At 33.7% G+C, this 144,179-nt stretch overlaps 4 protein-coding genes and 1 pseudogene across 5 annotated transcripts; 4 read left to right on the top strand and 1 right to left on the bottom strand.

Moving 5' to 3' along the window:
• Positions 1 to 9,870: 9,870 nt before the first annotated feature.
• On the bottom strand, positions 9,871 to 15,736 carry LOC103503543 (protein STRICTOSIDINE SYNTHASE-LIKE 10-like). Its single transcript, XM_008467755.3, has 4 exons — positions 15,367 to 15,736; positions 12,535 to 12,798; positions 10,532 to 10,721; positions 9,871 to 10,451 (listed from the first exon to the last, which is right to left on the bottom strand). The coding sequence occupies exons 1-4, from the start codon at positions 15,663 to 15,665 to the stop codon at positions 10,089 to 10,091; spliced, it is 1,116 nt and encodes a 371-aa protein (XP_008465977.1). The 5' UTR covers positions 15,666 to 15,736; the 3' UTR covers positions 9,871 to 10,088.
• A 66,730-nt stretch (positions 15,737 to 82,466) lies between these two features.
• Positions 82,467 to 85,297, top strand: LOC127150874 (choline/ethanolaminephosphotransferase 2-like). Its single transcript, XM_051089567.1, has 9 exons — positions 82,467 to 82,523; positions 82,685 to 82,753; positions 82,810 to 82,874; positions 82,956 to 83,040; positions 83,348 to 83,410; positions 84,507 to 84,565; positions 84,652 to 84,704; positions 84,927 to 84,999; positions 85,276 to 85,297. Exons 1-9 carry the CDS (start codon positions 82,467 to 82,469, stop codon positions 85,295 to 85,297), a joined length of 546 nt encoding a protein of 181 aa, XP_050945524.1.
• A 10,568-nt stretch (positions 85,298 to 95,865) lies between these two features.
• LOC127150873 (uncharacterized) lies at positions 95,866 to 98,415 on the top strand. Its single transcript, XM_051089566.1, has 5 exons — positions 95,866 to 96,351; positions 96,431 to 96,656; positions 96,739 to 96,952; positions 97,423 to 97,753; positions 97,837 to 98,415. Exons 1-5 carry the CDS (start codon positions 95,866 to 95,868, stop codon positions 98,413 to 98,415), a joined length of 1,836 nt encoding a protein of 611 aa, XP_050945523.1.
• Positions 98,416 to 100,505: 2,090 nt separating this feature from the next.
• Positions 100,506 to 131,447, top strand: LOC103503533 (flowering time control protein FY). Of its 2 annotated transcripts, XM_051090329.1 has the most exons (19): positions 100,506 to 100,648; positions 100,745 to 100,960; positions 106,986 to 107,077; positions 110,221 to 110,289; positions 110,476 to 110,580; positions 110,970 to 111,065; positions 111,145 to 111,227; positions 111,358 to 111,429; positions 112,164 to 112,261; positions 112,884 to 112,943; positions 113,031 to 113,091; positions 113,186 to 113,273; positions 113,376 to 113,439; positions 126,662 to 126,740; positions 127,232 to 127,321; positions 128,769 to 128,845; positions 129,004 to 129,536; positions 130,357 to 130,608; positions 131,097 to 131,447. In XM_051090329.1, exons 2-19 carry the CDS (start codon positions 100,753 to 100,755, stop codon positions 131,166 to 131,168), a joined length of 2,199 nt encoding a protein of 732 aa, XP_050946286.1. In that variant the 5' UTR covers positions 100,506 to 100,648; positions 100,745 to 100,752; the 3' UTR covers positions 131,169 to 131,447. The 2 variants fall into 2 exon arrangements, with proteins under 2 accessions (XP_050946286.1, XP_050946287.1); XM_051090330.1 differs by lacking the exons at positions 100,506 to 100,648; positions 100,745 to 100,960 and adding an exon at positions 105,207 to 105,399.
• A 2,747-nt stretch (positions 131,448 to 134,194) lies between these two features.
• LOC103483021 (beta-galactosidase 7-like) lies at positions 134,195 to 137,164 on the top strand (annotated as a pseudogene).
• The last annotated feature ends 7,015 nt before the right edge of the window (positions 137,165 to 144,179 follow it).

Below are 144,179 nucleotides of genomic sequence, written 5' to 3'. Positions count from 1 at the left end.
ACTTGTGTTGGATTTACAAGTTGGTCAGACAAAAAAAAAATATTCTTAAGGATGAATAAAGAGTGGATCAAACATAGAAATAAATTATCGGTCGAGTATAGAGGAGTATTTCAGTTTTTAGAGGCGATAAAATTTCATGTTAATGGTTTTGGATGAACCAAATACTTCATACAAGTATGAATTCGATGTTAGAGGGGGTGGAGTGACGTCTATTAACTCTCCCTCGTACTATTAATAGGTATATCATGGAGAGCCAGTCAATTTACTTAGAGGTTTAGAAAGAGTTACAACTCATTCGCGGCATAGTGATGAAGAAACTAACATGGAGAGTAATGTTTTTTAAGAGAATAAAATGCTTAATCTTATAAATGTCCTACAAGTTCCAATTAAAAATGAACAAGCAACGGAATAAGGAATGGAAAATGAAATGCCCTCTAATGATAAAAAAAACGAGACACAACAAATTTATTTGAGGATTTAATAACTGAAGCACGTAATGAACTATACCTTGGTTGTTCATAATTTTCCTCCTTAAACTTTTTAGTGAAGTTGATGTATCTCAAAGTTCTCAACGGTTGGAGTAACAAATGTTTGACTACATAGTTGATGTATCTATTAATAGCAACGTTTCCAGCGGACACCACTATACGTAGTTCCTTTTGCGAAGCTAAGTCAAAACTACATAACTTAAGCTTAGGTTATGAGTTCATTCATGTGTGCGAAGACGTTTGTATATTGTATTGGAAAGTCTCAGTATAAAGTTAATGATGGCAAAGGTAGAAAAATTTCACATAAGGTATTACACCATTTTCTATTGATACTGAGATTAAAGTGATTGTTTGCATCGAAGAAAGCACTTTTGACATAAGGTGACATAAAGATAAGCGAGTCAAAATCGAGGATATGTTCCGACAAATAGCATGCAGAGAGTAGGAAGCATTTTGATTGCGAATTTTCTCATTGCGCTTTAGATTCCCAAAATTTTTGTTTAGGATTAGCTTCAGGTGGGATTTAATCCATTTGAGTATATGAGTAATTTCTATAGTATGTGGTCTGTAGTGATAATCTCTTACAATTTGCCACCTAGAAAATGTATGAAGGAGATAAACGTCCTAATGCCCTTCTTCATACCTGGTCCAAAATCTCTGGAAAGGAAAATGATGTTTACCTATAACCATTGATTGAAGAATTGAAAAAGTTATGGACTGTTGGTGTATGAATTTATGATTATGTTACTAGTAAGTTCTTTGAACTATATGCGACCTTATTGTGAACCATTAATGACTTCTCTGCGTATGATGACTTGTTTGAGTGGAGTACAAAAGGCTATTAGACATGTCCCATATGCAAGAAAAATAACTCATTTTTCAGGATAAGAGAAAAAATGTTATTCATATGTGACATCGACATTATCTTCCAGAAAATCACAATCGGTGTAGAAGTAGACAACATGATGGAAAGGTTGAACATAGACCTCCTCCAATTGTAATGAATGGACAAGAGATCTTACAACAAATAAATATGTTTAATTTTTCTGTGTTTAGTAAACATCCATTGAACCAAGATAAGAAAAGAAACAAACTATAAATTAGATTAAGAAAATTATTTTTTTTTCCAACTTCAATAGTCCAGACTACTGTTACGACATAAGTTGGATGTAATTCAATATTGAAAAGAATGTATTTGACTACTTGGAAGAAACATAATTAAATCTTGAAAGAACTATTACATTTTTTAAGGCTTTGTTTAGGTTGTTTGTGTGTTGTTTTGAATGGGGCTTTTTGTGTGTTTAGTTGAACCTTTGGTTTGTTTAAATGTTGCGAGAGATTTGATTGAGTTTTGTCTAACTATTTTTTGGGACTTGTTAGCGGGGTTTTTGTTTTTTGCTAATCCGACTTGCTTATTTGAATGTTGTCAGGGGTGGATTGAACTTTGTATTTTTGCATTAAACTTTAGTTGAAGTTATGAAATGTGGAATGTGCTTAGTGTTTTTGTTTTTTTTAGGCTTGAATGAAGTTATTGTTTGTTTGGTTGACCCATAGGATGTTTGAAAGTTGTTAATAAGATGTTTTATATAATGTGATGATAGCTAAACTGTTGTTTAAAGAAGTTTGTAGATGACATTTGTAATGAGTTTTATGTCCTAAAACTCTTAGATAGTAAATGTATTCCATTGAATGTTATTAATAAAGTGTTATTATTGTAATTTCAATAAAATATATTTGATTATTAATTTTGTCTTAATAATCTAAGTTCAATAAACTAACATCTTAAGTTGTTCGATGAAACTTAAAATGTATGTAGAGACATACAATGATCAATGTTCGAGATACAACTTAAAGGGTTCATAGTATAGGGGTTTATCTTGGTAACACCATGGATACAACTCACTTTATATTTGATACAAATGCAATGATTCAACGCGTTCGTATAGATGACATGCGAGTGAGGGTATCAATGAATACCAATAGATGTAACTTTGTTAATTAGTTAAATTCTATTTCATTAGGATGACCTAGGTAACTTAATCTTAATCTTGAGTATATTATAAATTTCTGTTCATGAGGAATTGTCCTTTGATTTCTGCGGATGAGAGTGACCAAATTGTCAACTCAATATGCCATTTTGGTGACAAGATCGAGTGGAGGGCTGTAAACTTAATCACATAAGACGAAATTCAATCTTTTCCGACTTTAGAGTAAGTAAATCAATGTTCCTTTAAATGGTGTCTTCGGGACTTGAACAAAAGCTCTACTCTCTCTATGGCCCGAGAAGACTTCTGTTTATTGGTCGGACCGTAAACAGGTTGTTCACTAGATAAGTACTAATATTTAAATACTAAAAGTTGACGAATAAACGAGCATGATAGCGGAAGAGAATAAACAAAAACACTCTAATTTCATATGATTAACATGAATTTAAATTGAATAAAAATGAGAAATAAGAACACTAACGGTTTGAATTTGATATTCTTCCCCGATTTTTGATTGTTTTTATCGATTCCAAGTCGTAAACGCTACAAGAATCTTCTCTACTATTCTCAAGTTTTAAAACGTGACGTGGAATTGAATGATTATCGATAATGTATGTTATTTTTAGAGAAATCAAAATTATAAACACTTCATAATTTCTTCAAATATTCTTCATTAACCACCACCGATTGCTCAATTAATTTGAGTAATATATACAGACTTCACATGCAAAACCATTTATCAAATTATTGACACTTAACTTGCTTGAAATGAAGTGAATAGTGTTTCAATGGTATTACATGCAAGTAGCTTACTCAAAAGTTACTTTGAATGTTGAATTTCAAATTTCAAATTGATTTTAATTTTTAAATTGAAATTCATAATTTCAATTTTATTTGATTTTCTATTATATTAATTATTTTAATATTTTAATATTAATTCATCTAATTAATTAATAATAATAACATATAATTATATTTTATCAAAACCCGACCGACCCAACTGATCCCATTCGAATCTCTATTCAATTTTTTTTATATTTAAATCTTATTTAAATATCACTCGTTTCTCAAACAACTCATCAAGAACATCAAATATTATTAATGAAATTTATTCGAACTATCTGAATTTTTTTGATATATAAATCTTATTTGGATATAGCTCGTTTCCCAAAACTCGTTAATTATATAAAATATTATCAACGAAAATTAATTGAAATTATTCAAATTTTTTATCACTTTGTTCTAGTTTTATAAGCATAATGAGCTAGTAGAGAGACTTAGTGGACCTATAGATCATGGACTCTATCGATCCGAGAATAACTGGCTATGGACCAAGCTAATCAACATTCGTTAACTAACATGTCATTCCACTAAAGTCTTGCCATTGCACTCCCCTCATTAGAGATATATTCATGTCCACCTGATATAACCATGATCAGTAAGTTGACTCTTTCACAAGTTGTTTGTAATTCCAGCTGAGTCAATTTACCGTTTTACCCGTGAGAAAAGTTCAGCTATAAATCTTTAATGGAGTATGCACACAGTTAACGAATATTGATTAATGCAGTTAATGAGTTTAACCAATTAATCTCATATCATTGTAGCTTTTAATATGTAAGTTCATTTAAATTCTCTTTTTAGCTCGTAAAGGATAATGAGATTAATCTATATTGATTTTAATTTGAAATTTTCAAATTTATTTTAGAAATTAATATAATGTGTGGTGATACGTTATTATGAAGTTCATATTTTAATTGAACTTTATTATATACATTTAAATTTGGATATAGTTCAAGATTAATTTAAAAGAGAACGAAAAATTTGAATGGGTTCAAATATTAATTTAATGTAAATTAGATTCATATTAAAATTATATGTTAATATTCAACGCATATATGATATACATTAAAATCGTAAGTTAATTGAGAAATTTATATATGAATATGATTCATATTTGGATTAAATTAAATATAAGATATTTAATTTAACAATTAATCAATTGGAGAATTAATTAATAATTTAGTTTAATTCTATTTAATTAAATTAAATTTAGTTAAATTAATTAAATTAAAACTATAGGTTATTTGAGAGATATTTTATTTAAATATGTTTAAATAAAATATTAATTAAATATGATTTAATTAATTCATTTATTCATTTATTCGCTTGTTTCATTTTATTTCATTTAAATTAAATTAAATGAATAATGAAAGTAAATGAGATGACAACTCTCTTATGTGGGAGTTATTCAAAGAACGTGGGATATATGCTTTCCCATGTAACCCAATTTATCTCTCTAGTTAGGAGTGGGCATTTGAAGAGATTGTGCGTCTCTACGTATTCTCTGCAAAAGAAAGAAAAATTTCCTCTTCCTTCTGAATCCCATTCGTGGTGCCCACAAACCATCCACCTCATTCACTTATGAAGGTTTTCTAGTGGCGGTTGACTCGTAGAACACAAAGATTTCAACGAATGGAAGTCTTCTTCTCTCTATAGTTTAAATTATTTGCCAATTGTTTTGCTTGCCCCTAACTGTGATACAAAGGAGTTAAATTATGTCACTCAAATGAATTATAATCTATTTTAGTGATAGCATAAATTAAGGTATTACCAAAATTTCAAAATTCAAAATTCAAATGGTAAAACACAAGCTAAGATATATGGATACTTTAGAAAACATGAATAGATCAAGAGGAAAAAATTGAAAAAGTAAAAAGTGAGGCCATATAGCCAAGTGGAATTAAACCAAATTGGCTTTGTGAAGAAGAATATTTCACCTAAAGAAGAGGATAATTTTATTCTTTATATGATGGCTCAAATGGCTTTGTAAATATATATATATATAACACTATTTTAACTTCTTTTGTAAGATTCCTTTTTAGTAAAACCTAACCATTTTATGTTCTTTAAGAACTACACCTATTGCTCAGCGCATAAATTTGTCTTTACTAGACTGGAGTTTGAACAACTTCCCTTTTATTACGACTTGGATACAGAACCATCAATAATAATCATTTTCAAATTAATTTTTGAGAATTTTCCTTTTTCCTTTATACTTCACTATAAAGTTCGATCTGATTTTTAAGTTAGGTTTACGTATAGATTAAATTTTCATATCTCATGTAGATATTTTTATCGAAATTTTTACATTTTCATAAGTTTGACATTGACATAAAGGAGGTGAATCAATATTTTTATTATAGTTAATCAATAATAATTTTTAACAAAAAACCATGCAACGGCGTAGTTGTATCTTCAAAAGACGAGTTCTTGCTTACCGATAAAAATTACAATATCTTTATAAATAGTTTGTAAAACATCATAATATAATAAGTTTTAGAAACTACTATACATCTCCGTATCACTACCTTTCTATTTCTAGCTACTATATTAAAATGGACTTACTACATAGGAGATAATAAAAACTGTTAGATGTATTTAAACTAAATATAATTGGACAGGATTATTAGTAATAAAACGACTAAAACAAAATTACTATCTCATTTAAAAGTAATTAAAACTTCTAAAATTAATAATAAATATTAAAGTGGATGTAACATGTTATATTCATATGGTTTGCTCTCATAATAATTAAGTTTGTTTATACCTACATCTATGCTTCCCCTTTTGATGCACCTATTGGGCCCCTTTGGAGTCCAAACTAATTATCATCAGCTTATTGGGCCTTTTCTTTTTTCTTGTAGATTTATAGTTTTTTCTTTTTTTTTTTGGGAAATATATCATCATTATTTTATTATTATTATTATTATTATTATTATTATTATTATTTTGATAAATTTGTTGGAAAATTGAAATATACCTCTCTCTGTCTGTCATATATTATTGTGTTGTAAAAATATTCCTACAATATAACTAATTATTGTCTTAGTTTTTCACCCTTTCAACTCCTACAAGTTCCACTTTTTCTCTTCTTTTTTATTATAATTCTTCCTCAAGTGTTTTTTCAACTAAACAACTTCTTTTTTTTTTTTTTTCTCTTCTTTTTATTATAATTTTTACTTCAAGTGTTTTTTCAATTAAACAATTTATTTTTATTTAAACTCGTTTGATACGAAACAAATTAAAATACCAGTTGTCAAATATTTTAATTTTTTATATTAAAATAAAACTTTTTTAAATTGAAACTTCTTTAATGATATAATCTTCCCGAAGGCTATTATATATAATAAAAAGGGTTTAGAATATTTCAAAATCTATTTTTAATATATAGTTGTCCACTACTTTAAAATTTTTAATTTTTTTAAATGACTTACTTTGAAAGCAAAATCTAACATTAATCCACTATTCAAAAGGTATAATTGAGAATTTGGACACCAGAAATAGAAACAACTATCAAAATAGTAAAATATTAGATAAAAACAGAAAAATAGTAAATTCCAAAAATAATTTGATTTATAGTAAAACCGTTTGTTAGATAATCTTTTTGATTTTTTTTTTGCCCGAGTATATCTCTTTACAAAGGAAAATTCCTCGCATATAAGATATAGTCTATTTGTATATGTCAAAAAAACTAGGCAAAATACACAAAGCATGAATACAATATATTTGTAATTAAACATATTCACTTTTGTAAATCTTAACTAAATTAAAAAATATTCTCTTATTGCAAAAGATTGCACCAACATCCCTGAAGATATGATTTTAGTTTCAATTAATTCACAATTTTTTATATTTCATATTATTTATCAAAACTTTATTAAATAATACATATTACATATTTTTAATAGCATTTTGAATCTACATTTTATATCATCCCCTAAAATAGTCAATTTCAATTCAAATTTTACCTCGTATCCCTAAAATAATACCAAAGATAAATTCAACTATTTCGCATTTTTTATTCTTTAAATTATTTATAAAAAATAGACATAAATAATACATAATACATATTTGATATTTATTAACATTTTGAGTTTAGAAATATATATATCTTACCCTAAAATCAAATTTAATCCAAATTTTATATCTTAATTTTAAATCATTAGTTTGAATCCCTAAAATTATGCTCAATATACCAAACATAAATTTGAGTTAGATTAACATCCCTAAAATAATACAAGATAACAATGATGTATTATGTATTATTTGTGAAATTATGGTTAAATTAGTAGAATTTGGGGATGAAATGTTGTAAATTAAGTTTGTTATTTTGAATTCAAATTTTATACATTATCCCTAAAATGATGCTACAGATAACGATTTGATTGGATTATTCAAATGATAAAACTAACCATTCAAATTTATTAGTTTTAATTTGTTTTGATAATCTCCAAATTTATTTATTTATTAACAAAAATTAATAAATTCGATTTAATCCAAAATATCTCCTTCAAAATATTTTTATGGTTAGCAAATAAATATATTTCATTAACCTACCGCAAAATATTTGTTTGGAAAATACGAGGGAAGTATAAATTTGAATATATTTAATTTGTTCATTTTATTTAATTGTTTATTTTTTTTCTTAAGTTAACAAAATTGATTAAATCAGCCAAGTTTGATTTCGTTAATTTTCTGTAGAGTTACAGTGTACATACTACATGACAATATTATTCTTTCCATATTAGATCCACAATATTTGATAGAATATATAACATATGTTGCTGACACAATTATATTGTGATTTATACTTTTAAATAATATGATAAACTATTCGTTCTATATCATGATTACATATTCAAATAATAATTTTTATTCACTCATATAATCATATGCTTTTCAAATCCAAAAAACTTAACATTAAGATGGATTTGTTACAAAACCAATAATAAGAACGATTTTCTAATAGGGTCATTGAATCATAATAACAATTAATTAACTAAAGGAACTTTATAATAACCAATAGAATTAAGATTTCCCAAACATGATATATGCCGAGTATGAATGATGTTATAAACAACATATTTGGGACACACGCAAAAAGGTAAAAGATTTGGTCATCAAGATATAGTATCGTTCCCCTAAGTATAGGATAATTCATATATTCCAAATATAGTGTATTTGAATAGCTCCGAAAATGAGACAAGATATTGAAAATAGCACGAAGACAGTTTATTTTTACAAACAACATTTAAATTTGGTAAATCTTAACTAAATTTGCTATTTTGTTGCTAAACAAGATTTCAACATCCCCTCTTATAGTAATGGCAAATATATATATAAGATTTTCATTTTTGTTATATTTTAAACAATTTATTAAATAACGATAAATATTTTTAATAATAATTTGAATTTAAATTTTAGATCCTCCCTTAAAATAATGTTAAATATAAATATAAGATTATCAGTTTTTTATATCTTAAACAATTAATTAAATAATACATAATATCTATTTTTAATAACAATTTGAATTTAAATTTTAGGAATTAATTATGCCTCATTGACGTTTTTGCAATTATTTGAATTTTATTCTTTTAGGTTTTATTTGAGAAACGAAAAGAAAGAGATTGGAATATTCTTTTAGGTTTTATTTGAGAAACGAAAAGAAAGAGATTGGAAGAGAGGGGTAGCTGACACAAGAGACAAATATTAAAGGCAAACAAGAGAGGAGAAAAGTGCGACCAACGAAGAGGAAGATGTCAGAGTTTCGACGTAAGTGACGATAGACTTTTTTGAGTAGCGTTTGACAGTGTCCAACGTTGGTCGTGGGTTTGCGACGGGTTTCACGGTGAGTTTCGTCGTGGGTTTTCTGTTTTTCAGTTGCGGTTCTTCTTGACGTTTGTAATGGGTTGTTCGACACGTGAGCCTCCGGTCGAAGGAGCTGACAAGAAGAAAATCTTTTGATTTACGCTAAATGTATGAAGACTTTGAAAGGTTTGAAGGGGACGAAGTTGAAATCTAGCTTCAATCGTTTCTGATTGAACGTTTGAATACCGCGCACGATTTGAAAAAGATCATATGAAATGGTTGTATAAATTTTATGAAGCTTTGTTGGTGATATGTGTTAATTATGTCTTATTAATTTTATTTAATTATAGAGGATTTGAGGTTGATTAAACAATTTTTTTAAGATTCAAGTTTGTAACTTAGGTAGGGATATTTAAGACATTGTTCTAGCAATTCTCTTTTCAGATTTTTCTGTTTTACTATTTTATCAGTTTAAAAATAAATTTCTCATTTATACAAAGTGAATCTTCTATTTTATTATTGTTCTGGTCAACTTAAAAATCTTTGTTTGTATCATGTCACACTATAATTCAACGTATATATTTATTTTTGCAATAAATTAATTAGATAAATTTGCACATTTTCCTATTGAAATTCCTTTATTTTCTCGATGCAATATTTCTATCTTTCTAGATATATTCAACAATCATTCCTTTATAATTTCCAAGTTTCGATTTTAGATTGAACCGTCCATTTAAACTTCATGAAAGTCAACGTAATGTATGTATGTATATATATATATATATCAAACAGATAACCATGAAATTCCATCTTACAACTTGTGGGAAGATATACCCATTGTTACACACACACACACAATCTTTTGGCAAGAATTTGCTTGATACAATAATATAATTTTAACACAAAAGGTAATCCAATTCTCTCTCTTTTTTTTTTCAAATGCCAATGTACTGAGTACTCTATGGTTCTATCCATTGATGATTAAACCAACATATGGTTTAACAGCTGAACCAATCCACAACCTCCCTCTACTTTCTTCAACCTCACTCACCGACTCTAACGCTTGCCCCTCCCCTCCATCAACCATCCCCTTCACTTCCCCTCTCTCGTCCAACTTAACCGCCACTGGATCGGCCTGAATCCACGGGATCTTCACCTCCCCCTGCTGCAGTTTTGCTCCCCTCATGTACATCTCCTTCCACGTTTGAGTATCCAGCTTCCCTCTTGCAGTGTTCATGGCTATCCAAAAGTCACCGTTATCGGTTCTCTTTATGTTATCCGGAAATCGTTCAAGTTGCGCGAATATCTCCATCGTGTTAGCTTTGGGACCCTTTACATAATCAATTAAGGAAATAAAAATCACAATATTTTTTCTAAATTTAAGATGAGTTTTGATGATATAATAATTACCTTTAACCAAAACTTCAAGATCTGGAGAGTGCCGGTTTCAGCCATTAGAAGGAAGGAAGAATCGGCGTTCAAAGCCACGCCGTTGGGGAAAGCGAGGCCATTCCGCAATACGGTGACGTTTTGAGTACGTGGATCGTACTTCAATAGCCTCCCTGTCTTGTCTCCGTTCATTATCGACAGCAACCAAACCCTTTTCCCCCCAACCAAATTACACTTAGTTAATTAACCAAATTTGTTATCATTTTATTTTCTTAATCAAAATATTACAAAATAAACGAGAATTTATCATTAATAAAATTATATACAATTTTGAAATCCATAGTTAATAAAATTATATAAAATTTTATAAATATTTCAATCATTTTTTCTATTTTCCAACCAGTACTCTCCTATTAATTCACAGTATTTTGGATACTTTTCTTGAAAAATGTTAGACAAGAAAATTAAGTTTTAAAATCAAGGTAGGGTATAGTGATATTTAGCATTTAAAGATGATATCTCATATTAATGTTTTTTTAATGTCACATTAACTTTTATTCAAGTGTCAATGTCATTGAAATGATTGATAATTCAATTGAAATTGTGTTACACCTTAATGGAATTCAAGGTACATATTCAAAAATGGATTAAAATTTTAATGGTCAAATGAAAATTCATTTTTAATATTGTAAGTTGTAACACATGAATTAAAGTAGTTATCTAGTTGTTATTGGGTCCCTTTGTATACTTCTAAATAATATCAAGACTTAAACTAATTTCTATTGGTACTTTATAGAACTATTAAATTGTAATTTTTGGATTTTGGTTCATAGTTTTTCCAAAAATTATAAACGTAGAATACTTTTCTTAATTTGTTAAAGTTCAAGTAACATGCATACACACCACTTTATTGGCTAAACACTATATTTTCTTTTTACTTATATCATATGCTATTATATAGAATAACAAGCATAGTCTTAATGGCATATTTATGATAAGGATTTGATCAAACTTCAAAATTGTCTACCTATATTATAGTATTTTCATATCGAAATTTTTAAAAACTTTACATCATTATACTCTTTTGGTGGGGTTAAAATATAAGGGACAATAATCCTTGTTTACTTAACAAAAATAAAATAATTTACTTTTTAATTAAGTAAAAGAAAATTAAACCATCAAAGTTTTATTGAGTAAATGGCAGTCCGACCAAGTATTTTTCATAAATAAATACACCTAAAAGCTAAACCCTATTTTTCTTTGTATCCATCCACATTTTGTGGAGTGCTTTTTTGGTTTGGGAAAATGTCAAACTTCATTTATTAAATGGCATTTAATATACTATTTCTTTAGTTTGTACTCTTTTAAAAAAATAGTATTTCTTTATTTAGAAAAAGGTTACAACTTCGAAAGAAAACAACAAACTAGAGATATAATATTTATTGCAATATTAACGATTGGTATTTCCATGAAAAGAAAAAACAAAAGGAAAAATCAAGGCCTACTCATACATATATAGTTGACTAAAACAAAAATATTTGTACAGTTTATAGATCAAGATGAAGTATAACACATTTTTTGGAACCAAAATTATTTTTATGATATTTCTTTCTTTTCCCTCTTTTTTCTTCTCTTTATCTATCTCTTTCTTCTAACCTTCTTTCTTTATGGCTGTCATTGCCACTGTTTGTTGTTCATGGCCATCAATTCGATTACCATCATATCCCACCACTATTTTCTTTTCTCTTCTTTCTTTTTTTCTTTCTTTCTCGCTCCAGTAGAGGAGAAAATAAGGAAAAAGAGAGAGAAAATGAATGAGTGAGAAGAAAAGAAGTAATGCGGAGGATAATGGCTAGTGACAGTGGTAACCATGAAAGAAAAACGTTGGAAGGAGGGAGAGAGAAGGAAAGAAGGCAAAGTAAAATATTTATAAACATACCAAAACATCATACCATCAAGATAAATAGTAATTAAGTCGGCCAAGTAAAAACTAAAATTATGAGACATAGATTAGATCAGATTACCTTCTTTGAAAGAGGATGCTACTATCGGTGAAATAAACGACGCCATTTTGAGGGTCAATATCGAGAGCATTAGTGAAGCGGAGTGGAACGCCTTGAGCGGAAGTGGCAAGCTGGCGAGCCAAGCCACCCTTAGGTCCTACAGCCAGAAGCCCAAAATAAGCATCAGCAATGTAAAGGTCACAAGTTGTAGGGTGAAATTTGATCCCTAATGGCCTTCCACATGCTGCCTCACTCTGGGGCTGCCCATCACATTCTTTCCCTTCCCTTTGAAAACAACAAAACAAAAAACACTCCATCATTCTCTACCTTCTAACATCCTTTTCATCTTTAAAGATTTTTGTTTCTCAATTTAATTTCTTCTTCTATGATTCCTTTGAAGAATATCAGTCGTGACACATATTGTATCCTGCATGTCATTGTTTTTGTTTTCGTATTTAATTTCCTTTCAACTTAAGTTTTTGGGTTAATTAGTAATTTGACGCAGTATCGAAGCATCAACTAGTGTAATGTTATTTCTATTGAGAAATTAAGGGACCTCACCAATATTAATAAGATTCGATGAACTAATATTTCTCTTATTGCCAAATTGGTCTTGAAATGGAATATAATTTATATTGTCAAATAGAGATGGTTGTAAATATAGTAATCAAACCCAAATTAGTATTTCTATATAATTTTAAATAAAATATAGTAAAATTTAGATACAACTCTTAGAATCTATCAATGAGAGGTCATATTGCTAATAAAAATCTATCAATGTAACGATATAGTGATCACTTATAATAATTTATCTATTATACATAGTCAAGATCATTAATAGATTTTTCTATATTCGTAACTCTTTAAAAATTTAGTTATTCACTTAATTATTACTTTAAAATGTTACTAGTTGCACGTTAAAATCAAGGAAGTCAAAATGTTAATAGAAATAGTAAGGTTACACTGATGATTGGTTTTAAAAGTCATTTCAAACCCTATAATGCCATTTTTTTTTCCGATGGGTCTTAATTCCACAAACGTTCAAACTTACAAGTTTGATTAAATGCTTTTAGTTCCATCGAAGATTTAACCATTTTTATCTTTTATTTTCAATTAAAATTCTATATTGTAATTTGAATTTTTTGAGTTTGATCCTTTATTTGAAGGAAAATTGCATTAGATGACAAAAAATTTAAAAGAAACAGTACCTCCTTTTTTTGCATATTGCAAATATGACAAATAATTATATATATTAGACAGTTATCAAAGGACTATCCACTTTAAAATTTACTACTTTACAATTTAGAAAATGTAGTGATATGAATCCTATTACCACACTTTTATTTGCTATTTTTAGGGAGGTGTTTAATTATAATTTACATGAGAACTCACAAAATATTTTGCTTTCTATTTTTGGTTTAACCAAATCTCGTAGAAACCAATTACTGAAACTTTGTGAGAAGGGATTGAAATTTGTAAAATAATAAGACATATATATTGGGTGTCCCTAATTATTTAAAATTGGAAGGTGTTTGTATTTACAAGAAGTCAGAAAAAGTTGTAATGGGAAAGCTTTTTCCTCTTTATTCACAAACTTCTGGCCTCTGTTCTGATATGATATACCAACCAATTAATATAGATAGGGGTAAATAAGGAAAATGTCAATATTAAATAATGGTGTTTTCTTGTCTTTCCTTTCTCTCTTTTTTTTCTTTTTTTCTTTTTCCAAAACTAAATTATGAATTGTTGATGTCCATGAAAAATAAAAAATGTTCAGATATCAAAATTATATATTGGCTAGATATTGATGTAAAAATTCTCTGAAAGATTATTAAAGTAAATGAAATATAAAATTTTTAAATTCACTAATGAGAATGTGATGAATTTTACTATAATATGTTTTAATATTTTACTATTTTTTTTAAAATGCTCCAAATAAATATATATTTAAATTAATAAATAAAAATTTTATCGTTTGTAAAAAAATTAAAATGTTTATTATATTTATGTAAATATAATTTTATAACATAATTTTTTTTAATATTTTTAAATATAACTAAAATATTTATAAAATATAATAAAATTTTAGATTTTATCCATAATTGACACTAATACAACATTGAAAATCTATTTTTGCCATATTTTGTAAATATTTTTAACCGTTTTTCTATTTACAATAATTTTATTTTTATGTTTTAGGATATCGTTTTTCGTTCATCCATACCTACCGATATTTTATTTGGTTGAATTAACTATTTCAAAAAATATACTCTTAAATAAAAATAAATCAAATAATTATCCGATGGTATGTTAGTCGTTTTCATTTTTTAGTTCAACGTAGAATACGTAGTTCAAATTCCGTGACATCAAAGATTAACGACACACATTTTATTATAATTTCTTATCCAAAGAATGATCATTAAAAGAAAAAAAAAGTACTTTTAAAATTTTTTCACTTGTTTAATTAAATAATACATCGTACTTTCAGAAGTTGAAATAATGTCATTAAACTTTCATAAACCTTTTAAAAATATCATTAGAGTAAAAATTCTTCAAAAAACGAAAATTAACATATCATGAGTTGGTGTAGTATACGATAAAAAACGAAAAAAAAAAAACTTCAAATTAACTGCATCGTTTTCGTTAGGTTGGGTCACACAGCTTGAGACCTAAAAATTCTAAAACGAATTTAAAACTCCAAAGATAGTTTTGAAATGTTCATAAAAGTGGAAGGTGAATCGGTTTTGGAATTATTTGTTATAATTTAGTAAAAAAAGAAAAGAAAAAGAAAAAGAAAAAGAAAAAGAAAAAGAAAAAGAAAAAGAAAAAGGTGATGTATATTATGATATATACCTGTTGGGTGAGGTAAGAGCAAATTGAGTCCAACCCAAGTCAGGACCTTTCCACTTGAGGATTCTGCCGTCGGAGACACTGGCGTAGGGCCCTTCTCCACGGCAGTCAAAGGCTATACTTTCCGGCCCGAATACACCACCGGGAAGCTCCACGGCTTCAACTGCACCTTCCACCACCCCCACCATACACAGAACCGCTACCGCACCCAACAATGAACAAACTCCCACACACTTCTTCATTCCTTTTACCATACTAAATGCTCTCTCATTCCCTCTCTCACCTACTTTCCTTCTCATCATCTCTCTCTATATATAATCTGTATTTGTATTTTTACACTTTCTTTCCGGCCTTGTCTTCTTTTGAAAATATTGTGCTTTATTATATTTATCTTTATATCATCGTATAATACTTATATAAATGTCATATATTGAAAAATATATATTTTTCTTATTACTACGACGTATAAAGTAGAAATGTAACATTCTAATGGAAAGAAAGCATCGAAATTGAAAACACAACAATTAATGCATAGAAACAATCCAAACCAAAATTAAAATCAGGGAGTATAAAATTATATTTTTAATTACCAAGCACTCATTTGCACTTTTTTCTTATTTTCAAACTGGATAAAACATAATTACTAAAGTTACCATACTCAAGCTTAACATGTCAAAATATTTCAAATTCATAATTTTTTTTAGTGTGGAATGATTATACTTTTCATTTTTCATATTTGTTTAAGTACAAAAGTATCAAAAGAATTTCTTCAAAAAATATTTATGTTACATATTTTGACTGGCTTATTTTATTAAAGATAAAATTGGAGTATCAATTCCCCATTGTTAATATTTATTAATAAAGATAAGCAGTTTGTTTTGGTTATTAGTTGGTTAATAATTATTAATAAATATATAGTTAATATTTATTAATAAATAAAAGAAGTTGGCTTTGGTTGTTTTGTTGGTCTTAACCTAAAATTATAACAACTTATGGGCTTTGTGTGCAGTGTGGTATATTTATATTTACGTAGAAGATAGAAGTGAGTGTTATCGTACAACAAATTATGTATTGAGAAAATCTTTTACGAAGTACACAGTTTGTGTTGTGTGTGGTGTTGAACACTCTCTTACTATCATTGTGAATTTTTTGTTTGAGGAGATCCGTGCAAGTTAAGGGGAGCTTAGACATTGAGACACAAGGGTGAAGCATAAAGCAATTGATTTAGGAGAGCCTAAATCAAATTCCTTATTCACACGTCAAGTGGTTTAGGGAGAACCTTAAACATTTATCTTGCAAAAATCATATAGTTCAAAGTAGTTGACTCTTGATAAGTTATGTACTTGCGATCCTATTCAATTTTTATAAATAATCTTTTCAATTGGACTAAAGGTCCCTTAGATGTAGGTGTGGTTACATGGGTTACCAACATGCTGGTGTTCTATTCTGTCTTTTCGTACTACGTTATTCATGTTGTTACTTTAGTTATTAACTTGAGTATTAACTTAAGCCGTCAAGTAATTATCCGTTACTTATTAATTTTTTAATTTATTTTTTCTTTTGAGATCAATAATACGAAGTTTTAGTTTAGATTATTGCACCCAAGTAGTATTCCATGGAATAGAATTATTTGTGTGTAAGTTCAAACATTTGACTTTTACTTATTTGAAAACATGGATAAACTTATACTTGGGTTAGAAAAAGATGGTAAAATTTAATGGTAAAGATAACATTTGTAGTAATTGAATACTATTTACTGCTGCCATCTTTTTCTAATGAAAAAAAGAATAGTCATGTTGAAGGTGTCATACAGTGAATCATCGATGTTAATGCACTCGATATCAATTAAGCTAAAACTTTTGGTGGTTATTAATTTGTTTATTTAGTTTTACTATGCTTCAATTAAATTGAAAAAATAGAAAATATATAGGCTACACTCCACCTAACAGATACTCACACGTACCATATACTATATCGATAGTCAAGTTCTTATACTAGCAAACTTAGCTTTTATTAATTGGGGAACATATTTATTATTATTGCTTTCAACAAGTTGGCAAGTTGCAAAAATTTCATGTTTTCAATATCTATTTAAAGTTTTTTTTTCCCCTTAAAATGGTATAATTTGTATTTGTTTAATTAATTATAATGAGAATAATGCATATTTGTTTAGCTATGTTGAAGTATTCAGTCAAATAATTATATCCTAAAAATTGAATAAATTATTTTATTAAGAAATTATATGGAGATAACTTTGTTAAACTAATTGCAGTGAGATTAGATTTAATAAAATTTGTACTCTAGAATATTAAAATACAAATATAGCCCTAAACTATATAATATGTATAATTATTAGATTGCAAAATTTCAAATAAATTATGTGGGGATATTGAAATTAATTAAGGCTTAGAAAGTCATCGGTCAAGAAGTTTCTTTTATATAACTTAATAGATAAAACCATCAACCACATTCTAATTAACTATAAATATAAACTAATTAGTCAAATCTTACAAAACTCTCTCATTTCATATACGTTGGACTAAAAAATAATAATGATAAATAAAAATGAACATAATAATAAAAAATGAAATTATAAAAGATGGCAATTTGACCAACCGTTTACAAAATATAGCAAAATTTTAGATATTATTAATAACAATATTATAGATAGTGATAAAAGTTTATCAATTTCTATCATAGATCTAATAGAAAATATTGTCATATTTTGTAAATATTTTAGTTTATTTTACTATATTTGAAAATGTCCATAATAAAAAATAGGAGAGTTAACGAGTTGGGTAACCAAACCCATATTTTCGGGTTGATTGGGTTGACAACTTGAATAACCTGAATTAAGTGTTTCCAACCCAATTCAACTCGTAAAATATAGGTTAAGTTATCGGGTTGTATTTTCTTTTTTTTTGCTAAATTCTAATGTTTGTAAAGTTCAAAATTGTTATTGTACATTCAAAGTTTCAAACACATATATATATTCAGGTTGGGTTGGGTTGACCTGAATTTTTCAACTCTCAAACTCGAAAAAAATCAAGATTTTAAACTCAACCCAATCCACATTTAAAACTAATCCAACTCTTATATATGGGTTGGATAGCCCAGTTGTTTGGTTATTCTTATAATCCTAATAAAAATAATACTTTAACAACATGAGCTATGTACACTAGTATCATATTCTCATTTTGTTTTTATACATATTTATAAACTCTCTACAAATTAAAATTTAAAAATATGCCAATAAGGCAAACATAGATAGAGAATATGTGTAGTTAAAAACATTCACTTTGAAACAAATAAAAAGTCGTTGTTGGCTTTTATTTGTTATTATATAACTATTTGTCAACTGCCACACCTTTATATAAATAAACAAATGTTATATTTATGCTAAGGTTGTAGAATTGAGAGAAATTTCTAATTATAACAAATATTCCATATGAGTTTCATCATGCAAGAGAATGTTGTGTTCTTAATTTATGTATAGATATAGAATTCAATACCTTTTTCCATTTACAACAATTGTGGAAATAACAAATCAGAATCTTCACTATAAAATATTGTCTTACTTTTGTTATTTTTAAAGTAAAAAACTAGACGATGGAAGTTTTAATAGATTAATCTAACATGGTTTATATATATATATATATATATATATTTCCTAACTTTACATACGATGCTAAATAAATGTCGTTGAATCTTTTAATAAAACACTCTCTTAACATTAATACTTATTATGGCATAACCATTAATTAATTAATATGTTCAACCTAAGATAACCCTGCGACTTCTAAAACAAATATAAAAACTTCAAAAAGCTTCCCAAAAAAAAAAAAAAATACAATATTCTAAATAAATGAATTAGACATATGGTGTTAGTAACAAAATTTAATCTTTAAAAACAATTGTTTTGTGCATATAGATATTTTTAGAAAAAAAGAGTAGGTCAGAATTCACTATTGAAATGCTTAGAAAATAAATTGGAATTAGTACTAAATTTAAATTACAATATAATAGAAATAAGATTTAATGTAATAATTATGGTGATTAATGAGAAGAAAATGATGAGAAATGAAAATAAAAGTTGTGAGGTTGATAAGACAAAAATTTGAATGTGTGAGAGAGAGATATTAATATGGCCATCTGTATTCTGAGGAAATTGAAGATATGTCATTAAAGAACGTTATTTGAAATTATTGGTCTCCACATACCTACTCTCTCCCCCACCTGTTTCATTCATTTTTATTCCCATTCAACATCATCTAACTGCACATCTAAATATATATCTCACAAAATACTTAATTATATATATTCCAACAAATTCATTTATATATATATATGTGTGTAATTCATATGAGTTCAACATTAGCGATGAGCGTAAGTAGTCAAATCGCAAGCATAGTTTCATTGAAATATGTTAGTGATTAATTAAGAGATCTATGATTCAATTCTCCTTACTTCATTTGTACTAGTTCAAATTTATAATCCCTACCCAAACATTTTGAGAAAATATTAGAAGATTAGATGTCCTACATTGAAAATGTTTTAAGAAAAAGATATGGTTGACCCAAATTAAATGAAATACATCGAGTATATGGACTTGGTAGAGTTTCAATACTTTTACCAATGTGTACTTTACTTCACATAATGTCTTTCAACTAACAAGTTTTTTTTTTGTTTTTTTGTAAAATGGGGGTAGGAGAGAGGTGATTATGTAGGATTATAGTAATATTTCACATACTAAAATGTTTGTATGGTCAATGATTTTTTCACCATTGTTTTGGAGTAGAAATTTATTTTTTTTTTTATTTTAAAATTATCTTTCTTTTAAGTTAATGGGTGAAAGTTAAGTTTATCTATATATATCATCTAACACTTAATAAATTTGAACACATGATCGCATTTGCATGCTTTGATGTCATATTAAATAATATAGATCAGAAAATATAATATAATATCTAACAAACACTAAAGTCATATTTGATTTAACTTCTATAGACACATTATGAGGTGACATTTTTGACTAGCTAGGGTTTGGTTTATGTTGCATAGGGGTGGAAGTAGGTAGATTTTGACATACTGTTAATAGAGTCCTTTGATCTTATGATATATATTCATTTCATATAAGATTGGTTTTAACATTTACAACAATTAAATTACACTACCAAAGTGTGTACATTGATGTTGTTAGGGGTTAGAGAATTTCAAACTTTAGTTTCAAATCCTACAAATGTTATATATTAAAAAAATATATAATTAAACTCCATTAAGTTTGACCAAATACGAAAAGTACTTCTGTTTTTGGAATGATTCTAAAATGATTATTAACATTATTATAAATATATTTTTAATAGGTTCAAAATCAATTTTCATGATATAAAGGTTACTTTAAAAGCATAAAAATAAGTATTTAAATAATTTTGAATAATTAAACGATGTGTTTAGAGAGATAATGAAATTTAAAGTATAAGGGCTCTTTCTTTTTGTAATTTATAAACTTTTATTTTTGAGAGTGTAATTTATAAACATATAAGAATACAACGAAAACACTAGCATGTATATCACTTTTCTTCTATGATTCAAATATTTTGAATATTTTATTTTAATAATTTTGTAACTTTATTTGTTTTTCACTCTCTATTTTGGCAAATCCGCCGTTGCAAGGTAGAAAATATAAACCATCAACTTTTAACATGATAATTGATAATCAAATGAAGAAAGTTATACATCATAGATATACAAGTAGGGCAATTATATTATCTTCATTGGTATGAGCACTTTCTGGGTAAAACAAAATCATTGAAGTGTATCTCCATAGTAAACAATTTTATTACAATATTGTAACGCCCAAAAATAAGGTAATTTTTAAATTTAATTATCTTAAGTTTAATTTTAATCATGTTGAAATTATTTTTGGGTGTTATTGAATTAATGATTGAAATTGTTTGATATTGGTTGATTTATATGGTTGAAGTTTAGAGAATTTTGAATAATTATATATGTGGGTATATAATAATTTAATTAGTAAAAATAAGAATAATTATATTATAGAAATAATATAATTAATTAAGAAAAATTGATATTGTTTTGAAGAGAGAGAAAAAGAAGATAAGGGGATGATGTGATAGGAAGAATTAATGAAGAGAGAGAATATTTGAGTTTAAAAAAGAGATTTGATTGGTTTTAAATGGAGAGAGAATGTATGAGATTTATTTTGTTTGGAAAAGAATAAGGAAAAAGAAAAAAAAAATAATAAAAATTAAGAAAATTACATAACTGTAACAAAACTGTAAACTATTTACGGCCCGTGTAACCAAGCCCACAAAGTTAGTCATTTTTTAAATATTTCAGGTTTGCCATTCCATCTTTCTTTTCTTCCTCGCGATTCGTCTTCCTCTTGTTATTTCGTCTTCCACTGCGATTTCGTCTTTCTTCTTTTTTCTTTTTCTTTTCTGCAATTTCTTCCCATCGTCTTTCTACTTTTCCTCTTCTTTTTTCGCTGCGATTTCTTTCCATCGTCTTTCTTCTTCTTTTTTTTTTACGCGTTTACATTTGAGTAGCCAAATCTAAATGACTGTGTATAAGACTGTGTACAACAAAATAGCAAAATCTAAAAGATCGTGTATAAAGAATCTTGAAAAAAATCATTTAGATTGGAGTAACAAAATGTAAACGATCGTGTAAAAAAAATAAAAGATTGTGTATAAAGAATCTTGAAAAAAAAATCATTTAGATTGGAGTAGCCAAATGTAAACGATCGTTTAAAAAAGTAAACGATCGTGTAAAAAAAATAAAAGATTGTGTATAAAAAATCTTGAAAAAAAATTATTTGGATTGGAGTAGCCAAATGTAAACGATCGTGTAAAAAAAATAAACGATCGTGTAAATAAATCTAAACGATCATGTACAAAAGAATTAAAAAAATCGTGTACCAAATTAAAAAAAAAATCATTTAGATTTGGGTCCTCAAATCTAAACGATCGTGTAACAAAATTAAAAGATAAATTGTAGCCATATCTAAACGATCGCGTATAAATTGTAGACATATCTAAACGATAACGTTGTAGCCATATCTAAACTAAACGATCGCGTATAAATTATAGCCATATCTAAACGATTGCGTATAAATTATAGTCATATCTAAACGATTGCGTTGTCACCATATCTAAACGATCGCGTATAAATTATAATAATATCTAAACGATTGCGTTGTCACCATATCTAAACGATCACGTATATATTGAACTATATCTAAATGATCGCATATAAATTGTAGTCATATCTAAACGATCGCGTATCAAACAATAACCAAACCTAAACGATCGCAAATATATTACGCGCACGTTATTGACGGCGTGGTTGACGGGATATTTTTGGTATTTTACACGGTGGGCCTCTGGGCTTTTTCCGTTTTTGGAATTGTTCTATAGAATGTAAATATTTTGTCGCTTTTTTATATTTTTGAAAAGACCCCTAATAATTATATTATTTATTATTATTATTTTGCCTTAAATAGACCTCGTGAAGCGTGAGACACTATTCATCTTCTTCATCCTCAAGAATCCATCACAAAACCCTAACCCTAGTCGCCGCCACTTTTAGTTCTTCGATTAAGTCTCCGTCGCACACGTTCTCCTCTCCGCCAATAGCCACTGCGAAGCCGTTCGTTCAAGTCATTATTGAAGTCGTACGAGTCGTTCATAACTTCCATTTTCATCACCGTCACGTTCTTTTCGTCTCCGTCGCCTTTTCTATTTTCGTCCAAACCATCTCTGATCGCAATCCATTGGCCGTTGCGTGATCACTGCTCGTCCATCGACCGCCGCGTCTCCTCCATCGTTAGCCGTTGAGCCGATTCTTTGTCGCGTCCAAGCCTCACAAGCAACCCAAGCCACATCTTTGTGCAAGACGAGCTGCACGCATGCCTTAGTCGAGTCCAATTGAGCCGTTTCTTTGTGAGTCGCTCAACCTGATCCACACGCGTCTCTTTGAAGCTGCCTTCTAGCCGTGTGTAAGCCACCCGAGCTGTCTCTCCATTTGTACAAGCCGAACTCTCCTACCCAATTTGGGAGCGAGCCATCAAGACAATTTCCCCCTTTAGCTGAGCCACCAAGTTTATTTTAGCCTTTTTCCATTTATTTTAGTTAGTTTTGGTAAGTTTTGATTGAGTTTTGGTATGTTCATCAAATATTAATTTTGGACTCTAAATAGTTTAATTTTAGATTAATTTGGGTTATTTTCATAAAGGACTGGTTAGATCAAATTGGGAGATTGTGCCGTGAAATTTTCCTAAACCAAGGTTAAATAAGAATTCAACCTCCACTTTGGGTAAGTTAAATAATTAGTAGGATTTTTGGGTCTTTAAGCAATTGTTAATTAAGTTATTGAACTTAGTATATTTTGCCCTTACTGTTAGGATTTATTCTTGGGAAGCTTGACTTTGCTGTCAGGATATTTTTTTTGATTGGGCTAATCTCCAGGTAAGAGATTCTCCTACTAGACCTTCAAATGAAGTTAAGAGTTTGCATGTGATTTTCCTACGATGCATTAATGTAGCTAAAATGCATGATGTACTGATGATGTATGATGATGACCGATAGTTATTACTAAGTTATGATGATGATGATGACTGATGATGTTAACGTTAATGCATGAAAAATGCCACCACGTAGAGGTGGTAGGAGAGGCAGAGGAGCTGGACGTACCCAGCCTAAAAAACAACCTGCTGTGCAAGCTACCAACCCTACTGCACCTGTCATTTAGGCAGACCTCGCTGCATTGGAGTAGAAATACCAAGATATGCTAAGAGATGCATTGGCACCATTTCATGCTGTTCAACAGATCCCACTAGCCCCTGCTCAGATCCCAGTGGAACCCTAGTACATGCTAGACCAACTTCAGCAGAGGCTAAACATCTGAGAGATTTCAAGAAGTAGAACTCTAAGACGTCTTACAGGTCCTTAGAAGATCCCATTGAGGACCAGATGTGGTTGGCTTATGTATAAACCATCTTTCGGTATATGAAGTGCCCTAACAACCAGAAAGTTCAGTGTGTCGTATTCTTTTTAACAGATAAAGGCATCGCCTGGTGGGAGACTACAAAGAGAATGTTGGGTGGTGATGTCAACCAGATAACCTGGGAGCAGTTCAAGGAGAGTTTCTATGCAAAATTCTTCTCTGACAGCCTGAGATATGCTAAGCAGCAAGAGTTTCTAAACCTGGAGCAAGGCAATATGACTGTGGAGTAGTACGATGCATAGTTTGATATGCTGTCCTGTTTTACTCCTTAGGTAGTAGCGAATGAAGCTGCCAAAACCAACAAGTTTGTTCGCGATCTTAGATTAAACCTCCAGGGTTTCGTTCGAGCCTTCAGACTAGCACCCACGCTGATGCACTGCGCTTGGCAGTGGATATAAGTTTACATGAGAGGGCTAATCCGTTTAAGGCTACTGAAAAAAGTTCAACCCCAGGTAAGAAGAGGAAGCCTGAGTTGCAGCCTACTATAGCGCCATAGTGGAATCTGAGGTCAGGTGGTGTTTTTCAGCAGCATCGTCAGGAGATTGCTGTAGCAGGAAAGACCTTGAAAGAACTATCTACCTGTTGTAGCTGTGGGAGGTCTCATGGAGGACGTTGCTTAGTAGGAAGTGGAGTTTGTTATAAGTGCAAGCAACTAGAGCATATAGCTAACTTTTGTCCTCAAAAACTATTTGAGGCTACCTTAAACAAGACTTCCACTTCCCAGCATAGAAGAGTATTTGCCACTACTCGTCAAGAGGCCGAGCAAGCTGGTACTGTGGTGACAGGACACTTCCAATCTTGGGGTACTTCGCATTTGTGTTGTTTGACCTTGGGTCTTTTCATTCTTTTATATCCTCAGTATTTGTTCAGCATATGTGTTTAGAGGTAGAATCATTGAGTAGTATATTATTTGTTTCTACTCCATCTGGAGAAGTTATGTTGTCCAAAGAAAAGATAAAAGCATGTCAAATAGAGATAACAAACCATGTGTTAGATGTAACTTTGTTAGTTTTAGACATGCAACATTTTGATGTAATTCTAAGCATGGAATGACTATCTGCTAACCATGCATGTATAGACTGTTCCCACAAGGAGGTAGTTTTTAACCCTTTTTTAGCGGCTAGTTTCAAGTATAAGGGGGCAGGGACTGTGGTCCTACCTAAAGTTATCTCGGCTATGAAAGCTAGTAAGCTAATCAACTAGGGTACTTGGAGTATCTTGGCTAGCGTAGTAGACACTAGAGAGTTTGAAGTTTCCTTGTCATCTGAACCGGTGGTAAGAGAATACCCGACGTTTTCCCTGATGAGCTTCCAGGACTTCCACCTCCCAAGGAGATTGGTTTTACTGAATTTGGTGAATTTAAAATTTGCATCTATCTTTTACTCTTGAATTAGGTAATTTATCGTGATTACACCGCTTAACCCATATTTGTTTTGTTCCTGCATTACGAAAACTAGAACGATTTGGTAAATTAAATATACGAAATTTGTGTATTGGATTTAGAATATGAATTTTTTAAAAAATTCGCACGTAACGATTATGTAAAAAATGTTGAAAATGGATATAGTATTTAAAGAAATTATTGCAAATTGTTTTATGAAAACTAGGACGATTTGGTAAATTAAATATACGAAATTTGTGTATTGGAGTTAGAATATGAATTTTTTAAAAAATTAATAATTTACTCGCACGTAAGGATTAGGTAAAAAAGGTTGAAAATGGACTTCGTATTTAAATAAATTACTGCAAATTGTTTTACAAAAACTAGGACGATTTGATAAATTAAATATATGAAATTTGTGTATTTGAGTTGGAATATGAATTTTTTATAAAACAAAATAATAACTTTTACTCCTACATTGTGTTCCGTGTAATTGACTTTTGTTTATAACTCCGTTCTTAGAAACTATTTTGTTCTTCATAAATCGTTTCGTCTGAATGAAATTATGTTGTCAGTCATTTGGTTTAAATCAATTGTTACATAATTTGTGTATTGCATTTAGAATATCAAGTAAAAAACAAAAGTATAATTTATTCGCACGTAACGACCCAACGTTAAAGAAGGTTGGAAATGGATGTCGTCTTTGAAGAAATTATTGGAAATTATTTTACGAAAACTATGATAATTTGGTTAATATATATAATTTGTGTATTAGAGTTAAAATACGAATTTTGAAGAAAAAAATTAATAATTTATTGGCACAAAACACTTGCATAAAAATGTTGAAAATTGACATCGTATTTAAGAAAACTAATAAAACTTGTTTTACGAAAATATGATAATTTGGGTAAATTAAATATAGGAATATTTTGGTATTGAATTTAGACTACGGATTCTAAAAGATAATAATAATAAATAATTTTCATAATTTTTACCATGTAATCCTTTCTCCAAACAAATATTATCATAACCCTATCTATTATAATCCTTCCCACAAACACATACTATCATAACACTACTATTCATAATTCTTTCCCCAAATACATATTATCATAACACTACCAATAATAAATCTTCACTAAACACATATTATTATAACACTAGTAATATGATAATTCAACTTTAGAACCTAATATTCCTATTCTTTCAATTATTTTTCTAATAAAATAAACTATAATCTTTATCCAAATATGATCATGATGGATATAAAACCAATATATGATCACAATTATCTCCATCAGTATTGAACTTTTATGTTTGGTTTGGTAAAAGTCGTCTAATAAAATAAACTATGGTAAATGATTCACTAGATTTGCATCCACAACTTTTGTAGGCTTTTATCCGATTTGAAAGATTTCCATTTTTCTCTACTAAATTGCTTCTTTCAACATCAGATTTCAATCTCTTCTTAACCTTAAAATTTTTAACGAATTATAAGTTGATAAGCTACTATCTCAAGTCGGTGTTAATGGCCATATGGGGTTATATCAATAATGTTATATATCCCTCTCAAGAAAGGGTGCCATTTTCATCATTCATAATGAGATTAGTCGTTGTTTTTGTTGCAAACAAAAATGCTCCACTTATAGAAGTTATTGTAAGGGGCAATAAATAAGATTTTGCATGTAATGTTGATACCTATAATTATATCTTTTTCTGGCCCTATAGTTATTTCATCATTTAATTCAACTGTAGAGCCTAATATTTGTATTCTTTCAAAATGCATGGTTAACATTATCGTAAATATAATTTCAAGTAGAAATTGGGATGAAATGTCAAATAAAAAATTATATTAAATCACTATTATAAAAACAGACTCTCTTTACATTTGTAAAAAGTCAAGAATCCAAGTTTTGGACGTTTTAAAACTATCCTTGAAGCCAGTGTCAAGAATGTCGAAATTTATTACCATTGATAAACGTAAAAAACAATGAATGTTGACATTTAATAAACATCAAGCATACTGATGTTCATGACATGTAAAAAATGTCAAGTATGTCGATGTTCGTGACCTTAAAAAAATGTCAAGAACTAATGTTCTTGATACATCAAAAAACGTCGAGAATGTGAGTGTTTATGACATTTAAAAAACGTTAATAACCGTTGTTTACTTAACATGGAAAACCTATCAAGAATTTGAGTGTCTATGATATTTAAAAACATCAAATCTATTTCAATTTTTTTTAAAAAAATTGTAATTTAGATATTTTCCTGTAATTCTATTTTTGTTCATATATTGTCCTTGTAGTCCCTGAAGTGTGGTCCAACGATCACATAAATTTGCATGATATTCATCAAATACAATTCCAAAAAGACTTGAACATATATGAACATTTCATCATACGAGAACATTTTCAAAACTTTACATTTGTTCGATATTGTCATATACAAAGCCTTACAGCCTCATGAAAGATTTTTGTTAATTAATTAAACGAGAGAACAATATGGACAACCTTATATAAACATTTACAAAAAGAATACAATTAAAGAAAGCACACCTATCAATCTTGTATTAAATAATCCTAGCCAAATCTCTTGATCACTATGCTCCCGCCTCCACAAGAAGAATAATGTAACCCACCTTGAACTTGTGGCCTTTAGCACCTTCACCAATTGAGGCAATACCAAAAACAAAATCTTTAAAACTTCAGGAAAAAACAATTGAAAGCATTAATTTGTCTCTCTACCTTCTCTAGCAAACTTCAATCTATATGGTTCTCTCAATTAAATTTCTTAACATTCACCTCGAACTCAAATATAAACTTAAGTTCAAATTTCATGAGCATCTAATTCCAATCTTCATGGTAAGTGCTTTCATACTTTGGAACCAATTTCATCAAATTTCATTAGGTAATTACGATAGGTAACCGTTTTAGGAATAATAATTTAATATGTAACAATATTTTAGAAAAATTATAAACCGTCGATGCTTGTTGGAAAACAAAATAATAAAACCCTATGGCTTGTTTGGCCCGATGAGTGAGGTGAAGTAGAGTGGGCTATAATAGCCCACTCCACATTTGACCCACGATGTATGAAATAACCATGGATTAGGGTTATTTCAGACTAACTCTAATCCTTCACTGTTCTCCTCTCCCTCACTCGTACTGTTCTCCTCTCCCTCACTCGTACTGTTCTCCACTCCCTCTCAACTCCCCACTCCCTCTCACGATCCACTTCGTCTCTCTTCTCCACGATCAACTTCGTCTCCCTTCTTGTCTCCCCTTCGTCCACCTTCTTCCGAATCATTTATGGGGTATTGTTCTGTCATTATTTTCCTTGTCGCTCATTCTTCTCCTTGTCGCTCATTCTTCTCTTCGCTGCTTATTCTTCTTCTTGTTGCACATTCTTCTCCTTGCTGCTCATTCTTCCCCTTTGCCGCTCCAATCTTCTATCCAAAACATTTTCATTTTGGCCATCATTCACGGTTCCAACAGAACTTGGATGTTAGTGTTTATGGATTTTTTTTTGGAGCTTGGTAGGGGTTTTGTGATGAGCAAGGTTAGGGTTCAAAATGTGCATGGTAGGGATGAAGATTTCCCATCCATTCACGGTTTGTATCCCTTCTTTGTTATTTTATAAAAGCCGATGAGATCCCTTTGTTTTTCCTGATCTATTCATGAAATTTTGTGATTTTTTTCTTGAAGCCGATGGTAAGGTCCCTTTCTTTGTTTATGTTTGTTTCACATATTTATATTGTTCTTTGTATTTCTTCAGTTTGCTTGCCCGATTGGTATGTGATTCAATTTTTGTAATCTGTTACCATATGAATTTTTTGATTTGATTTCTATTGCTTTGTGTATTTTTCGATCATTGTGAATAATTCTAGATTATAAGTTCATTCCATACCGAGCCAAACTAGAATAGGGCTGGTCTTCTACTGTAAATTTTTTATTCCATATGCTCCATGTATTGAAGCCGATTGATTTTTGTTTTTTCTAATATGTGACCATCTGAAGCTGAGACTGATTTCTTTTGCTTTCTGTATTTTGTGACCAATATGACTAATATATTTCAAATGTGATTTCTCTTTGCGATCAATTTTGCTCTCTGTATTTTGTGACCAATGTGATTTCTATTGCTTTTACATCATTATCATATCCCTTGTTTTTGGGATTCATATCTTCACTACTGTTAGAGTTGGATTAAGTCATATCCTCTGTTTTCATGGATTTTTTTATACTGCTTTGACTCTCTGAAAAATGAAATAAAGACAACGCTCCCCATGTACTTCTTACTTCATTACTTTGTTATATAGGGTGTATTTGGTAGTTACTATTACACTCAAATTTGTTTTCATCTACCCATGTACTTCATATATCTCAACATTTTATACTGTTTTGTATTTTTTATTTGGTAGTTTTGGATCAACATCATGAAATTCTTCACCCAACCATTATAAATGGTCTCAATTTAACTCAAGTATTTTTCAACCTCATGCCATATCTGTTTTCTGATCATTCCTTGGTAGGCTTCTTTGTTTTCCACTTATGTTTGCTCTCCAATTGTTTAGTATGAACATAATTATATATGAACTTTTTTGTCATTCTCTGTTATGCATTTGGTCTTTGTTTCTTTATTGCTTTCCACTGAATAAGGCTGGACCAATTCTTTTGTAGTTGTGTTCTATATTCTATTTGTTCTTTTTTATGTAAAATATATTCCTCTCTGTTTTTCATGTTTCATTTCTACGTGATTCGTATCCAAAATGTTGTCAATTATACAAGAAATTCAAGTTCAACGATATATAATGAATTTTTTTACCTCTGAAGTTTGTCCAATTAATTTTTTTTACCTTATATCCGCTGTCCTACATTTATTCAAACTTTTCTTACCCTTCTATTTTTTTAACCTTATACGGGTGTACGTCGGGTTAACCAATAGTGTCAGTGGTATGTCATCATTCCTTCTACTTTTGTAATATCATTTATGTGTATTGCAATTTGTTTAATGAATTTCGTGGCTAATATTTGTTTGTGTGATGTTTTTTTCAGGTTAATGAAGAGCAAGAGTCTGTTAGTCGAGGTTTGTACACCAATATTATAGATGGTTGGAATAGTTTTTCACCATTATTGGTTTGTAAATAGCATCATATAATAGTAATTTTTGAGATTGCTCAATCTTGTTAGAAGACATGTAATTACAGCATAACATATTCATTATGACTGCTACTTTTCAACTTTGTATTCATTTTATCTTGATATTTATTGACTTTAATTATTAAACTTATTCATTATGCATTGTAGCAATTAAATAAAATTGTGTATGCACGAATGTATTAATTATTGCCCATGTTTTGCCAACATATTAGTAAATTTTATGCAACTTTACCATGTCTTAGATATGTTTTGCAATTTCAATTATATAGAAAAGTACTATGGTAATACAAAAAAATGAAAGGGTCTAAAAAGAGAGTGTGATAGGAATATGATTTTTATGGTTTTTGTATGGTTTAATTTTATCTAATAATAAGGTTGAAAAATTAGATTTGGCGTTGGTCTTCATCTATTTTTCAGCCCCATTATTATTCCTAATTCAATGTTTATTTTCTAAAAATTTTTTCAAAAGGTTAGTCATTCATAAGCTTATTGACTGTTTTAGATGGGATAAAATTGTATTGTGATCCATTATTAAAAATTGTTTGGTTTGAGAACTATGATTACACGTTTAGGTGAGTTATGCATTTGACATAAAATTTTCAAATGTCCAAAGAGAGTCAAATATTTCATTTCTTTTCAAAATTAAACGCTAGAAATAGTTAAACCACATGCTGCAAGTGCCTAAGTAGTTTTTTAAAATACTTTTAAATTTTATTTTAAACTTTTTTCTTATCAAAAAGTTCAAATAAAAACGATTTTAGAAAAGAACCTTTTATCTAGTAAATTAATGTTTTAATTTTTAATTCTCTAAATAAAATTTTTCTTATCCTATCAATTGAATTAAAAATAATAAAATATTTAAAGAAAGAACAAATTTTTAAAAATTAAAGTAAAAAAGAAAAATTAGAAAAGACCATATAATTAGAATGGAAGGAAATAATCATGCCAAATGATTATATAATAGTATGCATGTTTAATAGTAGATTTTTTTCTTTGATTCTAGAGGTTGGAGATTTTAAACAAAACTATGGTGAATTCAAGTTGCCACAATTTGACCCTAGTTGAAGCAATACCTAAAGCATAAAAGAAACTCTAAAATTTATGCTTTATACATAAAGCATAAAAGAAACCATTTTAAAATTTAAAATTAAAAAACAAACTTTGTTTTGTATTTTGTATTGATTTTAAAATGGTTTAAATTATTTGCATAGAATTTAAAATCATCCCTAAAATTAAACCATAGAAAATTCCTTATTCCCAACGCTGTTCCCGACACACTGTGCACGACATCGGGAATAAGGTGTATTTTTAATTTAATTTGGCCTATTCCTGACGCCGTTTGACCGACGCGTCGGAAATACACTTATTCCCGACGTTCTTTGTGCCGACGCCTTTTTTGGCATCAGAAAACCCCCGTTTTCTTGTAGTGCTTACTGAGTATATTTCTATACTCACTCTTTATATGTTTAATATTTCAGGCGAAGGTAAAAGTAGAGGAAAGCTGGTGAACGATAGAGAAGGATTCGTGACATACCATATGGAGACTCAGTTTTGCTTCCGCGTTTATATATCAGTGTTTCAGTATTCCGTTTCTAATAAAAATTTAGTTTCCCTCTTTTAAAAAAAAATGTATTGTTCTTATTTCTTTTTAACAATGATCTCAACTTAGTATAAAAAGTCGGGTCGTTATAACAAAATTTTAAAAATAAAGTGAAATTAGTAAATAAACATTTTTATAAATATTTAACAAAATTAAATATACATTATTCATACTATATTTACATAATTGACATTTTGTTTTTTATGGTTAATGTTTGGCAGTTTTTCTATAAGATAAGAGTGAAAAGGTAGAAATGTCAATAAAAATGTTGACATGCATATTCACGAAAATAAATAGATAATAAACCTAAGATATTTTATTTTCCTTCCAGGTATGTCATTGATATACATTCTTCTTCTTCTTCTTTTCTTTGGTCATAGAGTTTTGGAGACCAAATCATGGCAAAGAGAAAACATCATAAATATGTTGTTTCCTTGCCTTTTTAATTCGATAACACAAAATTTGGACCATATATATATATATATATATATATATATATATATATATATATATATATTTATTTATTTATTTGAGACAATAACTTTAGAAAATAATAACTATTTTTTGATATAGTAAGTATTATTCTGTAGTCTCCAAATAGATAAATATGTAAATCTTTTATGCATAATAATTTAATAAATTTGATATTTAACAAGTTTAATTATCATGTAGTGTAAGTAATTTGTTAGATGTATTTTAACAAAATAGTGTCTAATTTGTTGCAAGTTATAAAACATATAAAGATTAAATTAGTATACAAATTTAAAAATATAGAAACTAGATGGTTTGTTAACTAAAACTTGAAAGACCAAATTGTTAGGTATTAATTAGGATATAAAAAATTAATTTGTTAAGAGTTCCAACTGTCAGCCTTCCAACTTGTCTGGTCTTATAAAGAAGATGGTTCAATATTAAAAGCATATTGTATTTAAGTGTTCTCCCATCCAACTCCTACCCCCTTTTTTTTTTCTTTTTGTCAAATTAAATATATATCACACTGCTCATTATCTTAACAACTACTATAATATAATCAAATGTTGGTTCAAGTTTGAACACATAACCTGAATTATAAATTATGAGTTCATACACAACTTGAATATTGTGATGATTTGATAATATGTTTGGTAATAATGATTTTCATCTAAATTAAATTGTTTTATATTGTTTTGGAATCATGGACGTTGAGTCAGCTTACGGTGCTTCTCAACTAATTTCAAGGAACTATCCGTTTGACCCTACAATATTTAAGTATAAAAAAAGAACTTGTAGGAAATTAATTTATAGATAGGTGAATGTCATAAATTGAACCCATGATCTCTTAGTTAGTTATTAAGACTATGTTTATTTTTTTACTATTAAGTCAATTCATGATTGTTGAAACAATTGAATATTGAAAAGTAAAAATGAATTAATTATTGTGTAGATTAAAGTCGTGATTAGAAACTTGATATCGGATTGACATGCTATCAAATTAAGATGATGTTTCATATACAAATTTAACGTGTATAAAAGTTAAATTTTTAGTTTCTTTCACGCGTGTATGTACCAAAGTACAATATTTAGGCATAATTTTTACTTTTATAAGGTTAGCCTCCCCAAGCTCTATGATCACCCTTCCTATGGGTTGACTTATATGCATATGCAATACGGTTTTGTAATGGACCCTATCTAAATAAATTGATGTCTTACCTCTATGTTTAGATAATATGACTTTATGATCGATCCATTGAATCGACTTAGACAAATAAACTCATGGTTTGTTGGTCAACCTTAGGGATCAGTTTCTAACCACTAAATAAATATTTACTTTTTCACCACAATAGTAACTATGATGTTAAATGAATGCAAATGAAAATTCATAAAATATGGCGTTTAAAGTCAAAAATGAAAATATATGGTATACTTAAGGAAGCAAATAAATACTACAGATTTCCTTCCATTCGAATTAATGTCAATTTGGTTCAAAATTATATCTAAAAGATCCTAATGAAAGAATTCAAATTTTAGGATATTCATACCATTTTTGGTGTAGAAGAAAAATTTCCATGTAGATCTACAGTTGACTTATAATCTAAAAAATTCAAGAACATGTAATTTAAATAAAGATAAATAATTAGGCACGTGACATTTAAAAATATTGAGAAAAGAGGATAATGTTAGAAATTTATACGAGATATAAATAAATGTGGAATGAACTAAATTATATCCCAAACTTACTCTATCTTATAGAACAAATAAATAGTTGATTCATAGAGTAGTAAATAATTAAAAGTAGGAAATAAAAAGGGAACGACTCCAAAATATATATCAGTTCACTCCAAATTCATAATTGTTGTCCCGTGCCTGAGATGATGAAGAGTGGTGTCGACGTTCTCAAAAAGTTCATTTTAAAATAAAACAAAAAAAAAAGTCGTCACAGATCCTTTTGAACGGTGTGATTGGACACCAAAATGAAGTAAACAAAATTTAAATAAAATCATCAAAAAATGGTTTGCGAAAACTAGAGTTTAGTTCAAAAGTTCTTTGTGTAGGAGGAAAGTGTTATTACCACACGCAACAGGAAACAATGACCAAATTTCAAATCTTGAATTGAAAATATTCTTTCACCTTAAGAATTTTTTTTTGTACAATTTCTCAAAATCCTTTGTAAGAATAGTCTTCTAATAAAGAGATTTTTTAAATATTAATTAAAATCATTTTTTAGTATCAAATATCGGATTCTAAAGATATGATCTTTCACCTCAAGGATTCTAGAAATCAAACTCCCAAATTTCCTAGATTACATTTTAGGATTTTGTTTAAGGAAAATGGTATAAGTTATTAGAAAAGATTGATTAGAAAATCTTATAAAATAAAACTTGATAAAAAATTTAGATAAGTAAAAACAAAAGTAAATAAGCATGTAGCAAATTAAGCAAACATAAAATATCATCATAAAATTTTAATAAAAACATATTAAAAATCGATAAAACTCATAAAGAATCAATTTTCTCACTTCAAAAATTATAGAAAATCAGACTCCCAAATTGCCTAAATTTAATCATAATAAGAAATTTTATAAAAATAATATAATCGATAAAAAGGAATTTAAAATTTTTGAAATGATACATTACTTCTTTTTAATAATTACAAGATATAGAACTTAAAAAGTTTCAAATGTTTTAAATTTAATGAGTAAAGAAATATTAAATTTGAACATCAAAGAAGCAATTAACGCAAAATATTATATAAACAATCAATATAAATTAAAGAAGCATAACGATGGATTAATGAATATTAAGAAAAAATAAAATATTAGAGAAAACTTATTGGAAATCGATCTTTGACTTAGAAAATCGGGCTTTCAAATATCCTAAATTCTCTCGTTGGATGATTTTTAAGAAAAATAATGGGAAATTGCCAAAAATAGCTTTAAAAGGGAGGGTTAAATGACTTTTGGGATAGTTTTTGAAAATAAAGAGTTTTAGGACAATTTATGTGTGAATGGACAAAAATGTCCTTCATTAAATTTCTCCTTCTCCTTCCCTTTCCTTTTCCCTTCTCTTCCACGTAAAAGCTTTCAGCTTTCGCTTTCCCTTCTCTTTCGCGTAGAGTTGTTTCCTTTTCCCTTCTCTTTTGTGTAGAACACCTAAAGTAAAAAAAAAAAAAAAATCGCTCTGCTCCGATACTTTGCTCTGCTCTAGTGTCGTTCGAAGATACTCCGACCATTCGTCTCTTGCCGTTCGTCGATCCTCTAGTGCATTTCGTCGCTCCTTCTTTTCAAACCATTCAATCAACTTTGAGCGTTTTCTCTTATTTCGGTGAGTTTCATCTCTAACCCATTTTTAATTTATTTGCTGTAAATATTTGGTTTAGGTATTTGTTGCGAGTTTCATCCGTAAATGTCTGGTTTAGGCTATTTTGGAATGAAATTATTTGCTGTAAATTAGTTTAGTCAAAGTTTGGTTTAGGTTCTTAGAAAGTTCAATGGGTAGTGAAAAATGAATTGAAGTAAAAGATTTAGTTTGCAAGAGTGCACTTGCAAGGAGTTTCAAGCTGAGCAACTACCATGCTCACATGCCATTGCTGCAGCACGAGATCGCAATATAAATGTTTATAGATTATGTGCTAATTATTACACCAATGAATGTTTGTTGGCAGCATATGCGGAGGCCGGCCGCCTACCTAATTGTAAATCAGTCAGCTTGGAAGACAAGTGAAGACTATCTACATATGATTGTTTTACCTCCGAAAGTAGTCAAAAGAGTTGGTCGACTGAAGAAAAAAAGGATTCCAAGTGTTGGTGAAGCTCCGAAATTGCATAAGTGTGGTCGATGTAAAGAAATGGGTCACAACAAATTAACGTGTACCAATACAATTTCATATACCGAGAAGTCCAGCATACAAATTTAAAAATTTCTCTACCAATGTACTAATTATTACACTAATTAATGAATGTTACTTTTCTTTTAGTTTGTTATTTATCTATCTGGATGTGTTTTCTTAATGATGTCTCCAAACATTCTTACTTTATGTGCTTCTAGATAGATGAAGAAGACGAAAATAACAACTGGCTTATTCATTTAGGAACACAAAAAACACAAACGTATTGACACATATTTTAATTTGTTTAATATACAAACTGGTTTCACGATCGTTTAAATATAACTAAACGATCGTTTAAAATAACTAAACGATCGTTTAATTGTATTAAACGATCGTTTATATATTTCACACGACTATTCGTTTAGTTTGTAATTCTTTAATTTATATATTTTTTAATTCTTTGCTACTCAACTGCTTTAATTTATATATTAAGCGATCGTTTATATGTAATCACACTAATGTAAAAGATCGTGCATATATCTTTAAGCGATCGTTTAGTAAAGTCTAAACGATTTTCTTAATAAACATAAAAAATATTAAGCGATCGTTTACCTACAAGTAGTTTTGCAAACAAATATGATATTTGAATGTCATCAATTGACCATTCATAAACTACGTTTATTCTAATTTATATAGCATCTATACTTGTGCATTATAGAGAAGAATCGATACATATTTTGCAACATACATGATATACAACTCCTATAAATCTCGCAACAAAGTTTAATACATAGGAGTGTTGGTCCATAATTGAAATGCCAATTGTTTTCTAAAGTAGGACATGTTTTCTTGACATAATGTATCTAAATCAAAACCAGCAGCTATGTACTCAAAATACTTAATGGTGAATACGCCACAATCACTATTATTTCGTTGTAGTGGAATGGAGTCGACAATGACAACTGGCCAAGGATGGGAAGGATTAATCTTGTACGCGGGTCCATCAGTCGATGTCGATGTCATAATTGAAGCCTGAATAAAAAAGAACAAATGAAATAATAATTGCATCAAAGACTGACTAAACATGTCATAACAGCATGGTGAAAGTTAAAATAAATAGTGAAAGTTTGGAAGGTGCGAGATACATGCGAGATAAACCACGAGGGCCTAAGAGACTTAACAAACATCAATAGAATCACTCCAAATGGATTAACAGGGGTACCAATTTCATTTCGAAATAAATAGTGAAAGTTTGGAATGTGCGAGGTGTGTGCGAGATACGTGCGAGATGTGTGCGAGATGTGTGCGAGATGTGTGCGAGATACGTGCGAGATACGTGCGAGATACATGCGAGATAAACCATGAGGGCCTAAGAGACTTACTAAACATCAATAGAATCACTCCAAATGGATTAACAGGGGTACCAGTTTCATTTCGAAATAAATAGTGAAAGTTTGGAATGTGCGAGATGTGTGCGAGATGTGTGCGAGATACATGCGAGATAAACCATGATGGCCTAAGAGACTTACTAAACATTAATATTACACTCCAAATGGATTAGCAGGGGTACCAATTTCATTTCGAAATAAATAGTGAAAGTTTGGAATGTGTGAGACGTGTGCGAGATACGTGCGAGATGTGTGCAAGATGTGTGCGAGATACGTGCGAGATAAACTATGAAGGCCTAAGAGACTTACTAAACATGCATAGAATCACTCTAAATTGATTATGAGGTGTACTAATTTGATTTTAAAATAAATAGTGAAAGTTTGGAAGGTGCGAGATATGTGCGAGATAAACCATGAGGGGCTAATACAAACTAAACATGCATAGAACAATACAAACTAATGCATATAAACATGCATAGAACAATACAAACTAATGCATATAAACATGCATAGAATCACTCCAAATGGATTAAAGTGAATGTGATCAAAGTGAAAGCCAGAGTGGTTTGAGAAGCATCCATAGCGGCATGAAATTGCTCACAATATAAGACAATAATACACAATAGATAGAAAGCAATGTAGATAAAAAAAAAACTCACTGCTAAATAAAAGAGCTTCAATTGCACTTCTAAGAGGTAGCCAATTCAGATTTAAAGAAGGGATCCTAAGAAAAAGAAGCAAAATGCCAACTATATTTAACTTCAATTCATTTCACTACCCATTTAACTTTCTAAGAACCTGAACCAAACTTTGACTAAACTAATTTCCAGCAAATAAGTCGATTCCAAAAAAGCCTAAACCAGATGGATGAAACTCACAACAAATACCTAAACCAAACATTTACAGCAAATAAATTAAAAATGGGTTAGAGATAAAACTCACTGAAATAAGAGAAAAGACTCAAAGTTGATTTAATTGTTCGAAAAGGAGAAGCAACGAAATGCAATGGAGGACCAATGAACGGCAAGTGATGAACGATCGAGGTGATTTTTTTTTTTACTTGAGGTGTTCTAAGCGAAAGAGAAGGGAAAGAGAAACAATTGTACGCGAAAGAGAAGGGAAAGCCAAAGCTGAAAGTTTTTACGTGGAAGAGAAGGGAAAGGGAAAGAGAAATTTAATGAAGGACATTTTTGTACATTCACACCTAAATTGTCCTAAAACTCTTTATTTTAAAAAACTATCTCAAAAGTCATTTAACCCTCCTTTTTTAAGTTATTTTTAGCAATTTCCCAAAAATAATTAGAAAATATTAATAAATTTAAACAACTATTAGCAAGAAGGGAGAAAAAATATATTAAATAGCATATAAGAATGAGAAAATATTAGAAAAACAATGATCAACGAAGAGAATAAATAAATAAATAAATAAATAAAAGCAATTAAATAATAATTTTTAAAAAAGAGAAAAGGTGGCCAATCACAAAATTGGATGTCGATCAAATTAAGGTAAAAATTAATCAAACAATTTAATTAATTTTAAATAAGATCAAACAAAAATAAGTGACTACAAGGACCACACCCATGTAACTATGTGTCGTTCTACCTTCTCTTGCCTTGTCTTATTCAACGACAAAGGCATATGCTTTGTGTAAGTTTACTTCATAAAATTTGTCTTAATTATAAACAATCCACGACATTCCTTCTCCATATAAATATAAGATATAGTTACAAATATAACAATTAGATTCAAAATAATTAATTATATAATAACATTTAAATAAAATACAAATAGCAAAAATCAATTAAATTCTATTAATAATAGAAGTCTATCACTGATAGATCACATTTTAAATATTAGTCTATCACTAATAAATCATAAGAATCCATCAATGATAGAAGCCTAATACCATCATAAGAATCCATCAACGATAGAAGCCTAACACTGATAGACTTTGTTATATTTGTAATTTTTTAAAAATATTATTATATACTTAATAATTATTTCTAAAATTAATATCCATTATAATTATCTAAACATAACTTGTCCGACGGATGGCCAATAAAAAACTTTTCCTTGTAAATTAATTTAACCTATGTATTGGACCTAAAATAAAAGTTTGAGTTGAGCTTTCATATTAGATCATTTCTTTAAATTATTTTAATTTTAATGTTAAGAATAATAATCAAAACGGTATAAGAGTATTTTAAAAGAAATTGTGGATATAAAAATTTCTATTCGATTCTTGTGATGTATCATTAATAATCTCTAAACAAATTTATCTATATTTATAATTATTTTAAAAATATTGTTATATATGTGAAAAATTAAACATATTTTAAATAAATAAATTATATGTGAGTTAATTTATGTAAGTTAGGGAAGTATGTGAGTTAAAAATGTTAGAGTTAATTTAGTAAGAGTTTCACCTTAGTTAAATGTAGGATTTAATTTGTTGTATTTAATTGTGATATGAGTTATTCTTATGACAATCCTATAAATAGGATTAAAATGTTGTAATCTAAATCATCAAGTGTGAGTTGAATACACACAACAAGTCTTCCAAAAAGTTTTTTGTTTTCTATCAAATATTCTATTTGGTGATTATTTATTTGGGGTGTTCATCAAACGCTTCCAACAAAGTGGTATCAGAGCTTGAGTTTGGAGTCAAAAAAATTGGTTTTGCAAATGGCAAACAACAATTTAGTTCCCTTCCAAGTACCTCGACTTATGAAAGAAAATTATAGTAGTTGGTGTATTCAAATGAAAGCTCTACTTGGTTCACAAGATGTGTGGGACATTGTTAGTAATGGTTATGAAGAACTAGAAAGTGATGCAACTTTGAATCAAGCTCAACGAGAAGCTTTACAAAATACAAGAAAAAAAGATCAAAAGGCTCTCACCATCATTCATCAAGCCATTGATGATAACAATTTTGAGAAAATTTCTGGAGCAACTACTGCATATCAAGCATGGAAAATTTTGGAGAATACGTATAAAGGAGTAGATCTAGTCAAGAAGGTTCGCCTTCAAAAGTTGAGAGGTGATTATGAATCACTACATATGAAGGAGTCTGAATCAGTTTCAGATTATACTTCAAGATTGCTAGCAGTAGTAAATGAAATGAAAAGATTTGGTAAGACAATAAGCGATTAGCAAGTAGTAGAAAAGATACTTCGCTCATTGGATGAAAAATTTAATTTCATCGTTGTAGCTATCGAAGAATCAAAGGATTTGAGTACAATGTCCATTGATCAACTTATGGGTTCTTTACAAGCCCATGAAGAGAAGCTTCTTAAGAAGAACAAGCAGATGACTGAGTAACTTTTTCAGTCAAAGTTGAAATTAAAAGACAAGGAAGACAACCTAGAAAAAGGAAATCGAGGTCGAGGACGTGGTGATTTCAAAGATCGAGGTCGAGGAAGCTACGGTCAAAGAAAATTTGATGAGAGTAATTCAAACTCAAATTCATCAAGAGGTAGGGGAAGACAACATTACTCGAGGTCAAGTGAGGAAAGATCAAATAATGACAGGAGGTATGAGAAAAGACAGGTTGAATGTTATAATTGTCATAAATTCGGCCATTATTCTTGAGAATGCAAAAATAGAGTTGAAGAAAATGCAAATTATGCTGAGAAAGATGAAGAAAGCGGTGATTCCTCATTGTTTCTAGCATGCAAAGGTGCAAAAACATGTGAAAATAGTGCATGGTATCTCGATAGTGGTGCAAGCAATCACATGTGTGGAAGTAAATCAATGTTCGTGGAATATGAATCTGTTGGTGGAGATATCGTATTTGGTGATGCCACAAAAAATTCAGTTAAAAGAAAAGGTAAAATTTTGATTAATTTGAAGAATGGGAAGCATGAGTTCATCTCTAATGTTTATTATGTGCCTAATATGAAGAACAACATTTTGAGTTTGGGGCAACTCTTAGAGAAAGGCTATAATATTTTGATGAAGGATTATAGTCTTTTGATAAGAGATAATCATGACAAAATTATTGCTAAAGTGCAAATGACAAAAAATAGAATGTTTTTATTAAACATTCAAACTGATGTTGCTAAATGTTTAAAGTCATGTTTGAAAGATCCAAATTGGATTTGGCACTTGAGATTTGGGAATTTGTACTTTGATGGCTTAAGATTATTAGCCAGGAAGAACATGGTGAAAGGGTTGCCATATGTCAAACATCCAGATCAACTTTGTGAAGGTTGTCTTCATGGAAAACAATCAAGGAAAAGTTTTCCACAAGAATCATCTTCGAGAGCAAGGAGACCACTGGAATTAGTTCACACGGATCTTTTGGACCGATCAAACCACATTCTTTTGGTAACAATAATTATTTCTTATTATTTATTGATGATTTCAGCCGAAAAACTTGGGTTTACTTTGTCAAGAAGAAATCAGAAGTATTTGGCATGTTCAAGAGATTTAAAGCTCTTGTTGAAAAAGAAAGTGGTTATTACATTAAAGCTTTGAGATCAGACAGAGGAGGTGAATTCACTTCAAATGAATTCAAAACTTTTTGCGCAGAAAATGGAATCCGTCGACCTATGACAGTTCCATTTACTCCTCAACAAAATTGTGTTGTTGAAAGGAAGAACCGAACAATACTTAACATGGTTCGAAGCATGTTGAAGTGCAAGAAGATGCCAAAAGAATTTTAGGCACAAGCTGTTGAGTGTGCAGTGTACTTATCAAATCGTTCCCCTACTAGAAGCTTATGGAAAAAAACTCCTCAACAAGCATGGACAGGAAGAAAACCATCCATTGGTCATTTGAGAGTATTCGGATGCATGGCTTATGCGCATATACCTGATCAAAAGCGTAGTAAGCTTGATGATAAAAGTGAGAAATATGTGTTTGTCGGCTATGTTGCAAGCTCAAAAGGCTACAAGCTTTATAATCTTGTTACAAAGAAGACGATTGTAAGCAGAGATGTTATGTTTGATGAAGAAGCATCATGGAATTGGAATGATGAACCAGAAGATTACAAATTTTTGTTTTTTTCCTGACGAACGTGATGAGCCTAGTGACATTGCTTCTCCACCAACATCACCAATCACTCCACAACAAAGCACATCTTCACCATCTGTAAGTTCAAGTGAAGGGCCTCGTGGCATGAGGAGCTTACGAGACATATATGATAAAACTGAAGAGTTAAGTCAGAGTTTTAATAACCTTACTCTTTTTTGTTTATTTGGTGACAGTGAATCTTTGAATTTTGAAGAAGCTTCGCAAAATGACAAATGGAAGATTGCTATGGATGAAAAGATAAAAGCCATAAAAAAGAATGATACGTGGGAACTTTCTACTCTTCCAAATGGAAAGAAAGCAAGAGGTGTCAAATGGGTGTTCAAGATAAAAAGAAATGAAAAGGGAGAAGTGGAGAGATACAAAGCAAGATTAGTTACAAAAGGATATTCTCAAAGAAAAGGCATTGATTATGATGAAGTATTTGCTCCCGTTGCTCGTTTGGAAACTATAAGGTTGTTAATTGCTCTTGCTGCACAAAATAATTGGAAAATCTTTCAGATGGATGTCAAATCGGCATTTTTGAATGGATATCTAGAAGAAGAAGTCTACTTAGAACAACCTCCTGGTTATTTTGTGAAAGGCCAAGAGGATAAAGTTCTAAAATTTACGAAGGTGTTATATGGATTGAAACAAGCACCAAGAATGTGGAATAGCAGAATCAACAAATATTTCCTTGATAATGGGTATTTGAGGTGTCCTTATGAACATTCTCTTTATATTAAGGTTAATGGTCATGGAGATATTTTGGTAGTTTGTTTGTACGTGGATGACTTAATTTTTACAGGAAATTGTGCAAGTATGTTTGAAGATCTCAAGAAGGCGATGACCCAAGAATTTGAAATGACAGATATAGGGCTAATGTCATATTATCTTGGCATTGAAGTGAAGCAGTCAGAGGAAGGAATTTTCATCTCTCAAGAACGATATACTAGAGAAATTCTAGAGAAGTTCAATATGATGAATTCTAAGCCTGTCGCAACTCCGATTGAAACTGGGACCAAACTGTCCAAACATGAAGAAGGAGATGATGTTGATCCTTCATATTTCAAAAGTTTGGTTGGGAGTTTGAGATATTTGACTTGCACATGACCAGATATTCTTTTCAGCGTTGGATTGGTGAGTCGATTTATGGAATCTTCTACAACTACTCATTTGAAAGTGGCAAAGAGAATTCTTCGTTACCTCAAAGGTACGCTTGACTATGTGTTGTTTTATTCTTCATCTAAAGAATTCCAGCTTGAAGGCTATTGTGATAGTGACTGGGTTGGAGATACTAATGATCGAAAGTGCACTAGTGGGTATGTTTTCTTCATTGGCAATACTGCATTTACATGGAGTTCTAAGAAGCAACCTATTGTGACATTATCCACTTGTGAGGCAGAATTTGTTGTTGCAGCTTCATGTGTTTGTCATGCAGTTTGGTTAAGAAATTTGTTAAAGACAGTTGGAATTTTGCAAGATGATCCAACTGTGATTCATGTAGACAATAAGTCAACAATTGCTTTAGCAAAGAATCCTGTGTTCCATGATCGTAGCAAACACGTTGATACAAGATTTCACTTCATCAGAGATTGCATTTCAAAGAAGGAAGTTCAAGTTGAATATGTGAAGACTGAAGATCAAATTGCAGATATTTTTACGAAGCCACTCAAAGTTAATGTGTTTAACAACTTAAAAACTTTGCTTGGAGTTTTTTTTTTTTAAAAAAAACATGTTTAAGGGAGTATGTTGAAAATTAAACATGTTTTAAATAAATAAGTTATATGTGAGTTATTTTATGTAAGTTAGAGAAGTATGTGAGTTAAAAATGTTAGAGTTAATTTAGTAAGAGTTTCACCTTAGTTAAATGTAGGATTTAATTTGTTGTATTTAACTGTGATGTGAGTTATTCTTATGACAATCCTATAAATAGGATTAAAATGTTGTAATCTAAATCATCCAAGTATGAGTTGAATACACACAATAAGTCTTCCAAAAAAATTTTTGTTTTCTATTAAATATACTATTTGGTGATTATTTATTTGAGGTGTTCATCAAACGCTTCCAACAATATATGTTAATATTTTGAATCGAATTATTATATATAACTTCAGTAAATAAATTGTATCATGCACACATGTGTTTCTCAGTGGTCGTAGATGTAGTTTTTTTGTTTCCACAATTCCTAACATATAAAAATAAAAGAAAATTGTACTCATTCAAAAGAGATCATATTTCATTTCTTAAGATTTCTTCTTGAGGATTTGATTAAGATAACTTAATAGGGTTGAGAATCATCAATATTTATCAATCAATCACTCTACACCCTATGTATTCACTTAATGATAAAAATTTAAGTAATTTCAATATGGGTTAAAAGAATCATCTTTTCAGCTCCATCTCTGTATCTGATACTCTAAAACAATACGATGTAATAATGTATTTGAAATACATTTTTATGTTTAATTTATAATATGACAATTTTTATAAAAAAATTTAAATAAAAATAACATTTTTTATAAACAATTTTTTCTTAAATCAATCCAAATTATCTAAATTGTTAATACAATAAACATATACATACATGATTGAAGCTTTAATGTTGAAATTATGCAAAAATCATACAATTTAAGAGGTCTCAATTGAATTATTTATGAAAAATAAATTAAGATTTATATGCATATAATTATTAATAGTTTTAGATTTTAAGTGATACACAGACCCAAGAAAAATTCTTAAGAAAACTTCCAAAAATTAAGATTATAAATTGGAATTTTTTCACTTCTATTTTCAATTGATTAATTTTATAGAGAAAATAGCAAAAATCAAACAAGAAAGCAAGAATTGTAGAAGTTTAGGAACTATACTCGAATCACACAACAATATGAATCCATACTTTTAAAAAAATAAAACTCTTACCATATGAGTCGTACTAAAAAATTAAAGTTAAGAGTTTGATTGAATAAGTTCACGATGAATAACATCAACTATTTATTGAAGCACATATTTTTCAATAGATTAACTATAGGGTTACATACTTTGGTCTAAGAAATCAATATTGGTAAGGTTTAAAATGTATAACTCCCTGCATTGTTAAAACTAAGAAAAGACAGATAAATTTAATTAAATAATCTTAGACAATTGAGTGAATGAAAATATCAAGTGGTGCAATTATAAATGAAATTTAATACATTATTTAAAAAAAGGAGAGAATATATACCATAAAAAATAAAAAGTTAATTATTGGTGATGATATTTGCTTGTAGATGTGTACATTGAATCAAATAAATAATATGTTAGGTACATATGTCACATAGTTGTTGAGAGAGTGTTTTGGATAAGTTGAAGAATAACATAGGTTTTTAAAAAGGAAACATATGGGTGTTGGGAAAACAAAAAATAATGACAAAGATAAGGGGGTTGGACGTGGTTATGTGGATATGGAGAATTCGTGTATCTAAATCGTGTATATCTAATATATGAATATGGTTAAATTAATTTTAAAGTTGATTCATGCATTTCTTATTTTGAAACAAAATGGAAGATATAATGTGAAAAATGTTTTTTGGTATTCAATCTAAAGGTACATACAAAGTTAAAAATATCGTTATATTTCAACAATATGTCACATTAATGAATAACTTCGAAGACAAAAAATTTTATAGCTGATTTGGTTTAAACTTAATTCTAAGTATTTTTGTTATGTAAAATGCAACTTTTGTAACTTTGTTCTTGTGATCAGAAGCATGAACTGATTTAGAATGATTAACATCAACATACCTAACAGGATTATCAAAAGTCCCATCAAACATAGTTTCATTAACTGTTTCATTCAAAACAGGTTCATCAGTCGTCTTCTTTCAAACTATCCATACAAGTGCATGTAGTTTAAAATGTTTTTTTTTTTGATGAATTACATCATCAATATCTTCTTGGTTATATTAGACACTAATTCATCGTACTCTTATTGTTGACCAAATGCGATGCCATGTCTCCCATCGTTGGCGCCGACAAAGAGCACACACCTTCTATCGATGTCAAATCAACATCAAATCTTCTTGTATATGTTGAATGATATTAGTTACACTTACCACACATTTAAACTAAATGTGATAAGTGGATTTGCCCTAAATACCATTGCACGTCTTGAACAAATACTATAATACGATGACAAAAATTAGAATCATGTAACAATAATAAGTATTGTTATGTGTGATATGTTTTTTTTAAGTTGTATACGACAATAAGTAGGTATCAAACATAACTAACCATGTACTATATCTCTTTTTCATGATGATCATGATGGACATGCCAAGAATTTATCAATATAAGTACATAAAACTATTAAAAAAAGACCTTACAATACTCCAAAACTCAATAAAAACTCAGAAATCAAACAAAAAACCCAAAAAGTTCGCATGTTGTATAGAGATTTTAAAACTAAAAAACAAATAAAAAGTTTTGGGCTAAATGGTCAATATTTTCACACCTCAATACTTTTCTATTTCCCCTTTTTCTATCCAAAATTAAATAGCATTATTTAAAGAAAGTAGGTGTTTCGGGACATTGAATTAATTATTATAGTTTGTAGGTTATAGTAATTTACATTTTAGGGTGCATGTTATTTTAGGACATGTAGGAAATAGTAAATATTGTAATAAAAGAAAAATTGAAATATTAATGATGAAGTTTATTGTAATGTATAATGGCTGAAACATTTTCTAAGAATTATAATCGTTAGATTTTCAAATGTGGAGTGAGCTATAATAGTCAACTACGTCTACAAATTGGAAGCCTAAATAGTCATTAGTTAATTATTAGTTAATTATATTAATAGAAGAAATGTCTAGAATCACATTATGGATATTATTTTTTAGTTTAGTAACATTTTAGGATGGGATAATTCAAACTACATCAACTTCTTAATCTAGAGTATATATCTAAATCAATCAAACCATACTCAGGTTAATGATAATACAAAATAATATAATAATAACATCTTAGAATAGCCTATATTTTAAAAGATGAACTTTTGGTCCTGAAGAATAATTGGACAAAGAAGTCAAAGGTTTCATCTTTCGTGAACACAATTGAATAATAATGTAAAGAAAAACATGTAGGGGACATTTGGGGCAAAGACTATCCTAAATTATAATGATCATTTTCCTCTTATGGTAAATACTATTTTGTAGTCTTCAATTAGCTATAGTCAAGCCCTCCATTCATTACAATTTTACAATTTTACCATTTTATATTCATCATTTTTTTGGAGTCGAAGTGGACATGACAATTATCAATGTAGTAGTGTAGAATGATACACTAAAAGTAAGAAAAAGTTCAGTCGATGGAAAACATACAATCGCAGCAGAAACAGGATCAAAAAATTACTTTATATGCAACTAAACACTTTAGAGATTAACATGCTTAAAACTACCATAATTACACTAATTAAGGTTAAAAGAAAATCTTTACCTTCGAAGCTCCCGATGTTCCAAATCTTTTCACAATCACTAACCTAGGACCACCGCTAGAGTTGACCCGTTATACTCTGGACTAAGAACCGGGTTGTGGAACCCGTTAATTGAAGGAATTAGAGAAAGAGATGGAAATAGGAGGTGAAAGATAAAACAAATTTGAGTTTTGAGACCATAAGCTTATTTGTAATTCAAAATTACAAAAATTGCAAAAAAACTTTTTTCAAGTTGAAATAATGCCCCTTAAATAGACTAATTACATGCAAAATTGCATGTAATTAGTTTATTAAAACTCAATAACTAGCATTCCACTTAATATTTAGTGGAATTCATCATCGTTCCATTATCTCTTAGTGGGCTTGGTGTCATCACCATATGCTTCCACATAGCCTACTAAGAGTTAGTGGGATTATCCAACAAACTTTGGTCAATGGACAAAATGATCATTTGACCATTAAAGTCAAAGTCAAACTTGTCTGTCTTGACTTTTTACCATTTTGTCTGTCTTGACTAAATTCGACCTCCCGAGCATGAATCCATATTCATTTTTTTGAAATTCAAATCACATTTGAATATAAAGTCGGTCAAAGTTTGACTTTCAAAGTCAAAAGTCACACTTTGACATTTTACAACTTTGACCTTTTCCATCAATTCCGAGCTTCCAAATATGAATTCATATTTATATTTTTAATATTTAAATCACATTTAAACTATAAAGCTCTATAACCGACGGCTATATCATATATATTCGTCGATTTCTCTCTCTTTACTTAATTCTAACAATGCGAATTATTCCAACAAGTTGTTCTAAGTTAATTCCATATGAGCTAGCAGGGGAACCTAATGGACCTATAGATCATGGGCACCAACGATCCAAGATTAACTGGTTAAACCCTTTTAGACCATAATCAACATTCGTTAATTAACGAATCATTCCACTGAAGCCTCGTAGTTGTACTCCCCTCACCATAGATATGTTTTTGTCCATTTGATATAACTATGATCAGTAAGTTAATCCTTCACAGATTGTTCATAACCTTGGCTGGGTCAAAATACCGTTTACCCCCGAGACTACTTCTTGTTCCTTAAGTCCCACTGATTCACTATTGAACATTTAGTTTAAGGTCTAACCTATAAATCGAATCCCTCTCAGGTCAATGAGAGGGCGGGATCGGTTAGGCTGATGAACAACCCTCCCACTACTTCGAGGTACTTTCAACTTTTGAGAAAGATGTGACTAACCAGATTCCCTAGTTTTATCAACTACTTTAGTGGATAAACTAGTTTAATCTATAACATCTTTGGAAAGCCCAATACAAATTTACTATTTGGTTTGATGATTTATGGTGAGATTTTCCTCTAAGAATCCGATATTTGTCTATACAAATTTCTTATTCTTTGAGGATCAAAGAGTAAAACTCATCATAGAGCAAACCATGTTCAACAAGGCTTAGTTTCTTCTTTCTGATACACCGTTCTGTTTAGACGTACTAGATGCAGAAAGTTGTGACTGGATTCCGTGTTCTATCAAATAGCCTTGGAATCCTAAGTCCACATATTCTCCACCTTGATCTAATCGAATTGTCTTTTATAGATTTATCTAATTGAATCTCTACATCAGCCTTATATTCTCTTAACTTTTCAAGAGAACCAGACTTGTGATGCAATAGGTAAATATGACCAAACCTTGAATAATCATCAATAAAGTTGATGAATTATCCATACCCTCTTTGAACTTTGACATTCAATGGTCCAAAGAGGTCCAATTATACGTGCTCTGATCGTATTTGGGTTTTGAGACCCTTTTCCTTGTAAAAGATCTTTTGGTCATTTTCCATTTTAAGATAAGAATCACATGAAGATATAGAGTTATCTTCTAACTAATTTAGAAGTCTACTTTTAACCAATCTCCCAACCACATTAAGATTTATGTGATCGAATCTTAAATATTATAAAGGCGTTAGAAGAAACCTTTTTGTCTTTTATACTAAATATTTCAGTATTAAAGACAAATTTTTGTTTCATTTGGTCTTAACTTATATAAGTTGTTTATAGTAGAACAAAATTGAATACTTTTTCTAGAAAAATGAACACTTCATTGCTTTCAAAATATATTCTATATGTTTGTTCTGAAATATAAGAGATGGATATTAATTAAATTTCTCAACATTTTGAGAAACATACAACAATTTTAAGTATGAAATATCTATCTAAACAACTTAGATCTTCAACTTGTTTAGCTAAGACAACCTCTTTTGTTCCAATCTTTGAGGATGATTTTGCCTTCTATGAGAATTTCAAGAACTAGTTTCCTTGTGCTTCCTTCTTAGTAAGGTACTTTGGGCAATTTCTCAACCAATGTTCATCCTCGTTGCAGCAGTAACATTTACCTTTAGCAACTTTCTTTCCCTCACTTTTCTTAGGAGTATTCCCCTTTCTCTTCTTTTCCACAAGTGAAGGTCCAACTCTAGTCTTAGAGGACGATCCTCCCACTAATTTTTTCTCTGTGGTAGCAACATTTGCTTCCATTTCCTTTCCCTTACTCATGGTAAGGTTCTGGAATCACTGGAGCTCATTTAGAAGAGTGGCTAAGGTGAACTCTATTTTATTTAAAGACGCATCCGTCTGAAACGATACAAAACTCTTTGAAAGAGATTGTAAAATAAAGCTTGCCTTATTTACCTCGTTGATGGGACCGCCATTTACTTCAGCAATATTAAAGTGCATCATCATGTCCAGGACATGTTCTCTAACAGAGGTCCCTTCCTTCATTTGCTTGGTGTAAATGTACTTAATTGCTTCATGTCTGAGGGACCATGAAGGCTGACCAAACATCTCCCTCAGTGAATCCATAATCTCTTTAGCCGTGGCTAAGGATTCATGTTTCTTTGCTAAAACATCAGACATGCTGGCAAAAATATAGACACGGGCCTTTTCATTGGCCTTAACCCATCGATCATATGCTTCACGAACATTTTGATTAGCATTTGAGGCAGGGGTTTGAGGACGTTCCTCAGTTAAGACAAACCTTAAATCATCTACTACCAGTATTGTATTTAAGTTTGACTTCCAAGTCGCATAATTATCGCCATTAAGTTTCTGAGAAGCTAAGAGTTGTACTATTGAGTTGTTCATGCTGGAAAAGTAAAACATACTCTATTAGTGAAAAACTATAATCCTTTAAAAATCCAATTAATTTAGCAAATATTAATAACGCACCCATCATTATTATGTTTTGCAACGATATTTCAAAGGTTCAGAATAACCTCTACCAAAGGGTAGTCGATTACTCCTCCTTTGAACTAAGATAATCTTGACCAAATGCTAACTCTTAAATATCTTATATTCGCTTAGCACTTAGTTACTGCTAGTTCGGTCGAGAATATACTAACAACTTAGTAATTCTTGTAAGTGTACCCTCCATTTTCAGATCTCAGAGATGAGAATCATTATGCTCCCGAAAGTGGAAAACAATATGAAAACTGATTTAAGAGAGCCTATCCATGTATGAAGTTCGCGGTGTTTCGAATCCTATAATACAACCCTTCGAAGGTAACGTCGCTCCAGGGCAGATAAGCAGGTGCATTATAGGAATCTCATGGTGCAACCCAATGGAAGAGACCATGGGATGCATTGTCACATATCCCTCACCCACTTACTATGAACTACTTCCCTATTCACCTTGATATTAATCCATGAAGACACTCTCCAAAGGGAGTCCGCTCCTATGCACGACCCAAAGCCCTACATGGACCTCACGGTGTGAACTCTTAGGGATACTAGAGCTAAAAGTACACTACTTTTCTCTAGCTGAAGTGTTCTAAGTTGGTTTTAAAGGGTACTCAGAAATATAGGATTATATTTAGGCTAACTTAAACATATCCCAATGTCTAGGTGAAACATCCAGTATAACCATTATACCGGATTTTAACCTATGATGTCTAGGTGATAAATCAATTTTATTACCTCACATTTCTCACGCATGCTCATAAAGCTAGGTTAACTAGGCTCAAGAACTGATTACGATCTCCAGGTAGCAAGTGTTCCATAAATCATCAACTTAAGAACCTTCAACCTTAGTCATCTTATCTGACTTGTTGACAAGATCGAATCAGACGAGCCTCTTGTAACCAGTTTTACAAGACATCGACCTAATTCTAAGAAATTTGGAAGATATGTTTAACCTAGGTGAGCATGCATCTTATCTTTGTTATAGATTTTAAACGTCTAATTCATTTTATAACACTTACAAAAAAAAAATTTAGACAAACCTATAACAATCATCTAGCAACATATAACCATTATATAAACAAAATTAATTAATATGGATTTTGAATTTATTTAACTTTTAATTAAATCATATTTAATTAAAATAAATAAATAAATTACTAATTAATTAATTAATTGATTTAATTTAATCATATTTAATCAAAATTAATTAATTAAAAAATTAATTAACATGCATACTATACATTATGGTGGGATTTTAAAACTATATGGCATACTATTTACACATGCAATTAAACATTAATTAAAACATACATCAAATGCATAATTAATTAAAACATCTTAAAATGGACTGGTTTTGGCTCATAAGTTAAGCTAAAAACTAAATTATTACAATAATAATTTGGTGGAGTACATAAACCGCTCTTGAACAACTCGAACCAGCTGGAAAACTACTGAATCAGCACTGAACCGACCCAAAATCCTTTTAACCAGCCTAAAATCCAACACTTGGACTTGAACCGACCCAAACCATCAGACCAGGCATGCGGGTCACCATGAACTGGGTCAAACAGGTACACGATCGCTCAGGGTGGTAAACGACGGTTGCGGGTCGTGAGCTGGATTTCGGGTTCGCCTTCCGGTTTGAAGGCCTTCAACGATAGCTGAGGTGTAAATGACGGTTGTGGGCTTGGGCATGGCATGTGCGATATGGGTCAAGACGTACATGATCGCTAAGGGGTAAGCCAGACGCACACGATCGCTAAGGGGCAGGCTGGACGCACACGATCGCTTCGCGGGTCGAGAGCTGGATTCTGGGTCGGCCTTCCTGGACTGAAGACATAAACGATCATTTGTAGGATAAACGATGGATTTTTAGATTCAGTTTAGGTCAAAAGTCGGGTTCTCGGGTCTGTAGAAGGAAAATCGGGTTGTCTTCTAATTTCTTCAATTTTCTAGCTTTTCTTCTTCCCAGTTGAAGAAATTACAACTTAATTTCTAACTCTAATGACTCCAATAAATTTACAGACCCTTAGCGAAAATAAATTAAGCCTAAAACTAGGTTAATTACAATAATTAATACAATAAACACTTAATGTAGGGCCAAAATCACTAATCCATTTTAGTTCAAACCACAACAATTTATCAAATAAATTGAAATACCCACCATATGCAAATGAGTAAAATTTAGCATGCTTTGATACAACATGATGGAAAGCATACAATCGTAGTGGAAACAGGATCGAAAAATTACTCTATATGCAACTAAACACTTTTGAGTTTAACATGCTTAAAACTACCCTAATTACACTAATTAAGGTTAAAAGAAAATATTTACCTTCGAAGCTTCCGATGCTCCAAATCTTTTCACAATCACGAACCTGGGACCACCACTAGAGTTGGCTCACTATACTCCGGACTAAGAACCGAGTTGTGGGACCCGTTAATTGAAGGAATTAGAGAAAGAGATGAAAATAAGAGGTGAAGGAAAAGCAAATTTGAGTTTTGAGAGCATAAGTTTATTTGTAATTCAAAATTACAAAAATTTCAAAAAAACTTTTTTCAAGTTGAAATAATACCCCTTAAATAGACTAATTTTAACTACAAACTACGAGTTTCATGACATAAATTCCAACACTAGTTGTATCTAATAAGGAATGAGAGGAAGGAGCGGAGAAAGTAGGGTTAAAACCTCAATCACATGTGAGGATTGTCGCTAGGGAAAGACCCATTTTCATTCATCTAAGCCATATTTGATTTTACAATAACAAATATGTTATTATGAAGTAATGTGGAGAGCTAATATGAACATAGCTTGACGTAAACTACTATAAACCTCACGTGAGAAGTTGGATTCCCTCTTGTTTTCTCATTCCACAGGGTTCCTCCATCTCTTGATCTTTCATTCTGTCCATTTTCCTCTCCAACCAAAAATCAACTTTCTTTTATTAACTCTTGTGTGTCATTCCATGCTTTCTTTCTAGTGTGGCATCCGATTTGATTTCTTACAAGTTTATTGTTGAACTATGTTCGATTCAAGTTACCCGATATAGTTTAATGTAATTTAGGTCCATGCTTTCAGTGGGAGTTACTCTTGTAGACATTGTTATGAATCGTCTCCATCTTTTTTTTTTATGAGTGATTGCCCGAAGTAGAGCATTGTCGAACACTTTGCTTCTAAATTGGAAATGAGTTATTGCTAGAAGGTTGTTTATGGTATTGAAATTCCCGAATTGGTAATTTTTATGTTTATATATTTATTTAAATATTTGCACCTTTTTTCCTTGATTGGATACTGCATTCTATCCTGTCGAATACTTTTATTAGTTGGGTTAAGTTACTATTTCATTTCGATATAGCTGAATTTCAGGCTAGTTGATTGGTTTCTACCACTTAAGTTTGATCATATTTTGAGAGGAAATGGGGTATATTGGTGCACATGGGGTTGCAACACTGCACAGATACAAGTACAGTGGTGTTGATCATTCTTATGTTGCCAAATATGTGTTGCAATCCTTTTGGAGTCACTTCGTCAATTTCTTTCCACTATGGATGTCGTAAGTAAAGCTTCTTGGTATCTATTTGTTGTGACTCTGCAAATTCAGTAAAGGGTTTTCCCCAGGATATTCGATCCTGTGTTTTTGCATACTAGAGAGACTGCATAAGTCAATTTTTCAAGATATTCTCTAATGATTTGCATTTAAAAAATGTCAGTAGTATCTTGGGCAATGTTCTTCAAACCTGATTAAGCATATTAAATTCTAGTAGATTTCTTTCTGAAGATATGCTGACTTGTCAATTTTTTCTTTGTTCTCGCTTCACGTGTGTCCCTGGATGATTTCATCAGTCCGAATATGGTAAACGAATGTTTCCTTTTAAGTACTATACTCTATCTTTTGCTTTAACTTTTGAGATAATACGTTCTATCCCTTTGTGGCTTGCTCTCGTGGTAGATAACACTTATGGGATTTATGTTTTTGGTCACATTAGAAGTTCTTGGTTATGTGAGAATCATCCAATACTCCTTTTCACTGGTCTTTTTTAAGCTTTACTCCAAATGCATTATTCTTATATTATGGTTATCATTCTCTTGCAACGCATGGCCCTAATTCTTCGTGAAAAATGTTTTAAGACATGCCAAGATTTTGTTTTATTAGTTTTTTTGCTTGTAAATATTTTCATTTACCCTTTTGTATATTTAAAATAGATATAGAATATGGGGAAATATCCAAATATTACACTAAAGTGATATATTTATTGCTATATTAGCATATCGTGGTTCTTTTAGTGATATATTGATCCCTTGGTCTTTCTCATATTTTTATTTTAATTGCACTTTTATGTCAGGTATATTCTCCTCATTTGGACTCAGCTCCCTCAAGGTGGGTTCATTTTGCGCATGGATTGCTTCTATTTCTTTATCAGGTATGCTATAATATTCTATATGGAGTTTTGTTGTACTCCTTGGATGACATTTCCACTCTTGAAAGTTGAACCACTACCAGAGATTTCATAGACAATTATTGCTAATTGCCTTCTAAATCCTTTATCCCTGTTTTACAAGACTTTTGATGCGGTTGGTGGGAAGCAAGCACGGAGGACAAATTCCTCAAGTCCACAGGGAGAACTTTTTTACCACGATAATGTTTCTATTTTATTTTTTATTCCCCCTTGTTCGTGTCTCTCCTGCTTTTAATTGACTCACCAAGGATTAATTAATGTTTTAAAAAATTCTTGTTTTTGGGCTTCTTTCTTTCTTTCAAGATGTGATGCAACACATGTGCGATATGTAACAAGACCTATGGTTGTTGTATTTTCCTGGCCTTCTGACATTCATATATCTTTTATTTCTTGGCGTTTATACCAGTTTGAAATCTTAGCATTTGGGAGCACTGCCATGTGCGAAAGATCTTCTTTCTAGTTCTAAGTACTTTCTGTTGTTCCCTTTTATGGTGCAACATGGGAACAGTAAGTTTTCTGTACCAGCTCATTATTTTGATATGATAGAAGTTACTATGAGTTATGACAGTGTCTCTTCTCTCATGATTTTAGTTCTTAAATATATCTTTTTAGTTGAAAAGTACTCGTTGTATTAAAGCAATCCCTTAGCTTTGGAAAGGGGATTCTTCATCTCCCCCCTTTTGGTATAACTTTCTTGCTCAATAAAAGATCTCTGTTTTCAATCTGTTGTCAATTTGAAAGAAGAGGAACCTTAGAATTTTTTAGGGTAAACTGAATACATAGGATACAACACTTGCCCTCTTGGTAGTGTTTAAACCAAAAAAAGCTTTTTTGTGGTTATAGTCTCTATTAGAAATTGGAAAGCTTTTTTGTGATAGTTGTACTTTATGAGGTGTTTCCTCCACCCCCGCCCATGGTTATATATATACATATATATATATATATATATATATATATATATATATATATATATAATAATAATAATAATAATAATAATAATAATAATAATAATAATTAACATTACAAAAAGATCCTTATCAAAATAAGTAAATAAAATCTCTGTTTTTTTTTTCTTTTTGTTTTTGTTTTTATCACAAAAAGGAAAAAGATAGAAGAAATCTGATGCTTCCAGGGAACCCCCTTTTCCACTTGTGAATCTTGTTTGACTTACATAGGTTAATAGATGTCTTTGGCCAGTAATATGTTTGATTATCCATATTTCATTTGGCAATGAAATTGTTACTTATCTATATATATCTCTGTGTGTGTGTGATTATGCATCTTTATCATGATCAAATGTTGTTGGGTAGACATTGAGGTCAGATTACCCTTTTTCACACCTTTTGTATCATATTTAGAATGTTATTGTCGTATATTGTTCTTCCAATTCTTCCAATTTGAACATGGACTGTTGTTAACTTAGGTTGGTAAAGTTTGCAATCTCACTGACTTTGACATTGGGTTTCGAGTTGTTGCCACATCCTAATATGTTTGCTTTTCTGGATGGATTAATTTGCTTATTATCTTCAAAGGAAAAAAGGAAACAAAAATCGGCACCTAACTTCTATTTTCATCTTTGAGTATAGCTTCTTCACCAATACTCTAGTTCTTTCTGTTGTAAATGGACCTACTGAGGGTTTCATGCTGATTTATTTATGTCATTTTTTCACAACCTTTGTGGGTATGTTTCTTCTTCCTGCTTGTTTTACAATTTCAATTTGCATTTTTCTACCTTGAATATGTAATTCTCTTCCAGCTTGATTGAAAAGTTCATCAAGTCCTAAATATATCTTCTACCAGGTGATGAGTGGTGGACTCAGCAGTTCAGGAAGTCCATACCAATTTTTAGTTGGTTTCCTACTTTTCATGGTCAGACATCAATCTACTATCAATGAAATTTTTCTACATTGTATATATAAACACCTTCAACATTTCTAACCATGAATATTCATCCACCTTCTCTCCTCTCTAATTCTCTATTACCAGTTTTTATAGTGAGTTCGGGTTAGCTTTATGCTTTAATACTATATGCAAGATTCTAGTTCAGCTTGACTGTTAGCTCTTTTGGTTGCATTGATATTGTTCTGTGTGTTTCTAGGTCTTTATGGGTGGTCTTGTTCACACTATCATTTGCATGTTAGGCATAAATATGTAGTTTGTTTGTTTTGTTTTTGTTTTCCCTTCGATAAAAAGTTTTTTAAATGAAATAATGCATACAATTTTAATTCATTCGCATGTGCATGTCCTCAATGTAGAGGTAGTTGGTAGATACGGTTGTTCTATCACATCTCCAACCTACTAATGACATGGTTTCCTTTTGTTCAAATAACAAGTCTTTCCTTAACCCTGAATCAGATGTTATCAATTTTAGAGGCTATCTTGGGTCTTAGGATTAATAGGTGAAAATATCAAATTTCAGGTCCTAATTGGAGTCGTCTTAAGTTAGGTAGGTAGGATACCTTGATGGGGTATGATGTTGGTACCTTTCCTTCTTTCCTTCCACCTATATAGGCCTTTCCCTAGGTCCTACCGTGAGAAGCCACATATATATATATATATATATATATATATATATATATATTGGAAAGAGAAACATTTCAATGATAAATGAAATCAAGAGAATACCCCTAAACACCTAAAAATGATTACAAAAGAGATCATCAATTGGCAACTAAGAAAGATTGTTATAACATATATATATATAGGAGCTTATTAATCGTTTGTCCATCATTGTAATTTACTAGTCTTTAGTTAGAGTTTTCATGTATGCCTATATATTGAACTCTATAGTATAAAATGAATAAAGTGAGTTATTTTGAGGTGGGTTTATAGTTTTGCCCATTGTCGTCGTCATCAGTTTGTTTGTTGTCCGTCAGCTGCACCTGCCTCCATTGTCCGTCAGTTATCATCGAAAGTTTGTTCTATTTCAACATTGCCCAACTCATAAAAGAGCCCAGCCGCCAAGCTACCACATCCCAAATTTTCGAAGCCATCCGACCAGCGCGTGAGGCTCAAGCGCTGCCCCTTCCTCCACCGCAAGATCCACGCACCAGCGCGTGGGAGAACCATTTTGTGCTTTTTTGGCTGGGTTTGTCTCCATTTTTGTTTTCTAGTTGATTTATGTATTTGGTTCCTCTGAAATCTAATCGAGTGTGAGGGTCTTTGGAAAACTACCCTTTTGGTTCTGCAGATTTGTTGATGTTTTGTTCTAATTTGGGCAACCGTTGGTTAGAAGCTTTCTAGATCTTGGTTTTCGGTTCCATAGTGATGTCTCATTTGGCTCAATTACGGGATCTATCTATCCATGATTTGTCAACTAAATCGTTGAAAGCATTTTTTTTTTCATCATTAGCATGTGCCCCTATTATAACCATCGCTAATTCAGGTAACATGAATAATTGTTTCTCTTCCTCATTTACACAATGGGTCATAAACTCCGGGGCTACTGATCTTATGAAAGTAACCCCAAATTATTTTCTACAACTTTGTCATCTACATCCATTACAAGTGTTGCCCTAGCAAATGGATCAAAGTCTTCTGTTAATAGATCTAGTACTGTAAATCTCACCCCATCCCTTTCTCTGTCATTTGTCCTCCAATTTACTCCAATTTTCATTTAACTTGCTCTTTATTAGTTAAATTACTTATGACCTTAATTGTTGTGTCCCATTTTATCAAGGCTATTGCTTGTATCAGGATCTTGTAACAAAGAAGATTTTTGGAAAAGGACATGAATCTGGAGGACTTCATAGTTTTGATCACCAAGTATCGACGTCAACCACTGTTGTTTGTTCTAGAATTGTTTCTCCTTTTAATGCTCATTGTATTCTTGGTCATCCATCACTCTCAATCTTAAGGAAGCTTTGTCCTCAACTTTATAACTTGTTTTCATCGAATTGTGACTCATGTCAGTTTGCCAAATTTCATCGTCTTAGTTTCAGTCCTAAAGTTGACAAACAGGCAAATTCTCCCTTTGAGTTAGTTCATTTTGATATATGGGGTATGTGCCCAATTGTGTCCAAAACTGGATTTAGATATTGTTACCATTGGGCTTTGTTGATGATCACTCTTGCATGACTTGGTTATATTTTATGAAAAATTGTTTTGAGTTACTTTCTCATCTTAGCAATTTTCATGTTGAAATTCGAACACAGTTTGGTGTATGCGTTAGAATCTTGAGAAGTGAAATGCTAGTGAGTATATTTCAAAAGCACTAAATTCGTACCAGTGCACACATGCAATCATTCACCAATCATCATGTGCTGATACTCCATCCCAAAATCGGGTTGCAGAACGAAAGAATAGGCATCTTCTTGAAACAACACGAGCATTATTCTTATAAACTGCATGCCTTTGTTTGTTCTTCAAGGTTAGATTCTTTATCATGTTCTCTTTCCAACAAAACTATTGTTTCCTATTGAGCTTAAAATATTTGGTTATACATGTTTTGTTCGAGATGTTCGTCATAATTTGACAAAGTTAGACTCTAAGTGTTTGAAATGCATTTTCTTAGGCTATTCTCGTGTTAAAAAAGGATAAGATGTTATCGTCCAAGTCTGAATAGATATTTTAACTCTCGAGACGTTACTTTCTTTGAGGACAAGCCTTTCCCTACCTAATATGAGTCAGAGGAAGGAGGAGGAGGATTTTCTCCAACTCCATCACCTACTTTTTCTATATTCTGCTTTTTCTATATTTGTGGAAATGTCCCTTACACATTCACTCAAAGAATCGGTCAGGCAGGGGGCTTCTTAGTAAAGTACTGACGTGCAAACCAAAACGATTGAAAAATGGCCAATGCTTCTAAAAGTTGACCAAACTTTGGCAAGAGTAAGAAACCACTGAAAGTCTATTCCTTGCCCGAAAATGGGCTGAGTCTAAGTAGTTCTGGTGTTGGTCCTTGGAAAAGGCCCTTTAAAAAAAGACCAACGACGATGCCCCAGACTCAGTTTTGATTTTGGGTTCCAAAGTGGTCATTCAATGATTTGGTCCTAAGCCTTTCTAATTCAGGGATTCTTGAAGCAAGGACATACGTCTATATTCGTGGAGAGGTCCCTTACACATTCACTTGAAGCATCGGTCGAGAAGGAAGCTTCTTAGTAGAGTATTGAGATGCGAACCAAAACGATCAAAAATTGATCAATGCTTCAAAAAGTTGACCAAACTTTGGCAAGAGTAAGAAACCACAAAAAATTGATTCATCGCTTGAAAATGGGCCAAGTTGATCAACGATGGAAAATAATTTTTCTTTGACTTTGGGCATGTGCATCCATGCACGTCTCTCTAATTTCTCCTTTCGACAAGGTTCAGTGAAGGTGTAAATGAATGATTGATGGTTTGATTCCGGTGCCTTTTGAGGGATTGTTGACGTGAGTTTATCGTCCGTTGTATTCTATTGTTGCACTGTAGATCCTCCAATGCGTTTTTGGTGGTCTGTTTGATGGTGAGCGACAATGTTTTAGGATTTCGGGTGAAATTTTTCTAGAATGTCTTATTAGTTCCAATGGCTGAGGTGATGTCTGTTAGGTTTTATGTCCTAAAACTCGTAGATAGTAAATATAATCTATTGGTCGTTATTAATAAAATACTTTATTATTATAATTTCAATAAGTGTTACTGATTATATTATTAGTTTTATCTTAATAACCTAAATCAAATAAACTAACATCTTAAGCTGTTTGATGAGTATTGAACAGTATGTAGAGATATACGTGGATCAATGTTCAAGATCAGCTTAAATGGTCTATAGTATAGACTTAAGGTTGGATACCTTATCCTGGTAACACTATGGATACGATTCACTTTGTATTTGATACAAACACATTGATCCAATGTGTTCATGTATGCAATATGCGAGTGAGGGTATCCTATGCAATGAGTTTGCATAAGACCGGACCACGAAATAGTAATCACTAAATGTAACTCCGTTCACTAGTTGGTTTTCTATTTCATTAGGATGACCTGGGTAACTTTGTCTTAATCTAGAGTGTATTATGAACTCCTGTTTGCAAGGGATTGTCCTTTGATTTATACAGGGAGAGTGGCCAGATTGCCGACTTAATATGCTTATCATTTTGGGGACAAGATCGAGCGGAAAACTGGGAACATAATCACACAAGATGGAATTCACTCTTTTCCACCTTTAGGGTAAGTAAATAAGTGTTCCCTTATTTGGTGTCTCCAGGACTTGAACAAAGGGTTCTACCCTCTCTACGGCATATGAGGGGTTTCTGTTTAGTGGTTGGACCATAAACAGGTTGTTCATTAGATGAGCACTGGTATTTAAGGACTAAAAGTAATCTAGGGGCAAAGCGACAATTTGACCCAGCTGGTGTTACGAACACTTGTGAAGGCCTAACTTACTGGTATTAGTCTATATCCGTGGACACAGAAATATATCTACAGTGAGAAGAGTTTAGCTATGAGTCTTTAGTGGAGTGTACACACAGTTAACGAATATTGATTAATGTGGTTAATGAGTTTAGCCAATTAATCTCATATCGTTGTAGCTTCTAATTTATCGGTCCATTAGGTCCCCTTCCTAGCTCATAAAGAGTAATGAAATTTATTTATATTGGTCGTAATTTGAAATGTTCAAATTTACTTTGGGAATTAATATAATGTATATTGATACATTATAATATAAAGTTTATATTTTAATTAGACTTTATTATATAAATTTAATTTTGGATATGATTCAAAATTAAATTACGAGAGAATAAAATATTTGAATGAGTTCAAATATTAGTCTAATGTGAATTAGATTCATATTAAAACTATAGGTTAAAATTTAATGTGTATGTGATACATATTAAAACTATAGGTTACGAGAGAAATTTATATTTGAATATGATTCAAATTTAAATTAAATTACATATAAGATATTTAATTTAGAAATTAATTAATTGTAGAATTAATTAATAGCTTAGTTTAATTTGATCTAATTAAATTTGATTTAATTAAATTAAAACTATAGGTTATGCGAGAGATATATTCATATAAATATGATTTAAATGAAAATATTAATTAAATATTATTTAATTTAATTAATTATTTTAATATATATTAATTTAATATTGATTTATTAAATTAATAGGGAACGTGGGTGGTTTTTCCACGTTCCCATTTATTCTTTCAACTTCCTACTTCTTCTGTCTGAAGAAGAGGGAATTTTTTTTGCATAACAAAAATAGAAGAACTGTTCTGTGAGTTCTGCGATTCTGAAGACTCTCTGGAAAGAAAATCTTTGTAAAAGAAAAATTCCCTCAATCCAATTTGGTTCCCACAAACCATCTTAATCCAGAGAATATGAAGGTTTTCAAGTGGTGGTGTTCCTCAATTTGGAGCTTTGTAGATACAGAGACGTCAACGATCGTAAGTTTCCTCTTCTTTATTCTTCTCTGTATTTTTTCTTGAAAGCATGCTTAGCCAAAGAAATTAATTTTATAATTATTTTGCCAATGTATTGGTATTTTTTAGGTTCCAATTAAAATTGGGTTAAGGTCTCTATAATTCTTCTGCTGAAAAGGACTTTTTATCCCTTCAATGTCGTCGACGAAAAAGGTAAGATCTCAATCTGGTGACGCCTCAGTGTTGAAGCAACGTACATTGGCTTGACTGAAAGTGTGCACGATGTGGTGGTGAAGGATCAAAAGGCAACAGCAAGCGACGACCTACTTTCGAACTGCGCATCAAGTACGAACCAGGTTGGGTGACAATTTGGGGTTGAACCAAGTGACTGCGCATCTGGTTTATTCGTTAAGCTCAGACGTGAAGGAAATGGACCGCCATAGTTGGATAATAGGTCGTCGTGTGTGATGGGAAAGACTTCTGGACTAATGTCGTCTGATGGGCTTATGTGTGTTGGATAGCCGACGGTGAACATTTTGGTTGGGTCTTGTTCGGACACAGTCATTCCAAGGATGACTCGATGGATTCAGTGCATCTTAAGGCTCTGAATGGGTCAGTTGGGTTAGAAGTTTGCGATAGGGTGGTAGAGTCGACGGTCACCACTCAGTCCTTTTCCTCATGGGCTTCTTTATTTGGCTCGGTTTTTGGTATGTCTCTTCCATCCTACTTCCATTGGTTCAAAAGTTGTGGTAGTTCTGTCCGAAGAGGTTGTTGCTCAAGGATTTAAGGTTTGGGAAAATTCCCTAGTGGGGCAGATTATTGATGTGAAAATGTCCTATGCAATCATCAAAGGCTAATTGAGAAAATTTAGGGAAAATTGAAATGCCTACTATTACGATCCTTGAAAATTATTTCATTAGCTTTTAGTTCTGAAGACCGAAATTTGTGGACCAGATCCTATCACGTGGTCCCTCACATCTTGGTGGAAAACCCTGCTTCTTCGTAAATGGGCCTCAAGTATTGTCCTTGAATCCTATGTCATTAATTTTGTTTATGTTTGGATTAAATTGGGTAGGACCCCTATTGATTTGTGGATTAAAGCGTCTTGTTGTGGTGGTAAGTGTTGTTGATAAGCTGTTGATTTTGAATTTAGCTACTAAGGAACATCGTAAACTGTCGTATGTGTGTGTGTGTTGAATTAGATGTGAATTCAATTATACTTGCTAAGATTATAGTTGGTCTTAGGGGATGGACTTTATTATGCTTGTTACTTATGAGTGGAAACACCGTAAATGTAATTCTTGTCATACTTTTGGGCATTCAATTGGAAAGGGCCCAAGGTTGTGGATAGTACGGTTCAATAGTAGGAGGTTGTGAGGGAGGAAAGACTTAGTAAGGATGATGATTTGGCTATTATGACTTATGGGGATGTTTTGTTGGAGTCCTTTAAGCAGTTAGAGGAAGGTGAAACAAAGACCTCTCCGGATAGGCCCTTTACTCAGGTAGAGATGGATTTGGGTAAATGTGATGACTTTTCCTTTGTGACTCTTCAACAGAGGGAGTTGGTTATAGATCATGGTAATGGTAGGGTGGTGACTACGCCTAACCTTTTTGGCAATCTTACTGATCTGGGGGAGGTTGATAGTCGGGTCTTCACTTTAATGGATCGTTCTTCACCATCCTTACAGGTGGATGGGAGTGATGTTGTTCTAAGAGGTTTAAGTTTGGATGGAGGTCTTGTAGGGGAGTGTGTTCTCTATAGTTCCCATGTTTAGTTAGTGTTCTTGGAATGTACGGGGTCTTAATGATCCGGTAAAGTATAGAGCGGTGCTTGACTTTCTTAATGTCTTCTGTGGGTTTCTGTTGTTTCCTAGAGACAAGAGTTCGTGAATGTAATTTTGAGACAATTTCTAGTAGGTTTGGTAACTCCTGGGGTCATGTGGAAATGGGGACGTTTTGATTTTGCTCCTCATGTGGTGGTTAAGCAGTTTGTTTCTGGTTCTTTAACTGATCCACGTTATGATGTTAGCATGAAGGTGTTTTGTGCTTATGCATCCAATAGTAACGTTGATAGACATTTGCTTTGGCGTCACTTAATTGAGATTACTTTTGGTTAGTCAGGTTCGGGTGTTGTTTTGGGTGATTTTAATGCCATCAGATTGCATTCCGACGTTTTTGGTGGACTTTAGTTTATGGAGATATGAAGGAGTTTTATTTTCCCATCCGCGTGAGGCTGATTTAGTTGAGTTTTTAGTTCTTGACAATTGGTTCACTTGGACTAGTAAGATGCATGGGTCAGGTATGTTGCGTCGCCTTGATTATATTTCGGTAAATAAGGACTGCTTACCTGTTCGACCTCATTTGAGAGTTAGTGTGCTACCTTGAGGTATATCTTACCATTCCTCTACTTTTTTTCTTTCATGGTCTTGAGCAGTGTAGGATGGTTATTACGTTTATCTTCGTTCCTCTTTGTTATGGTGATGGAGGTTATTTCTCGTATGCTAAATAGGCCTCCTGAGAGTTTTTAGTATCATCAGAGCTATGAGAAGATTTTTAGTGCTACTGATGACTCCTCTCTGAGGTTTGTTTGTGAGACTCTTCAGAAGTTTGGTGAGCTTTCGGGTTTGGTTGCAAACCTAGGGAAAAACTCTATGTTTGTTGTAGGGGTTGATAGTGAGGTTGCTTCTGTTCTGGCTGATAGTATGGGTTTTGCTCTTGATCATCTCCATGTTCATTATTTTGGGCTTCCTTTGCTTTCTAGTAGATTACGATTTACTAAATCCATGGACTCTTTAGCAATGCAAACCTCCTCACTAAGGTGCCGAATATGCCTACCAAAGTGTCTACGAAAGGTATGCTTGAGGTCATATAAATTCCTCATAAAACTCACTAAAGGAAAAATTGCCTTCCTGATCCCAAAAAGAAAAGACCACATCAATTAAGGAAGGATTCTTTACCCAATGATTAAAGAACCTAAACGTCACCACTCATCTACTCTGCTGGAAGCCAGGATAAAATAAAATAGGGGAATGATTAGAAATACCCCAAGGCAGAACATTAACTCTCGAGCTAGGCCAAATAGATAACCAATCCTCATTCACCAGAATATGATCAAAACAACACAACAAACCAGACTTATGCACCTTACTAGTCCAAGTGAACCAGTTACCTTTAATCGAAGGCTCAATTAAATCAGCCTCACGAATAGCAATATCAAACTCCTACATATTTTCCAGAACTGAAGTCACACCAAAAGCTTAAGAATGCACTTTAATAGCATTAAAATCACCTTTAACAACTCTCAAACTCGACCAACTAGAAGTAATCTCAAATAAGTGACGCCAAAAGCAGATGTCTAACAACATTACTATTAGAGGCATAAACACAAAATGCCTCCACACCAAACCAGAAAGCAGATCAGTTAAAGAACTAGAGATAAACTGCTCATCCACCACCTGAGGATTAAAGTTGAAACGACCCCTCTTCCACATCACCCAAATGTGTCCAACACCACTGCTACCAGGAATCATTGGACCTGTTAGAAACAGACCCAAAATTTCCTTCACGAACTCTAGTCTCTAAGAGACAACAGAAACCCATAAAAGGCATACCCAATAAACTAGTCACTGCCTTACACTTCACTGGATCATTTAGACCCCGTACATTCCAAGAGCACCAACTAATCATGGGAATTATTAAGAACATGCATTCTCGCAAGACCACCATATGGACTTAAAACACTCAGAACAGCAATACTACCATCCACTTGCAAGGGAGGTGGGGATCCATTCACAAGAGTTAAGGCCCAACTATCACCTTCACCAAGCTCTGTAAGACTATCAAAAGAGTTAAGCATGTTCACTTCCAAATGTTTACCACGATCTCTAACAGAAACCAACTCCCTTTGTTTACGAGTCACAAGGGTAAAATCATATTGTTTACCCCTCTCTCTTCACCTAAGTAATAGGCTTATTCGGAGAACTCCTTACTTCACCTTCCTCTAACTGCTTAAATGATTCCAACACAAGATCCCACAATAGCCAGATCATCCCCTTTACTAAGAACAACCTTGCTCACAACTTCCTCTTGTTGCACCTTACTTTTTATAGTCCTAGAACACTTTCCTACATAATGCCCAGAAACATGACAAGAATTACAATTACGGGGCTTCCACTCATAAGTAACGGTACAATAAAGTCCACTCCCCTCAAACTAACCGTAATCTCAGTAGGCATATTGGAATTTACATCTTATTCAACATACACACGCATATGATAGTCTATGTTTTTCCTTTGTGGTCAAGTCTAAAGTCAGAGGCTTACCAACAACACTAGCAACTATAACCAAACGATTCTGTCCGCAAATCCGTAAGAATTCTATCCAATATAATCCAAATAGAAATAAAATTAAAAACAAAAGATTTAGGAATAATACCTCGAGTCCATTTTCAAAGGAGTATAAGTTTGCCACCAATATGCCACGGACCACGGAAGAGAATCCAATCAACAGATTTTGGACGTCTGAATTGAAAACAAATGAGTTCATTTTCAAGAATAGTAATAATGAGCATTTCAATTTTTCTCCAAATTTTCTCTATAAGTTGATAAATGACGGCATAAGGCAGTTTCGTATCAACAAGTTGCCCTATTATGGCATTTTCCCATACCTTAACTCATTGAGCAATAACCTCCTCGGGAGGAACTACAACTATTTTATCCCCTACGGATTTTTAGGGTATAAGGAAGATAATTTTTCGATGATGAGCCAAAAAGAGAAGCCCATGAAGAATTAGCACCACAAGTAGCACCATCAAACATTTTCTTACTGGAAGCACCATTGGAAAAAAAAAGTCAGAATTTTCCCTTAAACCAGAAAAGATTTAAATCCCAAACTCATAGCCTATCTACCCACCAATTGTGCCCAGCCATAATTTCTTTTAACCTCCCCATCCAACCTACCACCAACAGGCCTATCAACTTTAGAAGAGGCCCACCCATCTCTAGCCCATTACCTCTTTCGAATGCACTGACTTCACTTCCTGATTTGGGCCATATTGTTGAACCCCATTTTTATGACCCGATCGATTCAAAGAAACGGACCAAATCGACATTAGGTCACTGCCTTCTACCGCTTCATGAGCTTTTTGGAAACCGGCCAAGGCACTCTTTCTCGCCGTTGAAGCTTTTCTGACCAGATTACCCCCACCTTCAAACATCACGCTGAGTATTCGAGTAGCTATTTAGTCATCATTAGAGAAGATAAGCTCAAATCGGAAAAGCCCACTAAAACGGAAATAGATATGTACCACAGAACCACAGAATTTCGAAACACCTCAGATTCGATAAAGAACTTACAATGGAAAGACCTATGGAAGCATCTAACGCTAAAAGCCACCACTATAGCAATCGAAAAACCTCAAGAGAACTCACCCACATGCTTGAAGAAAAGATCCGAATAGAAAAGGTAAAGAACCAAAAGTGTGAAGCTCGAACCCGAAAAATGTTAAAAAGAAAAATTATTGTGTTGGTTGGGGAGAATTTCTGTGATGCTATTTTGAAATTCTTTGAGTTCTATTATTTGCCTCCTTGGGTTAATGTTACTGTGATCACTCTCATTTCTAAATGTTGTGGGGTTGAGCGTATGAAGGATTTTCGGCCTATTTCTTGTTGTAATGTGATTTATGAATGCATTTCTAAACTTTTGGTTGTTAGGCATTTCACGTGGCTGCCTAATTTTATCAGTGATAATTAATTTTCCTTTGTTCTTGGTAGGAGCATTACTGATAATTTTCTGCTTTGTCAAAAGTTGGTTGGGAGTATCATCTTAATTTTGGTAAGTCTCTCTATGTATGAAGGTTGTCTTCAAAAGGCTTACGATTCTGTTAATTGGGACTTTTTGTTTGGTTTCTTGCTTGCTATTGGTACCCCTATGGGTTTGTAAGTTTGGATACGAGCTTGTGTTACCACCTCGATGTTTTCCATAATGATTAATGGCTCTCTTGAGAGGTATTTTCCTAGTAGGAAAGGGTTGAGACAGGGTGACCCCTCATCTCTATTCTTTTTTATTACAGAGATGGATGTTCTTTCTCCTATGCTGAATAGGACTCCTAGAGTTTCCAGTTCCATCATAGATGTGAGAAGGTTCATTTGACCTATTTGACTTTTGCTGATGATCTTATGATTTTTTGTGTCGACGCTCAGCCTTCTATGGGGTTTTTGCGGGCCTGAAGTTTGGGGATCTTTCTGGCTTGGTTGCTAATCATGGTAAGAGTTTTTTTTTTTTTTTGTGGTAGGAGTTGGCAGTGAGACTGCTTCTTTGTTGGCTGATTGTTTGGGGTTTGGGGTTTGTGCTTGGTCATTTCCCTGTTCGATACCTTGGGCTTCCATTACTCTCTGGTAGGTTATGGATTGCCGATTGTGCCCTTATTCAACATATTACTAGTAGGATTCGTTCATGGGATGCTAGAGTCTTGTCTTGCTAGTCATTTACAGCTTGTTCGCTTTATGCTACATAGTTTTTAGGTCTACTAGGCTACTGTGTTTGTATTGTCGATGGGTGTGCTTCATGAGGTTGATAGAATTTTGAAGTCGTATCTTTGGAAGGGGAAGGAGAAGAGTAAAGAGGGAGTTAAGGTTACTTTAAGGGAGGTGTGTCTCCCTTTTGGTGAGGGTCGTTTTGCTATTCGTGATAGGTAGTCTTGGAACATTGCAGGTATGATGAAGATTTTATGGTTATTGGCTCGTTTGGGTTCTATGTGGGTGGCTTGGGTGGAGGCTCATATTCTTAAGAGGCAGTCGGGGTCTGTTGATTGTGGGGTGGGTCGGTCCTAGTGTCTTCGAGCTACAACGCGATAGGCTGAAAGAACACTTTCATTTGGAGGTTGGTGATGGTAGGTTTTATAGAGAGCGACTTGACTCGTGAGTACAGGGTGGTCCAATCCTTGAGCAGGTTGGGGAGCGTGGATTATGATGCGACTAGTAGGTAGGAGGCTAGGCTTTTAAGTTCATTAGTTCGGATGGGGAGTGGAAGTAGCCGAGGGTGTCTAGTGAGTTGCTTGATTTGTGGGAGAGTGTTTAGATTGTCCGTTCGAGTCTAAGTGTTGGGAATCAGTAGGGTTGGGTTTTGGGTGTCGGGTGGGTTTTTAACTGTAAGTGTGTGTGAGGCTATTTACCCTCGCAGTGTACGAGTTCCTTGGGCGGGTCGTTTATGGGGTGGGCAAAATATTCCCATGCATTCTTTTTGTGCTTGGTTAGCTATTAAAAATTCGTCGGGGACACAAGATAGGTTAGGTATATAGGATACCTCGGTTCCATTTTCTTGTTTTCTATCTAGAGGGTATTGAGTCCTGTGATCAGTTGTTCTTGTCGTGTACTTTTGGGTGTGATACTTGGAATAGTGTCCTTCTGGTCATGGCTTCCTCGCACAGAGTTAGGGGGTGGGATGTTGAGTTGTCTTGAATGTGTCGTCAGAGAATTGGGTCAGGTTTTAAAAGGAAGTTGTGTGTGTTCTGGTGTGCTATGATTTATTTTATATGGCAAGACCATAACAGTCATCTCCATGGTGGTCAGGCTCGTGATCCTATCATTCTTTTTCAGATTCTTCGGACTTGTGTGCGTGCACGTGCTATCTCTTGGCGTGAGGATGTTCATGATATTATATAGTTTTTTGTTCTTTTCGGTTCTGTTTGCTTGTCCCCGGGATGTGGGGTTGGATTTTAGTGTTGTTGCATTTTTATGTTGTTGGCTTTTTTACTTTTGTTTTTCCTTCTATGATGTTTGTTGGGTTTTATGTCCTAAAACTCTTAGATAGTAAATATAATTAATTGACCATCATTAATAAAGTGTTTTGTTATTATAATTTCAATAAGTGTTATTGATTATATTATTACTTTTTTCTTAAGAACCTAAATCCAATAAACTAACATCCTAAGTTGTTTGATGAGTCTTGAACAATATGTAGAGACATATGGGGATTAATGTTCAAGATCAGCTTAAAGGGTTTATAGTATAGGGTTAAGGTTGGGTACCTTATCCTGTTAACAATATGGATACGGCTCACTTTGTATTTGATACAAACACATTGATCCAATGTGTCCATGTATGCGACATGCGAGTGAGGGTATCCTATGCAATGAGTTTGGATAAGACTGGACCACGAAACAGTAATCACTAGATGAAACTCCGTTAACTAGTTGGATTTCTATTTCATTAGGATGACCTAGGTGACTTAGTCCTAATTCTGAGTGTATTATGAACTCCTGTTTGCGAGGGATTGTCCTTTGATTTGTACGGGTGAGAGTGGTCAAATTGTCGACTCAATATGCTTATCATTTTGGGGACAAAATCGAGTGGGGAGCTGGGAACATAATCACACAAGATGGAATTCACTCATTCCCGCCTTTAGGGTAAGTAGATAAGTGTTCCCTTAAATGGTGTCTCTAGGACTTGAACAAAGGGCCCTACGCTCTCTATGGCACGAGAGGGCTTTCTGTTTAATGGTTGAACCATAACAGGTTGTTCATTAGAGGAGCACTGGTATTTAAGGACTAGAAGTAATCTAAGGGTAAAGCGACAATTTGACCCTACTGATGTTACGAACACTTGTGAAGGACTAACTTACTGGTATTGGTCTATATCCGTGGACACAGAAATATATCTATAGTGAGAAAAGTTCAACTGTAAGTCTTTAGTGGAGTGTACAGACAGTTAACGAATATTGATTAATGTGGTTAATGAGTTTAGCCAATTAATCTCATATCGTGGTAGCTTCTAATCTGTAGGTCCATTAGGTCCCCTTCCTAGCTCATAAAGAGTAATGAAATTTATTTATATTGGTCGTAATTTGAAATATTCAAATTTACTTTGTGAATTAATATAATGTATATTGATACATTATAATATAAAGTTTATATTTTAATTAGACTTTATTATATAAAATTAATTTGGGATATGATTCAAAATTAACGAGAGAATAAAATATTTGAATGAGTTCAAATATTAGTTTAATGTGAATTAGATTCATATTAAAACTATAGGTTAAAATTTAATGTATATGTGATACATATTAAAACTATAGGTTATGAGAGAAATTTATATTTAAATATGATTTAAATTTTGGATTAAATTAAATATAAGATATTTAATTTAGAAATTAATTAATTCGAGAACTAATTAATAGTTTAGTTTAATTTCGTTTAATTAAATTTGATTTAATTAAATTAATTAAATTAAAACTATAGGTTATGTGAGAGATATTCATTTAAATGTGATTTAAATAAAATATTAATTAAATATGATTTAATTACTTAATATAATATATATATATATATATATATATATTAATTTAAAATTTATTTATTAAATTAATAAGGAACGTGGGTGGTTTTCCCACGTTCCCACTTATTCTCTCTAACCTCTAAAAGAAGAGGGAATTTTGCGTAATGAATATTAGAGGGATGAGTTCTGCGAAGTTTGAATTCCTCTCCCATTCTCTCTGAACAAATTTTCTTTCTAAACAAAAATTCCCTTATTCCAATTTTGGTTCCCACAAACCATCTCAATAGGAGAATAGGAAGGTTTCTAAGTGGTGTTGCCCAAATTGGTAATTGGTAGATTCAGAGTTGTCAACGAGCGTAAGTTTTCTTCTCTGTATTTTTCTTCAAAGCATGTTTAACCATAAAAATGTTTTTGTAATTTTTGCCAATGTATTAGTATTTTTTAAGGTTCCAATTAAAATTGGGTTTCTATAATTCTTCCGTTGTAAAGGGTTTTCATCTTTTAGTTGAGCCTTCGTTGTTCTGGTGCCTTGGCCTCGGACTGTGAGATCCTCCTTATTGTTGTATAATTAATTACATTTAAAAAAAACGGTCGAGTTTAAGAGGTTCTGGTGTTGGTCCCAGGAAAAGGCCAACATCGATGCCCCAGACTCAGTTTTGATTTTGTGGTCCTTCAATAGTCTCTCTGTTTTTTTTAAGTTAATTTATTATACAATAACAATGAGGACCTCACAGCCCGAGGCCAAGACACCAAAGCAACAAAGCCTCAAAAACCGTAGAAGAACAACAGAAAGCACCAAAAACAACAGCACAAAAAAGCAACTCTACATCCCGGGGCAAGCAGACAAAAACAAAAAGAACAAAAAACTAAATAAGGTCTTGAACATCCTCACGCCAAAAGACAGCACGAATACAAGTTCGAATAATCTAAAAAAGATCAATGGGTGATAAGCCTGACCACCATGGAGACGACTATTAACTCATGCCAGATAAAATAGATCATAGCACACCATAACACATGCCATAGCTTCCTCTTCCTCATACCCTGCCTAATACCTTAACGACACACCCAAGACAACTCAACATACATGACGACGGAACCAAATTATCCCACCTACTCAACCTATCTCGAGTTCCCAACCTATTTTTAATAGTCAAACAAGCACAACTTGGGAATATTCCCTCCACCCCACAACAGACCCGCCTAATGAACCCGGACAAATAGCCTTCCACACAATCGCAATCGAAAACCTGCCCTGACTACCCAGAACCTAAACCCACCGATCCTCAACACTTATATACGAATGGAAAACTTGAACCCTCTCCCATAAATCAAGCAACTCCATAGACACCCTCGGTCACTTCCACTCTCCATTCGAACCAATGAACTCTGACAACCTAGCCTCCTGCTTGCTCACCACATCATAAATCACCTACTCCCCAACCTGCTCTAAGATCGGACCACCTTGAACCCACAAGTCAAGCCACACTCTACACAACCTACCATCACCAACCTCTAAACAAACGTGTTTTTTCAGTCTATCGCTCTGCTGAAAGATAGCCTAAAAGCACCAGGACCGACCCACCCCACAATCAACAAACCACAACGACCTCCCCTTAAAAATATAGGCCTCTACTCACAAAGAACTCGAACGAGCCAACAACAACCATAAAATCTTTAGGATACTCGCAAATGTTCCAAGACAGCCCGTCACGAATAGCAAGAGGGAGATACACCTCGCCCTAAGCAACCTTAACACCCTTCCTTCCCCCTTTAAAGATACGACCTCAAAATTTTATCAACCTCACGAAGCACACCTATTGGTAAGACAAACACACTAGCCCAATATACCTGAAAACTACACAGCACAAAGCGAACAAGCTGCTATCTACCAGTAAAAGACAAAACTCTAGAAGCCCAACAACGAATCCGACAAGTAATACGCTGGATAAGAGGGACACAATGAGTAAGCCGTAACCTATTAAAAAGAAAGGGAAGTCCAAGGTAACAAACAAGGAGATGACCAAGTGCAAAACCCATACTATCAATCAACAAAGTAGCAAACTCACTATCAACTCTCGCCACAAACATGGAACTCTTCCCCAGATTAGCAACCAGACTCGAAAGCTCCCAAAACTTCAGAAGAGTCTCACGCACAAACCCCAAAAGAGATTCAACAGCAACACAAAAAATCATAAGATTGGCAACCAGACCCGAACCTTCTCACATCTATGATGGAACTGAAAACTCTAAAGAGTCATAAGCAACATACGAGAAAGAACATCCATCACCATAACAAAAAGGAACGGGACAAAGAGTCACCCTTTCTTAACTCTTTCTTGCCAGGAAAAAACCCCTTCGAAAAACCATTAATCATAATGGAGAACATCGGAGATGTAACATAAGCCCTAATCCAACTCACAAATCGCAATGGGGTGCTAATAGCAAGCAACAAGCCAAACAGAAAGTCCTAATTAACGTAATCATAAGCCTTCTGCATATCATTATAGCACATTGGGGCTTACACAGAATTAAGATGATAGCCCCCAACCAACTCTTGACAAAGCAGAATATTATCATTAATACTCATCTCATGAACAATGGCAGATTTATACCAACGGTAAAATTAGGAAGCCACACACGAAGCCTATTAGCTAAAATCTTATAAATGTATTTATAGATCACACTACAACAAGAAATAGGCCGAAAATCCTCTATATGCTTAGCCTCACAATGTTTGAGGATGAGAGTAATCACAATAGCATTAACACTATGAGGCAAATAAAAGAACTAAAAAAAGTGCAAAACAACATCACAGAAATCCTCCCTAACCACATTCCAAGCACTTTTTAAGAAACCCATAGAGAAAGCATCAGGACCAGGAGTCTTCCCACTATCCATAGAATAATACCCTTTTAACCTCTTGACACTCGATAAGAGCTTGCAAAGCACTCATACATTCCTCAGACTACCTAAACTGAATAATGTCCTTAAGCATGGGAGAGAGCTCCCTATAGCCAATAACGTGGGAACCCAAACTATTACGAAAACAATTAACCACCACCTGCACCACAATATCATGACAAGTCATGCGCGAGCCATTCGGATCAACCACAAAAAGTAGATTATTATGACTCACACGAGAAAGAATAGAATAGTGAGAGAAAGTAGAATTCTGATCCTTAAAATCCAACCACCTAATACAGGATTTCTGACGAAGAGAGACTTCCTCAAGTCTAGCAGTTGCCCAGAAGGCCTCAGTGGCAAGACCCACTTGACGACTGAAGACATTAAACAAAGGATTCTGCTTCACCGCTCTATGTGCCATATCCATGGACTCTTTCGAAATACGTACCTCCTTCTAAGCTGCTGAATATGCCTATCAAAGTGTCTACGAAGCACAGGCTTTAGGTCATGTAAATTACGCATGGGGCTCACCAAAGGAGAAACACCCTATTGCCTCACCCGAACCAATAACACCACATATCCAAAAGGAGCTTCAACCTAGTGGTTAAAGAATCGAAACAGCACAACTCTCTTACTCTGCTCCAAACCAGGATAAAATAAAATAGGAAACTGATCATATATACCCCAAGGCATCACATTAACCCTAGAGAGGGGCCACACAGATAACCATGCCTCACTAACTAGAATCCAATCAAGGCGACGCAAAATACCAGACCCCTAAACCTTACTAGTCCAAGTCAACCAGTTACCCTGAAATGTTAACTCTGATAAGTTTACCTCAAGAATGACATGATTAAACTCCTCCATTTCGATAGGAACTGGAGAACTACCTAAAGCTTCAAAATGCATTCTGATGGAATTAAAATCACCTATAACCACACTCGGACTCCTCTAACTAGAAGTAATCTCAATAACACAACGCGAAAGCAAACATCTGTCAACATTATTATTGGACACACAGACATAGAGAACCTCCACTCTAACTAAAAGCAAATTTGTTAAAGAATCAGAAATAAACTGCTCATCCATAACACGAAGAGTAAAATCGAAACGACCTTATTTCCATAACACTCAAATATGCCCAACGCCACCATTACTCTTAACTACAAGAGTAACCCCAAGAATCGCCAAATCTGCTACACACAGCCCCAAAATTTCCCTTCTAAACTCTAGTCTCCAGGAGACGATAAAAACCCACAGAAGACACACCAAGAAAGTCAAGTACCATCCTACTCTTCACCGGGTTATTAAGTCCCTACACATTCCATGTACACCAACTAATCATGGGGATCGACTAGAACACGCTCCCCCATAGGACCACCATTATGACTCGCAGCTTGCATAACAACATCACTACCATTCATCTGTAAAGGTCGCGGAGAGGCATCCACTAACATTAAGGTTGAGTTGTCGGCATCTCCAAGATCAGTCAAACTGCTTAATGAGTTGGCATTATTCACCTAACTTCCTCCACCATGATCTCTAACTGAAACCAACCTCCTTCGATGACTAGTCACAAGGGTAAAGTCAACACTATCACCCGCATCTTTCTCGATCTGAGTAAGGGGCTTATTTGGAGAGCCCGTAAATTCACCTTCCTTAACTTGCTTGAAAGACTCCAACACAACATCTCCACAGGCCACAATCGCCAAATCATCACCCTTACTCGACTCCCCCTTCACAACTTCTTCCGTGTGAACCGGTTTTACCACCATACCTGGGCACTTTCCTCTAGAGTGACCAAAGGCATTACAAGAATTACATCTACGAGGTTTCCATTCATAAGTAACAAACACAATAAAGTCCACCCTTCTAAGACAAACCATAATCTTAACAGATGTAATAAAATCCACATCAAATTTCAAGCACACGCGCATACGACATTCGTCGACGTTCTTTAGTAGCCAAATCCAAAGTCAATGGCTTGCCAACAACACTGGCAACCACTGCCAGACCCGATTATGTCCACAACTCCATAGGAATCTGTTAGATACCTAGATTAGTATAGGGCATGGAAATAAAGGTAATTAGATGTGTGGCAGTTGATGGTTATAAACAGGAAGTTGGGGAGAGAAGAGAAAGCATAAAGATTTTAGTGAAGGCAAGGGACTGCTATACTCCTTGAGAGAGAGAAGAAGCAGAAGGCCAAGTGCTTTAGTTATAAGTTCTTTCTGTGATTTTCTTGTATTGAATTATTCTTAGATTTTCTGGTTATGAGAGGTACTCTTTGTTGATTGTGAATTCTGGATATAGTGATTCCTTTTGTTGTGGATCACTAGTTATATCATATTGTAATTCTTGTTTAAATATTAATAAAGTAGAAATATTATATCAGTGTTCTATCATAATCCTATCCAATTTAATCCAAACAAGAACAGAATTAAAAACAAAGGATTCAAGAACAATACTTGGAGCCCATTTCTAGAGGATCATAGGTTTCCCACCAAGATACCATAGGCCACGAGATAGAACCCAATCGACAGATTTAGGTTTTCTGAATTGAAAATAAATGAGCTCATTCTCAAGAATAGCAATAGAAGGCATTTCAATTTTATCAAATTATCTCTATTAGCCGGTGTATGACGTCGTAAGGCATTTTAGCATCAACTAGTTGCCCCACAATGGAATTTTCCACACCTTAACACCTTGTGCAATAATCTCCTTAGAGGAACAAACGGTTTTAGACCCAACGGAAGTAGAAGTATAAGGAAGGGGATTACCAAAAGTTGAGCCAAAAAGAGAAGCCCATGAAGCTTTAGTCCTAATAGAAGCCGATGACTCCAAACTATTCTGCTTACCAGAACCGACATCGAACCCCAATGACGGAAACCTAGCTGAAACATGACAATTCAAAGTATCCTCCGATCCAATAGCATTCAACCCAAACCCATTTGTCGAGAACTTTATCCAACATACGTTAACGTCTCGCAAACCGGCCTACCAAACATTCCAAGCCCAGCTGGCTTTGCAACCTCACACAACGGCCCAACTCTTATCAGATCTGGCTCAAATGGCTTAGCTAAAATAAAAGTCAGCCCATGATTCTTGGACGACGGAACTTACAACCCGGTTTAAGTCAACCGATTGATCCCCAAATGGTCGACCAGACAGGTTCATTGTTGAGGACCGAACCAACATTAGGTCACCTCCTGCAGTCGCTCTTCGATCCCTTGTTGTCGCCTCGTGCACCATTTGTAGACCACCCAATGCTTGTTTCCTTGCCGTTGAAATGTCACCGGCCAGAGCAACTTCACCTTCCGACATTGAAACCACACCAAACATCAGAATACTAGTTGGAAACATAAACAGGGGAGACGATTGAAAGCATAAATTTGTCTCCACCGAAACGAAAAATCACGAAACTTTCACCAGCAAAACGCGAACCACCATAAACAATCACCGGAGAAGACGATGAGCAGAACCCATAACCTCCCCTTTCGACGAAAACCATCGAACGTCACCGAAAAAGGACCACTGAACACCCCTCCTCAAACTCGCCAAAACTTGTCACACGAATTTGTTGAGAGAAGAGGTGACTGCACGCGCCCGAAATTCCTTTCGCGCCTGAAACTTAAAATTCACTATATACTCATAAGGAGAGATAAAGTTTATGAGAAATAGAAATAGGAAAGAAAAAGTCCATTTTCCTTAAAATAACATCCTCTTTTTATCTCTTGTTATTTCATGGCCTATATATAATGTAGGCCTCTACTTATACTTTTTTTACCTCTTTGTTTAATCACAACTACTTTTCATGTTGTTGATCGCTTTCTAAAAATTTCTGTGTTTAGATATCCCTACATTTAGGGCTGCACTGATTTTTTTGACTGCTTTCGGGGTCATTCCTACGATTGCATTCAAGTAAGTGTTTCCTATCTTCTAAATTAGAAGTAGCGTCCAAATGCATGTGATACTTGTCTTTTTAAGTTCAAAAAAGTTTACATATAAGTGAAACTTAGTAATAGATTTCGATATTGAGAATATCATATTATTATGAAACAATTAATGTGATCTCAATCAACGGTAAGTGTAGCCACCTAATTTTATCCTACATTTTTTTATTATTCTCTAAATTATTAATTGTAGCAACGGTTAAGATATTTCATTAATTTATTTTGTTAAAAAAAGAAAAAGGTAAAATCTTTTTGTAATAATATGAAACCTAGTGTTTTTTTTTATCTTTTTATTAAAATGGAAAATAAAGTCATTAATGAGAATATCTATTATTTAAAAAAATTCAAATCATTTTTTTGACTTATCACTTTAGGAAAAAAAAATTAATTTATTTATACAAAATCTCTTTTGATTTATCATATTAGGAAAAGCAAAATAATTTATTTTATACAAAATTCTTTTAATACCATATTTGATTTATCTTTATCACTTTAGGAAAAAAGCAAAAAAATTATTTTGGACAAAATCTTTCAATATCATATTTTTACTATTTTAGAAAAAAGAAAATTAATAAAATTACATAATATCTAATTTGATTTTATACTTATTAAATTTTTCTAATTTGTGGCACACCCCGGGTCTATAAATAGGGTCCTTTGTCATTTGGAAAAGGGGGGGAGAAGAAATTGTTTTAGAGAAATTATTGAGGAAAAAAATTTGTTTTAGAGAGAATCTCTACGAAAAAAAAAAGTGTTTAGAGAGAATTCGAAGAAACGTATTCCTCTGCAAAAAGGTGGTTCATTAGCTTTTTCGCTTTATTGTTTTTATTTTTATCTTCATATCGTCTTTTTTTTTTTACCCTAATTCTAATCCCATGAGGAAGGAAAAACTTAGTTGGAGGTTGCATTAGGTAGGGTTTACTCCCAATGATCCGCACCTCATACAACAAGTAATTTTCTTCGGGATTGAATTCTTATTTTTGTTCTTCTCTTTTCAAATGTAAAGAGAAAGAAAAAAATGTATAAGGAAAATTTTCTTTTTCATTTTTACTATCTTTTTATCATCATGCTAAAAAAAAAGTCTTTTAACATTTTTCTTATCTCTAAAACAATAGAGAAAAAGAAAAAGATAAACAAAAAAAAATCTATTATTATTATTTTTTTTTCTTTTAGGGTGACGGCAAACCCTTTGTTTCTTTTTCTAATTTATTTATTTACTTATTTAAATTTAATTTTATTTGTAATTTTATTATTATTATTATTTTATTATATATATATATATATATATATATTTAAACTTCGGTTTGTTTTTGTATTTTCTATATATAACTTTATTTATTTATTTAGTTTTTTTATAGTTATGATTTTTTAAAAAACTTTTTGCTACTTATACCACTATCATTATTTCCTTTTATAATTTTTTTTTATCTCTTTTAACTTACTATTATCCATATATCCTCTTTTTCTTCACTTATTTATTTAATTTCTCTTTTACATATTAATTTGTTTATTATTTCATTTAGTTCTTTTTTCATTTTTTTCTCTTATTTTCTTTATCGTTATTATGTATCTTTTCTTTTCCTTTTCTTTTAATTTATTTTTTATTATTATTGTTATTTTTAGTATATGCAAACATTGATATCCTAAATTACTTTTCTAATTTATTGTGTGGTATATTTGTTGTTTCTATTTGCCTTTCATTAAAAATTTCTTGAAAATTTTAAAATACTTTTAATCATAATTGTATTTAATTTTGAAATCTTTTTTTTTTTAATTTTTCTCTTTAAACCATTTAGAATTTTTTTTTTTTGCTTTAAAATTATTTATTTTAAAACTCAAAATTAAATAGATATTTCATAAGGTTTCCTAATCTACATTTTTTATAATAACCACGCCGATTTCGATAAAAAAAATCCTACGATGGAATCTAGAAATTTCTGGGAGTCCGTTATTTCTAGATTCTTGAGGTGAAAGATCAATATCTTAGGGAGTCCGAGATTTGATCCCAAGAGAAAATATATTTAATCAATGTTTTAAAAAAAAACTTTATTCGAAGACTATCCTACGATAAAATTTGAGAAATTGTAACAATTTCTCATTCTCTTAAGGTGAGGAATTTTTCCCCAATATAGTGGGTGTATCCCACCTATTTTATGAGATCATTGCTCCAAATATTTGAGTAGTGAGCAATGAAATAAGACATAGTTCTTTAAAAAAACATGAATTTTATTCAAGACATTAAATTTGGCCACCGTTTTCTAAAACGGGTGTTATGGGTGCTAACACCTTCCCCGTACACAAATGACTCCCGAACTCAACTTTAATTTTTTTCGCAGACTAGTTTTTATTTTATTTAAAATGATTCACTCTATTTCGGTGTCCAATCATACCGTAAAAAAGATTGGTGGCGACTCCTCTTTTTTTTCGTTTTTAAAATTAAACCCTTCTTAAGGATGTCGGTCGCTCCGCGTCGTCTGGGTACGTGGTGACAGTAAGACTTATTAATTATGGATACTGGAAAGCAATAATTGTGACTATCCTGCAGAAGCAAGTCGATTTGGAGAAGGCTAAATATAAAATGATTGAAAAGAAAGTGATACTTGTTACCTTTTTCAAAGTTGTGGCACATCAAAAAGTAAGTGGAGTACCAAGATTTTTCTGTTATTTTTCTTCCAGGGATGGAGTCACATGTTTTCTGAATATTTTCAACTCATGTTTCGTTTCAGTTTAAGCATTGAGGACTTTTAACTGAAATATCTTCTCAAACCCCCTATATCATCTTATGCTTCTGTGCAGTGTAGTGTGTACAATGTTTACAAGGTTGTGCAGACAAGAAAAGGAAGCATGTTATTAACATTGGCGATGGTAAAATCGCATTGTTCATTGACTTTGGTTATCTATGTTATGATTCAATAATATAGATATTTTGTTTCATTCTTCAACAACTTTACCCATTTGTAGTACTTGTCAGAGGAGTCTTTGCATGGTAAATTTCTATCGTATTTGCATTTCCCTCACACATTTGTAGTCATCATATTTTTTTACACCATATATATCTCTCATTTAGGGATCATTTGTCACCTTCTGACATTATTGGAAGCTATCCCCATCTGGTTATAACTGGAACTGGACTTGCTTTTGGATTCTTAGTGGTAAGACATTCTCTCTCTTGTCTCTCTTTCGCCATCTTTCTTCCTACCTTTTGAAGCTATGACATGGATTTGGTGGACTGTGTTGGTTTTTTTTAGTGTTATTGCTATTAAATGGAGGTTTTGATGAAGTATCGTGTCACCATTTTCTTGTTGCTCTAATCTGACAAATGTTAAAGAGTCGGCATTATGCCCCATGATTAGGCACCATTTTATGGGATTGATGACGTACATTAGTTGTAGTTAGGACCTTTAATACAATGAACTGTAGCATTTCTTGAAACTAAAACAGAAGCGTTCTGTTTTGCAGGGTAGAATGATTCTAGCCCACCTTTGTGATGAACCCAAGGGCTTGAAAACTGGAATGTGCATGGTATGTTACTTTAATGAACCAAAATACCATAGACAAATTCATCATTATTTGTTGATGCTAATATATAAACCAAAAAATTGTTGATAGTATTTAGTCAAAGTATCAACTTTGCATCACTCCCGGACCAGCTTACGCACTAACCATACAACATTTGGGTATCAAGAAAACTTGTAGGAAACTAAATCCTAGGTGGGTGGCCACCATGCATTGAACGTATGATCCCTTAGTTAGATATTGAGACTGTCTCCCTTTTTACCACTAGGACAACCCATGATAGTTAACACAAACTATTCTAATCAAACTATAATAACTCACTTCTTGCCCCAAAGACCTCCTTAGTTGTTTACTTTGACTTTTTTAGTTGAATGAAACTATACATAGTTAAATTATTCAGTCACAACTCATATACATAAAAAAGACGCTATAATACAACTTTTTTTATAAAAATAATAATAATATTAATACAAAATAAAAAATGCATGCCCTTAAGTTTGCTTCATATTTAAAGCTAAGCTAGTGCCTACTCGTGTGGAATGTTCACTTTTCACTTGAAAGCAACAGCTTTTTTAAAAGGAACTATGATTACGGTAAGAAAATAAAGGAAAGGATGTTCCAGAATACTTAGAATAAACTGATCACAGCAAGAAAATAAAGGAACTATGACTACGATAAAACCAAGCTTCTTCTGTGTTATTGTTGGTAAAGTGTTTTGGACGATTTTCAAAGTAATAGAAGTTTTCATATATTTTGAATAAAACTGGCATGGTGATGCAATAGCAATTAGTAAATATTGTTATATGAAATTTGAAGTAATTAACCTACAGATCAAGGTCTTTGTAAGTAACCTAGTATACCCTTTATTATTATTATTGAAATCAAGATTAACAGCAGATATGGTAGCAAATATATATGAACATTTTAAAATTTGAACATTAACCACGATGTATTTATTGCATTTGTTGTTGTTTGTTTCTATGAAAATCCACATTATTCTTAAAAAAAATTCTACATTTCATCTGTTTCATACTACGTAGATATGTGGATGTGGGTAGAGTTTGATGCAAAATTATAATATTTTTAAAAATTATTTATGCAGTCACTATTATTTCTTCCTCTTGCCATTGCAAATGCTCTCACAGCAAGGCTTAACGACGGGTATGTGGTTAAGGATTGTGCAGTCTGTAAAGATGGAAGCTGTATAATTTATCCTGACAATAAAGTTCTGTAAATCTATGTGACAGGGTACCTTTAGTTGATGAAAGTCTAGTTGTTCTTGGTTATTGTCTTTTTACTGGTATGTTTATTTTTAACAAGTCTCCCCATCTCACCCCTCTTTAACATTCATAGTTCAATTAATATGCTTTGAAATCATCAGATAGATCTGTTAGATCTACTAAAAGTTTACGTATGTGTTGATCATCTACACCATAGTTGAGTTATGTTGTTATTGATTTGCTTTCAACTCCCTAATTCAGGGGGCATTTTTCATGATTTCTGCCCTTTTTTATTTCTGCAGGTGCTCTGTATTTGCACTTCGCAACTTCAGTCATTCATGAGATCACCACTGCATTGGGAATCTATTGCTTCAGGTGAGAAGGAAACTTTTGGCCACTGCTCATTAGGCTTGAATATGGATATTTCACATTTATGTAGACTTCTACTTCTATATGAGATTGACAATCTAAAACTATGAAATATCAATTGAAATTGACTTTAATATAGTGAACTAATTTGGGCATAATATCTGAGATGAAGATTCTTTTTTTTTTCACATGACTCTACTGTTGAAGTATAAACAAATATCGATTGGCCTAGTTCTTTTGTATTATTATATCTCTTATCCATTATTTGCTTTTATTCTGTAGGATAACTAGGAAAGAGGCTTAAATTTGGCTGCAGTTTTCTTTAATCATGAAGAGACACAATTCTTGTATTATTGGGATTTTGATTGATATTGTTTTTGGATGAAATTGATGAGGATAGTTTTGAGTCCGGTGATTGTTTTTCAATCCATCCCACACTCTGATTGATGACTTCTTAAATCAGTATAGGGTTATTCTAGGTAATGTGACGTTCTGAATTTTTACTCTAGAAAGAGAAACTTATAGAATGTTGTATTTGGCTCATATTTGAGCATTGTATTGTTATTATTATTGTTGTTATTATTATTATTATTATTAAGTAGAAGATAGATCATGGACCCCTAGTTATTTTTCAGTTTGAAAGAAATTCACAGTTCTTTTTAACAATTGAATAAATAGAGTTCTTATTGATGTTGAAGTATAAAGCAGCTCATATAAATATAATATACCAATCCCTTTATATTGGAAGAAATCAGTAAGAGGAAATGAGTCAATCGTAACTAACCGACCTTCAAACAACTAATGGACGCCTAAAAGATTTGAACCAAACTAGCACCTGTTTTTTACAATCACTTAGTACGCCCCCTTCAGTTCAGAATATGAACATCAACCATTCCTAACCTGATTCCGTAGGACTCTCTCGATTACATCTTCTTTATTGTTCTCTTTGTATAATTCTTGTACTTTGAGTTCTTATTAATAAAGAAGTTGTTTCCATCCAAAAAAGAATCATAACTTGATTAGCATCCTAGATAGAATAGAGTTGTGTAAGGCTTTTGTAAACATATCAACCAGCAGTAGGTCGGAACGAATAGGAAAAATCTTGAGAAAACCATCAACAATCTTATCTCGAATAAAGTGACAGTCAATTTCTAATTTTTATACAAACATTCTGGAATGTTGGATTAAAGGCGATAGAAATTGCAGCTTGGTTATCACAAAATATGGTAGATGGAAGAAGCAAAACTTGCACCTTTAAATCAACCAACAATTAAGATATCCTGATCAATTCACTAGTAATTGATGCCAAAGCTTTATACGCCATTTATGTCGAGGATTTGGAAGTAGTGGATTGCTTCTTTGATTTCCATGGTACTAAAGAGTCACCAAGGAAAATGCAAAATCCTGAAATCTTCTTGTTTCTAAACATGCTCCCCAATCAACATCAATAAAGGATGGAAAATGAAATTGTTACCGGTTTGATTAATATTCCTTGTTCATGTGATTGCTTCAAATATCTTAACAAATGGTGTGCAACATCAAGATGAATTGTAGTTGGATGTTGTAAAAATTGACGTAGCTTATGAACAACAAAACAAACATTTGGCCGAGAAATTTGCAAATATAACCGTCTTTCAATTAACCTTTTGTAACAAGTAGCTTCTTTTTCGGACAATGAATTTCCTTTGTCTTTGGAAAGTTTGGGATTGGGATCCATAGGCAATGAGTTGGTTTAGCATCAAGGTAATCAACATCTTCGAGTATTTGAAGACAATACTTTTGTTGAGATAAAAGTAAACCTTGGTTAGAACAAGATAACTTTAAGTCCAAGAAGTATTTAGCATGTCCAAAATGTTTAAGAAATATGTGAGTTTTAAGGTGTTTTTTGCAACTTGCATTTTTGTTGACGAATGTTCTATCAGAACAATATCATCAACGTATACTAGGAGTGTCACAAAAGTATCACCATATCTCCTTGTGAATAAAGAATGGTTCGATTCAGATTTAGCAAATTCGTGTTTTTGTTTAAAATATATTTATAATTCTTTTTTGTGTGATTTGAGTTAAATATCATTTTCCATGTAGTTGACGTAGAAGAAAGAATATAATATTTAGTGAAAGCTGGGATATCTTTAGGTCTTCTCTTAAAAACATGAATAAGATGGAGATGTGGTCATTTAGGGGGCGTTTGGGCCTAGGACTATGGGAGAGAACCCACTCCACATTTGGGGAAAGGATTAGGTTTTCCACGATCCTTCATTTCTCTTTTTTTCACTATTTCACTCCTTTCTCAATCCTTCTTACTCCTTTCCCAATCCTTCTCACTCCTCCCCCGATCCTCCCCAAACACATGCTATCATAACACTACTATCATAATTCTTCCCCCACATGCATACTAACATAACATTACTTACCATAATCCTTCCCCCAAACATACACTATCGTAACACTATCTATCATAATTTTTCTCCCAAATGCATACTATGATAACATTACCAATCATAATCCTTTCCTCAAACGCATAGTATCATAACATTTAGAATTATTATAATATTAGGATTATCATAACAACTTTTTTATAAATCAACCCTTCCTCCAAATGCCTCCTAAAGGATTATCATAATCAATTTTGGGTTAAAGAACAAAGTTTCCAATACGACATGTGTGATTCAAAAAAACGACCATCGTCTTCATCCTTGGGGAATAGTAACAAATGAGTAGGGTGAACAAACTTTACTGCTTTAACCATTTCTAATAATTTAGTTTAGGTACTTTTAAATTTGTAACAAATTACCATTTACTAGTCCATTTAATATTTCACATAATGATTCTATATAGCTGAATCTTAATCTTGAGTCAGTTATGAACTCCTATTTGTGGGGTTGTATCCTTTGATTTGTATGCGTGAGGATGGATTGAATCGTCGATTCAATATATCTACCATTTTGGAGACATGACCGAATAGGGAGCTGAAAACAAATTCCACAATATGGAACCAACTCCTTCCCGTGTAGGGTAAGTAGATGAGTATTTTCCTTCAATGCTCACAATGAGACTTGAACAATGAGGTCCCACACCTCTCATTCGCCTACGAAGGACTTGGTAAGTAGATGATTATATCCATGTATGCAACATATTCTACAATCCATAAGAGTGCAATTATGAATCTATAGTTATTTGTCTCGTAGTTAATGAGTGTTGATTAGTTAATTGAAAAGTTTAATTAATTAATCACAAATCGTTGATGCTTATAATTTGTAGGTTCATTTTGACTCCTTAATTGCTAGCTCACAATGGATTAACAAGAGCCACAAATTTGAAATAATAATTTGGATTGTTTAAATTAGCTTAGGGACCATATATATTAATTATATATGATATATAGTTACCTACAAATATTATTCAAATTTAAAATATGTATTATAGGATAAATAATGTATTTGAATGTGTGATTATTGATATCCATAACATTCATATTAAAAGTATAGGTTAAGAGATAAATATATATTATTTAAGAGATAAATAAATAGATAGATAGATAGATAGATAGATAGATAGATAAATATATATATATATATATATATATATATATATATATATATATATTATTCAAACCTATATTGAATTAAATATGAGATACTTAATAATATTAATTATTATTTTAATTAATTAATCAGTAACTCTCTTTTAATGAATGGTGTGGGGGTAAAGATGTCCATTTAACCTGTGGGGCTGGGACCCCGTGGGGAACCGCCTCGAACGGGGCAAGGAATCCCCAATTACACGGGGAATGGGGGAGGGAGTGGGGAAAGTTTTTTTCCTGTTAGCAACACGGGGCCGGGGACGGGAATACATTCCCCGACCCCGCCCCCAACCCTGCCCTGCCCCGCCCTGCAACATAAATATAATTAATATATATATATAATTAGATATAAATATAAATATTTATTTATTTACTTATTTAATAATATGTAAAAGAGTTAGAAAAACCTATTTTGATATTCTTCCTTTCCTTTTTTTTTTTTATCTATTCTATTTCTTTATTCTTTTTCCCGTAATTTTATTTCTATGTTGTGAACTTTTCTTAAAATGTATATGTATATGTTGTGCCTTGAGTTGTAATTTGTAAACTTTTCTTTAAAAAATATGTTGTTGTGTCTTAAAAAATATGATATAATTGGAGGCTTTGTTAGAATACTTATTGATTATCTTTGATTTTTTGTTTTTTGTATGGATTTTTGAATTTTATGGATGGATTTCTAAATGTATCTTCTAGTAGTTAAGTTTTTATTTTTACCAACAATGAGAACTTGACATTTTGAATTGTTTTAAATAAGAAAATCAACAATATTCTATCGAAAATAAAACATCATAAAAAATGTATATACATTTCAAGTAAATGTGGATTAGAAAATGAGATTAAACATTAAAAAGAATGGGGAATTTGGTGGGGATGGGGAATGGTTTAGGGAGGCGGGGACGGGGACAGGAGTGGCATCCTCAGCCCCACCCCGTCCCATGGACATCTTGAGAGGGAGGCGTAGGCTGCTGCCCTCTATTCTCCCTTCCCTTTCCTCTTTCAAATTTGATTCCACAAACTGGGTTCTACCAGACATGATGATGAAGACCATTTGGAAGAAATACCGTTGGAATTTACTTGGAAGAAGAATCTTAAATGGTAACGATTCTTTACTATTGTAATCATGCTTAGCCTAAATTGTTTACAATATGTGGTGTTTGATTAGGTTTCTTAATTTTTACTAATTTTTACATGCTCAAAATCAAAACAATAATGTTCCAATGTTTCCACTAGGGATTCAATCTCTTCAAGTGTTACATTGAGTTTTCGTTTATCGATTGTTGAAAGAGAAGGGCAGTGAATGAGAAAAAGAAAGACAAGGAAAGGTTTTTAAATCGAGGGTAAAAATGGCATTTTACATTTGAAAAGGGTAAAAAATTAACATGTATTCGAGAAGAGGTTAATCATAAAGAAGTTTTTGGTTTTTTTTAAAAAAAATTTCCACGGCAAACCAACATCCACATATCACTAAAGATGTCTACGGGCCAAGGGTCAGGGAATGTATTCCCCGTCCTCCACCTGATATTATCGATAGAAAAAAGTAATCCTTTCTCCCTTCCCCATTTTTTATGTATTTGGAAATTTCCTACCTCATTCGAGGTGGGTCCCCGTGTGTAAAATGGACATCTCTACCTACCATTACACTCTGCAATTTATATCGAACTATTGTCAACATTGTCATTGTTATCGTGGAGAGTAACTGATAACTTGTAGAAATACAAATTATTTTAGCCTTTTAAGTAGATTAATGAAACCTTAACGTATGAAAAATGAAGAAAACACGTAGTGTTACAGGGAAAGGCACCGAGAGGTTGCTTGTCTTAAATATGAAGTTAACAAATACTTTGTGTCACCTCGACATATTAGTTATTCTTGCTATACATTTATTAGTTAGACATTCCTGTATATCATCGTCGAATACATGAGTTCATATTTCATTTCATTTCATCGTCATCCCCATCTTGCTGCTCCATCCCACTTAGTGTAAATATATAGGGTAAATCATATTACGCATATCAAATTATACTGTATAGGTACCGCGTGATTTTAGGATGCACAATTAACCTATTAAGATCGCAAATTCTCTATGTTCGACTTTGGCTCACTCAGGAAACCTCTCTCTTTGCATACACTTGGGCAAGAGAGACGAAAATTTGTACTCAAAACGATGAATCAATATCATTGACAAGTTATCCATGCGAGAAACAAAAAGAAAGAATTCAAATAATGCATAATATGAAAGCAAGCGACAAGAAAAGTAAAACGCAATGGAAAAAGAAAAGTTGTACTTCTTAGATAAAATTACTAATTACACATATATAACTTACAAAAAAAAAGCAATAAATACGAAAAAGGTGAAAAATAAAATACACAAGGGTAAAGGGCACCTCAAATTAATTTTCTTGGCGAGGTTCAAGAGCGTAAAAAAATTCTTGTTATGTCGGTAGAAGAGGTGCCTCTAAGTTTGGTGGAATGATCGGAGCTGGCACGTGTTGTACAAAGATCGCATGGATGTATTCTATCATAGCTAGAAACTGGTAGTCATGTTGTATGGAAATACCACATCATTTCTGATTTTGCAAGATGACCAATGAAGTGAGGGCTGAAAGCACTAAAGACATTTGAGCCTGTTGTGTCGAAAGGGACTCCAACTCGCATTCCATTATGTCTAATCTTCCTTGTGTTTGGACAACTGTCTCTTCGTATTCAATTTGGGAACGTTGGGTTTCAACAGATTCCTTGTGCTTTTCTTTTATGGCATTCTGCATTGCTTTAGTATGCATGTTAAGGTCCGTTTGCACAGAGAGTACTTGCTTAAAATGGTCGAGCATTGGCTTGCAAATGATGCCTCTAATAAATTTGAAGATGTATTTCTCATCACTCTGTGTCGTGGACTTTTGAGGATGTTCATTTAGTGGCATAGAGGAGCTTGTCTTGCTTGTTGCACCAAGGACAAGTTCTTTTTCCTTGGCAAGTGGGTCATCAGTAAAGGCTCGAGACTAAACTCTTGGCAGCGGCTTGGTTATGTTGGTGGCCTCCAAATGCATTTCCTAAAAAAATTGTATAACAGTGTGCGGAAGAGGAGGAAGCATTTGTATCTTGTCCTCTAAAGGGAGGATTATCGCTTAATTCACAACAACCTTTGGATTAGGTAGAGGGTCGTTGAGGTCAGGTCGCCGGGTATATGGATGGTGGTGAAAGGATGATAGGCCACATAAGGGTTGTCACCTGGGAGAGGTTTTGAGTGAAAGAATTGGTGGAGGATGTGTGGAAGTTTGGGGAGGTGGCGTTTGGATTTTTGGAAGAGGAGGAATTTGGTGGCTGAGAGAAAGAGGAAGGACTACTGTCAACATTGTCATTGTCATTGTTATTATGGAAAGTAGCACTAGTAAGTGCCATGATTTTCCTCTCTCTTCTCACTCATTCATTCTCCCTTCTCATTCTCTATATCCTCATGTCTCTTTTCATTGCAACTTCATATGGGAACATAATCATTGACCACGTGTTATGGGGTCACTATTTGCCAATTGTCATCGTTAGTGTCTCATCGAGTTGTTGTAGGAATTTGCCAGCAGTGTATTAAGTGAGTATTAAGGATTGTTTGGTGAATTTCTATTAAAGTTTTATTTGATGTGAGAGAGTTATCTTCAATTAAATTATCCATTTAATTTAAGAATTCATTTAGACTTTGGTAGGAATTGTAGGTACAACTTATTCAACTAGGTTAAGGATGTTGGATGATGTTTGGTACGTTTATTGCTAAGTTAATTTTGATCGATTTTATTGTGCCTTTGTAATTTGAATATTTGTTAGGAAAACTTACATAAATGTAACAAAACACCAAACTATTTACCACCGGTGTAACAAAACCCATAGGGTGTGTTTGGGCCTCGGGTTTAGAGGGAAAAGGAAAAAGATTTTGGGCCAAACCTTGTTTGGCCCAAGTATTTTGTTGAAAGGGGATTAGGGTTATCCTAATCCCCCTTTTAACCTATCTTCTCTACTTCCTTAGCCGTCGTACGCGTCTCCTAACCCTACCATTTTCCGATCTGATGCCGTACTTCTTCTCGCGATTTTCCTGACGTTTTTCCTTCATTATCTTCCCTTTTTTTCTCTGATTACTTCCCTTTTACCGATCTCTTCTCTTTCCGTCTTGAAATTAATTTACATCTCCTTCGTTGAATTCGAAGGAGATGTCCGTGTTCTTCGTCCTCCATTTTTTTGCCCTACTCTTCCCGAAACCCTTCTTAATCTCTCTGTTTCGTTGATCGGTTGCCACCAACGTGCGTGACCTCCGAAACATTTCTCATCCTCTCTCCATATTTCCATACCCTTCGTATGCCGAACAAACCCTTGCCGCTCCCCACTCTTGCCAGTCCTAGAACGAGTTTACTACACTTTTTTCATACCGATTAACCATTTATGGTAGATGCTACACTAAATCGGTGAAAGGAATTCGAGTACGGGCATGGCGGAGCACGGCAGGGGTCTTCGATGTGCACCAAAGGTATGGTCAGCCGATGATGAGCATTGTGGTGGTCAATCTGATTACATTATGCAATTTTTTTTCTTATTATCAGTCTAATATTTATTCCTGTTCGCGGTGCTGAGTTTAATTTAGGCCTTATGTTGAAATTTTGTTTACTGCCTCGTCTGTGAAGTTCATTAATCATCCGCGCTCTCTGTTTTTCACATGTATTCCGAATTTCTTCTATCATCCGCACTCTCTGTTATTCACATGTATTTCATATGTTGTAATTCATATGTTCTTCTGCCTTCTAATGAGCTAAATTTTGTTGTAATATCCATGCTGTTGAACATGTTTTTATTTGTTTTGCTACTGTTCAAAAAAATGTCATAATGTCATGGATACTGTGTGCTTCTGTTGAAAAAAATTACCTACTTCCTTGAAGTTTGACTGAATTTGTGAAATCCCCTTTTTTATGGGATTCTTGTTGGGTTTCTTTACTGCTGGTTTATACTCCCTTTACTATATAATGGACCCTTCCTCCTTCCATTCCATATTCAACTAACTATCCTTTTTGGTATACTTGCATTCGTATTTGGTATGTTATTCAAATTCCATTGCTATACTTGCATTCCATTCTTTGTTATATGGTATGTTTATCATGTTTCCAACGACAATTGATATTTTTTCAACTATGCTAATTTTTTTTTTCAATTCAGCCCCTGTGTTTCGCCTTCTTTGCCTTTGTCTGTATTTTACAAAAGAGTGCTTTTGTAAATTTGTTTCCTGTTGCACTGTGACAAGTAATGCTTTGTTTCCTTCTGCACTGTCACAAGTAATGCTTGCTGTATTTTATGTCTGTATTTGGTTGCTTCTGTTTTACATATGATGTTATGAACTCCACCGCAAAAAATGGTACCGTAACTGCGTTCTTCTTGAACGTCTTTGCGGTAATCAAATTAACTCTGTGTTTCGCCTTCTTTACCTTTGTCTGTATTTTACAAAAGAGTGCTTTTGTAAATTTGTTTCCTGCTGCACTGTGACAAGTAATGCTTTGTTTCCTTCTGCACTGTCACAAGTAATGCTTGCTGTATTTTATGTCTGTATTTGGTTGCTTCTGTTTTACATATGATGTTATGAACTCCACCACAAAAAATGGTACCGTAACTGCGTTCTTCTTGAACGTCTTTGCGGAAATCAAATTAACTCTGAGACTATGTTCTTTTACATACATTATGTACTCACACCTTGTTTGATTTTTTGACCCGTTCCATGGATTTGTGAAGTTTCGTTTCGGTTAAGGTATGTTTCATTTTCGTTTTGTCATTCATTTTTTTACAATATGTTATCCTTACCGGCACGCATATGTAATAACAAACTCATTTTTTGTTTATATCTTCAGGTTGTAAAGGTTGAAGCATTCGTAAACGAGGTACTACGGTTATAAAACTCCTTCTTTGACGAAGTCGATCTATATATTCCTGTACTTAGTTGTTTTATTACATTTTTGTTTCAGTTATAAATCCTCAGACGTTTACATTTGTTTAACTCTCTCTCTATCTCTCTCTCGCTGTCTATATATATATATCTCCAATAAACCATCATACGGAATGTGTCATTTCTAGATTTTCAAATAGTCCTCTCTTTTCTTTTTTGTTGTGTTGGTGAGTGATCATGTCTTCCAACCACTGCATGTTTGGAAGTTTAAAATCATTTCTCATGTCTTCAAAATCAATACTTTTTAAATTTGTACTACAAATAAAATACATTTTAAATACTATAAATAAAATTGTTTTTAACTAATTAAAAAGCATTGCTCGAGTCTTTTTAAAAAAATTTGAAATCACAATGAACGTGCCCCTTCTTCATAAATGATGAAGCAATAGGTAATAATTTCATTTTATTTAGGGTATGTTTCGACCAATAACAATTCTTCTAAAAACAATAAGAAACCAACCACCTAAGTATTTTCCATTTCTTTGTAATCTGTTTGTTTTTTTCCAACCATAACTTGAAATTTTATTATTTTCGAAATAAAATATTAGTTTGCAATTTTCGAAATAAAATATTAGTTTACTTTTGCAAAGAAAAAAACTATTATTTGTACTAGTTGTAGTCACATCTAATTTTGAGGTAGATTAAAATTTGCCTAATTTGACTAGTTTTCAATTTTGTGAATTTTTATAAAAAAAAATGTTATTTAATTACTTTTGTAATTTTGAATTATTTAGAGTACATTAAAGAATATAGAAACGTTCCAACAATGAGACGCTATAAAATACAAATTAAGTGGTCAAATTGGAGACATATGAGTGGATGATGCATAATAACGAGAATAAGGGAAAGTATAAAAAGAAAAAAGAATTGATTTCTTGAATCCTACTATTTATATTAATTTTAGAAGTCTGTTTCCTACAAGCAATATAATTTGTGGAAATGTGGAAATTTTTTTATATAGATGTCACGTAAGAAAAATTATATGGATGATACTATTTAGCAATATGTTTTATTTCGCAAACTAATTATCACGATAGATTTCAATTGATAATTAGCAATATGTTTTATTTCGCAAATTTAAATACGTATACTTCCATATATACATAAATCAAAACATAAACATAAATGAAGTTTGCACAAAAACGTATTTTCAAAAAAGTAGTAGAAGTCCATTACTTAATTTGTAAACATATTAACTTAGTTTACCTTTGAAGATATTTCCAACATTTCAAAACCAACATTGGTATTATGTGATTAGGTTAACAACATTTGAAATTAACACGTTGTTAGGATTATTTTCCAACAGGGTGTCAATCTATAATTTAGAATGGACGAACACGAGTTGGCGTCTATTGTAAATGCGTTCATAGCATCCCAACGACAGTTGTTACTAATGTTGGAGCTCTTGAAGAACGATACGAAGAGGATAACGCACATCCCGTATGAAACTAGGCATAGGATTAGACAGTTAGCTTACTTTTGCATGATTCATGGGTCAGACCTTGTCTGTCGCCAAAGTACGAGAATGGACCGAAGATGTTTTGCCATTTTGTGTCACCTACTGAGGACCATTGCTGGACTAACGTCGACGGAAGTCGTCGATGTTGAGGAGATGGTAGCAATGTTCCTCCACATTCTTGCGCACGATGTGAAAAATCGTGTCATTCAACGAGAGTTCATGCGGTCGGGTGAGACAATTTCCCGCCATTTCAACATGGTCTTGTTGGCTGTCATTCGACTTCATGAGGAGCTGTTGAAAAAACCACAACCAGTGCCTAATGAATGCACAGATCAAAGATGGAGGTGGTTTGAGGTACACATTTGTCTCGAACTACGTACTTCCAACACAACGACGTTAGTTCTTCTCAATAATTTTTAGTTATGCGGTGCAGAATTTCCTAGGTGCATTAGATGGCACGTACATAAAAGTCAACGTTCCAGCAAGTGACCGGGCTAGGTATAGAACACGCAAGGGGGAGGTGGCCACAAATGTACTTGGCGTGTGTGACACGAAAGGAGATTTTGTTTACGTACTTGCCGATTGGGAAGGATCAGCTGCGGACTCACGCATCCTCCGTGATGCCCTTTCAAGACCTAATAGGCTTAAGGTGCCCAAGGGTAAGTAACAAGGGCATTGTACCTATGAATGGAATTTTAGAAGTAACAACTACGACATTTTAATCGTGCATTGTGATTACAGGCTATTACTACTTGGTTGATGCCGGGTACCCAAATGCGGAGGGTTTCCTGGCACCATACAGAGGCCAACACTATCACTTACAAGAATGGCGTGACCCTGAAAATGCACCTTCAACGTCGAAAGAGTTCTTCAATATGAAACATTCTTCTGCTCGTAATGTAATCGAAAGAGCATTCGGTGTCTTGAAGGGTCGATGGGCGATACTGCGGGGAAAGTCATACTATCCTGTAGAAGTTCAATGTCGCACAATACTCGCATGTTGTCTCCTCCACAACCTTATCAATAGGGAGATGACAAACTTTGATATAGAAGACAACATAGATAAGGTTGATTCCACCCACGCGACTATTGCCGCCGATGACATACATTACATAGAGACGTCGAATGAGTGGAGTCAATGGAGGGACGACCTTGCAGAAGAAATGTTTACTGAATGGGAGTTGCGTAACCAATAGAAAAATTAAATGTTCCCCGTTCATTTTCATACTTAAGTAGTTCTGGCAATAAGTCTTATTTTGTCATAGTTTTTGTAACATGATTATTTTGAATGTATTGGTTAACCAATTAACTTACTACCAAACTGTTTTTCAGCAGGAGTTCATTATACTATGAAATTAATCGTATGTATGTTATCTAATCATACGGAACTTAATGAAACTAATATGTTTTGCGTTTTACATCTAGCATGACAAGTTCATCGAGACTACCTAAACATACTTGGACTAAAGAGGAAGAGGCAGGCCTCGTGGAGTGCCTCGTGGAGTTGGTCAATGCTGGTGGGTGGAGGTCCGACAATGGGACCTTTCGTCCCGGGTACTTAAATCAGCTGGCGAGAATGATGGCCTTCAAGATCCCAGGTTGTAATATCCATGCTTCAACCATCGATAGTCGAATCAAATTGATGAAGAGAATGTTTCATGCACTTGCGGAGATGCGTGGCCCAAACTGTAGTAGTTTTGGGTGGAATGATGAAAAAAAATGCATCGTCGCAGAGAAAGAAGTCTTTGACGATTGGGTAAAGGTGCCTTACTAGATATTTGAACACTTGTTTGATTATTTGAATACATGGACTAATAATTTATTATTGCACATATACAGAGTCATCCGGCGGCGAAAGGCCTCCTTAATAAGTCGTTTGTCCACTATGACGAACTGTCGTACGTGTTTGGTAAAGATCGTGCAACAGGAGGTCGGGCTGAGAGTTTTGCGGACATTGGGTCAAACGATCCTCCTGGGTATGACGCATTTGCTGCTGATGCTGTGCCAGATACGGACTTTCCGCCAATGTACAGTCCGGGATTGAACATGTCGCCTGATGATTTGATGGAAACAAGAACCGGTAGGGTCAGTGAACGTAGAAATGTTTCAAGCGGGTCTAAGCGGAAATGTCCAGGACATGCCACAGATAGTGGGGACATAGTTCGTACTGCCATTGAGTATGGAAATGAACAACTTCATCGCATTGCTGAATGGTCTATCCTACAACGTCAAGATGCTACCCAAACACGTCAAGAGATTGTTCGACAGTTGGAGGCCATCCCTGAGCTCACATTGATGGATAGGTGTCGCTTAATGCGTATACTTATGCGTAACGTCGATGACATGAAAGCTTTCCTTGAAGTTCCCGACAATATGAAGTACCCGTACTGCAGCATCATTCTTCAAGAAAACCGATGACTAGTTAGTTTGTTGTATTTGTATTAATGAAACTTTTCTTACTTGGACTATATGTTATTCTTCTAACTTGTTATGTCTTATTATATAACGAACTTGAAATTCTGTTGAACTTAATTAGTTTGTATTTTCGTTTCGCTTTCAAATGTAATGGTATGAATTGTTGTATTATCCTATTAATGTAGTGTTTTCGTTGAAGTTTTTTTTTTACAATATTTATAAGTTGCTAATACGTGGAAATAATTTGGTTTAAACACGCTAATGAATTTACGGATTTACGAATTAATTTTGGACGACATAACGTAAGAGAATTATATTTTCAAAACCTAGTTACAGAATTATGTTTAGATTATTCTAATTACATAATTGAATATTGATCATGAAAAAAACAATTATATATTTTTTATTCTTATATTAACATTCCTTATTTAAAAAAAATAACATAAATCTAATTAACGTAATCTTTGCCCCAAACAAGTTTTATAATAATATTACAATCATAACTCTTCCTCCAAACACATTTTATAATAATACTATAATAATAATCTTTCCCCCAAACACATATTATAATAATACTACTATAATAATCCATTTCCCAAACACATACTATTATAACACTACATTTCATATTTCTTCCCCCAAACACATATTATAATAACACTACCAATAATAATTCTTCCCCCAAACACATATTATCATAACACTATCAATAATAAATCTTCCCCCAAACACATATTATCATAATACTAGGATTATCATAATCCTTTTCCCCCATAACTCTTTCCCTCCCCCAAACACACCAATAAAGTTAGCCATTTTTTAAATATTTCAGGTTTGCCCCTTCTCTTACTCGCGATTTCTCTGCGATGAATTTCTCTTCGATTTCTTTTATCGTCTTTCTTCTTTTCCTCTTTTTTTTTATGCGATTTCTTTCCATCATCTTTCTTCTTTTTCATTTGTTTTTTTACGTCGTTAAATCTTTTCATCGTATTTCTTTTTTTTTCACTGCGATTTCTTTCCATCATATTTTTTCTTTTTTGATCTTGTGATTTCTTTCAACCTCTTTGTTCTTTTTTGATTCTTTTTTACATTGTTTAATATTTACATCTTCTTCTTTTCTGATTCTTTTTTACGTCGTTTAATCTTTCCATCGTTTTTTTTTACGAGTTTACATTTGGGTAACCAAATCTAAACGACTGTGTATAAGACAAAAAATCTTGAAAAGTAATCATTTAGATTGGAGTAGTCAAATGTAAACGATCGTGTAAAAAAAATAAAAGATTGTGTACAAAGAATCTTGAAAAAAATCATTTAAATTGGAGTAGCCAAATGTAAACGATCATCTAAAAATGTAAATGATTGTGTAAAAAATAACAGATCGTGTATAAAAAATCTTGAAAAAAAATCATTTGGATTGAAGTAGCCAAATGTAAACGATCGTGTAAAAAAAGTAAACGATCGTGTAAAGAAATCTAAACGATCGTGTACAAAAGAATTAAAAAAATCGTGTACCAAATTTTTTTAAAAAAACCATTTAACGATCGTGTAACAAAATTAAACGATGGAATTAAAAAGATAAATTGTACCTCTATCTAAACGATCGCGTATAAATTGTAGTCATATCTAAACGATCGCATATAAATTATAACCATATCTAAACGATCGCCTTGTAGCCATTTTTAAGCGATTACGTATAAATAACCATATCTAAACGATCGCGTATAAATTATAACTATATCTAAACGATTGCGTATAAATTATAGCCATATTGAAACGTTGTCATATATATTGAACCATATATAAACGTATATATTGAACCATATTTAAACGATCGCATATAAATTGTAGCCATATCTAAACGATCCCAAATATATTACGCGCGTGGTTGACGAGGCATTTTCGGTATTTTACATGGACCTATGAGCTTTTTCCGTTTTTGAAATTGTTCTTAAATATTTTGCCGTTTTTTTATAGTTTTGAAAAGACCCATATTTGCTAATGAGTATCTTTATTTTATAAAAATTGTTTTGCTACTATTTTTACAATTTAAAAAACCTTTTGTTATTTTTTTTTCAAAGTAAACCATAAAATTTGCTTATTTGCTTATCAGCCCTTCCTTCGATCTTGCCGCTGACCCATCCTACTGGACTCCGAAAGCTCAAAACCTCGAGGGAACACCAGCTGAAATCGGTCATCAGATGAAGCAACCGAGAAACAGAATGTTTAGGGTTTAAGGGTTTTAACTCTTAATCTTCAACCATCTTCTCTACATTTCTTCTCACTCGACACATACCATTTTCCTTTCACTTAGCTTCTATCACATTGGTCTCAGCATATACCATGTACGGCGATCCCCAACAGTTTCAGCAGCAGCATCAGCAGCCGCCGAATCAGCATCCTCTTGGTGGGGATTTCTCAAGAGGCCCGCCCCCGCCAGGGCCACCCATGATGAGGCAGCCATCTGCTTCTTCAACTACACTTGCTCCCGAGTTTCAACAGCACCATCATCCTCGCCATCCCTCTGGCCCTGCTCCTCCTCCTTACGAAGGTAAAAAAAACTCTCTTTTCTGTTATCTAGTTTCTGACGTTGCGAGTTTCTTCTGCAACCCAAGTCGTTTTAGACTTTCGGTTGGTTGCTGGAATTTCTGGGGGTGTTGTTAACTTTGTCAATGGGGCATTGGATGTGTAGTTTGCACTGAGAGTGTAAAATTGATCGTAGTTTCTTTCTTTGTATCATCGGTCATTTTCCCAGAAGGGAGCAAGTGTTTTCAATTTTGAATTGTTTAGAAAAGGGGTTTATTGCAGCAAAAACCTTTGAGAAAGTCTGAGCTCAATGAGATGGTTCTTCCATGCTCAATTTAGCACATGCCGATAGTTCTTCTTGTTGGTTTCTAGGTTTATCTCTTATTTGAAACATGATTTTTTTTTGATGGAGGTGGGTTGACCTTGATCCATATGCCCTCTCAATTATTCTCTTCTTTGTAGTCTTTAAATTCCCCATTAAGTTCTAGAGTATAATTTCCATGGAGCTGTATTTTTTTTTCTTAAAGGGAGAAGAGAGAGGTCTCGCTGGTGTGGCGGTATCTGTCCTCCCTACTCTTCAACAATTTAGGCTGAAGAACTAGTTGTTTGCATAGGTAAATGTTGATGGTTATTGGGTGAATATGGTGAAAAGCTTACCAAGGATCAAACCATATTTATCAATTAAGGAGGAGAATTTAGGAAGGATTTGAGAAGGGGATAGCTGTTAATGCATCAAGCAAGTCTTTTGACTAGGGTTTTTCTAAGCCGAGTTTTGGAGAAGTGCTATCAAGTCTTGCATTATATCATCTTCAGAAAGGACTTCTTCAGGCACTGAATTGAGAGCCAAACTACCATCGTCATTGCTACTTACACTAACAATGGAATCATCATCTTATACTTCTTGTGTCTGGGAAACTTTTGTAGGAGGCAAGAGGTACTTTTTTGATGAACTTTATCTTTGAGTCTGGAAATGAGATAATAGTTTTACTTTTAGATGGAACATGAGGTGGAGGATGAAGATTAGAGGACCAAGTACTTCCCTTTTTAGATGCAAGATGGAACTTGCAAAACAACACATCTTTCCTCTAAGTCATCCGGATTAAATCCATCTTCCTTGAAGAGGCCATCAAAGCACTTAAAAGACTTGAGGATGACACCTCTTGCCAATGACTTAAGGGACTATCTTTTCTCTCTGGAGAAGTGTTTTGGAAAATGTTTCAATAATTTCTTGAATTTCTTAGGAGCATAGGAAGGCTTTAGACATACATGGGAAGAGAAAAAGTCATTTTTCCCCTTTAAGTTGGAGGAAATTAGAAAAACAGTTTTTGGGAGTGACATGTATAAGTACTCGAGCTTGGATGGTGTTTCCATGGTTTTCATCCAAGATAATTGGGATCTCTTAAGGTTGAGCAGAAAAGTGTTTTTAAAGAATTATTTGAGAGAGGTATCTTGAATTGTTCTCTAGCCTTGTTTGCCTCATTCTTAAGAAGGAGAATTCCAATAGGGTTCAGGATGTGGATGTCAGACCTATTCCTCCTCAATTCGCCCTTTGGGTTGAATGGGCCTTTTTTGTGGATGGCGGGAGTATGTGCAATTCTATCGGTCATGTGGGGAAGGTGGAACAACAGGGTATTTAGGGAGTGGAAAGAGACCCTTAGTGATGTAAACCAAATATGAGAATTTTATTAATGTTTAAAAGTTGTGAATACAAGAAGATAAGTAGTCTATTTATAATAGAAAAGAAAACTAATCCTAATCCTAATTAATAAAAGAAACTAACCCAAAGCCTAATAAAACCAAAGAAACTAATCCTAACCCTAATTAATAAAAGAAACTAATCCTATTATCTTTATCCTAATTAATAAAAGAAACTAATCTTAATCCTAATAAACGAACGACTTGACCATCATACCCTATTCCTACTACATCATTCTATCCCTCCAAAAAAAAAAAAACTTGTCCTCTGAGTTTTAAAATGAAAATGAAGGTACAAATAAAAAAGTAAGCCACTTGATGGAAACATCTTGGAACATTCAACATAGAAAAATATCTATCTTCATGATCAAGCCAATGAATCCAAGAACTAATCTTTTAAAATCCTTTATTGTAAAATGAATGTGCAGAATTTTCAGAAAATGAGAAAAAACCCATTTTGTAAGGGTGAAGAAAATTCAATTGGGGATCGGTTTTTTGCACTTCATTAAATTTGTGTATGGGTTGGTCAATAGACTTCAATAAAAGGGAACGAGATCCAAATTCGAACTGGGTTTGTGTATGTTTTAGGCAGAAATGAAATACATGGGTCATGGGTCTTTTGGGTAGGGTCTGAAAAAAGGGTAATAATTTCGCAAGACCAAATGGGTTGCCAAAAAGCTTAGTTGTCTTCTTCTCCTTTGTGTACACTTGCAAATGGGTTGCCAAAATGCTTTTGAGGATCTTCTTCATCAACCACATGATTTTTTTTCTTTCTTTCCCACAAGCGATGTGTCTTTCATCTTCTTGGTCAGTTTTTTTGGTTTGGTCACCTCTGCCTTGCTGATGAAATACCCAATTTTTTTTTATTCAAGACATGTCATCTCCCCTGTTGTTTTGTAGTTGACTGTAATTACGTTTTCAAGTTCTTCAAATCAATTTGCCCATGGGTATTTTCTTCTTCTACCTCTCCAACGGCTTTGATTTCAACAGATCTATTTTCTGAAATTGAGTTTATGTGGTGGTCAAATTTGTTCAAATTAATTGCAGACAAAATAATTTCATTAATTCTCGGTGTCGATTTTCCTTCCGATTTGGGTCGCTCAAGCTCCACTTTGAAAATAGTTTCGTAGTCTTCATTCCCACAGATGATTTCTTTATTTTGTTTATTTTTCTTCCTCATCCGGTTCAAGATGTGCAATCTTGCATTGGTTTTGTTTTTCTTTGGTGACTTTTGTTTCGACGCTTAGAATTTTAGAGACGTTTTCTTCCGTTTTTTAATTCTTGTGTGGGTTCCTCAATTTTTGTTCATCACTCACACCTTTACAATGAATTTCTTGAATTACATCTTTTTTAAGTTCTTGTAAATGTTCTGAAAATTGCTCCATGTTTTGAATTATCTCTCCCAACAATTGTTGGATTTTCTTGACTTCCTTCTTCATTTCTTCAAAACCTTCACGATTGATGTACAAATTGGGTGTTCTTGAATAAGCTTTTTGGGTGTTCTTGAATAAGCTTCTTCATCATAATTGTTGTAGGACCGATTCTTAAATTTTCTTGCGTATTTTAGTCTTTCTTGGTTGTTCTCTATAATAATTTTTGTCCCAAATTGTAGTAGTTCTTCTATAAAATTCCATTCTTGCAAAATCTTGACACATTTTTTTTTTTTGGGAATTTTATGGGTTCCTCCTTGCTAGATGTGTGTTGTGCGGCAACAAGCACACCTCACAAAGCTCCCTCTTGTGATTGGTACCACAAAGAGTTTCTCGGCCTTCCACCAATGGCAATCAATGTTGACCCAGCCTGCTGCTCTGACACTAAAATTGATATATGCCAAATATGAGAATTTTATTAATGTTAAAAAATTGTGAATACAGGAAGACAAATAATCTATTTATAATTGAAAAGCAAATTAATCCTAATCCAAATTAATAAAAGAAACTAATTCTAATCTTAATTAATAAAATAGATTAATCCTAATCTTAATAAACCAAAGAAACTAATTCTAATCTTAATTAATAAAAGAAAGTAATCCTAATATCCTAATCCTAATTAATACAAGAAACTAATCCCAATCCTAATAGATGAAGCATTTGACCATAATACCCTATTCCTACTACATCAGATTTGGTCCCTTGCTCATTTTCATGTCTCTTTGTGGATAAAAAAACCTCTAGTATTTCAGATAAAAGAATTTGGTCATTGGAAGCAAGTGGAGTTTTCTCTATTAAATCTCTTGTTAATTATTTGTCCTTTGCGTCCCCGTAGATAATCTATTGGGGTAGGGTCTTTGGAAAACTAAAAGTGCATGGAGAGCAACTATCACTATATAGATTATGCTGTTTGAAAACTTAAATTGTGCTACCGTCATGCAAAGGAAGCTTCCCTCTCACTGCCTTTCACCTCAAATTTGTCCACTGTGTTTTGGATAACCAGGAAGACTTGCAACATTTACTTTTTGAATGTGTTAAAAAGTGTGGTCTCGTTTGCTCCTACATTTTAATCTTTGTTGGGTTTTTGGATGTGATTTTTGGAGCAATGTCTTGCAGCTTTTGGTTGGGCCAGCCCCTAAGAAGAGGCCTAAATTGCTTTGGAGCAATGTGGCTAAAGCTTTGGTAGTCGAATTATGGTTTGAAAGAAATCAACAAGTTTTCCATGATAAAGCTTCCCTTTGTTAGATTGTTTTGAGTTTGCTCGATTAAACGCCTCTTCTTGGTGCTCACTTTCAAGAACCTTTGAAGATTACTCAACACACGAACTAAATCTGAATTGGTGGGGGTTTCTCTCTCCTTTTTTTAGAAGCAGTTCTTGTTTGGTGGCTTATGTTTTCTTCTTGCCGTGTACATTGTATTTTTGGCTTGTTTGATTCCTTCTAGTTTTGGTCTTGCTCCTCTTGTAATAGTTGTTGAAATTTGGATATTGGTTATTTTGGTTGCGTTATTTTGTTTGCTTTCTCAAATTTGGACATGATAGGGTTGCTAAGAGTGTGTACACCTAGTTGAGATGTCCAGGTGTACCTCCTGGTGCTAGACATGTTCTTTGTACCTTAAGACTTTGTCTCTTTTCAGTTTTCATTAATTCAATGAAAAGTGATTTTCCTTTTCAGTATATACATACATACATATATATATATATATATACACGAACTATTTTTCTTGATTGGAATCCCTTCTTGTAGAGAGAGTTCCCTTTTCGTGTGGCATTGTTTTTTTCTTTTTTGTGCTCGTGTACTCTTTCATTTTTTCTCAATGAAAGATGTTTTTATAAAAAAAAGAAAGAAAGAGATTTCAGGCTTACTAGTCTCATCACTAGTGTTTATAAGGTCTTAGCTAAGGTCCTTTCAAATCATTTAGGGGAAGTGCTCCCTTCAACCATCACTAAGGCGCGGGGAGCTTTTATAGCGAGGAGACAGATACTTTGGGGATGATTGGATGATTGAATGCTTGATGGATTTGATAGTTTTTCCTTCCGTGGTAAAGGGAAAGTTCTATGGTGATATGCTACCTGGTCTCTCTTATGGTGCATTTGGAAAGAAAGGAATAGTTGATTTTTTGAAGATTATACGCTTTGATTCTTTTTGGGCTTTTGTTCGACGTACAATCTCTTGGTGGTGCACAAATTACACCATTTCTTTTCTCTGTAATTATAGTCTTTTTATGTTTTTTTTAACAATTGGAAGACTCTTTTTTATTAGTGCTTTTTGATGATTTTTTAACAAGAGGCTCTTCTCACCCTCTTGTCCCTAGGCTAGTATTTAAAGCTATTCCGTCTCATTAATGAAATTTGTATGTTATTTTGGTGACATTCTCTCTCACCAACTTGTCTTCTACAGTATAGCTTCTTTTTTGATTTCATGACAATTTAAGACCTTCAAATGATGGATGTAAACATTTCTCCCGATCAAAATCTAGTGTTTTTGAAGCATTACTTTAATGTGTCCTACATGTTGTTCTTTAAAGTGTCACTGTGTGGGGTGAATTAAAGCACATCTGTTCTTGAAGGGCTTAAGTGCAAAGCAAAAAACAAAAAGGGCCTTTTGCTGCGAGGGCATGATTGAAAACATAAATAAATTTTTTATACAAAATATGTCATCATAAATAATAAGTAATAACTAACAAGAAAATGATAAATTTCTGAAATTAGAGTATTGCAAGAGATTGAAGAGAGAAATGAGCATTTTCTTATGAATATTTCTTAGTTTCTTTATGAAAGGCCTACTGGTGTGAGGTGCATGTCTCACTGGGCCTTTAGATAGGCTCCCTCTAGAATATGCTTGGGGTGGGGCCATTGACTTTTATTATTTTTTCTTGGAAATTTCTTTGACACTTTCTAACAAGTCAAAGATGTATTTGTTGCAGCCCATGGTGATAGTTTTGCTGCCAAAAGAATGAGAAAGCTTACTCAAAGGAGGGCAGTAGATTATACTAGTACAGTCGTGCGATACATGCAGGTAATGCTTGGAAATGGACATGACAAATCTTGTCTTCTGACATGGCTCTTGTTCACTGTTTAATTCAATTTCTTGCCTTTAGCAGCTGAGGTTTTTATTTGAAAGATTGTCAATGCATCTTGGCAAATTGGAGTGGTCTTCATGTGGTTCTGCCTCTGTCGATGACTAGTCAAATTGACTGAGACAGAGGTCGAACAATTTGTGGCGGCTACGGTTTAATAAGATAAAACCTTAGAGCTTTGATACAATGATAATTTTATATAATATATTGAATAAATCAAGGTACATAATAGCCTATTACATTGGTGAATAAATAGAGACCAAAATACTAATAGAGGAAAAAATACTAATAGGGATAAAATTAAATTCATAAACCCAATAAATGCTACTTTCAGAGATTCATTAAAAGAAGTGGGGACTGTATTTTCTCACAATGACTCTATGCCGCTACGTCGTAGACTTTTGTAAGTAGCACCACAAACACTTGCCCAACAACTCCTTGTTTTGATGGTAATACTCGAAACTTAGCCGTTTAAACTATTTGTTAACTAACAAGATGTGAGTTCCCTCTTCATTAGAAAAAAAAAAAACTCATCCTCGAGTTATGAACTAATCAAGCTGCTTCTTTCGATGGTTTGAAAAAATTTCCACCAGGTATATTTGAAAGGTTATATTGTAAGTCCTCCTATCATTCATACGTATGAGAGAAGGATAAATGGGGGGAAATAGCTGAGAAAAGGACTTAGATCAGTGGGGACCATCGAGTGAGGGTTTATGAGGGTTTTGCTGGGATCATTTTGGGGTGTGAAGAACTTGGAGCTTGAGAAAGCTTGTGGAGAGGGAGGCGCTTTCAAATTGACCCCTATCGTGTTCTTATTTTAATTTTCCTTGTATTTGTTTTATTTTGCTTATATTTGTGATATCATCTGGTTATGAGGTGTTGCCTGGTTTCTATTTTGAATATAATCGATACAGGGATGTATTTTCCCTATTTTTCATCCTTGTTGGGTATTTTTTTGAGTGCAGGGACTGAGGATGTCTAATAAATAGCTACCTAACTAAGATTAAACCAAAGCAGCCAGTAATTGAAAAAATAGAAGGCTGTTAAGAAACCTTTGACAGAAAACAGACTCAACCATAAAAGAACAAGAACAAATGCCTTAAGTAATACATTGAATAAGACATCTACATCTCATATGGCGTGGTACATCACATAAGTCGAGATGGAAAAGATAATGTGGCTTGCGTCTTTTTTATTGCATAGGTGGAGTTCTCTGCTGTGTTATCTTCTTCAACGATGTTTCTGCTTAAGGTTCCAGAGGATGCTGGGTTGGGTTGTGCAACTTTCTGGTTGAATGTCTCTTCTTCATATTGTCATATCTTCTTCTACGTTTTGGGTTTTAAACAATACTGCCCTACCTTCTTTCTTTCTTCTGTCTGTACACATACATGAACTATAACTTCCTGTCTTCATCTTCATCAATTTACTAGTTTGTACGGATATGATGAGGCTGCTAAGGGGCTGTCAACCTAGTTGAAATGTCGGGGTACACCTATTGATCCCTAGGTTCATTTGCTCATTATATAACTCTCTTGTACTGTTAGCTTTTGTCTCATTATTGTCACTAATAAAAGAGACTCGTTTCCATTTAGAAAAAAGGATCTTATTACTTGGCATAGGTTTGAAGAAGGAAAGTAAGCTATTCAAATTAACAAAGGATGTAACCTCCTTAAAACAAAAGAAAAGGACTGTCCCCCAATTGAAGGTGCAAAGGTGAAATCTCTTCTTCCCACTGGGAACCCCTCCATACAACCCTTTTACACACTAGTAGGGACCCGTCTGCTAAGAATATCAACCACTAAATTGAAGAGAAAAGGGGTGAGAGAGTCACCCCACTTAAGGCCTTTGAAAGCAAGAATCGTAGCACTCAGTCGGTAGTAGGGACTGGTCTGCTAGGAATATCAAGCACTAAATTGAAGAGAAAAGGGGTGAGAGAGTCACCCCACTTAAGGCCTCTGAAAGCAAGAATCGTAGCACTCAATCAGTAGTTAATGAGAGAGGAAAAAAATTCACGTTCCTTATGCTGCTCTACATCCAAACCCACCCCCCTTTTAAACTCAATTTCCAGAGAATGTTATCCGGAAAAGCAAATCCTCATATGATTGAAGGTTTTCTCAAAGTTGGTCTTAAAGATGATACCTTCCCGATCTTCTTTCCTATAGTTCTCATTCTTCTATGCTCATTGGTAACGCTTGGTCAAATATCTGCTTACATATAATGAAAGGCCCTTAGGACTCCGAGATTGTGCTATGAAGGACCTTTCTCAAAACAGTCAGCCAATGTCTTGGCTATGATTTTATAAAGACTCATGACCAAGCTATTGGTCTAAAATCCTTAATCTTATGCCCTTTTATTTTTAAGTACGAGGGAATGTAAGTTTCATCATTGGAGAGTATGTCATCCCTCTCTTGTCCATCACTCTTCTTATCAATGTTGCCTTGATTTTGTCATGATTATCAAAGAAAATGAAACAAACACACCAATTACTTCTACAATTGTTTGTCTTAAACACCAATTGACCCAACTAGTGAGTAAGAGTAAATTTAATTATGTATCACTAACACTCCCCTCATTTGTGGATTTGAATTATGAAGAAGAACACACAACAAATGAAATTCAATATTAAATGGGGAGGAAACAAGCATAGGACCTCCCTGGACCACCTGCTTTAATACCATCTTAAATTACCAATTGACTCAAAAGCTTATGCCTGTGGGTAAGGGTAAATTCAATTATATATCACCAATAGTTTGTTTCACAATATAATCTTTTCTGTAGTTAAATTGAAAAAAAAAGCATTAGACTTACACAGTTGGCTTTTGTGAGAATGTAATGTAGTATAAGTTTAATTATTGTAGTATGATAATATGATCAATATACTTCTTAAAACAGTAAAAGTTCTTTTTGTGCTTCACTTCTCCCTTTGTGATTTTGTGGGGTGGTTACTGTGCTTTTGTTTTAATTTCTAAATTTTTTTTCCTCAATGTAACTTCTTTTTATCAAAAAAAAAAAAAAAAAAAGAAAAAAAAACCCTGATTTCTATTTTGCTTATGCACTTCATAATCTGTTAATTGATCTGCAGCTTCGTATGTGGCAACGAGATTCGAAGGATAGGACTGTGTTGCAATCAACTCCAGCTGCAGCTATCGATGTCAGTGATATTCTTAGTTTGTTGAAAAAAGAATTTCTGAACTAAATCATTGTTGATATCATTTTTGCTCACTTGTTCCGTAAACTTGTACTAGGCACTAGTGTAGTTGTTTTACTATACATTTATTTTCTGAGAGAAGTAAATTTTCTTTTAATAGCCTTTATCTTACCTGAATTCTTGATGCAGATGCTGCCTCCAGCTGCCTATTCAGATAATCCATCTACGAGCTTTGCTGCAAAGTTTGTCCATACATCAATCAACAAAAATCGTTGCTCAATTAATAGGGTGCTGGTAAGTTGAACTTTTCTTAGTGGAGGTAAGATACAATATAATTTAATTTCCTTGACAAAACTTGTGAGGGGAGAAGGCAAGAGACTTAACCTTATTACACCTATTCATGTGTAGGAGGTTATAGATAGGTGATTTTTTACTATTCCATTATCCATATTAGTTAGCACTAGCATGAAAGTCCAAGTCCTATGTTAATCTGCAACTTATATTATGGGCTTTGCTTTACAAAATCATAGTTCTGAAAATTGAATAGAGTAGAAGTTACATTACATTAAAGGTTCATCAGAATATCTTCATCACTTCATGAGAAAGATAGTGTTTTCTGGCATTCTGTGACTTTTCTCCATCTCACTAGCATTTAATATTTCGTTTTTTCTCTTCTTCCAAAGTGGACTCCTACAGGGAGACGTCTGATTACAGGCTCACAAAGTGGTGAATTTACTCTTTGGAATGGTCAGTCGTTCAATTTTGAAATGATTCTTCAGGTATATGGATCCCATAATTAATTAATGAAATTGCATAAAAATGAATGATAAAGGACTGCTGGAACATCTTCATTGGCAGGCTCATGATCAAGCAATTCGGTCTATGGTATGGAGCCACAACGACAACTGGATGGTCTCTGGTGATGATGGGGGATCAATAAAGTAATTTTCTCTCGAAAAGTTGGATGTTTTATATGGTCCTTTTCATAATTTCATGACCATTTCAAATATTTGGTGTAGAATGAATTTGTTGAGCAAATGGTCATTTTCATATTTGACATTTTTCTTGTAGGTATTGGCAAAATAACATGAATAATGTGAAGGCAAATAAATCAGCTCATAAAGAATCAGTTCGGGACTTGAGGTAGTAACTAATAGCCTTTTCTTAAGTATATTCTTCTCGCATACTACTCTTTCGATGGATAAATTTTCTTGAATAACAATGTATACTGAGAAAAACAGGACATGTTATAGGGGTGAAAATTGCAACTTAGAGACAAATAAACAATCTTGTACTATGGTGGTAGAAGGGTTAGATTGTCAAGGCTATGGTGGTAGGGGCAGAATTTATGGAAATGTGCCACCTGCTCCTTACTTTGGTGCTTATCGAATGAAAGAAATAGCAGAATTTTTGATGATAAAAGTGCTTTCTTTAGTTCTTTTTGGACGGTTTCATACAACCTCTTGGTGGTGTACAAATTATTTTGTAATTATGGTCTTTCAATGTTTTTTTTATCAAATGGAAGCCCCCCCCCCCCAAAAAAAAAAAAATCTTGTACTATAGAAAGCATAGGAAAATTCTAAAACGCCTCTCACAACGAAGCTACACAGAAGCTAAAGGTGACATGAAGATGGGTGGAAAATGGAAAGAGAAGGCTGTGCATTTTGGCATTGTGGGAACGAAAAATAGACCACACCTAAACTATGGGCAATTTCCGATTGTCCAATTTAGGGAACCTTCTCTTCCCTTACCTCTAATCTAGAGCTCCTATTGTTTCACTCTCTCCGTGTAGAATAGATATTTGGTACAAATCAAATTTAAAGAGGCTTACATTCTTTTGTTCCTTCGGTTGATTACAATGATCTTGTTTTGAACAGCTTCTGTAGGACAGATTTGAAATTCTGTTCCTGCTCTGATGATACCACTGTCAAAGTTTGGGACTTTGCTCGGTGCCAAGAAGAGCGTTCTTTGTCTGGTAATGTGCTTTGCATTTTTTTTAAATCAATAGATTTTTTGATGGTTAATATCATAATGTCTACTTCTGTATCTAGCAGATCATGTTTTGTAGCAATGATTGGCTAGGTGTATTTATACATTTTTTGATTGTTTAAATTTTCTTTATGTTACTAGGTCAACGGAAAGTTCTCTTTTTCTTTTTCTTTTTCTTTTCTTTTGATAAGAAACAATTTCATTGATGTATGAAATTTGCAAAAAGAGGCCAAAGCCCAATCCAAAGGAGTTACAAAAGATTTCTCCAGTCGGTCAAAAGAGAAGATAGATTGTATGGACTATAGAAAGACTTTCATTTGCACCGTATCATAGCTATATAGATAATGTTTTCAGAAAAGCTATCACAAGAGGTTCCCTTATCTTTATTGCATGATATCCATAAGAAAACACAAACCAAATGCATCCAAGTATTCCTCTTTACTGGGTTAATGTAAAGTCATCTGCAGATGTGGCTGGATAACGCTGCATGCTCATCAAGTTAGATCTTTATTCGCTTTTAGTTGTTTGTCTTCAAGATGCATGTATTTTGGATTTGTTTGTTAAGAATCTTTGAAGTAACCCAGATTCTCTGTTTTGAACTCAGGCAGGCCATGGGTGGGATGTGAAAAGTGTTGATTGGCACCCCACAAAGTCTCTACTAGTTTCAGGTTTCTGCCTTGTTTTAGGAAACTTTTTCCACATCTTTCCGTGAGTGATCTTGAAAATACTTATTGCTCTGGTTGAAAACTTATCAGGTGGAAAAGACAACCTCGTAAAACTTTGGGATGCAAAAACCGGAAAAGAGCTTTGTTCATTGTGAGTAAAATAACTGATTAAAATTTTAATCTAGTTTTAAAGAATAAATATTGATGCTGGACTAATTTGTGAGAAACAATGATTGTGTCTTCAGTCATGGTCATAAAAATACCGTATTATGTGTCAAGTGGAATCAAAATGGTAATTGGGTGCTGACTGCTTCAAAGGATCAAATCATCAAGGTAATTAACTTTTCCAACTGGAGATATTGTTCTAATTTATTGATATCCAGACTTCCCTACTCTCTTTCGTTTAAGTAGTCTTAATTAGTTCTTCTTTTGCAGCTTTATGACATCAGGGCCATGAAGGAACTTGAGTCCTTTCGTGGGCATAGAAAGGATGTGACTGGTAATTGATAACAGTTTGTAGAATGTTTGTTCTATTTTGATGGTGACAGTTTTTATTGACCATCTACGTTTTACATCGTTTTTAAGTAGGACATTTTCTTTCTTTTGTTTCACTTGGCTTCCCCGGCCCTTCATTTATGTACTTTTGTTCATTTAATTAATTGATCAACATGCAGTTATAATGAAAATGTTGTGTTCCTCTTTGTGTTTGGGAACGGGGGGGCGTATTAAAGGTTTTCCTTATCATTTGCGGCACATCAAGTAGAACATCCGAGGCGAGGATTATTCATGAGTTCTGGAACTCATATTTTTTTTTCATGTTACTTTATTGTAAGAAAGAACCTGCAGTATACATTAGGAAGAGGGGAAAAAGGCAAAAGGCAAAAGGCAGAAAAAAAAAAAAAAAGCAGCCGGAGGGCTGGGGGAAGATAGCTCCTCCGCCCAACAAAAAGAACTACACTCAAAGAGCCCTCCGATCAAGGACTAACAAAGAGGGAGGGAAATTACGAAAGGATGAGCTATAGCTATGTCACCAGTTTAAAGCATTTAGCTGTACAAAGTCCCAGAAAGGATCAAACGAGGTAGTCTTATCATTAAAAGTCCTATTCTGTTCCAACCACAAGCTCCATTAAAAGGTTCTAAATAACAATACCCAACGAACAAAAGTTTCCAAACGAGACTTCTAACAAAGAACAAAATTGAAACTTGGGTGACATGGAGCTTTGAAAGCGGAAGGGACTCGTAAATAAACTCATGTTAGGATTTGTTTGCAAACTGCCAATGATGAAGCCTTCCCATAAATCAAGCCAAGCAGTCCCGGATTAAAGGGATATCACTGAAGAATAAACACTAGAGCTTTTTAGTTTTGATTAAAATTGAAAATAGAGGCAGCTTTACTGATTACATAGATTCAGATCAAGGCTGGATTCAAAACCATCAATATCATTGAAGCGCCAATCCAAAAAAGTGTCACCAAAACCTGATGTTTTCCACAAAAGAATCATAAGCCAGGGCAAAACAAAAACAAAAATTCAGCCTTTGTCACCACAGGACATTGAAAGCAGTGCTCAACCACAAGTAATACCACAATCTTCAACTAATGAAATCAAATTCTGAGGAATTTCCTTCTTATCAATAGGAGTGGATAATGATTCTTTAGCCTTCCTCTTCTTGATTCTCCTTTGATTTTGATCTTTCTAATTCTTTACTACTAGAACTTGCAATTGATTCTCCATCCGAGGGGAAGGTTTCTTTTTGAAATCCATCACCCAAAGCCTTTCAAATCTTTCTTTTTGAAGATTTGGACGTGCAGGATTTTAGACTCGAATGGGCTCTTTTTGAAAAGAGATTTTAAGATTTTACATCTAGTTTTTGCTGGTTTTGGTTTTCTTTGTTCATCTCGAATTGTTAATTAGGGCTTCTTGAGAGTTGTTGGTTTGCTGTTGGTTTAGCTTGTTCTCTTGGTTTATATATTTTGGGTTGGTCCTTCTTGTTCCTTATAATCTTGTTGTGTTTCAACTCGTCACTTTGTACTTTGTACTTTGAGCTTTAGTCTCACTCATTATATTAATTAAGAGGCTTTTGTAAGGATTCCTAACCAATATAGACTAATATTTGCTGCTTTAATGGCGAAAACAGAGGCAGCACTCTGTATTATATATTTATAATGCCAAAATGTCAACAGTCACAAGATAACAAGATAACAACAGTTAAGGAAAACAAGAAAAAACATACCACCCCTCTCCCTACGAGCTAGGGTCATCCCGACGGCTCCAGCAGCCTTTTCTAATAACAATGATCAAATAAAACCTAGCTACCCCATTCCCCAAAAGATTCTATTTATAGGCACAAAAACATTCCTCTGGTAGGCCCACTCTGCACGTTCCCCTTTCTAATCCTTCTTTTCCACTTGGCTGTCATGTGAGTTTACTTTCCTGCCCTTTCTTTTGTACACGTTAATAATAGGGAGCTTTACAATACCCCTCGGTTCCAAGTTCACCTTGTCCTCAAGGTGGAAAGTAGGAAATTGTTGATTCATCAAATAAACAGTTTCCCATGTAGCTTCACTGTCATCCAGCCCCTTCCACTTAACTAGCCATTCGTTTGCTCCAAGTTCTTTATTCCAGCGAATGTCCAACACAGTTTTAGGCCATAGTTGCAGCTCGAAATCTTCAGTTAATATCGGTTGTTGATGTTGCACGTTTTGTTGCTTTCCCAACTTAAGTTTTAGCTGGGAGATGTGGAACACATTGTGGATTGCTGCTTTTGGAGGAAGGTCAAGTCTGTATGCCACTGCCCCAATTTCCTCCGTGATCCGATAAGGGCCATAGTACCTAGGAGCTAATTTCTCTGACCGCTTCTTTGCTAATGAATGTTGTCGGTAGGGTCTTAGCTTTAGGAATACCTTGTCTCCCACTTTAAATTTTTGAGTTCCCTCCTCTTCAAATCTGCTATTTTCTTCATACGATTTTGGGCCACACATAAATTTTCCTTTAATGTGTTAATGGCCAAGTCTCTTGCTTTTAACAGTGATTCTTCCTCATTGTTAGGCGTTTTCCTTTCTCCATAAGACAGTAGTGGTGGGGGTGGGCGACCATAGATTGCCTGGAAAGGTGTTGTCTTTGTAGAAGCATGGAAAGTCGTATTATACCATAACTCCACCCACGGTATGAACTGATCCCATTTACTTGGTTGTTCATTACAAAAGCACCTTAGGTAAGTTTCTAAGCAACGATTAACCCTCTCTGTTTGCCCGTTAGTTTGTGGGTGGAATTCTGTGCTCCTCTTTAATATGATTCCCATAGTGGCTCCTCTTTAATATGATTCCATAGTGGCAAATAATTCTTTCCAAAAGTTGCTAAGAAAGATCTTGTCTCTATCAGAGATGATAGATTTAGGGATACCATGTCTTCTCACTATCTTGTCAATGAACTTGGCTGCTATTTACCTTACTGAAAAGGGGTGTTTCAAAGTGATGAAATAAACATTCACTCCTCCAGCTTTAGGCAACCCTTCTATAAAATCCATAGTCCAGTCTTCTAAAACCCTTTCTGGAATGGGAATAGGCTGAAGAACTCCAGCTGGCTTAGTGGCATCATACTTACTTCTTTGGCAAGTCTCACACTGCTCTACATAACGTTTAATGTCATTCTTCATTCCTATCCAATATAACTTCCTGCTCATCCGTTTGTAGGTTCTTAGAAAACCGGAATGACCTCCTAAAATGGAGTCATGGAACGTGTGCAACAGGCTAGGGATGAGAGATGAGGAATTTGATAGTACTACTCGGCCTTTATATAGTAATATACCATTTTCCCATTTATACTTGCCTTCGATTGGAGGGTCCCTCTGTAGTTGTTCCACAGTTTTCTGGAGCTCTACATCTTTTTTTACTTCCCTTGCCACGGTTTCCATGTCTACAATTCCTGTCGTGGTCATAGTTTGCAGTTCGGGGTTCATGTCCATTCTTGAAAGTGCATCGGTAGCCTTATTTTGGAGTCCTGGCTGATATAATATCTCAAAGTCATAACCCAAAAGTTTGGTTAGCCACTTTTGAAACTGAGGTTGAACCTCCCTTTGTTCCAATAAGAATTTCAAAGCCTTCTGATCCGACATAATCGTGAACCTCCTTCCCAACAGGTAATGTCTCCGTTTTTGTACCGAAAGAACTACAACCATTAGTTCTCTTTCATAAATGGATTTAGCCTGAGCCCTTGGGGATAATTTTTGACTAAAGAAAGCTATAGAATGGCCATTTTGAGAGAATACTGCACCCAAACCCAAGTCCGAAGCTTCCGTTTCCACAACAAAAGGGAGGGACTAATCCGGTAGGGCTTGACGGGGATAATGGTCATGGCTAACTTGAGGTTTTCAAAGGCAAGAGTGGCTTCTCCATCCTAGATAAATGAATTCTTTTGCAGTAATTTGGTTAAGGGAGTCGTGATTTCACCATACCCCTTGGCCTATAATAACCCATCAATCCTAAGAACCCCCTTAATCCGGTTATGTCTTTAGGTTGGGGCCATTGCAACATGCTCTTCACCTTTTCCTGATCTGCTTCTACCCCTTTTCGGAAATAGTATGGCCCAAGTATTGGATTTGTGAATGTGCGAACACACACTTTTTTCGGTTGGCATAAAGTTGGTTTTCTCTTAACATAGCAAATACCATTCTCAAATGCTTTTCGTGCTCAGTTATGTGAGAGCTGTAAATGAGGATATCATAAAAAAAAAACCAGTACACAACGTCTTAAGAATGACTTAAATACCTGATTCATGAGGGATTGGAAGGTAGCAGGGGCATTAGTAAGACCAAACGACATCACTAGGAATTCATAGTGGCCTTCATGTGTGCGGAATGTCGTCTTCTCTATGTCTTCTTCCTTCATTTTGATCTGGTGATAACCAGTTTTTAAGTCTAACTTCGAAAAAACCGTAGCCCCATGTAGCTCGTCTAACAATTCTTCAATCACTGGTATAGGAAATTTATCAGCTACCGTGACTTGGTTCAATTTTCTGTAGTCAATGCAGAACCTCCATCCTCCATCTTTTTTCTTTACTAGTAGTACCGGACTTTAGTAGGGGTTGTGACTGGGTCGTATCACCTTTGCCTGCAACATTTATGTTACTAACTTTTCGATTTCTTCCTTCTGCACGTGGCTGTATTTATAGGGTCGCACATTGATTGACTTTTGTCCCGATAGTGTTAGGATGCGGTGGTCAATGGTTCTTTTGGGTGGCAACCCCCTTGGGTCTTCAAAAATGTCGACATACTGGTTCAGTAAGAATTGAATCATCAGCCACTCTTCCCCTTCTCCACGCTGACCCTGCTCTCCCTCGTACCCCCTTCAGTTTCAACCATATAATTTTGCCATTCAATTAGAAATCCCTGATCCTCCTCTTTCCATGTTTTCTCTATTGTTTTCAAGGAGCATTCCGCCCTAATGAGAGATAGATCTCCCTTAAGTATTACTTTTTTTCTCCTACCTAAAATACCATTGTTAATGTTGGCCAATGCACTTTCATTGTGCCTGTCGTGTCCAGCCATTGCATCCCTAGGACAACATCTACCTTTCCCAATTCTATTGCTAGGAAGTCAGCCAATGCACTTTCATTCCTTCAGCTTGAGTTCAACTCGTCTACAAACCTCTTTTCCCTTGCAACTCGTGCCATCTCCAATGGTAACACCAAACTGAGTATTTTTCTCCATTGGTAGCTGTTTTTCCTCTACTAGGGCCTGATGAATGAAGTTGTGGGTTGCTCCACTGTCAATCAGCACAATCACTTCCTTCCCCTTCGTACCCTTTTAATTTCATGGTGCCTTTTGTTGATAAGCTGGTAAGCGCATGATACTCCACTTCAGCTTCTTCTATGATGTCTAACTGCTGTAGTTCCACCCTTTCTTCTTCTCTTCCTTCTTCTCTTCCTTCTGAAACTTCTCCTTCCTCTACGCTTTCTTCTTCATTAAGGATAAAGAGCATCAGCTCCCTTTTCTCTTTCACCTTGCAACGGTGTCCATGAGAGTATTTCTCATTGCACCTAAAACATAGTCCCTTGTCCAAGCGTACTCTAAATTCCGCATCAGACAATCTTTTAACCGATGGTTCCCCTTTTTGGTAGCTGTCTTTTAGAGGTATAGTGATCTGTTTCATCTGAAATTCATTCTTCCTTAATATCCCTTTGTCATTTCCTGGTTGGGACTTGGTCGTGGATGTTTCTCCCCCTTTTGGTTCTGGGATTCTTGCCAATTTCAGTGCTAGGTTGCGATGATTCACCAGTTGGGCTTCTTTCATGCAGTCTTCCAACGTTTGAGGGTGTCTACTCACCACTTCGGCTTGGAGAGCCGGTTCCAACCCTGTCAGAAATGCGTCCCTGAGGACACTTTCAGCCATATATGGTAGAGGTGCTGAGTAGTTTATGAACTTTTTTACATAGTCATTATATTACCCGTCTTGTTGGATGCGAATAAGCCTTGCTCCCAAGCTTTTCTGTCCAGTATCCCGAAAGAACTTAAACATCCTAACCTTCAGATCCTCCCACGACTCCACCTTCTTTCGGTTGTGACTCCATCGGTACCAGTCTACTTCATCTGGACCGAAACTTACCACTGCTACCTTCTCCTTTTCAGCTTAAGGTAAGTTATCAATCTCAAAGAAATGCTCTGCTCTGCTCTGTATATCCATGACTCTGGATTTTTGCCCAAGAACATCGACATTTTCCAACTTATATTTGCTCCGGTCCACTGGTTGTGTATTCACCTCAGTCAAGACATCCATCTCTTCCATCTTACCTTTTAACTTCATTACCGAGCCATCGGACTTGCCTGACTCTTCCTTCTTCTTATAGCTATGGCTGTCCTTCATTTCTTCCGCCAGCCTTCCATGGTTTTTTTCATTTCTATCATCATCTCTTTTAGGCCCAATATTTCCTTTTCGGTTCCTTCTATCCTCTCTTCCATTTGTCGTTGCGCCATTAAGGGAGTAATCACCCCCAGTTTGCAGTGGCTCTGATACCAAATGTAAGGATTCCTAACCAATATAGACTAATATTTGCTACTTTAATGGCAAAAACAGAGGCATCACTCTGTATTATATATTTATAATGCCAAAATGTCAACAGTCACAAGATAACAAGATAACAACAGCCAAGGAAAACAAGAAAAAACATACCACCCCTCCCTATGAGCTAGGGTCAAGCAACCTTTTCTAATAACAATGATCAAATAAAACCTAGCTACCCCATTCCCCAAAAGATTCTATTTATAGGCACAAAAACATTCCTCTGGTAGGCCCACTCTGCACGTTCCCCTTTCTAATCCTTCTTTTCCACCTGGCTGTTATGTGAGTTTACTTTCCTGCCCTTTCTTTTCTACACGTTAATAATAGGGGGCCTTACAGCTTGTTTCCGTTCAAAAAAAAAAAAAAAAAAAAAAGAAAAAAGAATACCACTTTTGACTTGAAGAACTCCATGCCTAGTAATTATTTTAAAGTTAGCCAACTTTTTCTTCACAGAAGTCAGTCCTATCTCATCATTGCTGTAAGAATGATATTATCAACGTAAACTATCACAATCATAACCTTGTCATTTCTTATATGTTTATAGAACATAGTATGATCGGCTTGACTTTGATTAACCCATAGCTTGTGACTGCTTTTTCAAAATGTTGAAATTATGCTGTAGGAGACTATTTAAGACCATATAATGAATTCTTTAACTTGAACACTTTGTTAATCCCGAGATCTACCTCAAAACCAGGTGGCAAGTCCATAAATACCTCTTCTTCAAGATCCTCATCGAGAAAGACATTCTTAACATTCACTTGGTAAAGAGCCCAATCAAAATTAACTGCAATATGTAGCAAAATTCTAATGGAATTAATTTTAGCAATTAGAGCAAATGTTTCTTGATAATCAATTCCATAGGTGTGAGTAAACCCCTTATCAACCAATCTGGCTTTGTACCTTTCAATACTACCTTCAACTTTACATTTTATAGTGAACACTCACTTGCATCCAACTGTTTTCTTGTCTTTAGGTAGTTCAACTATATCCCATATGCAATTTTGTCTCAATGCATTCATCTCTTCCGTTACTGCCAATTTTCAATTCAAATCATTTAGGGCCTCTTGTATATTCCGTGGAACAAATAGGTGGGCTATTTTGGATTTGAAGGCTTGATGACTGTCAGACGATATGGGATAAGAAAGATAGTTTGCAATTGGATCTTTGGCACATTGACGGGTACCTTTCCTATTGGCAATTGGAACGTCAAGTTCAAAGACATCATGTAAAGAATTATGAGAAGGAGAACTAGGAAAATCATGAGAAATATTAGGAGAATTATGAGAAAGAGAATGTACGTTACTTGGATTTGCATAATCATTGAACAGATAATTCCAATCCTATGATAGATCAATTGTCTGTTCTCAATTCCTTTGAAGTTTCTTCTAGTATAAACTCGTCGTTCAGGTTTCTGTAGTGTTTCTCCCTTGAAGAAGAACTTTCTATACTTGGCATCAAATGATTAGAACTCATAATTTCAGGACCAATGATGTTTGGAATAGGTGAAGTGTCTTAGAAATTATCTTCAAGTTTACATGTCTTCATCTGAAGAGAATATGGGCTAAAGAAAGGTTGATTGTCTATAAAAGACATGTCCATACTCTTGAAAAACTTTTTGGTCGAAGGGTCAAAACATTTGTAAGCCTTCTTATGGGAGACATAGCCTACAAAAATGTATTTAACGACTTGAGTATCAAGTTTAGTTAGTGTAGGGGTAGGAGTATGAACATAAGCAGTACACCAAATACTTCTATTGGTAAATAAGGAAACAACCTTACAGTAGGAAAAAACTCTTTGAAGCGATTAAGAGAAGTTTTAAATGCAAACCTTGGTTGGCATTCAATTTATGAGATACGTAGCGGTAAGGGCTGCATCACTCCACAAATATTTTGGTACATGCTTAGAAAACATAAGGGCACGGGCAACTTCAAGTAAGTGTATTTTTTTTGCTTGACAATGCCATTTTGCAGAGGAGTATCTTGACATGTAGATTGATGAAAAATATTCTTATCTTGCAGGAAAAAAAAAAAAGATTAATTGTTCGCTAAAATATTTAGTACCACTATATAAGTGGAGAACGTGGATTTTCATTTGAAACTGGGTCTCAATCATATTGTAAAACCAAATAAAAACCTCTTTTACCTCTGATTTTTTTGTTAAAAGATAAAGCCAAGTTAAACGAGTGTGATCATCGATAAAGATAACAATTCAACTCTTACCATTATGAGTCAAAATTTTAGATAGACCGCACATATCGGTATGAATTAAGTAAAAAGGTGAGGAAGCCTTGTAAGTTGGAAAAATATCTAGATCGATGATGTTTAGCAAAAATACAACTTTCACATTGAAAAATTGAACAATCAAGATCTTTAAATAAACTTGGAAACAAATACTTCAAGTAAAAGAAATCTGGGTGCCCTAATCTACGATGCCAAGCATCATAGTTTCTTTAGCAGAAGAAAAACAGACACTATTCAAGCCCCGACCTATTTATAACCAATTGAAACTTCATTAGTGTAATAGAGACCACCGATCTTCTTAGCACGTCCAATCGTCTCCCTTGAGTCTTGATCCTGTAAAATACAATGAGATTCACAAAGGACAGCACGACAATTAGCATCTTTAGAGATTTTACTAACAAATAACAAATTCCAGGCTAATTTTGGAACATGAAGGACATAATGTAGCGTGATTTTGTTGTCAAAGGAATAGTTGCTTTTCCTACAATAGAGGTGAAACTACTATCAACAATGCAAATTTTTTCATTGCAATGTATAGGAAAGTATGATTTGTAAGGCAAGAGAGATTTGTCATATGGTCTGATGCTTCGGAATCTATAGTCCACGAAGAGGAGGTAGAGAGGGCTCGAGAACAATTACCTAATTGTGCTAAGGAAACACTAGAATTACCAGATGATGAATTAGTTTCTAACAGCTTAATGATCTGATCAATTTGCTCTTTATTAAAAGGGGTGGAGTCCACAATAGTAGCATTATAGGCATGTTGATGAGAATCCCTCTCTCTTTCCTTAGAAATTTTCCAATGGTTTTTCATGAAAGTTTCCAACTAGTATCACACGTATGTCGAGGTTTATTGCAATAATTGCACTTGCCACGAGGTTTTTCATGTGTCTTGTTGGATTGGTCAGATGCCTTCAAAGCAGTATTTTTAGTCACCAATGCCGAACTCTCAACTTAATCAACAAGTTTTTTGCCAATCATAACATTCCTGTGACTTTCTTTCTGCAAACTTCAGAAGAACATCATTAACCTCATCAAACTCAACATTGAGGCCAACAAGGAATTTGTAAATACGACCATCTTCTATAGCTTTCCTATAATGCTTTTGGTCTTCTATAGACTTCCACTCATATGTATCAAAGAGATTAAGGTCTTGCGAAATTCTTTTTAGGGAGTGACGAAATTGTGTAATGCCTTCTCGTCGTATATCACCTAGTTTAAGATTCAACTCAAATACTTGTAACTGGTTGCACAAACCAAAATACGTCTGAGTAACACTATCCCATAATTCCTTGGTTGTAGTTACAACTAATGTAACATGGAATTTACCAAGTAGGTCATAACCATGAAGTTTTTAGCGTCCCACCCAGCAAATGAAGGATCAGCTGGGCAAGGGGCAGTTTTTTCTCCAGTAATGTAACCAATCTTTCCTTGTCCACAAATATACATCCCAACATTGGAACCAATGAAGAAAGTTATCGCCATTAAGCCGAATGGTTGTGATTTGGACGGTGGGATTGTTGGCTAGGATGCAGTTGTTTAAGATTTTAGTAGTAGTGGGCTTTAATGTCTGCCATATTGCCAAAGAAATATAGACCCAAGAGGAAAAAACAAACAATTTTGGAGAGAAAAAAACCAGAAAAAAAGAAGAGAAATTCGGCAGCAAAACGCGGCTGGACACAATGACGGTGACTAAGACTTGACCAACCGACAGAAAGAAACAAAAACCTAGGACCCGTGAAAAAAGGAGCAAAAATGGCTAAACTCAAGCGGCAGAGGAGACTGGCAATTTCGATGGCAAATTCCAGGTGAAGATGTGGCAGCTGATGAGCTTTGAAGGACCAGCTACGATTGAGGTCAACAACGGCGACGACTGCGACACAAACTAGGGCTTTTTCTTTTGTTTTAAGAAAATTAGGGTATTTGAGGTTTCAATTTTATTTCTTCTCTGAACCATGTGAAAGATGTATTTTCTCTTATTTCACTTAAAGAGAAGAGTTTTCTTAAATAGAAGAAGTACTCGATACAAGTAGGAAATTACAAGATAAGGAAAAAATAAATACACAAATATATCTTTAAATACAATGACTATTGACAATAAAGAAAATAATCAACAAAGGAAATAATCATCAACATGCTATTTGGAAACATAGGATTAATAATGACTTTTGATCGAACCATCCTGGGTTGGTCTAATGGTAAAAAAAGAGATAGTCTTAATAACTAATTAAGAGGCAATGGGTTCAATTCATGGTGGCTACCTACCTAAGAATAAATTTTTACGAGTTTCTTTAACACTTAAATGTTGTAGGGTCAGATGAATTGTCCTGTTAGATTAGTCGAGTTGTGCGTAAGCTAGCTTAGACACTCACAAATATAAAGAAGATGGTAATGTCTTCTTTTGAAAAAATTTCTTCCAGAACAATGGCGATCTCCTTCCACTCATTAAACACGAATAATCCTGAAATAATCCAAAGATTGCTAGCATCCTCCCTAAACACTTCATTTTTCTTTTAAACCCAACGTGAAAACTTGCTTTGTTTTTCCCTCGCAGTTTTGTTTTTCCTCTAAGCTCTAAATTGGCTGAGAAGGAGCAAAAGTTTACCTTTTGTGTTTTTCAGATAATCTATGTAGGTGGTGATCAGATTCTTGGAGGTGGTATACAGAAGATAAACTATCGTTGGTTGTAGGCTAAGAAGCACTGACACTCCTAAGATGGTGAAGTATTGGTGTCGGACACGTTTCCGACACCGACACACCCCGACACGTCTCTAACACGCCAGCCAGCATGTCGATATTTTTTTTCCTGGACAAGGCTGGAGAAAAAAACCCACAGAAACGGCCCATTATCTGGCCCAATGGCAATAATTATTAGTTTTTTTTTTAATTATTAAGTCTCTTCATGCTCTCTTCTCGGATTCTCCCCACAAGGCCACCAACCCTCCCTGCGCTTGTTAACTCATCACTCTCCTTTCTCTAGACCTTGAAAAAAAAGAAATAAAAAAAGAAACTCATTTTCACTGTTTAAGTAAAACCCACTTTTCCCTACTTCTCTGACCACTAAAGACACCATTTTTGCATCAGAGAACAGCCTAGTTAAGAGTCCCACATCCTTCCTTGTTATGTAATATGTTTAAATGGATGACATGTATTTAATTTTCTTACTTAAAAATTGACTTGTCTTCCACGATTTGTGTCCTACTTTTTTGAAAAATGGTGTGTCGCCATGTCTCGTGTTAGTATTTGTGCTTCTTAAGTTGCAGGAGAATTGTTTGTGAGAACTGTGAAAGTGGTTGATTTATAGTTCCTCGTGTTGAGTGATTTAATATTAAATTTACCTTTACTCACTAACGTAAACTTTTGGATTAATCAGTGATATAAGATGGTATTGGAGCAGGTGGTTCAGGAAGGTCTTGTGTTTAAACACGTTCAAACCCTTGCATTGTTCTTTCCTCCTCAATTAAAGTTGATTTTCACCATTCACTTGTGGCACATTCTTCGTATCTCTGGCCCACAAGTGATGTGGAGTATTAAGTGAGAATATTAAATTTATCTTCACCTACTAGTTTAAGCTTTTAGGTCAATCGATGATTGAAAGCCTCTTTTGTCCAGAAAGTCTAAGCATTCCTAGTATTGAGTGGCATTCCATTTTAGGAATGCTAGCTCTGTTGCACGGCTCCCAACGGAATGCAAATATAATATCATCCTCCTGAGGCTAAGCAATACATCTTAAAATCCATCCAGGGTCTGAACTTAGAAAGTTAGAGACCACCCTCCTTCAATTCTTCAAATCCTCCTCCCGTGAGGCAGAAAATGGTTGTGTTTTCAGCATACTATATGGGAGAAATAAGTCAACTAAAAGACCATTCATGGCCCCACCAATAAATTAACTGCAAATCACCGTCTAGTGTTGGCCACAAATTATTTATGTCCAGTCACGAAAGCACCTTCAAGAATGTCTACACATTTTGCCACATATTAATTGAATAAAAAGTGAAGGTTATTAGTCTCATCACTTGTGAAGTTTAGCGTCCAATTTGGTAAAATTGAAGTTTAAGCTTAAATATAGCATACTCAACTTATATAAGGATAAAAACAAATACTTCCATTTATTTTATTCTTAAGGTTTGTTATAATATTGTTAGTGATATATAATTAAATTTGCCTTCAACCACTAGCTTAAGCTTTTGGGTAAATTTGAAGTTCAATATGGTATTAGAGCAGGTAGTTTAGGGAGGTCTTGTGTTCAAGCACCTGCATTGTTGTTTCTTTCCAATTAAAACTGATTTTCACTCGTTGGGCCTTTCAAATATTTCAAGCCCACAAGTGAAGAGTGTTAGTGATATATAATTAAATCTGTCTTCAACCACTAGCTTATTTTATCTGTAAGGTAAATACTAATATGAAGGTGATTTGTTTTGCAGCATTGGCCTGGCATCCTTTCCATGAAGAGTATTTTGTTAGCGGGAGTTTTGATGGCTCTATCTTTCATTGGCTTGTTGGGTATGTTTGTGTTTTGGTTGAATATTCAATTTCTTGTATTGTATATAATCTATATATTTTATGGTTGGGAATAATTCTTTTTGGGCTTTGAAGGAAGAGGGATGGGTATTTGAATAAAGTCTATTATGGGACAAAGCGTTATAATGAAGGGTGCCCTTTTCCTCTTTCCTTTTTCCTGGTTGTTCATGTTCTTAGCTGACTACAGAATGGTGATAATAGTGTTGTTGACGGTTTTCAGATTTCACATGGGTAGCATAATAATTCATCTTTCTCATGTAATGTTTACTGAGGATACAACTATGACTTTGATAGGGTTCCTTATTTCTTTTGAACATGCATCTTAAAGATAGTCACATTGTCGGATCAGTTCTTAAGATAATGTTACACTTCTTGTGATTTAATCTTGATTGGTGTTTTAATTCAATTCATGACTACAATGATTGATGGAAGGTCATCAATCTCATTTCATTAGATGATTCTCTTATTCACAGACATGAAACTCCTCAGATTGAAATTACCAACGCACATGACAATAGCGTGTGGGACCTTGCTTGGCATCCCATTGGTTATCTTCTCTGCAGGTATGGATAATTTTGTATTTTGTGCTCTGTACCTGTGCCTCTCTACTTGTATTAATTTTGCTGGAATGTTTTAAAAGTTTTGCATCCTATTATTGTATATTGGAAAAGAGGTCTCCAACCTTTCTTAGCCCTTCCTTATAGAATAGAATTTTTTTTCTCATCTTGCAAGTCGAGCAGTTTGTTATTCATTTCAATTTCTCAAACAACCCTACAATGTAACTCACTACGAAAGGTGGGCTTTCTTAATTAATTTTTCTCCAAGTGCGGGACTTATTTCCAATGTTAATTAATTTTTTCACATAGAATGTTTTATTATCGTCCCATTATCCAACTTTTCAGTATGGCTCCTTTTGTGAGTTTTTTTCCTAAATTTTTTAAAAATATTTTAATGTCATTCTTTTCTCTATGAAAGTTTGTTATTCATTAAAAAGAAAAAGGAAAAAAATCAGGCTAGGTTGTATTTATAGAAATCTCAGAAACTTGTGTGAACATTCCATTCTTTTTAGTATTGAGAGGTACAATACAAATTAAGGGAGAGCGCAAGGAAGCCTGGGTAAGCTGTAAGCGTGCATGTTCTATTTCTATAAAGATTGATAAGCTATGAAATATGACCTCTAGAGGGATGATGACGAAGGCTCTCCACCATAGAATTACATTCTCTTGGCCAAGCATGCTAAAGTCGAATGTCTGAAAAATTAACTCCAAACTGAGCAAGTGTAATCAATTAATCACAACTCTAGAGGAGATGATCAAATTCTTCAGCTACACCTCTAGAGGGGATACAACACTGTCAGTCTACATCAAGTTGGACGAGTTTCTCATAACTCTATTTAGGGTATGAACTCTTCCATGAAAGACACGACATACAAAGAATTTGATCTTCTTGGGAATTTTAATCTTCCACAACGAGGAGAGATATGGGAAGGAGGGACTTACTGGATAACAAAATGAACTCCCAAATGTGGGATGGACAGAAGCCACAATGGCTTTTTGCAGAGGATAATGAGCTCCCAGGATCATGGAATAAATCTTTAATGGTTTTTTGAATCGTATTATACTCAAAGCCTGATAACTGATTGGCTTATGGCTTATTTAAATAGTCAATGAGTACAAAGTATTCAAAGGCAAACATGGAAGACGACTGTTACCATGATGAATAACTACAAAACCATTAAGTAGACAATGAACTCATTATACCAGCATAGCGTCCAAAATTTGTTTGTTTTTCTGGTACATTATTCTGTTCTGAGGTATGTCAATTAATGCCTTTTTATTGGCTACTTTTGAGTAGTGGGGTATCTATATGTGTGTTTTTGCTTGTAAGGTTTTGTGATTTTTTAACGTTTATTTATTGCTAATGCTTGCTATATTCTAAATTCTAACAGTATGGATTGTTTTGGAACCACTGGTTACACTAGGTTCTGATAAACGATTTTTCTTTTTGCAGTGGTAGCAATGATCACACAACCAAATTTTGGTGTAGAAATAGGCCAGGAGACACTGCTCGTGATAAGTTTAGCACGGGTAAGCTCTGCGTGTGAAACAGCATGGTGCGATTGTTGATTAGTATATACTGTGTATGGTGGATAAATAATCTAGCATTTGCATGATTCTCATTAATGAGAGAGAATTGATTGCACTCGGAAATGTCATCTGTTTTGACTTGGCATGTATTTTATTAGGTTACAGTGAGCAAAATCCAGCTGGTTCTGCTCGTGTGACTGGTAACTTTGTGGTACCTGATGGACCTACTACTCCCGGACAATTTCCACCAGGGCTGGCGCGGAATGAGGGAACCATTCCTGGCATTGGAGTTGCAATGCCTTTATCTGATACTGCCGCAATGGGAGAACATAAGCAGCCACATCAAATTTCATTGCCAGTGGGGGCTCCTCCCCTCCCACCTGGTCCCCACCCTTCTCTTCTTGCTGCCAATCAGCAGCATTCTTTTCAACAGAGTCCTCAGCAGTTCATGCAACAACAGCAGCAACAGCAGCAGCAGCAATCACAACACCACCAGACCCAGCAAATGGCTCCAGTGCCCATGCAACCTCAAAATTTGCCTCAGTTACAGCCTCCATCGCATTTCCCTTTGCTTCCACACCCAAATTTACCTCGACCACCCCAAATGCCAGCACTGAATATGCCTTCACAACCTGGATCCTTGCCTTCATCAGGACCTGCCTCGGTGCCCCTGCCTATGCCTGGTCCAATGGTATGAACATTTGGTACTTTGTCTTTCTATTTAATTTTTTGTTTTCCTATTATTGGAGTTTCTAAATCAAATGAGATTAGTTTAATTATATTATTTGACATCTCTTAACTGTTCATCTTAAAATTATAAATAATTTCTCTTGCGATGAGTTTTACAATCAAAGTTTTTAAATCCATCATACATCTCTATTTTTCTCTTCTTTTGTTGGCTCATGGTTTCTGTTGTATCTTTCTAGATGGGTTTCCCCCTTAGTTCTTGTATTCCTCTCTTGTATTTTCAATTTTGCATTCTTTCTTGGATGTTTCGAAATTGTTTCTTATGAAAAAAAATTGTTTGTTTTTTCTTAAACCATAATCAGAATAAATTGAAGAGGCATAGGCAAACAGGTAAAGCTACTCCAAAATTTCTAAATTTTGTACTAAAGTGTAAAATAGAACGTCAAACTTGCTGCAAACAGTTCTCCCTGCATTTCAATCATATTATCTAAAGAAACTTTGAGATTGCATTACAAGATACACTAGGACCATAACCCTTGTTAAAAGATTGAAAAAAATATCTACATTGATTTGCAAGCATGAACTTTGGTTGATTGAAAAAGGAATATATTGTTTTGCCAAACGTGCCAATTAACTAGACCTATGCTCAGAGTTGCTTCCTGCCGTAAGTAAACTCGAATCCACAAAATCAATCAGACATGGAAATTGTCTTTGAGAAGATGTATGGAATCTTTGGGTGGAATAACACTTTTTCAATTCCTTCTTCGCCTATGCCTACTCCCCTTTCTTTTGAACGCCTGATGAATTTTACCATATGCTTATAGGGAATGCAAGGATCTATGAATCAAATGGTTCCTCCCATGCAACAAAACCATTATATGGGCATGAATCCAATGCACTCTGGACCTATGCCTACCAGTGGTGCTCCACCTTCTGTCCAAGGTTTTCAGAATAATTTACCAAATATGCAGGGCCCATCAAATGCTTCTGGAGCGCCAATGTATCCACAGGGTGGTGGATTCAATCGGGGACAGGCTGGGCAAATGCCAATGACGCCAGGGTTCAATCCGTACCAGGTAAGATTACAACAGTTTTGTCGTTATCTCTAGCATCATCTTCTGACTATCAGTTTTTCCATTATAGAGAAACTCAAATATGATTTATCATTGAACCTTGAGGCTGTTAAATCACATTTGCATTATTGTCCACGCCACAATCAAATTCTAGGCTGTATTGGTACGCTTCCCCCTGATGGGGGTTCAAATGGGATATTCCTATTCTACAATTGTTAACAAAGCTAGTAGTGAATACAAGTTTCAACCATGTAGAATAGGATTAATTGAAAGGTTAATATATACAGAGATGGTGGGCGGATGAGTTTTGTTTGCTCTTTTCCTAATAATCTTGATATTACTGGCTTTCCTAGCAAGAAGCTGAACCGGATCAAGTTTGATAGTGCACAAATATTTCAATGCTTAAATGTATGTTCATATGCATCAATGTTCTTAGAACTTTGCTTATTAAGCCACCAGATTTCTTGAATGCTTTGCTTTCTGTATCCCAGTTTGGCGGTCAACCTGGGATGCCTCCACCGCAACCACCAGGCCCTCCGCCTCACACCCAGACGCCTCAGTAATCCATCAACCATCATTGTACACTGTAGAGAAGGCATCTTCCTTTTCCTATGCTGTATTCCTTTCCAAACTTCTGTAGAGGTTGCTGTGAAGATGTGTTTTAGAGGTCTTAGAGTATTTGCTGTTGACACATAGAGAAACATGAGCTTCTCCCTCTTCCCCTCCCTCCTTTAGATTTTAGATTTCACTTTTATTCTTTTTACTTTAGTTGATGTAACATCTTAATGATTGATTTTTGTGACAAAATCGTAAAACCAATCAACTGACGACATTATTGTGTATTTTTTGGTTTGTACTTTATTTGAAAGCTTAATGGTTGCATATTTAGATGAATAAACCTGTTTATGCCTTACTGAGCTAGCAGATCAATTTCAGCTACCATCATCAAGAGATTACAGGGAAGTGGTTTCCTCCTCCCTTTTAAATATTCAAAATTATGAGTTTATTACATAAAAAATTGATTAAAAAACAAGAAAAAATTTTAAGTATAGAAAAAGTACCGAAGTACTACACTATTTTCAGAAAGAAAAAAAATACAGTAGACATCGATAGACTTCTACCTTTATTAATGGTAGTTTCGTATTCGATTCTATAACTGATAGTATTGATGATAAACTTGTGTCAGTTTTTATAACTTTGATGTAGATAGACTTGTATTAGTATTTATGTAAACTAAAGTAGAAAATTTTGTTACCAACTTAGTAAATAGTTTGGTCAAATTTTCAATATTTAAAAGATCAAAATATTAAAAAAATATTTTAATATTTTGGGCTACGAGTAAGTAAGATTAAATTAAATTATCAAATTTTGAAGATTGATTTTAAAAAGTTAGCAAAAACATTTCAAAATTAGTTAAATAGCAAAACAAATTTTGATATTACTAACTTGGTAGTGACCAAAATATAACTATAAAAATTTGAAACTCATTAATACGAAAATTTCAAAATCATGATATTTACTAGGATTTAGTTGAATCAAAAGAGATTTCTTTATCTTTCTCTTTTCACGAATTTACAAAATCAAATAAAGCTGCAGAAAATACATTATGCCTTATATAAACTTACCCTCGAGGGAAAAAAGTAAAAAAACATGCATAATACGCTACCTCTTGCTAATATATCTTTAAACATGAAGTACACCATATTATTCTGTAGCGAATTTGCACAGATTGAAACAATTTAATATGCAAACTTAGTTTGCATAGATTGAAATAATTTAATATGTAAACTTAGTTTAACTAGGAACATAGGACGAGAGGTCTCAAGTTTAAATCAAAAGATTTTTGAAAAAAGAAAAAATTCTTTTATGAAAATTTTCTTGTGTTATACTATGCTTTTACATGTATTTAAAACAACTAAGTATTAGTCATCCTAAGCCAACAAATACAATTGCACTAAAATGCAAATATACTACATTCCAATAAATCAAACAACAAATTTAAACATGATCAACTATAGATATACCTACTCAGAGAAAAAAAACTTATATCTTGTATTTGCACCAAACACAATATTTGTATGCATTGCAAAAGCAATTAAAACATTCTCTTCTAAAATCACCCAACACAATTAGATTTCTAAGTAAGCAATCCAAATGGAGAAAGAAAAGACATCTCTCAAATTGGGAGGCAAAGAATCAAAATCGAAGTCTGGTAGATTCTTAAGGGTAAAAATTGGGCCAGACATGGAAGCAATACAATCGGTTCAAGAAGCTTCCATATAATTGCTTCCATGCTCGAGTCATGGAAGTAATAAACATAGTCTAGAAGCTTCTATCTAATTGCTTCCACGCTTGAGTCATCAGACTCCATATCCCAAACTCTATGGCTTCCGATCATAATGATTGTACTAATGAGGTCCAGTCCCATTCCACTTGCTCTATTCGAAACTAGCACTAATGTAAAATTGGACTTTAATGACGGTTGGCAACCATTATCTTTGATAGTGTTATAAAAGCCCTTTAATGTCGGTTTAAAACCGACACTAAAGAAACTTTTAATGTCTGAAACTGACATTACAGGCCCTTAATGTAGGTTTTGAATCGACATATTGCCAACTTGCACCAACGTGGTTTAAGATAAACTCTTGAATCATCACTTGGATTTAGCAGCTTCATTATTTCCTTCTATGGTTGCCATTAAAGTTGAAGAATGGGAGATGCATCATGCATGCAAAACTTATGGAGAAAAGGTTACCCAAAAGTAATTTTTTTAACTGATAAAATGACGACGACGAACTATCCTGTTACAACTGAACTCTATCATTTTTTGTTTTACAGTATTATGGCTTTGATGGTAATTGTAGAGAATTTCTCGATGTTGACATAAATTAAATTTTCAACAGTTTATCTTTTTGTAATTTTGTTTTCTCCAAAAAATCTGTTACTTCCTAATGTTCGGTTGATCATCTCTTTTTTCGTTGCCTCTGAGGTCACTTGGATTTATTTACCTTCAATGTTTCAACCATTAACCATTACACATCACACATCCCACAACTAACATCTTTAATTAATTTGAACATGAATTTTAATTAATTAGTTTTAATGCTAATTTAGTGTAATGAGAAGGATTAAAATCCACAGTTTAAGAGGGTTGTTAAATAAATATCTTGATGTCATCTTTGCGTTTGGTGCAAATATAATATCTATTTACATTCAATTGCTCGTATTATAATAGCTTAACCTTAAAGTTGATGGCTTACAACATGAGGCCAAATGTGAAAAATGAAAAATAGAATCCTAAGTTGTCATGGGGAAAAGAACACAATTTTTTAACTGCGTACAATAGTTGTAATTCGGTAAAAGGTTATTTGAGGGATAAGGTCAACTAGAATTCTTCAATTTTCAGAGGATGCAACTCATATTGAAAAACTTTTGTCAGTCGCTTTTCTATGTTTAGAATTGATCAACAACCGTGAACACAAATATAGATAGGAAAGAACTCTCACATTATCACTATATGTATTCTATATAAATAAACACATAGATTCAGGAAACAAATAAACCAAAGACGTAAGTTGTGGGATCAAAGATGTTTAAGCTTCAATGGCTTGTTGCAACTCTAGCTTGCTTGACTTTTTGCATAGGAGACAATGTTTCATATGATTTAAATGCGATAATTATCAACGGAGAACGACGTATTATCTTCTCAGGCTCAATTCATTATCCACGCAGTACTGAAGCAATGTGGTCCGATCTTATTTAGAAAGCTAAAGATGGTGGACTTGATGCAATTGAAACATACATTTTTTGGGATCGTCACGAGCCACAACGACGAAAATATGATTTCTCTGGACGTTTAGATTTTATTAAATTCTTCCGGCTCATCTAAGATGCTGGACTTTATGTTGTCATGAGGATTGGTCCTTACCTGTGTGCCGAGTGGAACTACGGAGGCTTTCCAGTGTGATTGCACAATATGTCAGGAATCCAACTCCGAACTAACAATCAAGTCTACAAGAATTAGGAAGTTGAGACCAGACAAATCGGAAGTTCTAGCCGTCTGAATAGGAATAAGTACTACTCGAAAAGGCTATCAGATCAGATTCCGGTATTTCATTCAAGTTAGGAGGTGAGGGGTTCAGAGTCGATTCGAGTTTAGTGAAGGGCGAATTTTGAATATGCTCGGTTTTCTCAAATTCTTTGAGCCTGAATTCTTATGATAAGAAAAGACGGAATCGTAAACTGATCATTCAAGGATAAGTTCAGAATTACTAGATTCATTTCACATAAATTCAAACCAGAATGAAAGGATGAAAGATCTCATCCGAGAATTCATTGAATTGACTTTCCATTCCTTTCCTCTGAACTTAGTTAGTTTGGAATGCTTCTTTTCGACTTTTGACCTCTAGGCTTTCTCTTTCGTACTTATTTGACCTTTAAGTAGGGATGGAGAATGGGGAATCTTTAAGAATTCACGATATTCTCGTTCATTTCATGAACAATCTAAGCTTTGCTACTTTCTCAACCACGAACTTTCACGACAAAGATGGTGAATATGTGTGTAAACAAGCCAATCTCTTTGTTTCACAAGGAGGGCCAATAATATTAGCTCAAATTGAGAATGAGTACGGAAATGTGATGACACTAGCTTATGGAGATGCAGGAAAAGAATATATCAATTGGTGTGCTCATATGGCCGAATCTCTTAATATTGGTGTTCCGTGGATCATGTGCCAACAAAGTGATGCCCCCACAACCTATCATTAATACATGCAATGGATTCTACTGTGATAACTTTACTCCAAACAATCCTAAGAGCCCAAAAATGTTCACTGAAAATTGGGTGGGATGGTTCAAGAAATGGGGCGACAAAGACCCTTACAGAATTGCAGAAGATGTAGCATTTTCTATGGTGAGATTTTTTCAATCTGGCGGCGTCTTCAACAATTATTACATGTATCATGGAGGCACCAACTTTGGAAGAACATCGGGAGGTTCATTCATCACTACATCTTATGATTACAACGCCCCACTTGATGAATATGGGAACTTGAATCAACCTAAATGGGGGCATCTCAAACAACTCCATGCATCGATCAAGTTAGGAGAGACAATTCTCACTAACGGCACACGCTCAGACCAAAACTTTGGTAGCTCTGTAACTTTAACGAAATTTTTTAACCCAACAACAGGGGAGAGGTTTTGCTTTTTAAGCAACACAGATGGAAAAAATGATGCCACTATAGATCTACACGTAGATAGAAAATATTTTGTACCAGCTTGGTCTGTGAGCATTCTTGATGGTTGCAACAAGGAGGTTTATAACACTGCAAAAGTAAATTCTCAAACATCTATGTTCGTGAAGGAGCAAAACGAGAAGGAAAATGCAAAACTCTCGTGGGCTTGGGCTCCAGAACCTATGAAAGACACACGGCAAGGAAATGGTAAATTTGCGGCAAACCAACTTTTGGAACAAAAAAGGGTCACGATTGATTTCAGCGACTACTTCTGGTACATGACGAGTGTTGACACTAACGAAACATCTTCACTTCAAAACGTGACTCTCCAAGTGAATACAAAGGGTCATGTGCTTCATGCTTTCGTTAATAAAAGATACATTGGGTCGCAGTGGGGGAGTAATGGCCAGAGTTTTGTGTTTGAGAAATTGGTTCTACTAAAATCAGGAACTAACACAATAACTCTTTTGAGTGCCACAGTTGGGTTGAAGAATTACGACGCATTTTATGATATGGTGCCAACGGAAATCGATAGAGGTCCCATCTATCTAATTGGAGATGGGAACGTAAAAATTGATTTGTCATCAAATTTATGGTCTTATAAGGTTGGATTAAATGGAGAAATGAAGCAAATTTACAACCCAATGTTCGCACAAAGAACAAATTGGATTGCACTAAATCAAAAATCTATTGGAAGGCGAATGACATGGTACAAAACTAGCTTTAAGACACCTGCTGGAATTGACCCAGTAGTCTTGGACATGCAAGGAATGGGAAAAGGCTAAGCTTGGGTAAATAGGCAAAGCATAGGCCGATTTTGGCCATCTTTCATTGCTGGTAATGATAGTTGCAGCGCAATATGTGACTACAGAGGTGCATACAACCCTAGCAAATGTGTGGAAAATTGTGGAAACCCTTCTCAAAGATGGTATCATGTTCCAAGATCATTTCTTTCGAGCAATACAAACACATTGATTTTATTTGAAGAAATTTGTGGAAATCCACAACACATGTCAGTTCAAACAATCACAATAGGAACTATATGTGCAAATGCTAATGAAGGAAGCACCTTAGAGTTGTCTTGTCAAGGAGGACATGTCATCTCTGAAATCCAATTTGCTAGCTATGGAAATCTAGAGGGAAAATGTGGTTCGTTTAAGCAAGGTTCATGGGATGTGACAAACAGTGCTCTTTTTGTGGAAAAAGCTTGCATTGGCATGGAAAGTTGTTCAATTGATGTATCTGCAAAGTCATTTGGATTAGGCGATGCTACAAATTTATCTGCAAGATTGGCAGTTCAAGCACTATGTGCACATAATTGATTAGTAATAGTGTAATATATGTGAATAAACATTAACTTTTTAACCAACTATGTATTTTTATTTTTTTCTTTTTTAGAGTATATGGTTTCTTAATCACAAACGTATAAGAACCTATAAACACCTTGCGGTCTATTAATGATAGACCATACTGAAAAATATTGGTCTATCACTGATAGCCTATAAAAGTCTCGATTGGAGTTTGTCACTAAACTTTGCTATATTTGAAGCTTTTTAAAAACGTTGTTATATATTTAATTTTTATTTTTAATTAAACGAAATATAGCCATACATGCCAAACCCCTCCCCCCTCCCGCCTCTCCTCAAAAGGGAAATAGAGGAATAAATTATGAATCTTTGGCTGTAGAGTGAAACCCCAAATCGTGACATCATCTAGCTTACTCTCTCTAACTCTCTCGATGACCGACCATTGAATGCAAACTTATTGCCGCCAGCCACATCGGGGCGCTGCTCTGTTGTCGGTATGGCCAGCCCACCGTCAGTTCTTTTTCTCTCACTCTAGACCTCGCCAGATCCGTACGCCACAATCAGCCACCAATCGCCTCCAGCCGCCGTTTACTTCTACCAGTCACCGATCGGATCACTTTCGGTCGCCTCTTCTCTCCCTTCGGGAGTTTCTTTCTCTCATGTGTGCAGAAGGGAAACCCACGCAGTTGCCACCACAATCTTATGTTGATCTGCATCCAGCTACCGTGACCTACAGTTCGAACATATTCGATTGGAGTAATCCACTCTGTTTCAGTGTTGGAATTGAAAGGTAGGAAACATTTCGAACCTTTTATATATTTAATTTTTATTTTTAATGAAAAGAAATATAGTCATACATGCCGAACCCCTCTCGCCTCCTCCTTCTCCTCCAAAGGGAAATAGAGGAATAAATTATGAATCTTTGGCTGTAAAGTGAAACCCCCAATCGTCACATCATCTAGCTTACTCTCTCTAACTCTTTCGACGGTCAACCATTAAATGCAAAGTTATTACCGCCAACTGTTGAAATTTGTGTCCTAAAACTTGTACTTTGTTATTTGATTCAATAAAATTTATTATTGAATGCTATAATCTTAAAACCAATAAATTTAGGTCCCGAGGCTATTTTATTGAGTTTGTCAAATACATTTGAACTTTATGTTGAGACATAAACATGGATTAAGTTCAAGTTAATAGCCCAAATAGTCTGTAGTGTATGAATAAGGTTGGACACCTTATTCAGGATAAAAACTATGGATGCGACCCGCTTCGTAGTTAGTACAAACGATGTAATTCTGAATTGTTCATGTAGATACATGAGAGTGGGGGCGTTCTATGTAAATGGTTTACATAAGACTGGAACCACGAAATAGTCACTTTTAGTTATAACACCGTAAACTATAAACTGACTATTTCAATTATGATGGCCTAGGTAACTTGATCTTAATCCTGAGCTAACTATGAACTTTTGTTCATTCGGTAGTATCCTTAGATCTGCATAGGTGAAGGCAGCTCAATATCGCTGGCCCAATAACCCTCTCATTTTAGGGGTAAGACCGAGTGGATAGCTAAGGACATAGAGTGCAAGATGGAATTCACTCCTACTCACTTCTGAGATAGTAGATAGATTGTTCCCTTAAGGACTGAATCCAAGTCTTGAACAAGGGGCCCCACCTTCTCATTGGCCCGAGAAGGATTCTGGTTTATAGGTTGGACCTTAAACCAATTGTTCAATAGTGGATCAGTGGGTCTTAAGGAGCAAGATGTAATCTCGGGGGTAAAACGGTATTTTGATCCAGCCAAGATTATGAACAATCTGTGAAGGATCATCTTACTCATCATGGTTATATATATCTATAGTGAGGGGAGTGCAACTAAGAGTCTTTAGTGGAATGACTCTTTAGTCAACGAATGTTGATTAAGCTTGGTCTAAAAGAGTTTAGCCAGATAATCTCGGATCGTTGGAGCCCATGATCTATAGGTCCATTAGGTTCCCCTACTAGCTCATATGGATTCAACTAAGAACAAAATGTGTAAGTAACTCGAATTGTTCGAATTAAGAAAAGAGAGAGAAACCGACAAATATATAAGATATAAGTCGATAGAAATAAACTTTAAGCTTTTTGTTTAAATATGATTTAAATAAATATGAATATAGATTCATATTTAAAGGCTTGAAAAGTTTTCAAACGGTCAAAGTTGTAAAAGTCAACTTGTTGACTTTTAACTTTGAAAAATAAAACTTTGACCGGGTTTATATTCAAATATGATTTGAATTTTAGAAAGATAAATGTAGATTCATACTCGGGAGGTTTGAATTAGTCAAGACAGAAAAATTAGTACAATGTAAAAAGTTGACTTTTGATTAAGAAAAGTCAAAGTTTAATTTTTGACTTAATTGGTCAAATGACCAAAATGCCCCTTTGACTAATTACTTTATTAATTAACGGTTAATGAGAAATGTGGCAGATTATTGTGAATTTGAAGCCACTAATTTCATTAAAGAGTTAATGAATTGATTAGGTGTTGATGATATATGAAATAATTTACACGCAATTTGCATGTAAATTTTATATAAAACTTCTCATTACCGAATGAGAAAGGATGATGTTTTTCTTTGAAAAATTGAACACCTAAACGATACATCGCTCCCCATCACTCTCTAAATTTTACTTCACAAAACCAAGTCCCACAACTCCGTTCTTGGTCCTGAGCATAGTAGGTCAGCTTGGTGGTTGTCCTTGCTCATGATTTTCAGGCGTAGAAGAAGCTTTGGATTCAAGAAGAAGCCCATAACTATAAAAGGTAAGTTCTTCGTTTACCTTTTTTTTGGCTTCTCGCTTAGGACCATCGCATATCATGTGCATGTTGCCTTCTAAATCGTTTAGATGCATATAGAGTAAAGCATGATCCTTTATTTTCGCTGCAGTATGTCACTTATTGCTTTTCCATCACTAACCACATCGGCACGCTGCTCCGTTGTCGGTATGGCCAGCCCACTGTCAAGTTTTTTCTCCTTTATTCTACACCTCGCCAGATCCGTATGCCATAAGCAGCCACCAATAGCCTCCAGCCGCTGTTTACTTCTACCAGTCACCGATCGGATCACTGTCGGTTGCACCTTCTATCCCTTCGGGAGTTTCTTTCTCTCATATGTGCAGAAAGGAAACCCACGCAGTTGCCACCACAATCTTATGTCAATCTGCATCTAGCTACCATGACCCATAGTTCGAACATATTCGATTTGAGTAATCCACTCCATTTCAGTGTTGGAATTGAAAGGTAGGAAACATTTTGAACCTTTTATTTAGCAAGGTTGTGTCGTTCTGTATGAGTTTCTTTGGTGGTTTTGCTCCAAGTCGCTTTTAAGCTGAATTTTCATGCTATAATTTGTGTTATCATTATTAATGGTTCCGAGATGGTTTCTTGACAAAGGATGGCTTGGGTAAAACCTTTAAGAACTTTTTTTTTTAATAATGAATTTACAGTTCTGATTAAGGGGTATGAAAGTTGAAATTTGTTTTGGGTTCATATTTTAGAATTTCAAAAGGGTTCAGTAAGCTACAGAAAAGATTATCTGGATATATATTAAGTTTCAACCTCCTAGAATGCCTTTGAGAAAGGCAAAATGTAATTAAATTTTAAGGGATGCTGAGAAACTTTATGCGATGGTATGTGTGGTTTATGATTGACAATTTATAAGAACGTGCTATAAAGTTGTAAGTTACTACAACATGATTATATAATGTAGGAAACATTTCAAACCTTTTGAACCTTATTTAGCAAGGTTGTGCTGCTCTATATAAGTTTCTTTGGTGGTGTTGCTCCAAGACACCTTTGAGCTTAATTTTGATGCTATAATTTTTGTTATCATTATTAATGGTTTCGAGACAGTTTCTTGACAAATGACAACTTGGGTAAAACATTTAAGAAGTTGTACACTCTCACAGCTAACTCTTGCGATAGATGCAGTCAAGTAGCTGGAAATGACAAGTCAGCCTTAGAAGAACTTAATATTCTTCTGTTAGAGATTAAACGAGTACGGCGGAAGAAAGATCAAAATTCTACCCTAATTGCAATTAATTAACAATAAACCCTAAACCGAAAAAAGATTAAATATAGGGTTTTTAAGAAAAACTTACGTTTGAAGCTCCGATTGATGCTTGAACCACCACTAAGGTTGACCTACTATCCTTCGGACTCATAAATGGGTTGAGGGACCCGTTGGATGAAGAAAAACCGAGAGAGTGAAAAAAAAGATGGAAAAAAGGGTTGAGCTTTTGTTTTAGAAAACATTAGCCCAATTTTTTTTTTAAGAAAAAATGTCAAATTTTTCCTTGAGGCCCTAAGAGTCCAATTTATAAAGACTTTACATGCAAACACATGGGCTAACAACACATAACCCACTAACCATTAGTGGGCTTAGTGGGCTTAATGTCTTCATAGTTCGCTAACACCTAACCCACTGTAGTTAGTGGGTTTATCCAACAAAATGTTGGATTTTCCTACTAACTTTGGTCAAAGGGTAAAATTGTCATTTGGTCAAAGTCAAACTTTGACTTTTCAAACCAAAAAATCAACATTTTGACTTTTTACAATTTTGTCCATCTTGACTAATTTTGACCTTTCGAGCATGAATCTGCATTTATTTTCTCGAGATTCAAAGCACATTTGAATTGTCGGTCAAAGTTTGACTTTTCAAAGTCGAAAGTCAACATTTGGACTTTTTACAACTTTGACTATTTTCATCTTTTTCGAGCTTCAGAGTATGTATCCGCATTCATATCTTTAATATTTAAATCCTATTTAAGCATAAAACTCTATTAGTAATCTAAAAATTGACGGCTATATCGCATATACTCGTTGGTTTCTCTCTCCTCTCCAAAATGAAATAATTCAACTCATTTCATCATGCTGTTCTAAGTTTATTCCATATGAGCTAGTAAAGGAACCTAATGGAACTATAGATCATAGGCTCTAAGGATCCGAGATTAACTGGCTAAACTCTTTTATATCGAGCTAATCAACATTCGTTAACTAACAGGTCATTTCAGTAAAGTCCCCTAGTTGTACTCCACTCATTATAGATATATTTGTGTCTATTTGATATAACCATGATTAGTAAGTTAATCCTTCACAGGTTGTTTGTAAGCTTGGCTAGATCGAAAAGTATCGTTTTACCCCCAAGACTACATCTTTCTCCTTAAGTCCCATTGATCCACTATTGAACAATTGGTTTTAAGGATCGACCTATAAACCAAATCCCTCTCGGGCCAATGAAAGGGTGGGGCCCCTTTGTTCAAGACTTGGATTCAGTCCTTAAGGGAACAACCTATTTACTAACCCTAAAGCGGGTAGGAGTGAATTATGTCTTGCACCCTATGTTCCCAATTATTCACCCGATCTTACCTCTAAAATGAGAGGCTTATTGAACCAACACTAATGAGTTGCCCTCACCTATGCAGATCTAAGGATAATCTCGTGTGAACAGGAGTTCACAGTTAGCTCAGGATTAAGATTAAGTTACCTCGATCATCAATAATCGAGATAGTCAGTTTTAAACAGTAAACGACGTTATAACATAAAAGTTGCTATTTCATGGTTCTGTCTTATGTAAACAATTTACATAGGATCTCCCCACTTTCATGTCTCTACATGAACGATTTAGGATTACATCGTTTGTATTAACTACAAAGCGGGTCGCATCCATAGTATCTCTGAATAAGGTGCCCAACCTTTATTTATATACTATAGACTATTTAGGCTATTTACTCGAACTTAATCCATATTTATGTCTCTACATAAAGTTCAAGTTAACTTAAAATAGACTTGGAATCTTAGCTTATTAGATTTAAGATTATAGTATTCAATTTCTCAATAATGACTTTATTGAATAGAATATGATTACAAACTATGAGTTTTAGAACATAAATTACAATATCGCCTAGGTGGTTAAATGTAACCGACAGACCAGAGACATGAGAACCTTGAAATAGCTTGTAACTGAGAGTAAGAACCTTTGGAGCCGGATGCACGACCTCATCATCAGTGATAACATCCGAGTGCTGAGCATGAGAAGAAAACTAGTGATCAATTGAGGAAAGGAGATCAGGATGTTAACTTTATAGATGTCAACATGTCGAAGAATTTACTGAAAGATCAATTCACCTAGTTTCACTAAAGCACTAGTGCCAATCTAATATATCAACTGATCAAGGTTTGTCGAGATGGTGGCCATATGTGTAGACAAATACCAATTAGCAATCCCAATCTTGTGAAAAATAGCATACTTCACATTAAGTTTGATTGCAAGAAACTGAACGTCTATGGGCCTTGCTCAAGAGCAAGCTATTCGAAAGAGGGAAAACTAGCTACATATCCAGCAGGCACAAACACGTTCAAGTAAAAGTTCAATAAAAGTAGGAGACACATCAAAACACTTACCTCGCACATGCACCTTTTGAAAATCAGGGGTACCCGATTCATTAAAGTTTGTAGGTAGATTGACTATGAATTTTTTGACCATTTTCGAATAGAACACCCCAAGATTCATTACAGAAGATAACATCTCAGCCTTGGTAATCAAGTCAATAACAGGTGAGCATGAACGGTGTTGGTCGATAATCATAGATTCCTCAGCCAGACGACGATGCACAACATACTTCTATTTGAAGACACACTCTTCAGAATGGAATGATATCCCATCAATCAGCACAAAGGGCACATTGGAGGAAGCTTATGACGACTAACTTCAGTCGTAATGACCTTTGCCCCTTAGATGAAGGACAGAAACTTTTCATAGGTGGCTTCTTGGCAGGAACAATACTATAATCAGCCCATTTTTCAGATGGAGATGGATGATTAGAAGGAGGTAGATCAATAGATGTATCACCAACTCCAGTATAGGGAGTTGATGCAGAAGGATGCGAAGGCGGTACTTCAGTCATCAAATCAACATTAGACTTTTGAAAAAAATTAGGAATCAGTACATTTTGAGAAGGACTGCGCACAGCTTTTGAGGGTCCCCCAA

Source organism: Cucumis melo, chromosome 9 (genome assembly GCF_025177605.1).
Source record: "Cucumis melo cultivar AY chromosome 9, USDA_Cmelo_AY_1.0, whole genome shotgun sequence".
NCBI lineage: Eukaryota > Viridiplantae > Streptophyta > Magnoliopsida > Cucurbitales > Cucurbitaceae > Cucumis > Cucumis melo.
The sequence above is the reverse complement of the archived record's forward strand: the minus strand, read 5'-3'. Positions and strand labels throughout refer to the sequence as shown.

Excerpts from the sequence above, each read along its gene's own strand:
- LOC127150874 (XM_051089567.1), top strand. The coding sequence starts at position 82,467 with ATGATTGAAAAGAAAGTGATACTTGTTACCTTTTTCAAAGTTGTGGCA. Across the intron at positions 84,705-84,926 it reads TGGTTATTGTCTTTTTACTG|GTGCTCTGTATTTGCACTTC; the intron begins GTATGTTTATTT and ends TTATTTCTGCAG. Across the intron at positions 85,000-85,275 it reads TTGGGAATCTATTGCTTCAG|GATAACTAGGAAAGAGGCTT; the intron begins GTGAGAAGGAAA and ends TTTATTCTGTAG.
- LOC127150873 (XM_051089566.1), top strand. The coding sequence starts at position 95,866 with ATGGACGAACACGAGTTGGCGTCTATTGTAAATGCGTTCATAGCATCC. Across the intron at positions 96,352-96,430 it reads AAAGATGGAGGTGGTTTGAG|AATTTCCTAGGTGCATTAGA; the intron begins GTACACATTTGT and ends TATGCGGTGCAG. Across the intron at positions 96,657-96,738 it reads TAGGCTTAAGGTGCCCAAGG|GCTATTACTACTTGGTTGAT; the intron begins GTAAGTAACAAG and ends TTGTGATTACAG.
- LOC103503543 (XM_008467755.3), bottom strand. The coding sequence starts at position 15,665 with ATGATGAGAAGGAAAGTAGGTGAGAGAGGGAATGAGAGAGCATTTAGT. Across the intron at positions 10,722-12,534 it reads AGCATCCTCTTTCAAAGAAG|GGTTTGGTTGCTGTCGATAA; the intron begins GTAATCTGATCT and ends TGGGGGGAAAAG. Across the intron at positions 10,452-10,531 it reads TCTTGAAGTTTTGGTTAAAG|GGTCCCAAAGCTAACACGAT; the intron begins GTAATTATTATA and ends GATTATGTAAAG.
- LOC103503533 (XM_051090329.1), top strand. The coding sequence starts at position 100,753 with ATGTACGGCGATCCCCAACAGTTTCAGCAGCAGCATCAGCAGCCGCCG. Across the intron at positions 112,262-112,883 it reads AGAAGAGCGTTCTTTGTCTG|GCCATGGGTGGGATGTGAAA; the intron begins GTAATGTGCTTT and ends GAACTCAGGCAG. Across the intron at positions 127,322-128,768 it reads ATTGGTTATCTTCTCTGCAG|TGGTAGCAATGATCACACAA; the intron begins GTATGGATAATT and ends TTCTTTTTGCAG.